This window comes from Bos javanicus, chromosome 6 (assembly GCF_032452875.1).
Source record: "Bos javanicus breed banteng chromosome 6, ARS-OSU_banteng_1.0, whole genome shotgun sequence".
In the NCBI taxonomy this organism is placed as follows: Eukaryota; Metazoa; Chordata; class Mammalia; order Artiodactyla; family Bovidae; genus Bos; species Bos javanicus.
In genome coordinates, this window is record NC_083873.1 from 67,715 (window position 1) to 191,710 (window position 123,996).

The 123,996-nt window shown below is 40.6% G+C and overlaps 1 protein-coding gene, 1 long non-coding RNA gene and 7 pseudogenes across 2 annotated transcripts; 6 read left to right on the plus strand and 3 right to left on the minus strand.

Moving 5' to 3' along the window:
- Positions 1-8,519: 8,519 nt before the first annotated feature.
- On the minus strand, positions 8,520-10,524 carry LOC133250019 (olfactory receptor 4P4-like; annotated as a pseudogene).
- Positions 10,525-33,728: 23,204 nt separating this feature from the next.
- On the plus strand, positions 33,729-35,562 carry LOC133250020 (olfactory receptor 5D13-like; annotated as a pseudogene).
- A 6,555-nt stretch (positions 35,563-42,117) lies between these two features.
- LOC133250021 (olfactory receptor 5D13-like) lies at positions 42,118-43,434 on the plus strand (the record flags this gene model as incomplete). Its single annotated transcript, XM_061421199.1, has 2 exons — positions 42,118-42,886; positions 43,182-43,434. Coding segments are annotated over 2 exons (954 nt in total), but the record flags the coding sequence as incomplete, so codon positions are not given.
- Positions 43,435-48,969: 5,535 nt separating this feature from the next.
- Positions 48,970-56,351, minus strand: LOC133249188 (uncharacterized). The gene is made up of 2 exons (XR_009736864.1): positions 56,113-56,351; positions 48,970-51,324 (listed from the first exon to the last, which is right to left on the minus strand). It is a non-coding gene; the product is annotated as an uncharacterized LOC133249188 (long non-coding RNA).
- A 2,209-nt stretch (positions 56,352-58,560) lies between these two features.
- Positions 58,561-59,523, plus strand: LOC133250022 (olfactory receptor 1165-like; annotated as a pseudogene).
- Positions 59,524-69,989: 10,466 nt separating this feature from the next.
- On the plus strand, positions 69,990-70,934 carry LOC133250050 (olfactory receptor 1165-like; annotated as a pseudogene).
- Positions 70,935-76,305: 5,371 nt separating this feature from the next.
- On the plus strand, positions 76,306-77,071 carry LOC133250023 (olfactory receptor 5D13-like; annotated as a pseudogene).
- A 7,102-nt stretch (positions 77,072-84,173) lies between these two features.
- On the plus strand, positions 84,174-85,105 carry LOC133250024 (olfactory receptor 5D13-like; annotated as a pseudogene).
- An 11,128-nt stretch (positions 85,106-96,233) lies between these two features.
- Positions 96,234-97,236, minus strand: LOC133250025 (olfactory receptor 5W2-like; annotated as a pseudogene).
- Positions 97,237-123,996: the final 26,760 nt, after the last annotated feature.

Genomic DNA, 123,996 nt, shown 5'->3' on the forward strand with positions numbered 1-123,996 from the left:
TAATATTCTTCTAAGAGCTAAGAATACAGTGACAAATTAGACAAAGTTCCAGTTTTTATATAGTTTAAATTATTTTGTGAGGAAGCAAGGAATTATATTTGTCAAGAATTAAAAAAAAAAGAGATAATCTTAATAGTGTTAAGTAGGGTGACATATAATGTGCCAATTTAGGATGTAAAATAGAGGTAACTATAGAATTTGCTTGATTAAGTGGTTTCTAATGAAATCACAAAATTGGTGTAGGGTGTGTGGGTGGGTTTTGCAGTGCTGGCACAGAGTCAATGTTAAATAAATATCAATTAAATAAAAATCTGGAAAGTGAACAATGTGCTATAATTTTGAAGGAATAATACAATAAATAATCATCCTTTAGTCAGGTAATTCACGATAAAACTGAAGAACAAATCATTTTTATGAGTGGACTCATAATCCTTTTTGACTTTTAAGTTAGTTAAGTTGCTCAGTAGTATCTGACTCTTTGCGACCCCGTGGACTGTAGCCCACCAGGCTCCTCCGTCCATGGGATTCTCCAGGCAAGAATACTGGAGTGGGTTGCCATTTCCTTCTCCAGGAGCTCTTCCTGACTCAGGGATCAAACCCGAGTCTTCTGCATTGCAGGCAGATGCTTTAACCTCTGAGCCACCAGGGAAGCCCTTTTGACTTTTAAGAGGAAATAATTCCTTCATGTGAAATACTCCATGAAACTTTCATATTTCTTAAACTTTATTTGTAGCATCTCTAGGTTAATATATTTACAACTCTGCTTTTCCTATTTATCTATATTTATCTTGCAAGATTATTTCCTCTTTCAAAATAAATTAACATTCAGAAGTTATTTGAGTTACATCTTATCACACTGTAATTATAGTTGCCTAGTTTAGAAATAATATACTGAGAAATGGGCTCCTCTAATTCCAAAATAGTTCCCCCAAACACAATACAATAAACAAGATGTAGCACTTCTTCCCTTAATTTCTTAGAGAATTCACCCACACAATCTGCATGACTATATAGAGGAATCTCTTTGGTTCTCTAAAATAGAAGCAGTTATACCTGTATTTATGTAATCATCTGGTAAATACACTGTGTAAGTAGGCAAAATAGCTAGTTTTTTCCTCCCACTTTGTTGCTTAATTGCTCATTCCCTAGGATCCCAGGCTCCCATTCATAAAATAAAAGAAATTAGATAATCTCTGAAGATCTCCCCAGATTCCAATAATGTGTGACTTCTGATTCTCCATGAATTTGGGGAAGACATCTGTTTACCTCTCTCCTGCCTTCCCTTCTCTGCTTGATACATTGAAACTATAAAAAGTAACAAATACAGTGGCAATTTCATTACAATTCCTATGCCTCAGTTTACTTCTCTGTAAAATCAAAGTAAAGATAATGTCTCTTTATATGGTGATTTTTTGAATAATTAGTTTCTAAATATGAAATTTATTAAAGCAATATCTGGAAAGTACTATATATTTAATAGTTATTGGCCATCCTCAACAATTACCAAGGGCTTCTGTGGTAGCTCCGATGGTAAAAATCTGCTTGCCATGAAGGAGACCAGGGTTAAATCCCTGGGTTGGGAAGATCTCCTGGAGAAGGGAATGGCTACACACTTCAATAAATATTTTTGCCTGGTGAATTCCATGGACAGAGGAGCCTGGTAGGCTACCATCCACGGGGTCACAAAGAGTCAGATACAACTGAGCAAATAACACACACATGATTACTAACTATAAGATCAAGGCCCCAGAGAAAATGTAAGTACACCATCTCAGGAACTGTACCTTGTACTATCCTTTCCTGAACAAGATAGGAAATATTATTAATATTAATATCAGAAACTTCAGAGATAAGAGTTGTGTTCAGACACAGCTCTGATACTCAAATGCAAGAGTCTTCACCTCCTTAAATACTTTTTCCTTCTTCCTTAAAATAAGCATGCAGTGCCTAATTCACAGGATTACTGTGGAATGTAAATACGCTTACATATATAGAACTTGATGCTCAAAAACATGTTAGTTTCCCCTCCTTCCTCTTGGAACCCCCATAGTGTTATAAATTTAGGAGGTCCTCACACTATTTGAGTGGTAGTAGATTCTAGTAATTAAGGTTATGAGTTCTGGACCTACATAGAATGAGATACTGGCTCCAAAATTCACTTGGAGCATAATCACAGATAAAATATATAACCTCAGCTTCTTCATCTATAAAATGAATAATACTGTAATTAACTCTGAGATCTGCTGTAAAGATATGATGAGTTCACTTATATAACAGCTTAAGAAAGAAACTGGTATATATTAAGATAAAACATTTAGTAAATATTCATTGTCATTGACATTATATTTGTCCTATCAATGGGTACACTGTATTATTCTTACTATGTATTTTGAATCGCTTATTTAAAATATGTAATATTGTAACATGGGATAAATATGGATAAGACATAGAAGAGTTTCCCTGCCGTAAACAATCTGCTCTTTCTTACCTGAAGGCTGGGGTTGCTCACTGTGGGGAAACATCCTGTCATTAAGCCAAATCGTTCTCTTTGGTCTGGGTTGAGCTGACTTTCCACATTTCTGAAGATAAATGTACTGCTTATTTCAGCCAGTTAATACTTTTGTTTTCTTTATTTTGAATTAATTAACCTTATTGATGGACAGAGAGGCCTGGCGTGCTGCGATTCATGGCGTCCTAGAGTCGGACACGACTGAGCGACTGAACTGGACTGAGCGACTGAACTGAACTGAACTGATCTGAATTAGACAGATTATTTATGTTCCCCTTTGATAATTTTTCTTCATCTCAACTAAGGAAAAAGAAACCTACCACTTAAATACTATCCATTCAAATAGCTTCTTTGAAAATTTCATCATATATTTTTGCTTCTGCATAATCTTAGAAGCATACTGGTATTTTGATTTTAATTTTTTTAAAATATATCTTCAGTTCCTTCACTGCAATACTGTCCACTTATCTGCTGGGTCAGTGCATTCTTCTTCATATTAAACTTTTTTCCATAATGGAATCCAAAGAGCTAATAATATGATTAAAATTTTGAAATATGAAAAGACAAATAAATCTAGCAATATTTTGAGAGCTGCTGAGAGACATGGCACTGATAATTTTAAGGGCTCATGTACAAATCACAAGTCATGATAGTTGAAGCCAGGTTTTCCCAAATAGTAAAAATAGCATTTTAAAGTTTCTGAAATTTTTCAAAGGTTAGTTAGAAGGCTTATATCATAAATACAATCAGAATGATTCAAATATTCATTTTAAGGAAAATCACTATTATAATTATGAACTGGATTTAACTTATCAGCTGCTTAACTCATCAGACAGATTTCTTATAAGATGAGGCTTCACACCTAAGATAAAGTCAGAATTTTAAAAACTGGAATTTCCATGCAGTAATCCATCTCTAATTGCATAAAATCTTACAAGAGAACTTGTGAGTTCCACTGTTACAGATATGTTTGGTAAATTGAACTAATTTTGATATTTTTTTTAGCATGCGGTTTTTCCACTTCTAAAAAATAAATATGTGTCTCTCTGATATTTTGCCTTTGTCTCTATAGAAAAGTGACATATATACATATATATGCATCAGTTCAGTTCAGTAGCTCAGTCGTGTCTGACTCTGTGACCCCACGAATCACAGCACGCCAGGCTTCCCTGTCCATCACCAACTCCCGTAGTTCACTCAGACTCACGTCCATCAAGTCAGTGATGCCATCCAGCCATCTCATCTTCTGTCATCCCCAATCCCTCCCAGCATCAGAGTCTTTTCCAATGAGACAACTCTTTGCATGAGGTGGCCAAAGTACTGGAGTTTCAGCTTTAAAATCATTCCTTCCAAAGAAATTCCAGGGCTGATCTCCTTCAAATTGACTGGTTGGATCTCCTTGCAGTCCAAGGGACTCTCAAGAGTCTTCTCCAACACCATAGTTCAAAAGCATCAATTCTTCGGTGCTCAGCCTTCTTCACAGCCCAACTCTCACATCCATACATGACCACAGGAAAAACCATAGCCTTGACTAGACGGACCTTTGTTGGCAAAGTAATGTCTCTGCTTTTAAATATTCTGCTTGATGTTAAATTGGCATTTAAGGAGAATTCTGACAAAACGTGTAATATAGAAAAGGTCTCAATATCTCTAAAAATATAGAAATTTCCCATCAGTATACTTTGCCAAAGATGTAAATCATAGCTTCAATTTCTCAATTTCTACCTAATAAATAAATATGCCAAAGTTCTTAATTATATTTCCCTATTGCATCAACATCCAAAGCACTGAGATCAGACATGGGACATGGAGACTATGAGGAAATGGAGTATATAATGACTATGGACATGGAGTATATAATGCTCATTTGTCAGGACAGGGCAGAATCAGTTAGCTGAGGGAGACTGAAGTGAGCTGCCATGGGAAATACTGAGAACCCTACAGCTAGAATTAAAAGTTCAGCGAGTAGACCCAGGATTTAAGACTATTCTTCCTGGGGAGGGAAAAAAATCAGCTTGTTAGTGCATTATAATTTCTGGCTGATGCCTGGAAAAGACTCCTATGCTTTTTTTTTTTTTTCCAGGAAGCTCACATACCCCCATGGGGCATCTGTGCCTCTCTTGCAGATGTGCAGACAATTTCCCAATTTATCTTTATAAGGCGAACTCCTTTGTAAAAAGATATGCTTTTTTTCTGATTGAATTTTCCATATGTATATTTCAGAAAATATATTTTAGAATGACCTATAACAAAAATAAAATGGTCCCATAAATTTATTCATATAAAAATATTTACTATGTCCTAATTCTAAAAGGTCTGACTTGGACAAAACTTACTATGGATAATGCATTTGTTGTTGTTCAGTCGCTAAGTTATGCCCCACTCTTTTGCAAACCCACAGAATGTAGCCTGCCAGGCTCCTCTGTCCATGGAATTTTCCAGCAAGAATATTGGAGTGGGTTTCTGCAATATGTTTCCTTCTCCAGGGGAACTTCTTGACACTGGGATCAAACTCACATCTCCTGCATTGGCAAGTGGGTTCTTTACCATAGAGCCACCAGAGAAGCCCTAGAGAATGTATTTAGTGGTGAACAAAACAGCCTTTGTCCTCAGTGAGGCTGGAGACTAAGGAAAGAGACAGACAATGAAATAAACAAGAAAGTAAGCAAATGTATAATTCCAAATAGTGTATTTTGAATAAATGAATAGGAAGTTGTGGGTCATTTCTTTTTAATCTATACAAATTTTAATCTATAGAAGTTTTAGTCAAGTGTAAATCTTGGATATTCTTACATTATACAGACATTTATTCCTTAGTTGCCTCTTGAATTTTACTTTATGTAATTCCATAAGACAATTGTATTTTCTAATCCATTTTTTTACCTGCAAATGTGGTATTTATATTTGTTGAAAAGTTGAAATCATATGACTGAATTCATATTTTTAAAAATTTACTTAATCTTTATTGTTTGTCTAAAAGCTTCTAAGATCTTTTCATGTACCATTGAATTTTTTAAAACAGTCAGTGGGTATCTGTGAATGGATCTATTTCTATAGTTTCTTTAAAGTTTACCATTTGTAAAAGGATACATTTTAAAAGAGAATATTATTGAATTTTATGCAAATGATGAATGGACACATGTCAAAGATTCTATTGAATTTATTATTAATATTTAATGTAGAAACCAGTAAGATGTTACCATCAGTTCAGGCAACAGTTCACCACATATTTATCGTCAGTAAGGGGTGCTAAAATGAATTTATAAGTTGATGCAAAACTAGTCAAGTATCCAAAGGGCTGTCATTACTTGCATTTCACCTGACACAATTTGAATTTCTATGGCCGGACATTGTTGACATTGATATTATTTTGTGCGAGTCAACTTCTCTATTTTGAGTTGTAAAATGTCTTAGCCAAAAATAATGAAAGATAGGTAATAACCTGAATGCAAGAACTAGTAAGGTCACTCACTAAATTACAGGGAATCTCACTGCTCTTTCTTGGTATTATATGTGCTATTAATGACCCAGCTGAAGAGAGAAATATGGCTGATGCTCTTGAGAAGCTGAGAAGGGAGGAGATCACAGTGCAAAAGTGAAGGAGTTAAATCATAATTCCCTAGTTAATGATTAATATTGACAATGAAGTGTTTGCTTGCTTATCTTATTAAACTATAGTTTATTTACAATGTTGTATTGGTTTTGGGTATATAGTCATGTGATTCAGTTCATATATATGTGTGTTCATATGTATGTATATTTTCCATCTCAGATTACTTTTCATTATAGGTTATTATAAAATATTGAGTATAGTTTCCTGTGCTATACAATAGATCATTGTTGTTTATCTATTTTATATTTGGTAGTCTGTATCTGTTAATCCCAAACTCCCAATTTATCCCTCCCCTCCCCCTTTTTCTTTTGGTGACCATAAGTTTGTTTTCTGTGTCTGTGAGTCTTTTTCTGTTTTGTAAATAAGTCCATCTGTGTAATTTTTTTTTATAAACCACATATAAGTGATTACATATTTGTTTTTCTCTGTCTGACTTACTTTACTTAGTAAGATAATTTATTGGTCCATCTATGTTGCTGCAGACTCCAAGTATTTTAATAATCCACATTCACAACTTTTGTTCCAAGAATAAAAGTAAAACAGAAACATTTGTGTTAATTTTTGAAGTTTTACTTGTCAATAATACAAGTCTGGTTGGTTGGAGGATAGGGCTTCTGACGCAGAGGGAAACTTTGAGGGTTGGCTGATCTTATTAAAGACCCTGCTTATTTCACACCAGAAAGTGATCTTTCACTTTCCTGCTCTGTTATGTTCTCTGACATGTATACTGTGCATGCCCTATCCAGGAGTTTTCAGAGAGCTGTCAAGAAGTAGGTTTAAAACAACAACAAGCAAATATGTTAGGATCTTTCTATAAGAATTTCTAGTACATAATATTTTTAGGTTTATTTGTTGGGCATTTTCAACTGAGTCATAGAACTATGCTATTTTTCTTTTTTATATTATGAACCCATCTTAAGAATCCTCAACATTGACAACTCATTTTTATCTAACCTGGCTCTCTCTACAACTTGAAAATAAATTCTCATGCAAGTGCATCATATCCACGAAGTTTTTTAAAGACTTTTGAGATTCTACCCATTCCTAATCAGTTATCTAGTGGCCTGATCTTGCTCCTAGTCATTTCTGACATTGGGCAAAGGTGCTTAAATTCCTACTGGAAAAACTGCTATTAACTTGAACAGTGCCAAAGATGTGATCATTGACTTTGAGTGATATTCTCCACTTGCCCACTCTAAGAAAAGATTAATTTCACCAGTAATAGGTGCCCATTGCACACTGTGCTGTGCTTAGTCACTCAGTCATGTCCTACTCTTTGTGACCCCCTGGACTGTAGCCTGCCAGGTACCTCTTTCCATGGGGATTCTCCAGGCAAGAATACTGGAACAGATTGTCATGAGCTCCTCCAAGGGATCTTCCCACCCAGGGATTGAACCCAGATCCCCCACATTGCAGGTGGATTCTTTACTGTCTGAGCCACCAGGGAAGCCTAGTAATAGGAGCATGACATTAATATGAGCCCCATTCTCACACTCTCACTGCTGCAAATGAAAGTTATTATCAGAAGGGTTACATTTCCGATGCATAACAGGAGACTGGGCAATAAAATAGCTCATACGTGTTGAGCACTTACTGTGTGACCAAGCAGTGTTTCAGTCCTGCACATACCCTCACTAGACTGTGTGCTAGGCTATTATTATCACTTGATGGATGGTTTGTTAAGCATATGTCCTAGTCCTCATAGTTAGTAAGCAATTCCAGGTCCAGAACACATGCCCGTAACAAATATACACTATCAGGTGCTAGAATTAGCCAGAGTTGCAGTTCACGTTTACACAGACAGAGTTGGGAAAGACAGTTCCTTTGAACAAAAGAAAAGAGATTGATGTGGGACTTAGGTAAGAGTACTGGTGTTGGACATATGAGAAGCTCCAGATCGCCATTGGCTACAAAATTATCAGAGTAGAAAGCTATATTTTTAAGAAATATAGTTGCAGGTCCAAAATTTGGTCTTTTAGAATATTCTTTAAATGATGCAAGTAAAATGTTGGAATTATCTTCTAAATCATTGCTACCTGGGATTGGCTTTATTGACTAAAGTCACATACAAGAATGGGCTGTATAGGTTCTTAGTGTTGATTTGTATTTCATGATGCCTTTGATAGTCTACTGCTAAATATCTAAATTGATTACACAGCCAAAAGATCAGAGGGGAAGAGGGAATATAAATAATAAAACAAGAAAACTAGAAAAGAGCACAGCAGAGTGTGGGTAAATCCAGGGAGTTGTAAGCTTTTGCTCGTACTTAAATCTATATATTGCTAAAACAAAATGAAACAAAAAAGCATATAAGGCAAGCATTATACATTTTAAAGTCTTCATTGTAGAAAATCCATATATTCAACCAAGTTCAGCGGTGAAAATCAGAGGTATCTTTTAGTTCATTTTCTTTTTTACTGCGATATGGCACCAGAATTTCTTTATGTCATTCTTCATCTCCAAGTTTCTCAGTGTGTAGATTAGAGGATTGAGCATGGGAGCAACGATAGTATAAAAAAGAGCAAACACTTTGTCTTCTGGTAAAGTAGTTGCTGGTCGAATGTAAATGAAGAATAAAGGAACAAAAAAGAGGACCACCACAGTGTTGTGGGAACTGCAGGTGGAGAGAGCTTTGCGGCGGTTCTCTACAGAGTAGGACCTGACAGTGGACAAGATCACAGCGTAGGATATCAACAAGACCACAGAAGTCACCAGGCCCAAGAGGCCCGAGTTGGCAATGACAAGGAGACCAATTCTGGTGGTGTCAGTGCAGGCCACTTTCAGCAAAGGATACACATGGGCCACAGTAGGGTAAAAAGATGGCCAGGAGAAACTGACGGAAGGAATGCAGGAACCTCCCAGCGCAGCAAGCAGCAATCATGGCAACGCACTTCTGTCTGGTCATGATCAGAGTGTAGAGCAGAGGTTTGCAGATGGCCACATAGTGGTCATATGCCATCCCTGTGAGGATGAAGACCTCAATCCCCCCAGAGAAGTGCATGGTGAAGAGCTGTGTCATGCAGCCATGGTAGGAAATGATCTTCTTTGCTGTCAGCAAGTCAGCGATCAACTTGGGAGTCGCAGTGGAGGTGTAACAAAGGTCTGCGAGGGAGAGGTGACTCAGAAAGAAATACATGGGCTGCTTCACAAGTTGACTGGAGGTGATAGAAATCACGACAAGTAGGTTTCCAATCAGAATTACAACATAACAAAGTAAGAACAGTAAAAACCAGAGAATTTCAATTTCCTTTTTCTGAGAAAGTCCTAAGAGAATAAATTCTGTGATGTTATTCCTATTTTCCACGACTCAGAGCAGTTTGTAGCCACTTGAAATTAAATAGTTATCAATCTTTACAAATATGTAAATACAATGATGTATATTATTCCTTGTCATGGGCATTTTAAAATGGAAAGCATTCAAAACTTGAAGAAAAAGATTTGATTTTTATTTTGAAAGGCTTTCCTTACATTCTTTTTGTCCCTCTCTGGAAAATATTAATCCCTGATAAACAACTTTGATACCTGATTTAAAAACTAACCATGTAGAATGCAGCATATTTATGCAACCATTCTATTAGCATGTATTATCAAACATAACTGGATAATATGCCCTGGTTGAATTCAAGAAATGGTACTGTAGAAAAAAATCAGTCATCCCTTTCCTATTCTCACTATTTGTTATTGAGAAAATAGACACAGAAATGAAACCTTGAGAGAAAATAAAAAAGCACTTATATGTGGATAATGTTATATGTGAGAAATTTCCTTCCATCTATCCTAGGTGGAAATGTGATAAATAGAAAAAAATCAACCAATTTGGAATCATGAGGTATATCAGTTCAGTTCAGTTCAGTCGCTCAGTCGTGTCTGACTCTTTGCAATCCCATGAATCACAGCATGCCAGGCCTCCCTGTCCATCACCAACTCCCAGAGTTCACTCAAACTCACGTCCATCGAGTCAGTGATGCCATCCAGCCATCTCATCCTCTGTCCTCCCCTTCTCCTCCTGCCCCCAATCCCTCCCAGCATCAGAGTCTTTTCCAATGAGTCAACTCTTCACATGAGGTGGCCAAAGTACTATATACATGGCGAAAATCAGCTATATATCTGTTGTACCTAACTTACAAGTATTATTAATTTACAAATGTGCTTAATTTACAGATAGAATATTATATTTTATAGTCAAAAGGATAACAAGCAAAGTATAATTACCTCTATTTTTTCAAAAGGTATCACCTCAAACTTTAAAAATATTTGTCTTTTACATTCAGTAAGGCAATTGAGGTTAACAGTAGGTTTCACTTGAATTTTAGTCTCATACAGTGTCTTACTCACTTGCATAAATTGGCTTCTTTCTAAGCGATGTACTCAGACTGTTCAACTCTTCCCAGTAATCAGTCATCCTGAAAACGTTTGCTTCTTTCTGTTCCTATATCACATGTCTTAGTATCTCAGGCTGGCTTTTCTCTCTTCCATTCCCATTATTTTTACCTCCTCCTCCTTCTAGTCACTGCTGTAAAGTAATGTAAAACCAGCTCTAATAATATGCTCATAACTATTATGCCTTTGAACAAACCAATACCTTTCTCCTGGCAGAAGTTCAAGAAGCATAGACTAGGGAGAACTACTGAGAATTAATCATCCCACTAAATCACACCAAAATTCTCTATTTCAACTATATAAAACACAAAGCCTTAGTATTTAAAATATTTTATTTCATTTACTCCAAACTTCAGAACCAATATATTCACAATTTATTTTCAAATCTGTAATGCTCCTCTCCTTATTTTTCATTTTCAGTGAAATTGCCATTCAAATCTGTGTACATAAAGTAGGGTTTGGAAGAGAAAAACTGCAAATCTATCTAGTGTATAAGAGTCAACATCAGTGGTCACAAAATGACATTTAAGTATGTAACAACTGAATAGTGAAGAGAGGATATTTGTAGTGGTCAAATAAACCATCTCATTCAACTAACAATTACATTTTAGGCTTTTAAAATAATTCCCAATAATTTAAAAGAGTGCAGGGCTCTATTCTAACTTCTCCCCTAAATTATATTCTTCTGATTTGGTGGGAAACACTGTAAGTTATATATTCAATCACAGATTATTCTTTATTTAATACTTGACTTACTGCATGAATTGATCAATTAACTTATATCTTCTCAGCGTCTTTTCCCTTACTATTTGTCTAAAATCCTACCTCTGAGATTCTTTATCAGATAGCAGGTCAAATCATATTTGAAAAAGACAATGTAAATGCTATTTTGGTAAGTGCATTTGCAGACTAAAAGTGGAAAATCAATGAAATGATTATGAATTACGAAGAAAATAAACAAACGCTTTTAAAATGCAGATTCTTTTGTCTTACAAATACTTGAATATTTCAGACAAATTGAAAATTATTTTAAAAATTTTAATCTTGAAAATGCACTCAGTCTAGGCCATTAGAAAGAGAAGGAATATGTGAAAATACCTACAAATTAATTTTCATTTTAAAATATAAAAACTGTTTAATGCATGACTCAAAACCATAATCTATATTCCTGAACAACTTGAAAGCATTTTCCCTATTTTCAGGTATTTCTATGGAAAATAAGAAAGCGTGCCTCATATGTCTATAAGCGTCATTTTCATATTTTAAAAACTTAATAATTATATCCACAGAAGGTATTCTTTAAAATACTGGACTATTTGGAAAATGAAGCAAAATTTTGTCTCCTTCATCTCGTTGTAATATTTTCTTTTTTATTTATTTATTTATTTTTGTTGTTGTTGTTGTTGTTGTACTATTTTCTACCTTGTTGGCACGAGTATACCACATCCCTTTTTTTGTATTTCAGTTTAGGCATCAGTAAGCAATGGGAGTTAAACTATATGTTTAAGGATCTCTGCTGGACCCTAACTCCTTGTCCATGGTTCCGACGTAAATTTTGAGGAGTCAATAGCTGGATGTTGATGACTATTTTTTTCCAAACAAATCAGAATAAATTTACAACTCCCCTCCAGGTTATTGTCTCTCATTTCCTTTAAGATTAACTGATCCAGTCTCAGAAAGAAACACAACTCCTCCAGCTTTCCTTTTCTTTGGATCCTTTATAGCCTGATATTTTAAATTCCCTTTATCCAATCCAGGTATATAGAAGGCTCCATCATCTATAGTTCTAACTTAAGTATTCTTCTCTGGAATCCCTAATGATTCCCTGAAGTAGTGAACCTGGACTAGCAGTTTCAAACCAATCTTTGCTCAGTACTATCACAGTGTATTAAATTCTGTGAAGTCTACTACTTCCAGGTAGATTTTACTAACTGCAGCCCACCATGCTATGGTTACTCAAATATTCTAAGTCTTGTGGTTCTTAGAATTATCTACCTTGCTTCATATTTTTTTTTCTAATAACTACCAGATACTGTTAAGTGCTTTAGCTTATCTCTCTAAAACAATCTTATCTTGGTGAGAGTTAGGGCCAGTGCCTCATTTTCTCCCTAACCTGGACATAATGAAAAACAAAACCAAACAAAATTTATGCCATTGAAATCTATGTTGAACAGTGAATGTTTGACTTTGGAACAGATTATATAAACTTTCTGAGCCATTTTACTTGTTTAATCTCTAAAGAAAGGAAAATAAAACTCATCTCTTTTGGATGAAGGTTCGTCTAGTCAAGGCTATGGTTTTTCCAGTTGTCATGTATGGATGTGAGAGTTGGACTGTGAAGAAGGCTGAGCACCAAAGAATTGATGCTTTTGAACTGTGGTGTTGGAGAAGACTCTTGAGAGTCCCTTGGACTGCAAGGAGATCCAACCAGTCCAATCTGAAGGAGATCAGCCCTGGGATTTCTTTGGAAGGAATGATGCTAAAGCTGAAAGTCCAGTACTTTGGCCACCTCATGTGAAGAGTTCTCATTGGAAAAGACTCTGATGCTGGGAGGGATTGGGGGCAAGAGGAGAAGGGAACGACAGAGGATGAGATGGCTGAATGGCATCACTGACTTGATGGACGTGAGTCTGGGTGAACTCTGGGAGTTGGTGATGCACAGGGAGGCCTGGTGTGCTGCGATTCATGGGGTCACAAAGAGTCAGACATGACTGAGCAACTGATCTGATCTGATCTTGGATGTGGGAAAAGTTATTAACCAGTTATCAATTACTATGTGTCAAGAATTGTGCTAGGTGAAAAAAAGACTAAAATCATCCAGGAGGCTTTATTGAAATTCTCATTTAGTAAGTTAGTTATCTAGTTCTCCCATAATAAGATTGTGACTGGATAACGACAAATTATGAAGGATTTGATGAATTAGATTATACAATACATTCCTCATTTAATCAATTATATAGCACTGTGTCTCATAATGAATTAAATTATTATTTCTGTTGGCTTTCCCATTATATCCTCACTGTATACTTTGATTATTTTAAGTATTCAGTATGCATTTGTCAAATAAATTTTATTTCAGTATTTGATAGAATTAAATGAAGATTCATTTTAATTACATGTGATTATCATTATAATTATTTTGTCATGTATTTAAGAGGCATAAAAACACAGAATGCTTATAATAAAATTTACTTCAGAATGATAGAGACTCAGAAAGATCATCTTAGAATTGCTCTCGAATTTTTCCTAGTATTCTATTAGAAAAAATCATTTGAAGGTCACATAAATCCATCCCTGTAAACTTCCCCCACTTCTCACTCCCTTGGCTTACTGTGGAGACTAGACCTTTAAGAGTAGTCTTATATATTAAAACTCAGTCACTTGCCCTAAAACCCTGGTTGTTTCCAACCTGGGTGGTCTCCAAACTGTACAGAACTAAATCTTACCATGCACTATTAGCCACTCTTTCATTTATTCTGAATATTTATTCAGATCATCTTCATTAACCTCCTCTTTTAATAGACTGCCCTGTCTTGGCCAACTTGTAATAGAATAAGTGGTGTTTTTAAATACAGGAGTGAGAAACTCAAGCTACAAATATGGCACATTCAGGCAATTAATAGAAAGTAAGTGCAGAGTGATTTAACATACTTTGTACTTCTTGAGTTTTTCCTTAACAGATTTTCTGTATCCTTTACTGGAATTTAAGTCACAGACTTTCTACTTTACTAGCTTCCCTTTAACATTCCCCAAGTTATGAAAAAATGTTTATCACTGCCATTTTTATTACTTTATGCAATTGACATAGGAAGGGTAAGTTATCACACATGAGTTGTACAAAATATGTGTAGCCATGAAAGAGATGGTCTGTGTTACCAGGTAGATAGAGCAATAGTTTCAAATGTTGACTGTATGAAAATGTGGTTAAAGTCTTCTAACAAACATTAGCCAAGGGGCAAATGATCATTAAATTATATTTAAATAATAAATTCTAAAATAATATTGATCTGATTAATTGTGGATTGATTAAAGAAAAGTTAATTCATGTCCAACTCACTTGGCTTAAATCTCAGGTACATGTAATATTTCACAGTACCATAATGTAAATTAACCAGTAAATTCTATGACTATGAAGTAATATATCTCATTATACAAATAATTCTGTAGAAATCTGAAAATAGAAGTTACTTGCTCTCTAAGGTAAGGTGTCCAGCTTTTTTCTTAAGCAAATTCAAAATTCAAAAACTGGGCTTTTCCCAGTTTTATTTTAATGTTTAAAAGAACAAAATGGTGCCATCATTTATGTTGGCAACTATTCTTTATTTCTCTTTAAATAACACTTTTATTATATTCTGTGGTGAACATTAAAACAAACACAACATCAGGTTCCTGTCTGATTTCTAAGCAACTTTACCAGGAAGATATTTAACTTGCAGACATTTATTGCAGTATCTCTGTGAGTTTGGAAATTCCCTTTGGGATAATGTGACCAAAGTGAAGCTGAATTTTTCTGAACATTATTCAAAGACCTAAAAATAATTATATCGACTAAATCATATTTTCCCTATGTGTATATAGAAACTAAACACAACTTTCATTGGGGGACTATTGTGAGAAAACTCAGATGACCTGGAAAGAAAGCTCATAATACACACATCTCAGAAAGAAGAGGCAAAGAAAGAGAAAGAAACTCTTTCTTTGTTGCAGGTAAAAGGAAAACATTGATGCTGCCTCAATTCAGTTTATGGAGCTTGCTGGCTATTCCAGCATGCATCTCCTGTAGTCTATCAATAATAAAATCACTTTGAAAAGTTACCACAATCTGTTGTCCGTTCTTCCTCAATGTCTTTCACTGTTGATTTTTCTGTCCACAGTTTACCCAAATAGCTCCCTTATATACCTTATCCCTGTAATGGAAGGTAATACCAAGTCTTTTTGTGGTTACTTACGTGTTTCTTATTTCTCAGTAACATTTGGAGACAATATTTTCTCTTCTCTGACAGCATTTTATTCAAGCTCCAGAGACCATATTCCTCAAATGTTCACATTTTTAAAAAATGGCACTTGTAACAACTTTAAGTGCACAACTCAGTGGCATTGCTTATATTTACAATATTGTGTAATTGCTATATATTTCCAAAACATTTTCATCACTCCAAACAGAAACTTAGCACCCATTAAGTAATAACTCCTCATCCTCCTTTCCCTCTGCCATTGATATCCTTTAATATACTCTGCCTCTGTGAATCTTCTATTTCATGTAAGGGAAATCATGCAATGTTTGTTTCTCCTATCTTTTTTTTTTTTTAAATTACTTAGTTACCTTGGCTGTATCAGGTCTCAGCTGTGGCACAGGGATATCTCATTGCACTGCCTGGGCTCTTCACTGTAGTGGGGGGTGTCAGTTGCTCCTCCACAGGTGGGATCTTAGTTTCCAACAAGGGATTGAACCTGTGTTCCCTGTATTGCAAGGTGGATTCTTAACCAGTGAACCACGAAGGAAGTCCCCTATCCCTTTTTTTCTACATTGCAATTTAATCTTGATTTCTCACAAAATTCTTTTTTTTTTTTGTTACAATCTCTTTCTTGAGTCCAACCAACTCTTTTTTGGCATAATCTCTTTTTTCTATTCATGTTTTATTTTATATTTATGACATATTTTTAATATTTCCAAATAATATTTAAGGAGATTTTCATGCAAAGATGGGCTCGATAAAGGACAGAAATGGTATGGACCTAACAGAAGCAGCAGATATTAAGAAGAGGTGGCAAGAATACACAGAAGAACTGTACAAAAAAGATCTTCACGACCCAGATAAAAATGATGGTATGATCACTGACCTAGAGCCAGACATACTGGAATGTGAAGTCAAGTGGGCCTTAGAAAGCATCACCACAAACAAAGCTAGTGGAGGTGATGGAATTCCAGTTGAGCTGTTTCAAATGCTGAAAGATGATGCTGTGAAAGTGCTGCACTCAATATGCCAGCAAATTTGGAAAACTCAGCAGTGGCCACAGGACTGGAAAAGGTCAGTTTTCATTCCAATCCCAAAGAAAGGCAATGCCAGAGAATGCTCAAACTACCACACAATTGCACTCAATTCACACGCTAGTAAAGTAATGCTCAAAATTCTCCAAGCCAGGCTTCAGCAATACGTAAACCGTGAACTTCCTGATGTTCAAGCTGGTTTTAGAAAAGGCAGAGGAACCAGAGATCAAATTGCCAGCATCCGCTGGATCATGGAAAAAGCAAGAGAGCTACAGAAAAACATCTATTTCTGCTTTGTTGACTATGCCAAAGCCTTTGACTGTGTGGATCACAATAAACTGTGGAAAATTCTGAAAGAGATGGGAATACCAGACCACCTGACCTGCCTCTTGAGAAACCTATGCAGGTCAGGAGGCAACAATTAGAACTGGACATGGAACAACAGACTGGTTCCAAATAGGAAAAGGAGTACGTCAAGGCTGTATACTGTCACCCTGCTTATTTAACTTCTATGCAGAGTATATCATGAGAAATGCTGGACTGGAAGAAGCACAAGCTGGAATCAAGATTGCCAGGAGAAATATCAATAACCTCAGATATGCAGATGACACCACCCTTATGGCAGAAAGTGAAGAGGAACTAGAAAGCCTCTTGATGAAAGTGGAAGAGAAGAGTGAAAAAGTTGGCTTAAAGCTCAACATTCAGAAAATGAAGATCATGGCATCTGGCCCCATCACTTCATGGGAAATAGATGGGGAAACAGTAGAAACAATGTCAGAGTCTAATTTTTTAGGCTCCAATATCACTGCAGATGGTGACTGCAGCCATGAAATTAAAATACACTTACTCCTTGGAAGGAAAGTTATGACCAACCTAGATAGCATAATTGAAAAGCAGAGACATTACTTTGCCAACAAAGGTCCGCCTAGTCATTCCAGTGGTCATGTATGGATGTGAGAGTTGGACTGTGAAGAAAGCTGAGCACCGAAGAATTGATACTTTTGAACTGTGATGTTGGAGAAGACTCTTGAGAGTCCCTTGGACTGCAAGGAGATCCAATCAGTCCATTCTAAAGGAGATCAGTCCTGGGTGTTCATCGGAAGAACTGATGCAAAGCTGAAACTCCAATACTTTGGCCACCTCATGCGAAAAGTTAACTCATTGGAAAAGACTCTGATGCTGGGAGGGATTGGGGGCAGGAGGAGAAGGGAATGACAGAGGATGAGATGGCTGGATGGCATCACCGACTCAATGGACATGAGTTTGAGTGAACTCTGGGAGTTGGTGATGGACAGGGAGGCCTGGCGTGCTGCAATTCATGGGATCTCAAAGAGTCAAATACGACTGAGGGACTGAACTGAACTGAATAAATGATAATTTTATTATTAAAATTGTTGTGTTTTACTTATGGGCTAAGACAGTCAATTTTTAAAATTTCTTAAGAAAGGTTGGAAAAAATTCTATTCTTTATTAGTAGATTTCTGTGATATAATGTAATTGTGTCATTTGGGATTATAACAGAAACACAATCACACATACACACACACACACACACACACATATATATATATATCATATATTGTTTTTAGTTTGAATTTAGAGTCTTTTTATTTCTCCTCTCATCTCTTATAGTTTATGGCTTATTAATATTTTTGCTTTGGCATTGAATTATATATATACCTTAATAACATTATAACTTCATTATGCATTCTTGTTTTTGTAATATATTAATAGTATTTGCTTCTGTAAGGATTTTAATATTTATACTAATATTTGCACATATTATTAACCATGTTTTTGTGTATTTACTTCTTATAAAATTAATTGAGATGAAGTGTTAACACTCTTCATTACCTAAACTATGTGATTATGTATCACTCCTAGTTCAAAAATGAAAATTGGAAAAACAAAGATAAAAATCAAAGGTGAATTGCTGCTTGAATGTGATCTAGTAAATTGCCATCTTTGAACACTGGTTTCCTTATTCCTGAAAAAGACATGAAATTACTAATGGACCAAAAAACAAACAAACAAACAACAACAAAAAAAAAAACCTAAAAACAAAATTATTTTTTATTCTATGGACTTAAACCTAGAAAATAAGTGGCTTCCCTGGTTGCTCAGATAATAAATAATTCACCTGTAATGTAGGGGACCCAGGTTCAATCCCTAGGTCAGGAAGATCCCCTGGAGGAGGAATTGGCTCCCCACTCCAATACTCTTGCCTGGAGAATCCCATGGACAGAGGAGCCTGGTGGGCTACAGTCCATTGGATCACAAGAGTCGGACATGACTGAGCGGCCACGCACACACAAACCTGGAAGACAACTTCTCAGTTAGTTCAGAGAAACTGCTCTGAAAAGGGAAGGGAGGAGACAGGATGTATATGCATTTTTGCAACAAAAACCAGGTAGTCAGACCATCAGAAGATTATTGGAAATTAAAACCAGAAAGCTCACATTAATGAATTTAGGGCTTTCTGTGCCTGGGAGAGGGAACAGTCTGGGCTCCTTGAAATCATCCCTTTGAGCTGCACCTTGACTACTTAGGGCCAGTGCCCTGCTCTTTTCTATACTGTGTTCCCTCAGGGTGCAGCTCTGTTCCAGAGTTCCTCAGGGCTCAGCAGCCTGAGCAGGAGGTGGGGGTGCAGGAGCCGTGCTGATGGCTTGGTGGCCTCAGCATCCTCTGTCAGCCGACATGACAGAGCACATTTTTCCTTCACGGAATAAAATGTTTTCAAAGTTATATTTAAACCACGAACATCTTGCTTTCTATCAGTTTCTGCTACTTTCTCTAAAGCAATCAATCAATGCACATTATTTGTGCCTTGATTTAAATTACAGTGTCACTCTGCCATCTAGTGGATATGCTATTTGTATCACTTGTTGCTGCTGCTGCTAAGTTGCTTAAGTCGCTTCAATCGTGTCCGACTCTATGCGACCACATAGACTGGGCTATGCAGCCCACCAGACTCCCCCGTCCCTGGGATTCTCCAGGCAAGAACACCGGAGTGGGCTGCCATTTCCTTCTCCAATGCATGAAAATGAAAAGTGGAAGTGAAGTTGCTCGGTCATGTCTGACTCTTAGTGACCCCATGGACTGCAGCCTATGAGGCTCCTCCAGCCATGGGATTTTCCAGGCAAGAGTACAGGAGTGGGGTGCCATTGCATCACTTGTTAGGGAAAGACAAATTCATACTCTTTGCTACTAATTTGCAGAGGGAGTTTATGCTACTTGAGGCTCAGAAGGTAAAGGATCCGTCTAGAATGTGAGAGATTCTGGGTTCGATTCCTGGATTGGGAAGATACCCTGGGGGAAGGGAACGGCAACCCACTCCAGTATTCTTGCCAGGAGAATTCCAGGCAGAGAGGAGCTTAGTGGGCTACAGTCCACAGGGTTGCAGAGAGTCAACCATGACTGAGCGATTTGCACTTAATACTCTTAGATCCTATGAAAAAATTCTACCAATTACTATGTAATTTTGCTGAGAATGAGACCACAAATAGATAATGTAGGGTCAAACTGGGAATGTTGGGGAAAATAAAACCAACATTTCCTTCCCATTGTGTCAAACTAGTATTTAAACTGTATATAAACTTAAGCGGAAAAAATAACCTCCTGTGTAATAAGAAATAATACTGGGGGGCGGGGGAGAAGCCAAGATGGTGGAGGAGTAGGACGGGGAGAACACTTTCTCCCCCACAAATTCATCAAAAGAGCATTTAAACGTCAAGTAAATTCCACAAAACAACTTCTGAATGCTGGCAGAGGACATCAGGCACCCAGAAAAGCAACCCAAGTCTTCGAAAGGAGGTAAGAAAAAAAATAAAAGACAAAAAAAGAGACAAAAGAGGGAGGGACAGAGTTCCGTCCCGGGAAGGGAGTCTTAAAAAGAGAGAAGTTTCCAAACACCAGGAAACCTTCTCACTGTCGAATCTGTGCCAAGCTTTGGAAGCACAGAGGGCAACATAACAGGGAGAAAAAATAAATAAACAATTAAAACGCGCAGATTGCAAGCCCTACGGTAACTCCCCCAGCTGAGAAGCAGTGCAGATGCCTGCACACGCCATTAGCAAACGGGGGCTGGGAAGGGAGGCGCAGCGCGGGCTGCATTGCTTAGAATAAGAACCTGGCCTGAATACTCTGAGTGCTATCTGAGCGAAATAATTTGGGCTAGCAAACCAGACTGTGGGATATCTACCATGTGAAAAGCCAGCCCTAACCTAAGACACCGCCAGGCCCGCCCACAGAACAAAGGACTGAACAGAGATAGCCGGCTGCAGACCTTCCCCCTCTGGTGACAGGCAGCCAGAGCCGGAAGGGGGCAATCGCAGCCCCAGAGAGACATTATCTATAAAACTGTAAGCAGGCGTCTTTGCTAACTAAAACTTCTTGGGGGTTTGGATGGTCAACACCTCCCTGAGAAGGTGCGCCGGTTGTACACCCAGATAACAGAGTAGCGGGGAGGCGATAAGTCGCAGCAATGGCGCTCGCCAAACACCTCATCACCTGAGCTGCTCGGACCTGTGAAGAGCACAAAACACAGGCCCAACCAAGTCTGCACCTCTGAGGACTACCCGAATGACTGAACCTGAGCAGCTTGAACCTGGGAGGTGCATGCAGCTCAAGGCCGGCCTCGGATGGTTTCCAGCGGAACAACCTAGAGCCGGAGCAGTGTGGGCCGGGAGGCTACACGCGCCGTGAGCGGGGGCAGACCCAGTGTGGCTGAGGCACTGCGAGTGCACACCAGTGTTATTTGTTTGCAGCATCCCTCCCTCCCTCCCCACAGTGCGACTGAACAAGTGAGCCTAAAAAAAAAAAAAAAAAAAAATGTCCTCCACCGTCCCCTTTGGGTCAGGGCGGAAACCAGACACTGAAGAGACCAGCAAACAGAAGAAGCTATAACAGAAGGAAATGCCTTGGAAGCTACAGGCAATAGATTAAAACCCTGTGGTTACTACGGACTACATAGGAAGGGGCCTATAGATCTTGAGAAATGTAAGTCAGACCAAAGAACTAGCCAAAAATGAACTGAACCCACAATACTCACAACAAAACCAGATAAAGTCCTAGATATATTTTTACTATTTTTACGATCATTCTTTCTTTCTTTTTTTTTTAATTTTTTTTAAAAAAAAATTAAGTCCTGTATTGTTCCTCTAATTTTCACTTTTATAACCTATTACTTTGCAAAAAAGAAAAAAAAAAGACCCTATTTTTTTCTTCTTCAGCAAACTTCATATATATTTTTTTTATAATTTTTTGACCTTGTCTTTTTTTTTTTTTCCTTCTTCTTTTCTTTAACATTGTATTTTTGAAATTCCAAACTCTACTCTAGATTTTTAATTTTAGCTGTTCGGTACATGTTATCAATTTTGTACCTATAGATTTTTTTGTAATTTCTGTGACTTTTTTTTTTCTCTCTGTTTCTTTCTCTTCTTCTTTTATATAACATTGTATATCTGAAATTCCAAACTCTACTCTAGATTTTTAATTTATGCTTTTTGGTATTTGATATCAATTTTGTACCTGTATTTTCTTTATAATTTTTGTGACCTTGTTTGTTTTTGTTTGTTCATTTTTTCTCTCTTTCTTTTCCTTCTTCTTTACTTTAACATCATATTTTTGAAATTCCAAACTCTACTCTAGATTTTTAATTTTTGCTTTTATGTATTTGTTACCAAGTTTGTACCTTTAAGAACCTAATCTTCAGTACCCATTTTTCACTAGGGAGCGAGATTACTGGCTTGACTGCTCTCTCTCCCTTTGGACTCTCCTTTTTCTCCACCAGGTCGCCTGTGTCTCGTCCCTAACCCCTCTCTACTCTACCCAACTCTGTGAATTTCTGTGTGTTCCAGACGGTGGAGAACACTTAGGGAACTGATTACTGGCTGGATCTGTCTCCCTCCTTTTCATTCCCCCCTTTTATCCTTCTGGCCACCTCTGTCTCCTTCCTCCTTCTTCTCTTTTCTGTATAACTCCGTGAACATCTCTGAGTGGTCCAGTTGTGGAGTGCATATAAGGAAGTGATTACTGGCTAGCCCACTTTCCCCACTATTGATTCCACCTCATCTCATTTGGGTCACCTCTAACTCCCTCCTCCCTCTTCTCTCCTCCATGTAACGCTGTGAACCTCTCTGAGTGATCCTCACAGTAGAGAAACTTTTCATCTTTAACGTAGATGTTTTATCAATGGTGCAGTATAAAAGGAGAAGTTTTGAAACTACTGTAAAAATAAGACCAATAACTGGAAGCAGGAGGCTTAAGTCCAAACCCCGACTCCAGGGAACTCCTGACTCCAAGGAACATTAATTGACAGGAGCTCATCAAACGCCTCCATACCGACACTGAAACCAAGCACCACACAAGGGCCAACAAGTTCCAGGGCAAGACATACCAAGCAAATTGTCCAGCAACAAAGGAACACAGCCTTGAGCTTCAAGACACAGGCTGCCCAAAGTCACCCCAAAACCATAGACATCTCATAAGTCATTACTGGACATTTCATTGCACTCCAGAGAGAAGAAATACAGCTCCACCCACCAGAACACCAACACAAGCTTCCCTAACCAGGAAACCTTGACAAGCCACCTGTACAAACCCACACAGAGTGAGGAAACGCCACAATAAAGAGAACTCCACAAACTGCCAGAATACAGAAAGGACACCCCAAACTCAGCAATTTAAACAAGATGAAGAGACAGAGGAATACCCAGAAGATAAAGGAACAGGATAAATGCCCACCAAACCAAACCAAAGAGGAAGAGATAGGGAATCTACCTGATAAAGAATTCTGAATAATGATAGTGAAATTGATCCAAAATCTTGAAATTAAAATGGAATCACAGATAAATAGCCTGGAGACAAGGAATGAGAAGATGCAAGAAAGGTTTAACAAGGACCTAGAAGAAATAAAAAAGAGTCAATATATAATTAATAATGCAATAAATGAAATTAAAAACACTCTGGAGGCAACAAATAGTAGAATAACAGAGGCAGAAGATAGGATTAGTGAATTAGAAGATAGAATGGTAGAAATAAATGAATCAGAGAGGATAAAAGAAAAACGAATTAAAAGAAATGAGGACAATCTCAGAGACCTCCAGGACAATATTAAATGCTACAACATTCGAATCATAGGGGTCCCAGAAGAAGAAGACAAAAATAAAGACCATGAGAAAATACTTGAGGAGATAATAGTTGAAAACTTCCCTAAAATGGGGAAGGAAATAATCACCCAAGTCCAAGAAACCCAGAGAGTCCCAAACAGGATAAACCCAAGGTGAAACACCCCAAGACACATATTAATCAAATTAACAAAGATCAAACACGAAGAACAAATATTAAAAGCAGCAAGGGAAAAACAACAAATAACACACAAGGGAATTCCCATAAGGATAACAGTTGATCTTTCAATAGAAACTCTTCAAGCCAGGAGGGAATGGCAAGACATACTTAAAGTGATGAAAGAAAATAACCTACAGCCCAGATTATTGTATCCAGCAAGGATCTCATTCAAGTATGAAGGAGAAATCAAAAGCTTTTCAGACAAGCAAAAGCTGAGAAAATTCTGCAACACCAAACCAGCTCTCCAACAAATACTAAAGGATATTCTCTAGACAGGAAACACAAAAATGGTGTATAAATTTGAACCCAAAACAATAAAGTAAATGGCAACGGGGTCATATTTATCAGTAATTACCTTAAATGTAAATGGGTTGAATGCCCCAACCAATAGACAAAGCCTGGCTGAATGGATACAAAAACAAGACCCCTACATATGTTGTCTATAAGAGACCCACCTCAAAACAGGGGACACATACAGACTGAAAGTGAAGGGCTGGAAAAAGATTTTCCATGCAAATAGGGACCAAAAGAAAGCAGGAGTAGCAATACTCATATAAGATAAAATAGATTTTAACACAAAGGCTGTGAAAAGAGACAAAGAAGGTCACTACATAATGATCAAAGGATCAATCCAAGAAGATATAACAATTATAAATATATATGCACCCAACACGGGAGCACCGCAGTATGTAAGACAAATGCTAACAAGTATGAAAGGAGAAATTAACAATAACACAATAATAGTGGAAGACTTTAATACCCCACTCACTCCTATGGATAGATCAACTAAACAGAAAATTAACAAGGAAACACAAACTTTAAATGATACAATAGACCAGTTAGACCTAATTGATATCTATAGGACATTTCATCCCAAAACAATGAATTTCACCTTTTTCTCAAGTGCACATGGAACCTTCTCCAGGATAGATCACATCCTGGGCCATAAAGCTAGCCTTGGTAAATTCAAAAAAATTGAAATCATTCCAAGCATCTTTTCTGACCACAATGCAGTAAGATTAGATCTCAATTACAGGAGAAAAACTATTAAAACTTCCAACATATGGAGGCTGAACAACACACTGCTGAATAACCAACAAATCACAGAAGAAATCAAAAAAGAAATCAAAATTTGCATAGAAACGAATGAAAATGAAAACACAACAACCCAAAACCTGTGGGACACTGTAAAAGCAGTCCTAAGGGGAAAGTTCATAGCAATACAGGCATACCTCAAGAAACAAGAAAAAAAGTCAAATAAATAACCTAATTCTACACCTAAAGCAACTAGAAAAGGAAGAAATGAAGAACCCCAGGGTTAGTAGAAGGAAAGAAATCTTAAAAATTAGAGCAGAAATAAATGCAAAAGAAACAAAAGAGACCATAGCAAAAATCAACAAAGCCAAAAGCTGGTTCTTTGAAAAGATAAATAAAATTGACAAACCATTAGCCAGACTCATCAAGAAACAAAGGGAGAAAAATCAAATCAATAAAATTAGAAATGAAAATGGAGAGATCACAACAGACAACACAGAAATACAAAGGATCATAAGAGACTACTATCAACAATTATATGCCAATAAAATGGACAACGTGGAAGAAATGGACAAATTCTTAGAAAAGTACAACTTTCCAAAACTGGACCAGGAAGAAATAGAAAATCTTAATAGACCCATCGCAAGCACGGAAATTGAAACTGTAATAAAAAATCTTCCAGCAAACAAAAGCCCCGGTCCAGATGGCTTCACAGCTGAATTCTACCAAAAATTTAGAGAAGAGCTAACACCTATCCTGCTCAAACTCTTCCAGAAAATTGCAGAGGAAGGTAAACTTCCAAACTCATTCTATGAGGCCACCATCACCCTAATACCAAAACCTGACAAAGATCCCACAAAAAAAGAAAACTACAGGCCAATATCACTGATGAACATAGATGCAAAAATCCTTAACAAAATTCTAGCAATCAGAATCCAACAACACATTAAAAAGATCATACACCATGATCAAGTGGCCTTTATCCCAGGGATGCAAGGATTCTTCAATATCTGTGAATCAATCAATGTAATATACCACATTAACAAATTGAAAAATAAAAGCCATATGATTATCTCAAAAGATGCAGAGAAAGCCTTTGACAAAATTCAACATCCATTTATGATAAAAACTCTCCAGAAAGCAGGAATAGTCGGAACATACCTCAACATATTAAAAGCTATATATGACAAACCCACAGCAAACATTATCCTTAATGGTGAAAAAGTGAAAGCATTTCCTCTAAAGTCAGGAACAAAACAAGGGTGCCAACTTACACCATTACTATTCAACATAGTTTTGGAAGTTTGGCCACAGCAATCAGAGCAGAAAAAGAAATAAAAGGAATCCAAATTGGAAAAAAAGTAAAACTCTCACTATTTGCAGATGACATGATCCTCTACATAGAAAACCCTAAAGACTCCACCAGAAAATTACTAGAACTAATTAATGACTATAGTAAAGTTGCAGGATATAAAATCAACACACAGAAATCCCTTGCATTCCTATACACTAATAATGAGAAAACAGAAAGAGAAATTAAGGAAAAAATTCCATTCACCATTGCAACGAAAAGAATAAAATACTTAGGAATATATCTACCTAAAGAAACTAAAGACCTATATATAGAAAACTATAAAACACTGGTGAAAGAAATCAAAGAGGACACTAATAGATGGAGAAATATACCATGTTCATGGATTGGAAGAATCAATATAGTGAAAATGAGTATACTACCCAAAGCAATTTATAGATTCAATGCAATCCCTATGAAGCTACCAACAGTATTCTTCAAAGAGCTAAAACAAATAATTTCACAATTTGTATGGAAAAACAAAAAAACCTCGAATAGCCAAAGCAATCTTGAGAAAGAAGAATGGAACTGGAGGAATCAACCTACCTGACTTCAGGCTCTACTACAAAGCCACGGTTATCAAGACAGTATGGTACTGGCATAAAGACAGAAATATAGATCAATGGAACAAAATAGAAAGCCCAGAGATAAATCCACACACATATGGACACCTTATCTTTGACAAAGGAGGCAAGAACATACAATGAATTAAAGACAATCTCTTTAACAAGTGGTGCTGGGAAATCTGGTCAACCACTTGTAAAAGAATGAAACTAGACCACTTTCTAACACCATACACAAAAATAAACTCAAAGTGGATTAAAGATCTAAACATAAGACCAGAAACTATAAAACTCCTAGAGGAGAACATAGGCAAAACACTCTCCGACATACATCACAGCAGGATCCTCTATGACCCACCTCCCAGAATATTGGAAATAAAAACAAAAATAAACTAATGGGACCTAATTAAACTTAAAAGCTTCTGCACATCAAAGGAAACTATTAGCAAGGTGAAAAGACAGCCTTCAGAATGGGAGAAAATAATAGCAAATGAAGCAACCGACAAACAACTAATCTCAAAAATATACAAGCAACTCCTACAGCTCAACTCCAGAAAAATAAATGACCCAATCAAAAAATGGGCCAAAGCACTAAATAGACATTTCTCCAAAGAAGACATACAGATGGCTAACAAACACATGAAAAGATGCTCAACATCACTCATTATCAGAGAAATGCAAATCAAAACCACTATGAGGTACCATTTCACGCCAGTCAGAATGGCTGCGATCCAAAAGTCTACAAATAATAAATGCTGGAGAGGGTGTGGAGAAAAGGGAACCCTCTTACACTGTTGGTGGGAATGCAAACTAGTACAGCCACTATGGAGAACAGTGTGGAGATTCCTTAAAAAACTGGAAATAGAACTGCCTTATGATCCAGCAATCCCACTGCTGGGCATACACACTGAGGAAACCAGAAGGGAAAGAGACACGTGTACCCCAATGTTCATCGCAGCACTGTTTATAATAGCCAGGACATGGAAGCAACCTAGATGCCCATCAGCAGATGAATGGATAAGAAAGCAGTGGTACATATACACAATGGAGTATTACTCAGCCATTAAAAAGTGTACATGTGAAGCAGTTCTAATGAGGTGGATGAAACTGGAGCCTATTATACAGAGTGAAGTAAGCCAGAAAGAAAAACACCAATACAGTATACTAACGCATATATATGGAATTTAGAAAGATGGTAACAATAACCCTATGTACGAGACAGCAAAAGAGACATTGATGTATAGAACAGTCTTATGGACTCTGTGGGAGAGGGAGAGGGTGGGAAGATTTGGGAGAGTGGCATTGAAACATGTAAAATATCATGTATGAAATGAGTTGCCAGTCCAGGTTCAATGCATGATACTGGATGCTTGGGGCTAGTGCACTGGGACGACCCAGAGGGATGGTATGGGGAGGGATGAGGGAGTAGGGTTCAAGATGGGGAACACATGTATACCTGTGGTGGATTCATTTTGATATTTGGCAAAACTAATACAATTTTGTAAAGTTTAAAAATAAAAATAATTTTAAAAAAAAAAAAAAGAAATAATACTGGACTGAGACTATCAGACTTACTTTAATTCTTTAATCTTTTCTGAATATGTGCCAGACTGGAGCCCCAGACCAGATCAAAGAAAGATAAATAAAATTGCCTGTACACACACTAGACACCAGGGTGCCCATGATGGCCTGCACTTCATACTTGCCATTCTCAGAGGTATCTGCACATAAATACATGCAGGGAAAAAAGTGCAAGCGTTAGTTGCTCTGTTGTGTCTGACTCTTCATGACCTCATGGACTATAGCCCAACAGGCTCCTCCATTCATGGAATTCTCCAGGCAAGAATACTGGAGTGAGTAGCCATTCCCTTCTCCAGGGGATCTTCCCAATCTAGGGATAGAAGCCAGGTCTCCTGCATTGCAGGTCAAATCTTCACCATCCGAGCCACCAGGGATCTATCTAAAATTACATATTTACATGTCATACTGAATTTAGGAGGCTCTTTTGAATTGAATTTCTCAGTTTTTTTAAGCATGCTTTACCTACATACACTTATAGGAATGATCTCTTCAGTTATGTGCTGTGCTGAGTTACTCAGTTGTGTCCGACTCTTTGCGACCTCATGGACTAGAGCCCACCAAGTTCCTCTGTCCATGGGAATTCTCCAGGCAAAAATACTGGAGTGAGTTGCCATTCCCTCCTCCAGAGGATCTTCCCAACGCAGGGATCAAATCTGGGTCTTCTGTATTGCAGGAGGATTCTTAACCATCTGAGTCACCAGGGAAGCCCCTCCTCAGTTATAGACAAAGATTAATAAAGTTTGTATTTAATTCAATCCTTATGTATTAAGGTGGTTAGAATGTACTACTTAGTTATAGTAATAGATTTTGTATCAGATGGAGTAGTTAAGCCAACCTGTTACAGATGTGTAAATCATGGATTTTGAGAATTATACAGATAATTTTAAAACAGTATTTTGGGAACACCAAGCAAAAAGTGATCTTAGTGAAAGCTCTAGGCCATTGTGAGTACCAGTCACAGAATATGGGAAATGTAGAGAGACATTGTGGAGTTTAATATCTTGTCTGCATTCTCTGGAAGAGTATCCCCCTTCCTTTTGTTTAAATAAAGTTTCTGTCTCTAGAGCCCCTTCTTATATACTTTTAGTGAAACTGGGCAACCCAGAGACTCTGAGTCATTCACACTATTCTGTTCATTGACACTGGAGGAAAAAAAAACAAAATTCTTTTATTGTTGTTGGTCTGAAATTAGCTTCCTGCAGCTTTTAAAAGTTAATTCATTTAAAATTAAATTTCTGTCCGTAGGACACAGAAAAAAGGTCAGTGTTTCTGTCATATTTTAGCCTTGAAATATTTGAAGACAGTGGTAAGAGTCTCCTTTTGTTTTCCCTCTGTGTTCCAGATGTCTTCAGGCCTTTGGTTGGTTTATCAGATGCTCTAGCTCCCACATTACACCTCACTATTTACTACTTCTCATTGTAGGTGCCTGTGTAATTATTGCTAGCTTCTGGGAATCATTGACTCGTCTGCAATGAGATGCTGTCAAGAACATAATGTTTGTTTCTGAAACAAAATGAAAATGGGAGTTACTTCCTTCTGGTTACATCAACTACTAATGCAACTGCATTGAATGTCATGATTATAATATTGAAACTGAGTCCATTTCATTCCCATTGTCGACACCATTTTACAATCACACTCTCTTCATTACTATATACTTGTCCTATGGGCATAGAACTCTATTTCAACTCTATTCAGCAATCAGTTTAGTTCAGTTCAGTTCAGTCGCTCAGTCATGTCTGACTCTTTGCGACCCCATGAATCCCAGTGTGCCAGGCCTCCCTGTCCATCACCAACTCCCGGAGTTCACCCAGACTCATGTCCATCGAGTCAGTGATGCCATTCAGCCATCTCATCCTCTGTCATCCCCTTCTCCTCCTGCCCCCAATCCCTCCCAGCATCAGTACTAATCCTAATTGCATTCTTTACACGATTTAGATTCTCTGGTTCTCTGATCATATCTCATACTTTTTGTTGTTGTTCAGTCTCACAGTCATGTAAGATTATTTGCAATCCCATGTCCTGCAGCATGCCAGGCTTCTCTGTCCCTCGCCATCTCCCAAAGTTTGCCCTGCATAAACTCTACTTCTAATTGAAAACAATTTGAACATTCAAATTCCTACCTTGGTTCAGACTGTCTTCTCTGCTTAAAATGTCTTTTGTTTTTCTTTCTTATCCCTTCAATCTATCTTAACACTATAGTTTGACTCAAAGTTCAAAGCCCTATTGTGATTTTATTGATCAGGAAATATCTTGGTCATTATTCAAGTATCTCAACATGTGAAGAATGCTCTTAATATGCTTGACAAAAGCTTAATGAAAAATAAATAAGCAAAACACAAAAATATTCACAGTGTCAATGCAGAAAAGTGTAGTATTTTTTAAAGCAAATTATTATTTCTCTCACTACATTACAATTATACCGTAACAATCCCACTATTGAACTTCCCAGGTGGCGCTAGTGGTAAACAGCCCAACTGTCAATCCAAGAGAAACAGGTTTGATCCCTGGGCTGGGAAGTTTCCCTGGAGGAGAGCACTGCAACCCACTCCAGAGTTCTGCCTGGAGAATCCCATGGACAGAGGAGCCTGGGGGGCTTCAGTCCATACCCTCTCACAGAGTCAGACACCACTAAAGTGACTTAACACATATGCACCCAGTCACTTTATCATAAGCCATAATTGAGAACAAGCTTAAGTCTCTGCATTGCCACTCAGAGGACATCTGCCTACTGATCTGGAAATAATTTTAGACTTTGAACTATCAATAAATGCCTTCTATTGCATACATTGACAAGGTGTGATCTGCAAACCAAATCTGTCCTACTGTCTTTTATAAATAAAATGTTATTGGAACAGAGTCATGCCTATTGATTTATATATTGCCTACAGGTGAATCCATGCTGAGAGATACAAAAGTGCATAGCTGAAATTGAGACTGTGGCCCATAAAGGCTAAAGTATTTACTGTACAGCTTTTTCCATAAAAAAGTGCTGCTACCTGTTCTATTAAACTGTTATTGGAGTTGGGATGTTTATATGTTAAGATATGGCAGCTTCTTAAATAATAAATATACTATACTTCCCATAAACCTAGACTATAAACTGAAAAATAGAATACCAGCTTTTTTGCAATTTCAATAATAAATGTAAGAATAAAAAAGAATTGTGCTCATATTTGTAATAGTAATGCAAGTTGTATTATCTTAAGAAAACCAATGGTTTTTACAGAAAATGAAACTCACAACAAATGTTAAAGAAAGGGTAAAAAACACTATAATATGATTCATATTGTATAAGTTTTACATCAAAACACCTCAATATGTCCCTCAGATACAGAGAAAGTGAAAGTCGCTCAGTTGTGACAGACTCTTTGCGACTCCATGCCTGTAGAGTCCATGGACTTCTCCAGGCCAGAATAATGGAGTGGGTAGCCTTTCCCTTCTCCACGGGGTCTTCCCAACCCAGGGATCCAACCCAGGTCTTCCACATTGCAGGCAGATTCTTTACCAGCTGAGCCACAAGGGAAGCCCAAGAATACTGAAGTGGGTAGCCTATCCCTTCTCCAGGGGATCTGCCTGACCAGGAATTGAACTGGGGTGTCCTGAATTGCAAGAGGATTCTTTACCAACTAAGCTATGATGGAAGCCCACAGATACAGGGGGACAACCAGAAATTCAACAAAAATTAAGAATCTTTGAATTGTTACCCAATAGTTGATTTTGCTTTTGTATATTTCTGTATTTTGCAAGTATTTAAAGACAAAAATATAGTGCCTAGTTCAACATTTTTAAAAGATCAATGGACTAGAGTGCATGATGAAATTGTTCCCCAAACTTTGGGAAAAAATGCATATGCAACCAAAGTATCACAAGGGCATTATTTCATCCAATTGCCCCATTTGTGGTCTCAAGGCAATAGCTAAATAATATTCTCTAAGGTTAACCTCCTTGGGGTTTTGGTGGCATATATATGTGACAGTTTGATGTTATGGTTCAGCTTTTTTGGTGTCCTTTTCTCAGTCCTTTTCAAGTCTGAATATATTTTTAATAAATTATAAGAGAAATTCATTTTCTGAAATATTCATTGCAATATACTCTAGATTCCTGTTAACTATTTTTCAGACTTATTACTGCCTTATGATCCAGCAACCCCACTGCTGGGCATACACACTGAGGAAACCAGAAGGGAAAGAGACACGTGTGCCCCAATATTCATTGCAGCACTGTTTATAATAGCCAAGACATGGAAGCAACCTAGATGTCCATCAGCAGATGAATGGATAAGAAAGCTGTGGTACATATACACAATGGAGTATTACTCAGCCATTAAAAATAATACATTTGAATCAGTTCTAATGAGGTGGATGAAACTGGAGCCTATTATACAGAGTGAAGTAAGCCAGAAGGAAAAACATAAATACAGTATACTAACACATATATATGGAATTTAGAAAGATGGTAACAATAACCCGGTGTACGAGACAGCAAAAGAGACACTGATGTATAGAACAGTCTTATGGACTCTGTGGGAGAGGGAGAGGGTGGGAAGATTTGGGAGAATGGCAATGAAACATGTAAAATATCATGTAGGAAATGAGTTGCCAGTCCAGGTTCGGTGCACGATGCTGGATGCTTGGGGCTGGTGCACTGGGACGGCCCATAGGGATGGTATGGGGAGGCAGGAGGGAGGAGGGTTCGGGATGGGGAACACATGTATACCTGTGGCGGATTCATTTTGATATTTGGCAAAACTAATACAATTATGTAAAGTTTAAAAATAAAATAAAATTAGAAAAAAAATGACTTCTCAGCATAAATTTTCCTGGAATCCATTGAACTTAGAAAAGAAGCTTTATTAAATGAGCCAGTCAAATTCTTCTACACTCAGGTGAGTTGATTTTTATTTCACTTTAAAAGGAATATAATATGTTCCTAATATGCTCCATTAATCTTTGCAGGAGGCAAACAAGCACATGTATAAATCTACCTGCCAGGTTACCTGTTTAGTTGACTAGAAGTCTTTGATTATTTATCTTTCACTACATTTATTATTGTTCACCATGCTACATCACAAGGAAATTTTTTGTTTTTTCTGGATCACAATATTTTCATTCCCTTTATTCATACAAACTTTAATAATAAACAAGAACTATAAGTTGCCATTTGTGCTTATATGGATTATATCCTGGAATAATGCTCTAAGAAACAAATTGAGGCTGAGATTTTATAATTTTATAGTTTCTAAAATGCCTGTTACAGGACTGAGCGCATAGTGGGTCTGCAATGGGAAAAATATTCCAGGATAATTGCACAGAAAAGAAGATAAATACTATGCACAGCACCTGTGCTCACAGCTGAGCATGGCTGACACTTCATGGACTACATGGGTGATTGGGAACATTGGCCCCAAGCCTGTTGACAAGTACAGAGTGTGGGAGGTGGAGTGAAAAGTTACACGTGTGGAAAAGGAGTGTGGGGAAGACGGAACCAGTGTGCATCAGAAATTGTATTCATCTTTGGTGAAGATTTCCCTTTCAACCCTGGACTATTCAAACTTTGTTACCATAGACATAGGGAACACATCCTGACTTTTTGAAAAAGTGTTTTCAGTTAGAGAACATGTACTCTATGATTTGTATGTTAAATTGAAACATACTTTCAGGGAATCAGGAATTAATCACATGTTTAAGAATGTAAAGGAATAACTGAATAAAAAGAGTGGGGGAATATGTGAATGACATAGTTATACATGTACAGGAAATCTTGAAGTGTTATATGTGTTCTTGGAGTATAAAGTTATAAAACCTGAGTGAAAATAACAGTGTTTACTTTCAACTCCTAATGAGATATAGAATTTTTAGAGAAGTCTATGTGGAATGACTTCCCTTTATACTGAGTACCATTTCAGATTTTGCTAAGAATTTAGGAAGTGGCTTTGAAAAGAATGAATTTAATGTCAGAAAAAGACAGTAGAGGCATTTTGGAGGGAAAGAGGCTAATTAAAAAAATAATAATAATTCAATGCACTCTTTTTCCCCATAAGTACTCTCATTCTATGCCTAGGTCAGGAAGATCCCCTGGAGGAAGGCATGACAGCCCTTCCAGTGTTCTTGCCCAGAGAATCTCATGGACAGAGGAACCTGGCAGGCTACAGTCCATGGAGTTGCAAAAACGTCTGACAGTACTGAGGGAATAACATTATATTTCATTCAAATTTTGCTTCAAATTTCTCTGAATCAACTTTTATATTTTGTCCACAGGAACCAAGAAAATCAGAGTGCTAAAGTCACTTTCATTCTCTTGGGCTTCTCAGAATATCCAGAACTCCAGACCCCCCTTGTCCTGTTATTCTTAACCATCTACTCTGTCACTGTGCTGGGGAACCTGGGCATGATCCTAATTATCAAGATAAATCCCAAACTCGACACCCCTGTGTACTACTTCCTCAGACATTTGTCCTTCGTTGATCTCTGTTGCTCAACAGTAGTTACACCCAAGCTACTAGAAAACTTGATTGTGGAAGACAGAACCATCTCCTTTACAGGATGCATCATGCAGTTCTTCTTTGCCTGCATATTTGTGGTGACAGAGACATTCCTGCTGGCCGTGATGGCATATGACCAATTTGTGGCCGTTTGCAACCCTCTTCTCTACACAGCTGTCATGTCCCAGAAGCTTTGTTCCTTATTGGTGGGTGCATGATACTCTTGGGGTATAGTCTGTTCCCTGACTCTTACCCACTTTTTATCTGAATTGTCCTTTAGAGGAAATAATATCATAAATAACTTTGTGAACACATGGCCATTGTTGCTGTTTCCTGCTCTGACCCCTACATTAGCCAGGAGATCATTTTAGTCTCTGCCACGTTTAATGAAATAAGCAGCCTGATAATTATTCTCACCTCCTATGTTTTCATTTCTATCACTGTCCTGAAGATGCCTTCAACTGGGGGACGCCACAAAGCCTTCTCCACCTGTGCCTCCCACCTGACTGCCATTACCGTCTTCCACGGGACCATCCTTTTCCTCTACTGTGTTCCTAACTCCAGGAGTTCATGGCTCATGGTCAAGGTGGCCTCTGTCTTTTACACAGTGGCCATCACCATGCTGAACCCAGTGATCTACAGCCTCGGGAACAAAGATGTGAAAGAGACTGCTTAGGAAGCTAGTCAATACCAAATTATTATGTCAATGAATGTAAAACGGCTTAGATTTGCTTTTTCATTTACAAGAGCACTGTGGAGAACTGTCCAAGTTTTGTAGCATTTTTAATACCATTTCAAATTCCAATTTTAGGAAGGAAATTTAGGAAGGAAAGCAGTGCACACATTTAACGTAATTCCAATTTAGGAAGAGAAACAGTGCACACATTTAACGTAATTCCAATTTAGGAAGGGAAACAGTGCACACATTTAACGTAATTCCCTTGTTGATACATCGTTCAACCACTTTAGTAAACTGTAGAGACTTAGCAATAAAATAATAAATAACACCTAATTAAAGCCTAGACTATTTAAATCTCTAGATAAAGTGTTTGTCATGTAAAGATTTCTGAGTAAAGACACATTACCATTTGGCTGTTCAGGTGAGTCTTCTCTTTTTCTTTTCTTTAAGTCATTGTAAGTCATTGAAGAATGGATTTGAGTTGTCATGAAAGTTTATAGTTAACCATGAGGGAGTTACATCAGTTGAATCATAGTAATTAAGAGTTGTTCAACACTAAGACACTAAAGTTAAAAGACATTCCTGTGCTTAGTTGCTCAGTTATGTCTGACTCTTTACAATTCTATGGGCTTTAGCCTGCCAGGCTCCTGTGTCCATGGAAAGAATACTGGAGTTGGTAGCCATTCTGTTCTCCAGGGGATCTGCATGACCAGTAATCAAACATATGTCTCCTGCATTGCAGGTAGATTCTTTACCATCTAAGGTACCAGGGAAGCCTAAATTTAAAGGATATATTTATTTAACACCACATAGAAAGAATTGGTACATTATAAGTGCAAAGAAGTCATGTCTCTGCCCCCACAAAGTCCTGAGTATGATTTGTAAAATTCTACTTGTTAATATAAAATTTATTTGTTCTTTGTACATAAACCATCAAAAATAAAATTAAGAAATGCACACTTCAGAAATAGTTCCAGCTAAATCTAAAATAGTCTTTCATGTCAATCAAATTACATATAAAATAGCTATTGCTGTACAATGATAACAGAGAACTTCGTTGGTAAGTAACATTAATGGTGGATTGAATGGGGGCCCTGCTAATACCAATTAGAGCATCTTGGTTAACCTGATTTAATTTTGCCCAACTAGCAAACTCATGGACTTCCCTGGTGGCTCAGATGATAAAGAATCCACTTGCAATGCAGGAGACTTTGGTTCTATCCCTGGGTGGGGAAGATCCCCTGGAGAAAGGGAGGGCAACCCACTCCAGTATCCTTGCCTGGAGAATCCCATGACAGAGGAGCCTGGTGGGCTTCAGTCCACGGAGTTACAAAGATTCAGACATGACTGAGCAACTAAAACACTTCACAGTAAACTCACATCCAGTCTAAGGAGTGAATTCTATGTGCTGTGGTGCTTCCCAGGTGGCACTAGTGGTAAAGAACCTGCCTACCAATGCAGGAGATGTAGGAGACATGGGCTCAATTCCTGGATTGGGAGGATCCTCTGGAGGAGGGCATGACAACCCATTCCAGTATTCTTGCCTGGAGAATTCCATAGACAGTGAAGCCTGGTGGGCTACAGTCCATAGAGTGGCAAGGAATCAAACACCACTGAAGCGACTTAGCATGCACACATGACTTGATATCACATGTACCCAGCCCCTCCTCCCTAGACTCTACTATCACATAAGATATATATTATCTGCCAGAAATTGGGGGGAAAGCCTAACATCTCTTTGTGAAAGACTATTTTTTTCCCTGCTAAGCATTTTATCTAATAGTAATTCTATGTTCATCCATGTGAGAAGAACCGCCAAACTTATTCTACAGTGTCTGTAGCATTTTAGATTCCCAAGCATAATATATAACTCTTCTGGTTGCTTCATATCCTTGCTAATCATTGCTATTATGTACTTTTATTATAGCAAATCCAGTGGATATAAATTGATATCTCATCATGACATTGATTTGCATTTTCCTAATAACTAAATATGTTGAGAATATTTTCACATGCTTGTTGGACATTTGTAAATTTTGTGTTGTACCTGATTTGACTTTTTGTCTGTATTGTTTCTTTTCTGTATCTTTTCTTTTCACTTTATTGATAATGTTTTTAATATACAAATATTTTAAATTTTGAGGAAGTACAATTTAGCAATTTATTTATTTATTTATTGTCACTCATGATTTTGTTTCCCTATTTAAGAATCTACTGCCAAATTCAAGGGCATGAAATGTAAGGCCTGTGTTTTTCTTGTAAGAGTTTTATAGTTTATGCTCTTTCATTCAGGTCCTTGTTCACTTTCTGAGTTAACTGTTGTATATAATATGAGGCAAGTGTCCAATCCCGTAATTTTACTTGTGAATGCCCAATTGTCCTGGCATCATTTATTTGAAGAAGAATCTATTCTTTCTCAAATGAATATTAAGAGAATCACAACCTCAGAAGCACCATGATGATGTCGTGAGGTATGAGTTGGGAGAAATCAGAGCCCATATAGGGCACAGCTGCCCAGTCAAAATGTATTTTGAATCTTCCATTAGTGAGAAATAAGCTTGTTGTTATTGTTGTTCAGTCACTAAGTCTTATCCGAGTCTTTGCCACCCCATGGACTGCAGCACACCAGGCTTCCCTGCCCTTCACTGTCTCCTGGAGTTTGCTCACACTCATGTCCATTGAGTCAGTGATGCTATCTGACCATCTCATCCTCTGCTGCTCTCTTCTCCACTAGCCTTCAATCATTCTCAGCATCACGGTCTTTTCCAGTGAGTTAGCTCTTCATGTCAGGTGGCCAAAGCACTGGACCTTCAGCTTCAGCATCAGTCCTTCCAATGAATATTCAGGGTCGATTTCCTTCAGGATTGACTGGTTGGATCTTGCTGTCCGAAGGACTCTCAGGAGTCTTCCCCAGCACCACAATTTGAAAGAACAATTCTTCAGCACTTTGTCTTCTTTATGGTCCAGCTCTCACATCCATACCTGACTACTGGAAACACTATGGTTTTGACTATATGGACTTTTGACTATATGGACTATATGCCAACTTTTGTTGGCAAAGTGACGTTTCTGGTTTCAAATGTGCTGCCTAGTTTTGTCATAACTTTCCTCCCACGGAGCAAGTGCATTTTAATTTCATGGGTGCAGTCACCATAAAGCAATGATTTTGGAGCCTAAGAAAGTAAAATCTTTCACTGCTTGCACTTCAGCTCCTTCTGCATCAAGTTATTATTATTTTTAACCTGTGTCCTTAAAGCCAAGTTGGGTAGTTACCAAAATTAGTGAAAATATCATCCTTTTCATAAAGATATTTTTAGAAAACATATCATCCAAAATTTCTTTTTAGATTCAGTAATAAATATAAACATCTGAGAACATTCTATATTTGAAAAGCCAATGGAATCTGTTTTCTATCAATAGAATCAATAGTGTAAAAATGAAATAAAGTTTATAGTACAAATATTGTAAAGTATAAATAGTAAATATTGTAAAGTATAAACAGTATAATTATAATTTAGCAGCCATATGTTTAGAAACATAAGAATATATATATATAGCTTCATAAGAAAATTTTAAAAATTAAATGTGGATTAATGAAAGATAAATATATTGGTGTATAATTTCCCCTTGTGGATTTATGTATTTTATATCCACATAGATTTTTTTAATGGTGTTTTTTAATTTTTAAGATTAAATGAGTAAAGTTGATAATACAAATGCCCCAAGGCTTTAGGGAAATAATATACAATCAGTACACCACCTGGGACAGAGTTCAGAGTTAAAATGTAATTAGTTGAATTGCAGTCATCAAGGCAGTACCTCAGTTATATTCTCTAGTTTTCACATGCCTAAGGTCATGGTGGTATATATTTGTGATACAGTTTGGTGCCAGGATTTACTTTTCAGGCTTGATCTTATCTTTGGTATCTCTGAGTTTTCTTAACAGGTTGGAAAATCATAAAGTATGAAATAAATAATGAAAAATACTGGGCACTTTTACTACCCTTTTCAGGTGTGTTTCTATTAAGTCCTAAGCAGCAGCATTGCTGAAGTTCATTAATCTTAGCAAAGAGTTCTTCACTAAATGACTCATTCAAGTTCTTCTGTATTTAGGTGAGTTGACTCATGTCTCTTTTGTTTTACTTAAAAAAGAAAATACAAAGATCTAGTAATCTTTGTAGGAGACAGACACATGTGTAGAACAAGGTGTGCACAAAGAACCATGTTTTGGTTGAGAAGGTTTATGGAGTTATATTCCAATTCTTTCTTTCAAATAATTGCTATCCTAGTTTTCTCACTGGGTATCAATGTCAAAAGAAGGCCCACAAAGTGGGCCTTGTCTTCAAGATTTTCCTGTAATTTTCTAGAAATAAAGTGACAGTAACAGCCATATTTATAAATAATAGGGATATCAGATCAGATCAGTCGCTCAGTCGTGTCCGACTGTTTGCAACCCCATGAATCACAGCACGCCAGGCCTCCCTGTCCATCACCATCTCCCGGAGTTCACTGACTCACGTCCATCAAGTCAGTGATGCCATTCAGCCATCTCATCCTCTGTCGTCCCCTTCTCCTCTTGCCCCCAATCCCTCTCAGCATCAGTCTTTTCCAATGAGTCAACTCTTCACATGAGGTGGCCAAAGTACTGAAGTTTCAGCTTTAGCATCATTCCTTCCAAAGAAATCCCAGGGCCGATCTCCTTCAGAATGGACTGGTTGGATCTCCTTGCAGTCCAAGGGACTCTCAAGAGTCTTCTACAACACCACAGTTCAAAAGCATCAATTCTTCAGCACTCATAACCTACAGTAATTGTGAGTGATAAATATGCAAGTTTGTCTGTATATAGAGGGGATGAAACAATGAGTCATGTCTATAAAAGAAGGTGGCAAAATAAAGCAAACATCATAAGAAAGAATAAAATGGGGAAATAAATTATAAAGAAATAGGCATGTACTATATAGCAGAGCTTGATAAATCCACCTTTACTAAGAAGGATGTATTAGTGATAATGAGGTTGAATTTATAGATCTAAGCAGTTTTTGGAAAAGTCATACTGAAGAATGTTAATGTTATACATTTGCTATTAACATTTATTTAGAATCTTAAAGTCACTGTTACATTAAACAATCATGGAAAATTATTCTCATAATCTTGCACAGAGCATTTTAAATTGAAGGAATGTGGCTGGAATAATAGTCATAATCAATCTTTGCAGTGCTGAGACCTTACAAAGTATTGTTACAGAGGGTCTGTTGTGAACATGGTCCTTGGAAGGTATCTTTCTTACAAGTTCATCATGTGGGAATCAGAGAAAGCTATAGTGTGGTGAGAAAACCTAGAGGAAAATAAGGAAAGGTGCATCTTAAACCAAGTGTTCTAATGAAATTCTACAGTGTTTCTATTGTGTGGCTTCCAGAAGAAGGGATTTCTGCATTGTCTTCCCCAATGTGTCCACCAGTTGATAGATGTCCATGCTTGTGCTGGATTTTCACAAACATATCAGGTGTTTGAAATCATAACAATTATTCATAGTTCTGATATATAAAAAGGTAAATATCTGTTATACCATGTCTTACAGCATTTGAATTCATTATTGAAGTATCTAGTTCCAATCTAGTGATTTAAAATTTATATTACTATTCTTATCTTACTATAGAGGAAAAGTTACTGATTATTGTGATCAGTAATAATCAAGAAATATTCTGGTGTCCCATTTGAAATAGGTGTTTTCCAGCCACTTTTCTTTGGAAGGACTAAAAACTTAATTCAAAATGGCAGAGTATATATTTGATCCATTCTGAGGCCTATATGCTTTCTCCAGTACTTTCACAGTTCTTATTTTTGTCACCCAAACTCCAAAATCTGCTACAATGGAAAGAAATGAGTTTCCTGTTCAATATTGTTTCAACTATTATCACAGGAAGCATAGCTCATATTTTGTTTTGAAACTTCTGATGAATAATACAATTGGCTATGAAGAATACATTTAAACATTTTCAAAATTAGTTCAAGATAAGTGAAAAAGTTTAGTATGTCTTATAGCATAGCTCCAGAATGGGTTGAGAATTTGGAATAACTAGGAATAAGAAAGGAATTGAAAGGAGATACAACAACCAAGAAAATATTATATTAACTGTTTTGCAGAGATGTTACCATTATACAAATTAGCATATAAGTTAATTGTCTCATAGCTCAGGAGGTGAGGCAGGTAAGAAACTGTGGAACCTAAAGACATGTTTTTCTCCAATACATGTAATTGGATTGTATATATCAGGTGTTTTCACACAACTCAGAGTCACTCAAAGACAATGTCTCCTGAAAGCAGCTGATAATAATGAGTTTTATTATTTGAAATAAAGCAGGACCTAATCTGTTTTAGTTCTTTGTTTCTGAAGATTATACACAATGAAAATTATTATTGGCTGTATAATTGACATACAAGTGAACATTAGCATTTGAAATAAAGCAGAAGTATAGCATTTACAGAAACACTGTAAACAGAGACCCAGTGAGTTTTGCAACACATTTTCTATTCTCTCGCCTATTTCAAAGTTTAGTTTTTACTCTTCTGGATCAACATTGATACTTTGTCCACAGGAACCAGGCAAACCAGAGTGCTAAGGTCACTTTCATTCTCTTGGACTTCTCAGAATATCCTCAGCTCCAGCTGCCCCAGTTCCTGGTCTTCTTGACCATCTACACAGTCACTCTGCTGGGGAACCTGGGCATGATCCTGATAATGAAGTCCAGTTCCAGGCTCCACACGCCCAGGTATTTCTTTCTCAGCCATTTATCCTTCATTGATTCCTGTTACTCGACAGTAGTTACACCCATGCTACTAGAAAACTTGGTTGTGGAAGACAGAACCATCTCCTTCACAGGATGCCTCATACAATTCTTCTTTGTCTGCATATTTGTGGTGACAGAGACATTCCTGTTGGCAGTGATGGCATATGACCAATTCATGGCCGTTTGTAACCCTCTTCTCTATGCTGTTGTGATGTCCCAGAAGCTTTGTTCCTTGTGGTTGTCTGCATTATACTCTTGGAGTATAGCCTGTTCCTTAATATACACATACGTTTTATCAAGGTTATCCTTTTGTGGGACTAAGTTCATAAATAACTTTGTCTGTGAGCATGCAGCCATTGTTGCTATTTCCTGCTCTGACCCCTACATTAACCAGGAGATCATTTTAGTCTCTGCCACATTCAATGAAGTAAGCAGCCTGATGATTATTCGCACCTCCTATGTTTTCATTTTTATCACTGTCTTAAGGATGCTTTCGACTGGGGGGTGCCACAAAGTCTTCTCCACCTGTGCCTCCCACCTGACCACCATTACCATCTTCCATGGGACCATCATTTTCATCTGCTGCTGTTGCTGCTAAGTCGCTTCAGTCGTGTCCGACTCTATGTGACCCCATAGACTGGACAATGCAGCCCACCAGGCTCCGCCGTCCCTGGGATTCTCCAGGCAAGAACACTGGAGTGAGTTGCCAATTCCTTCTCCAATACATGAAAGTGAAAAGTGAAAGTGAAGTTGCTCAATCGTGTCCAACTCTTAGCGACCCCATGGACTGCAGCCCACCAGGCTCCTCCATCCATGAGATTTTCCAGGCAAGAGTACTGGAGTGGGGTGCCATTGCCTTCTCCATCCTTTTCCTCTATTGTGTTCCTAACTCCAGAAGTTCATCGCTCATGGTCAAGGTGGCCTCTGTCTTTTACACAGTGGTTATCCCCATGCTGAACCCAGTGATCTACAGCCTCAGGAACAAAGATGTGAAAAAGTCAGTGAAGAAATTATTCAACATTAAATTGTTCTGTGATAAAATGTAAAGCTAGAAAGATTTTTTGAGAGTAAGAGTTTCTCAATAGCAAATAGAATCATGAACCTATTTTAACCTTGCAATTGACAGGCCAATTTCTGTTCACTCTTTTATTTTATTAAAGTAACTTTAAAATTACAAATAAAAATAGAAATAAAAAACTACTTCAACTAAAAGTTTGATACAAACATTGAATTGTAATTTTTTGTGTGTATAATATCTGACCTTGTATTTGTCCTGGTTAAATTTCAGTTTAATTCAAGTCATGTGAACTACAGGACTTTTAAAAGGATCTGAAGAGTTATAGCCTACAGTAAGGAAGTTTACATCTTAATATAAAAGTAGTACATTGAGAGCTGCTCAGCATAAAACTCTAAGTATCTTAAGACTTTATTAATCCCATGAGAAACATTTTGGCTTTGGAAGATTCCCAGGCAAACAAAGACAAATTTGAAATATATCTAACTTAAATAGTTCATAATATGGTATAGTTTAAATATAGTTGCTAATATAACCAGATATAAATTATTCTCTATGTGCTAGTGCAAGAAAATGATACAAATGTTGGAGATATAGTGTATATCTATCACTTAAGTTTTTCCATGTACATCATTGTGGTTGTACATTTTAAAATGTATTTATCTATCTCTTTTACTAGAAATTTTACTTAGGTAATTTTCGATTCAATTTAAGTTACAGTATCTTTAAACCAGTTCTCCCATGATAGTATAACAACCAACAAATTATGATTTAGTGTACAGATTTCAGTAAAGCATTAGCTATTCATTCATGAAAAAAGAAACATTTATGAACTCCAGTAGGTTGCAACAACAGCTATTCTTAAATAGTGACTTTACTGAGGCAGCTCTGCTGATATGAGGCAGGTCACTCGAGCTTCAAGGCTGAGCTAATGGACCAACTAATCTTCACTCTACAGACCTGTATGTAAATCATCCTCCTTGGACCATTCTTATGTTGGAAGCAATCAAGTCCCTGTTTGGGTCTCATCTATGTTTGGGTCAAAGTTAAAAAAAAAAAAAAAAGGCTAAACTTAAAGGCAAGGTTTGAAATTTTTTGCTTCTTGTAGAGCTGTTATGTTTTAGGTCAGGGGTATAGGGTGACATGAAGAAGTTGGCTCAGTATTTGTGCATGTGTGATGCGTGCCTTCTCAGTCAGGTCTGACATTGTGATGCCATAAACTGTAACCCCTCACGCTCCTCTGTTCACGGAATTTTCCAGGCAAGAATACTGGAGTGGGTCACCATTTCCTCCTCTAGGGGAACTTCCCAATACAGGAATCTAATCCAGGCCTCTCAGGATTGAAGGAGAGTCTCTGGCATCTCCTTCATTGGCAGGCAGATTCTTTACCACTAGCGCCACCTGGAAAGCCCTGGCTCAATATTCACCAAAGATTAATTAAAACATTTACCTCATCAAAGATATTCTTTCTTGATAATTCCAGGTAATTCTATAGCAAATAGCAGAGAATCCATGACTATGACAGGTTTTACCAAAGGTTTTAATAATTTATGGGTCATTGGATTGCTTTAAGGAAATGACTGATTGAGATTAAACATAAGTCTTGCCTTTCCTATTTGTGTCTTACTAACGGGCTTCCCTGGTGGCTCAGATGGTTAAGTGTCTGACTCCAATGCGGGAGCCCCGGGTTCAATCCCTGGGTCGGGAATATACCCTGCAGGAAGAAGGCAACCAGTACTCTTGCCTGGAGAATTCTATGGACAGAGGAGCCTGGTGGGCTACAGTCCGTGTCCAAAGAGTCGAACACAACTGAGCGACTTCACTTCAATCATAATTAAGGTTTATAAGCAGAAAGTAGGGAGGGTCTATGTGTTGTAGTTATAATTCAACAAATTAAATATTACATTTCCTTCCATGATTTAGAGCTTTCTATGAAAATTAAATATTTACCATAATGCTTTACACTAAATCATATGTCTTTTATTGTTTAGGAATATGCAGCAAAATTCCCAACCCTCTTTACGCATGGCAATAGAGATAGGAATTTAACTTTTGTTTGTCATCCAAGGGTCATAACCAAATGTTCCTATCCAGTTCAGGGAGCCCAGTCTGGTGGTCTCTGATTACTGGGAGGAATGGAATGAGGAGAGGGGACAGAGCCTAGGAAGGGAGGGGATGCATGTATAATCATGGCTGATTAGCATGGTTGTATGGCAGAAACCAACACAGCATTGCAAAAATTAAAAAAAAAAATCAGAAACAAAAATAGTGTGCTGTGTATCTGTGTGTAGTTTAATAAAGATGTTACTAACACAAAAATGATTTAGAAAATTTGAGAACGCATCATGTAATGTCTGACATATTCAGTAATGTTTCAAGATAACAATTAAAATATACTGTTTTAAATAGCAAATTTGCCAAATATCAAAATGAATCCACCACAGGTATACATGTGTTCCCCATATTTGGCAAAACTAATACAATTATGTAAAGTTTAAAAATAAAATAAAATTAGAAAAAAAATAAATAAATAGCAAATTTGAAGTTATGTAACTTGTAATTTGGTTCTCATTAGATTTTTATATTAAGTAGAAAAGAAAAAAAAGAGAAAAGGATCAAATAGTTGCAAAATCCTTTTAGTATAGATTATTTTTGCTTGGTAAATGCTCTTGAATAGGCAGTTTATTTATATAAATGCAATGCAAACTCTTTTCCAAAAATTCTTAGGTTGCACTTTCAATCTAAAAGTAAACATTTTAACTACAAAGCTCAATGCATTGATATGTTAGATAACATAGGTTAGTTCACTAACGGTTATATTTAGTAACATTTATGAACTACTGTTTCTATAGATGGATTTATATGCTACTTACCTTTAAAACTTTTGGATGTAGCAAGTATAAATATAACTTTTCTTCCTTGAAAGACTATGACTAAATGGTTGCTGAGGATATATACAATACTGCTAAGAATTGTACAGTTCAATGTTCACTTCTTTCTGGAGCAATAATTACAAAACCTGGATCTGGTGCATGATGTATACATGCCAATATTAATATGCTAACTAACTAAAGAAGGCAACAGCCGATATACTGATTGATATTGGGCACGTATCTTACTATATTATTCTATTACAAGACATTTTCCTTACATGACTAAAGTCAAAGTGTGTTAGTTGCTCAGTCATGTCCAACAGTTTGTGAGCCCATAGACTGTAACCTGGGCTTCCTCTGGTGGCCTGGTGGCAAAGAATCTGCCTGCTACACAGAGGACACAGGAGACCTGGGTTCGATCCCTGGGTGAAGAAGATCCCCTGGAGAAGGACATGGCAACCCATTCCAGTCTTCTTGCCTGGAGAATCCCATGGACAAAGGAGCCTGGTGGGCTACAGTCTACAGGTATGCAGAGTCATATACAACTGAAGTGACTGAGCACACACGCATGGACTGTAGCCTGCCAGGCTCCTCTGTCCACGGAATTCTCCAGGCAAGTACAATGGAGTGGGTAGCCATTCTCTTCTCCAGGTGATCTTTCCCCATCCAGGGGTCAAACCCACATCTCCTGCATTTAAGGTAAATTCTTTACCTTCTGAGCCACCAGGGAAGCCCTTACATAAGGGAAATTCAGAATCAAAAAATGTAAAAAGTTTAAAAATATAAAATCTACTAGATTTAGTAAGAAATTATTAAAAGAGCTTTTGATTCACATTTATGAAAAAGATAGTTTCTTGATCTGTGACACCTATCTGCATTCTTGCATATTCTACTAACATAGCATCTCCAGTCCTAAACATGATACTCTTCCAGTGTGATCATTACTGTGCAATATCTTGATTCATTTTTTTCTTTTCTTTTTTAAAATCAATTCTTCAATTCTTTAAAAGAAGTATTTTCCTATTATAGTGTTCTAGTGAGGTTTATGTTTTCCCAAAGAAATTCAAGCAAGAAGTGGTAATTTGGGGGAAGAGTTTCAAAGATGAATATTTGGACAATATCTTTAGCCTTAAACACAGACCAAGCATCATGTGAATAGAAAATTGGATTCCAATAATCAATGGTCTGTAGTAATATTATGGTTTATAAATTATCCTTTGTGGATGACTGTAATAGAGTGTTCACCGAAACAAATGTCTTGAAAAATTAGGTGTCAAGTGGGTCTTAGAAAGCATCACTACAAACGAAGCTAGTGGAAGTGATGGAATTCCAGTTGAGCTGTTTCGAATCCTGAAAGATGATGCTGTGAAAGTGCTGCACTCAATATGCCAGCAAATGTGGAAAATTCAGCAGTGGCCACAGGACTGGAAAAGGTCAGTTTTCATTCCAATCCCAAAGAAAGGCAATGCCAAAGAATGCTCAAACTACTGCACAATTGTACTCATCTCACACCCTAGTAAAGTAATGCTCAAAATTCTCCAAGCCAGGCTTCAGCAATATGTGAACTGTGAACTTCCTGATGTTCAAGTTAGTTTTAGAAAGGGCAGAGGAACCAGAGATCAAATTGCCAACATCCACTGGATCATGGAAAAAGCAAGAGAATTCCAGAAAAACATCTATTTCTGCTTTATTGACTATGCCAAAGCCTTTGACTGTGTGGATCACAATAAACTGTGGAAAATTCTGAAACAGATGGGAATACCAGACCACCTGACCTGCCCCTTGAGAAACCTGTATGCAGGTCAGGAAGCAACAGTTAGAACTGAACATGGAACAACAGACTGATTCCAAATAGGAAAAGGAGTACGTCAAGGCTGTATACTGTCACCCTGCTTATTTAGCTTCTATGCAGAGCACATCATGATAAACTCTGGACTGGAAGAAACACAAGCTGGAATCAAGATTGCCTGGAGAAATATCAGTCACCTCAGATATGCAGATGACACCACCCTTATGGCAGAAAGTGAAGAGGAACTCAAAAGCCTCTTGATGAAAGTGAAAGTGGAGAGTGAAAAAGTTGACTTAAAGCTCAACATTCAGACAACGAAGATCATGGCATCCCGTCCCATCACTTCATGGGAAATAGATGGGGAAACAGTGGAAACAGTGTCAGACTTTATTTTTGGGCTCCAAAATCACTGCAGATGGTGACTGCAGCCATGAAATTAAAAGACGCTTACTCCTTGGAAGGAAAGTTATGACCAACCTAGATAGCATATTCAAAAGCAGAGACATTACTTTGCCAACAAAGCTCTGTCTAGTCAAGGCTATGTTTTTTCCTGTGGTCATGTGTGGATGTGAGAGTTGGACTGTGAAGAAGGCTGAGCACTGAAGAATTGATGCTTTTGAGCTGTGGTGTTGGAGAAGACTCTTGAGAGTCCCTTGGACTGCAAGGAGATCCAACCAGTCAATTTGAAGGAGATCAGCCCTGGGATTTCTTTGGAGGGAATGATGCTGAAGCTGAAACTCCAGTACTTTGGCCACCTCATGCGAAGAGTTGACTCACTGTAAAAGACTCTGATGCTGGGAGGGATTGGGGGCAGGAGGATAAGGGGACAACAGAGGATGAGATGACTGCATGGCATCACCGACTCAATGGACATGAATTTGAGTGAAGTCTGGGAATTGGTGATGAACAGTGTTGGGGTTTTTCTCTCCAGGACTTGGAAGCGATGAACCTGAAAGAAGGACACTTGGACATTCTCTTGCAAGGACTGACAAGTTTATTTCTGCAGTCAAGCTTTTTTATAGAAGCAGGAACAAAGAGCTCAAAGTATGCGGCCAGCAGAGCGCATACGGAGCTAACACATAATCAGTAGAAATATTTCAAGGACAGTGCGCTCTAAATGACTCATGGGCTTCTCCCACAACCTGCTCTCACAAGTAACATCCCTATTTATTATTAACTCTTGGCACTGAGCATAACCAAAGGCAGGAGATATCTTTCTATCTGTAGTGCAAAGCCACATACTTCTGGCCCTTCGCCATTTTCCCAAGGACTTTCTCCTTTTATGGCTATTTTGCAGTACACTTCCCAACATATCCTTCTTTTGTTTTTAAATTAAGCACGGCAGCAGCTAGTTGGACTCCATTGTGGGAGGCACAGAGTCTTGAGTAGAGCCTTCTGTATCCTATAATCAAGGACAAAAAAAGCAGGGTGATTAATACATATATGAAAATATTGCTTCCTGAAAGCCAAGCTCTAGGGTCTAGAGACGATAGGGTTTTGGTTAAAGTATCATAGAATTGAGTACTATACAATTCCCTAGGTACTGTAACTTGAAAATTAGCAACTTGTTGTTTCAACAATTTGATGTCTAAACTTGAGTTACTTGTGAGATCCTGCAAATGCACCTTAACCTTATTCCACGGATATTCAGTGCTATTATAGGGCATGTTAGTCAGACAACAAGAAGTAAAATTCCAGTGACAGCGTATACGTGTTCGGAAAGTCAGTTGCTGCATTTGATCTCCTAAGTAGATAACCACAGTTTGTAACTCATTAATTCGTGTTTGTAATTGCTGATCTATTTGAGCTTGTCGAATCCATAGATCAGGAGAGTCTTTGTGCCAAGCAGTGATAAAATCATGCTTTGTATAGAATTATGTAAAGCCATATCAGACAAAGTTCCTACAGTCACAGTGGAGATAAGGCTTAGGATGCCTGCAATAATCCACCTAAGGATGTGCTTAAATTGCCTAAACCCAGTTTTCAACAGTACAGAAAGAAACACAGAATCATTCCAAGGCTCAGTTAAGTTTATGGGAAGCCATAACTCAGATCTTTGTTTAACTAGTGCAATGCCAGCATTGTGATATGAAATGGTGTGATTAAGGCAGCTATACAATGCACATGCAGTACAATTGACAATCTTGGCTGATAAGTCAGTATCAAAATGCCCTACAATAAACAAGTATGGAAGGTGAACACATGATTGAATATAGCCAGTATTATTATATAGGAAGGTGTAATTAGAAGGACGAAACACACCCATAGTCCTATAAACACTAGCGAAGTGCTCTAAGGCTGCTGGAATTTTCCAAATGTGCCATTGCTCTGGCCCCACAATAGGGACGACAATCCTGGGTCGTGGGGGTGATAAGCCCCCATTATACCAATTCAGCAATATGTCCTTATCAGTCCAGAAACTTGTCTTGGATTTATGAAGGCCTCCAAGGCTTGATCTATTAAACCAGGAGCAAATGATGTTCCTCCTGCTCTTCAGAACAGTTTACAAACAAACCGTGAGGTCACCAGTCAACAAATATAAATGTATGATTGGTATGATTTTGCTGAATTATAGAAACTTTCCCAAATTGGCCTCGACAGTCAGACCAATGTAATGGTTGTATCTCCTGTTTTCTTCTCCAAGATACAGTATGACATGTTGGTTCCTCTGGTTGAAAAAGCGAGTTCAAATAGTTGGCTATCTGGCCTGGATAATATCGCTTGGAACCATTAAGTAAGAAAGATGCCACGGCAAACATTCCCAGATGTGAAGCAGTCCCATTGTTGGCAGAGTATGCCCATCACTGTGGGAAGATAGTCATGCAAAGGGGATGAGATCTGAAATAGATAGGCAAGGTTTTGAATCCCATGGAAATATTGATTGGCTTTCCCTCATCTTCTTCATGGATTGGTCGCTTTGTGGACCAGAGACTTGGAAAATGCATGCTGTCATTAGTAAAGATCATAGGGGCTTTATCTACCCAATCCACTATGGAGAGAAGTGGTGGGTTGGGTATGTATGCCCAATAAACATACTCTGCACTTACCCCAGAGGAACAGGAAAGAACAGCTAACATTGCCAGAAACAGCTTATCTGGAGTCATAGGAGTTCCAGTGCTCTTCAGTGTCTGCTCAGCCTGACGAGTCATGTTTTTTCACTTGAGCCCATGTCGGGTAAGGATTCAGACGATGGCGTTTCTTCATTGGCTCCTCCAGGGTCATTGACGAGACCCTTTGTGTCAACTTAGACCCTTCCCAAGGGAGTCTGGTTTTGGGGTCATTCTCGGTAGTGGACATGGCGAAGGGGAACCCTGATTTCCTCTCCATCTGCAATGACAAGACCATAACCCTTGCCTAGGAGTCGTAAGATTCCTGGCAGCCACTGATTAAATTGCTTATACTATATTGGTGTATTGATTTCTAATTTGCTGTTTTTGTCTTCTGCAAAATGTCTATCTGCACAAGTGTCAGAATTATTTTTTGTTAAATTTAAAAAATTCAGGGAATAAAGAGTTAAAGATAATAGTAATTGAGGGTTCATAGGATAAGAAGTGTATCTCCTCTTCCATATTCCCCCTTTCTGTTTTAGTAAATGAATTTTTAGGGTGTGGTGGGCTCTTTCGATAATGGCTTACCCCTGAGGATTATAGGGTATTCCTGTAATGTGTGTGACGTTCCATTCTGATAAAAATGAACGAAATGAATGCGAGGTGAATGCAGGTCCATTGTCTGTTTTCAAGACAGAAGGAATCCCCATAACGGGGAAGGTGAGTAAGAGTGCAGAAATGGTGTGTTTGTTGAATTCTGAAGAGACAGGTACTGCCCAGATAAAGCCTGAAAATGTATCAAGTGAGACAAAAAGCAAAGAAAATTTTCTTAAGGAGCAGTGAGTGAAATCAGATTGCTAAAGGGAATTAGGTTGTTGCCCCTGGGGATTAACTCCTGAAATCGTAGTTCGTAAGTGCAGAGGAGTGCAGACATCACAGGTTTTAATAATATGTCGTGTTTCAGTGAGAGGAATATGGTATTTAGAGTGTAATCTCTTAGCATTTGTATGAAGATTAGCATGTTCGTCATTGGCAGATGTAAAAATGGGAGCTATGAGTCTATCAACAGCATCATTTCCTGCGACCAGAGGGCCAGGTAAACCTGAATGAGCACGTATATGTGCAATAAAGAAAGGTTCCATACGTGAATGAATTAAAGCTTGAGTCTGTGAAAAGAGAGTATATAATTCCTCATCTAGGTTGTATAAAAAGGTGGTAACAAAATCAGGAAAAAGGGAAGCAAGGTATTTGGAATCAGTATATATGTCAAAAGATAATGGTTGAAGCGACAAAAGAGCATATAAAGCATACAATTCAGCTCTTTGTACTGAAGAATAGGTAGTGGGTAATTTCTCTTTGATATCAGGGCCGACAATCCCTGCTATGCCTTTCTTGTTGCCATCAATGAAATAGGTGGGTGCACTGGTAATAGGCTGGGATGCAATGATATTAGTTAAAATGAATTTAGTACATTGTCGAAAGTCCCACAATTTTCTTTTCGGCAGATGAAATGAGATAACATTCTGAAAATCACTTAATTCCATTTGCATGGTCAGGTTATACTGTAGGGCAATTTGCAATTCCTTTTTTGTCAAGGGAACGTGTATTGCATACGGATCAAATCCAGTCAAAGTTTGTACATGGCTTCTTCCTGAAACAATTAAGTGCCCTATTTTCTCAATATATGATACAATTTTTTAGACTGTTTAGTGTGTAAATATACCCATTCTATTGGGCTATGTTGAGCTATAATTGCCGTGGGTGAATGTTCAGTAGGGAATATATATAAAGAAACTGGTTGATCATAATCTAGCCGAGTTGAAAAAGATTGTTGAATGCGTTTCTCCACTAAGGCCAGTTCTTCTTTGGCCTCTTTTGTTAGCTGCCTAGGGCTATTAGGGTCGGGGGATCCCTCTAAAATTTTAAATAGATTTTGTAAGGCATAGGTGGGGATGCCAACAGATGGCTGCACCCAATTAATATCTCCTAGCAATTTTTTAAAATCATTCAGCGTGCATAGAGATTGCACAGAAATTTGAATTTTTTGAGGTTTGATTTTAGATTCTTCCATAACATGTCCTAAATAATTAAAGGGTGCTTTCCACTGAATTTTATCTGGCTCAATAAGCAGGCCATGATTTTGAAGAGTAATAGTAACTTCCTTATATAACTGTTGTAAACAGAGTTCAGATTCCATAGAGAGAAATATATCATCCATATAATGAATTATAAATGCAGTAGGATACTTGTCTCTAATGGGTTGTAATAAAACAGATATGAGATATTGGCAAATGGTAGGGGAGTTCATCATTCCCTGAGGTAGCACCTTCCATTGGAATCTTTTAACAGGAGCCATGTGATTTATAGAAGGAACTGAAAAGGCAAAATGTTTTCTACCTTTAGGGTGCAAAGGTATAGTAAAAAAGCAGTCTTGTAAGTCAATAATAACTACAGACCATCCTTTTGGTACCATAGAAGGCGAGGGCAATCTGGGTTGTAAGGGCCCCATAGGTGACATGGTATTATTAACATTTCTTAAATCTATCAACATTCACCATTTTCCTGACTTCTTTTTTATTACAGAAACAGGGAAATTCCACGGGGAAAATGAAGGTTCTATATGAGCTTTTTGTAATTGTTCATTAATTAATTGCATAAGAGTTGCCAATTTTTCTTTAATTAGGAGCCATTGAGGTGTCCATACTGGGGTATCAGATTCCCAATCGAGGGGCAGCAGTGTTAACTCAATGGCCCCCAGTAAAAAGGTTCATTTAAAGAAATTGTGGCTTTCATTTGTTCAAGAAAATCCCATCCCCATAAATTGATAGGGATATCAGTGACATAGGGTTTAAGATAAGCTACAATTTGATCAGGGCCATACACTTGGTGTATGTGCACCAGTGTAGGATGCACTGACAAAAGTTTGTGTGGCATCAGCTTTACCCACTCCTAATAGTCTAGAAGGAGCCACAACCTTACCCCAATCGAGGGGCCACTCTGCAGCTCTAATGATTGAAATGTCAGCTCCAGTATCTAACATGCCTGTGAAATTCTTTCGCCGTATGCGTAAAGTAAGCATGGGTTTCTGATGTTCCTTTAATAAGGTGGATAGTGTAGCAGTAAGGTTGGTACTGCCAAAGCCTCCCTGCCGAACTTTATCAGATGCCTGCATTGGTTTAACATATGGCAAAAGTAATAATTGTGCAAAATGTTCCCCTTTTTGTAAGTATGCATTTCCCGTTTTCACAACATTTACCATAACATGTATTTCCCCTTCATAATCTTCGTCCACAACACCGGTCAATACCACTAAACCTCTCATTGTGCAGTTATTACGTCCCAAAATCAGTACCACTGTCCCTGGTGGAATTGGGCCATAATATCCAGTGGGAATTTTGTGAGGGTTGTATAATTCTATTAGTTCCATATCATAAGGACTAGGTATATCAACGCAAGCACTCTTAGATGTAGCTGCTTGTAGCGTCATAACGCTAGGTCCTCCTTTTGTAGTGGGGCTAGAGGATGGCCCCTTTATCAGTTTCCCTGTTGTTTTTGCTGTGCACGGGGTTCAAAGTGTTTCCATCCGTATCAAATTTAGAATGACATTCATTCAGCCAATGAAACCCCCTTTTATATCTTGGACATACTCCTGGGGGTCTCTTCCTATTAGAAGTAGTATTATTTTTTCTGGCCTGTGTTGGCAGGTGACATTGTTTTTTCATATGGCCGGGCTTCCCACAGTTAAAACATTTGGTATTAGCAGCCTTTTGTACATTAAAGGTTTCCAATGCTGCCAATTTTGCTCTATGGGACATAGACCTGATGTCCCTACATGCTTTCAAATACTCCATAAGAGAGCCAGTCTCTTGAACTGGTCTGAGCACAGATTGACATTCCTCACTAGCATTTTCAAAAGCAAGTTGTTTTAAAATAATGTTTTGTAAAGTCACATCCTTAATAGATTTTTCAATTGCATCCTTTAATTTTCCTATAAATTGAGAATATTCCTCCTCATGTCCTTGAATAATCTTAACAAATGAACCATCAGAGTTAGCGCTAACAACCTTTGCCCATGCCCTGCAGGCAGTTTCTTTAATGAAATGTAACATCTCAAGGGTAATGTTAGCTAATTGCGCCATTACATCCACCATAGTCCCTGTTCCAGTCAGTATATCATAGGTTAAATTGGCAGGGTTACCACGAGATTGCTGGTCAATCATCAGCTGTCGGGCCTCATCACCAACCCACATTTGCCACTGCAGTAATTGCTGAGGATTTAAAACCATCTTTGCTACTTGAAAAAAAAATCATATGGCATCCAATGGTCAGCCCATCCTCTGAGAAATTCTATACAGTAAGGAGAAGTAGGTCCATACAGAGTACATGCTTTCTTAAAGCTAGACAACATGCTAAAATCTATACCATCCCAAGAATTTTGACCCTGGACGGGTTGATCAAATTGTATTGGGAAAGCGAAAGCACAAGCAGGCATCTCCCGAGGAGGAGTGAAGTGGTTAGTACGAGCAAGATTAGCAACTGCAGTTACAGATGGAGCAGAAGGAAAAGCCTCAGATTTGGGCTGTCCACTGAGTGAAATGACTTCCACCTTAAGCGGTTTTGATTTTGGCACATCCTTAATAGATACATTCTCAAGTTGTTTTTCCAGGGTTTGTGTTTGATTGAGCATGACATTCTTGCATTTCAAAGCACCTTGCATGTCTTGTTCATCAAGCTCGTATTCATGCAAAGACTGAAAAGTCTCTACCTCCAAATCAACATTATGCCCTTCAATTTGTTCTATGACAGCCCATATGAGTGACCAGGTAACCCACCATTGAGGCGGAATGCGAACTCCCTGCTGATATGCTCGTAAAACATTATTCTTAACCCTTTTCCATACATCAAGATCAAGAGTCCCCTCCTCCAGGAACCATGGATTATGTTCCACTAGTATATGATAGCAGTCATTCAACTGATCTCTTGAAACATTAACACCATTTTGTTTCAAAAAATGATGCATTATAGAAATGAAAGGAATTTTACTGCTATGTTGTCCCATCCTGCTTACCTCTTTCTGCAGGGGCTCATCGCTTTGTTCAGCCTTTCTCTCAAGTCCCTGTTCATGGCGCCACTTGTTGGGGTTTTTCTCCCTGGGACTTGGAAGTGATGAACCTGAAAGAAGGACACTTGGACAGTCTCTTGCAAGGACTGACAAGTTTATTTCTGCAGTCAAGCTTTTTTATAGAAGCAGGAACAAAGAGCTCAAAGGCATAATCAGTAGAAACATTTCAAGGACACCGCGCTGTAAATGACTCATGGGCTTCTCCCACAACCTGCTCTCATAAGTAACATCCCTATTTATTATTAACTCTTGGTGCCGAGCATAACCGAAGGCAGGAGATGTCTTTCTATCCGTAGTGCAAAGCCGCGTACTTCTGGCCCTTCGCCATTTTCCCAAGGACTTTCTCCTTTTATACAGGAGGCCTGGCATGCTGCAATTCATGGGGTCACAAAGAGTCGGACATGACTGAGCGACTGAACTGAACTGATCAGCAGTATCATAAATCAGTCAGTCAGTTCAGTTGCTCAGTCATGTCTGCCTCTTTGTGACCCCATGGGCTGCAGAATGCCAGACTTCTCTGTCCATCACCAACTTCCGGAGCTTACTCAAACTCATGTCCACCGAGTCAGTGATGCCATTCAACCACCTCATCCTCTGTAGGCCCCTTCTCCTCCTGCCGTCAATCTTTCCCTACTTCAGGCTCTTTTCCAATGAGTCAGTTCTTTGCATCAGTTAGCCAAAATATTGGAGCTTCAGCTTCAGCATCAGTCCTTCCAATGAATATTCAGGACTGATTTCCTTTAGGATGGACTGGTTGGATCTCCTTGCTGTCCAAGCTAGGATCATGACACCTAATCAGTATCCACTCTTACCAACCCATAGCTGATGGTACTCATACTCAGGGCATGAATAAGCCTAACTGGCTAAATGCAAAAATATGTATAGTATAATGTTGTGTGTTTTGTACAGTGTAATGTTAAGTGTGTTTCCATATCAATATATGTAGAGATATGTAAGACTAAAAAGCACATTGTATCAGCCATAATTTGGGTTAGGTTCATTGGAAAATATACTAATGTAATTTTTCATGATTTTAAGAAGTATAGCCTCTGTATGGTCTTCCTAGGTGGCACTAGTGGTAAAGAACCCTCCTGCCAATGCAGGAGACATAAAGAGACAGGGGTTCAATTCCTGAGTCAGGAACATCCCCTGGAGGAGAGCATGGCAACCTGCTCCAGTATTCTTGCCTGGAGAATCCCATGGACATAGGAACTTGGTGGGCTACAGTCCATGGGGTCACAAAGAGTCCAACACGACTGAAGCGACTTAGCATGCACAAACACAGCCTCCGTATGGAGATGAATTATTTTTAAAAACATCAGCAACAGGTCAATGACAAAAGAAATCATACTGTAAATTACAGAAGAGGAATTTTCCTTTATTCTGTCTATAGCTCATGACAATAAACTCTGTAAGAATTCTTCAAGGTTTGAGTCCCTAGGGTTAGGTGATTAGATATAAAACAAATTAAAACACCATCATGAAGTATAATTTCTAAGTCTGCCTATTACTCAAGGACATGTTCATTCTCCTTCTGCAATTTCTTGACTGTTGCAAAAATAACAGATTATATTTCTTGCTATTATTATTAACTATATTTTGTAAGAATCATCAACTTTCTGATTAAAGGACAGGAAATGTTTAAACAAAATTTTGATTTTGATACAAAATGTGTATGCAGCATATTAGTGTTAACAAGGAATCCATCAGAGAAATACACCAGGGATATCTGGCATTTGGTGAGTTGATTTAACCTAGGATCATCCTTTCACTCTGATCTGAGGGATATGGAATCCAGAAGATTTTTTGGCAGAGGAAACCTATATGAACTGAAAACAGCAATATACAGGCTAAATTCTATTTTTACTAGTCCCAGGCCCATCGTGCATGTGCAGTTATATGTTTAACCCCAGAGAAATTTGCTATTATATTTTTCTTTATGTGTTAAAAATGTTTAATCTTTCCCAGGCCAATTCTGCTGTTATCATATGACTGCCATAACCCAATCAATGATTTGTCTAGTTTTTTTTCTTTTTTTATTTCCTTCTATGTAGCCTGTGTTCTCATATAATTATATTCTGTCTTGGGGATATTTAGTACTCTAAGCATTGTACTAATTTAGGAATCATTTATATATAATACTACTACTGATAAATACTATTCTTTCTTATTTTCCGATAAAGAAACTGAAGTTCTAAAGGATAAATCTAATTTCCCATATTCAAATTTACTCAAGTTGTCAAGCAAAGACTTCAGAACATTCCTGGGTGTACACTGATCACACCGCCTTCACTAGCTTAGGTTGAGCAATCTTGAGCTTCTTTCACTCCACCTTCTCGTGTTTCATTGCTCAATTTTAATTCTTCTTTATTTTTATCTTTTCAATCAAGATCCATGGTTCTGAGTGAAGGAAATCAGAGCTCTGTGATCATGTTCATCCTCTTGGGCTTCTCAGAATACCCACACCTCCTGGCACCCCTTTTCCTGGTGTTCTTGACCATTTACACAGTCACTCTGGTGGGGAACCTTGGCATAATAGTGATCATAAGGACAAGTCTCAAACTCCACACACCCATGTACTTTTTTCTTAGCCATTTATCCTTTTTGGATATTTGTTCTTCCAGTGTATTTACACCCAAACTCCTAGATATCTTGGTACTGGAAGACAGAGTTATCTCTTTCAAAGGATGCATGGCACAGTTTTTCTTTGGCTGTGCATTTGTGATTGCAGAGATGTCCATGCTAGCAGTGATGGCCTATGACCGGTTCGTGGCTGTTTGTAACCCCTGCTCTACACAGCTGTTGTGCCTTCTAAGCTCTGCAACCTCCTGGTTGCTGAGACTTACATGTGGGGTGGAATGTTTTCCTTGACAATCACATGTTCTCTTTTGGAGCTGTCCTTCTGCTGTTCTATGTCATACATCACTTTGGCTGTGAGTATTCTGCCATCATCTCTGCTTCCTGTTCTGACACCCATTTCAGTCAACTGACGTGTTTCATTTCTACACTCAATGAGGTGTGTGTAGCCTCCTGATTATCTTCACCTCCTACGTTTTCACAGTTGTCACAATCATCAAGATGCCTTCAGCTGCTAGACTCTGAAAAGCCTTCTCCACCTGTGCCTCCCACCTGACCACCATCACCATTTTCCAAGGGACTGTTCTGTTCCTTCATTGTGTACCAAACTCCAAAAGCTCATGGCTCCTCGTCAGAGTAGCCACTGTGTTTTTTACTGTCATGATTCCTATGCTGAACCCCCTTATCTATAGCCTTAGGGATAAAGGTGTGAAAGAGACAGTCAGGAGTTTGATAACCATGAAATGCTTTCTCTCTCAATATAATTCAGAAGTCCAATAGGACTGAAAAACCACTTGAATTAAAGTCAAGCTGTGTATAACTCAAATAAATATGTTTATGTTAATATTATGCCTAATAATTTTCTTATATATTTCTGATCCTAGTTTACCTTTATTTTAAATAAATATATGATTATGTTTCAAATAAATTGTACATTGCATTTTACATTTTTTTTGATGGTCAGGATGAGCTACAATTATTTCTGAGTTAATATAGAAATAATACCTTATGGAAATCAGAGTGATGAAAAGATATATATTGTTAGAGACTCACTCCTTATGCTACAGTTTATGTTGTGATTTGTAACACTGCTGCAAACACAGATGATGACTCTGTTTAGTGTCAGGGTTAAGGTTAGGGTTAGGGTTAAATTTGCACTCAGGTTCTCATAACTAACTTTTGATTCAGTTCTATAAAATGCAACTTTTAGCTTTTCTCAAAACTTTATTTTACTCCAGGTAAAATGAGGACTTTTGAGTTTGCATTATAAAAATATTGCAAGAAGATCCTGAAATTAATAGCTAGTCTCTGTATGCATCACTAACTTTTTGAATATCAGTATAATATAGTTTAATAAAAGGTGTTTAAGATGATACTGAATACTGAGAAAAAGTTAAATGTATTTCTAAGGCGATATAATGATTACCCAGTGATAAAGACCAAGTTAAGAACTGCTCTATTTTCTCTTCTTCTGACATATATACTCATTCACGTCTCAGGTTTGCATTCATAATCCAAAGAAGAAGAAATGCTCTTTATCAATAATGAAGTATGAAAAAATTATAATAGATTAACAGAGATGTTTTTGAATAACTGGACCTAATCATGAATCTGCCTCATTTGGTTTAATAAGTCTTTCTTATATTCCTTTGAAGTACCTGCCATTACCACATATTCTTTATGATAACTTTGAAGTAAGTCTCACTATCCAATACAGCAACTTCTGACATCTTTTATTCCCTGTAAGTGGGTCCTATTTATCCTTGACTGTTTCATTTTCATACAGACTTCAGTATTTATTTTGTTCATTCTTTTAAACCCTGAGACTCTTAGGGGCTCTAAAATTTATGTCACTTGTTCTTTAGCTCTGCGTGTTAAAGCATGCTTGACTGTAGCCATGCCCTCTCTGCTTCAGTCATCTATACTCCTTCATGATGATAAGATCATATTAGCTGGTTTTTATTTTACCATTGTTTTAATTTATTGATTTTTATTTTTGGCTATGCTACACAGCATGTGAGATCTTAGCTTCCCAACCAGGGATAAAGCCCATGCTCACTGCAGTGGAAGCAAAGAATCTTAAATCCTGTACCACCAGGGAAATCCCATCATTGTTTTTACCGATGTGACTTTGCCATTTGATTTATTTCTCATTATCATTATTATGATTGATTCGGTTTCTGAGGGAAAAGAGAGAGACAACAATGGCATGTTATATATTGAGTCTGACATACTGTATTAAAAGTAATCCAAACTTTATCTCTTTCTTTACTGATTAGGGGAAAAAATGGGCAAAGGTAAAATTCTACAGGCATGGAGATAAGAATATATTGTGAAGAATCATTATTAAGAGATTACAAATCTTAGTGAAATAAACACCTTCCTTGAAAAAACATAGCATTCAATCTTATACAACAAAAATAGAAAATCTAGGTAAAGTCTTATCTATTAAAGTATTGAATGTCTGTGTGTGCTTGGTTATGTCTGGCTCTTTGTGACCCCATGGACTTTAGCCTGCCAGGCTTCTCTGTCCATGGGATATTCCTGGCAAGAATACTGGAGTGGGTGGCCATGCTTTTCTCCAAGAGATATCCCTGACCCAGGATCAAACCCCCATCTCCTGCGTCTTTTGTATTGCAGGTGGATTCTTTACCACTGAGTCACTGGGGAAGCCCAAAGTAATGAAATTTGTTTTCAAAAACTTCCTAACAAAGAAATCCTATGCCCCTGTTTATTATGTTGGTGAATTTCTCGAAACATTTAAGAAATATTGTCAATCATGCACAAATCTTTCTAGAGAATAGATTGAGAGGGTACTTATTACTGCATTATATTCACTGAGTTTTTAACAATCAATTCAAACAAAGCTATTATAAGAAATAAATTTATAGATCAATCTTTCTCATGAGGTTAGATAATGAATATTCAAGACAGAATATTAACACACTGGGTTTTATTCCAGAAACTGAAAAGTGGTTTAACAGTCATGAACTAATAACCACAAATCAACATATTAAAGCAAAAGGGAAGATATATCATTCTTGCAATTTACAGTTCTAGAAAAATAATTTGGTTAAATACAAAACTCATTCCATTCTGAATGGATGACTTTTCTCAACTCAAATTTAATAAAATTGTTATTAGCTGTAAGAAACTTTAAGTAATCTTCATATTAACTATTGAAATTACTGTGGTTAATTTTAAAATACTTTGGCTGTAATACTATGTATATATCTAAACCTACATCTCCCCAAGAATGTACGAATCCAAAGAATGTATGAACCCCTAGAGTTTTAATTGAAAAGTTCATACTTCCTAGGTGGCTGTGACAAATATTTCTAGTATCCATGTGTTTAATAGAAATTAACATCTTCCTGATAAGAGTGTGGGCTTCTCTGGTGGCTCCAATGGTAAAGAATCCATCTGCAACGCAGGAGACCTGGGTTCAATCCCTACATTGGGAAGACTCCTTGGAGAAGGGAATGGTCAGCCATTCCAGCAGTCTTGCCTGGAGAATTCCATGGATAGAGGAGCCTGGTGGACTACAGTCCATGGGGTCCCAAAGAATCAGGCATGACTAAGTGATTAACACTTTCACTTTCTTGTTAGAGTATAGAATGTCAGAAATAGATTATCATTGTGAAAAATATGGCCTGCTGACAATGAATACTAGAAATGGCTTGCCTTTGGTGTAATTAAGGTATTCAGGGATTACAGTTTAGCTATCATCAGTTTATTGATAATCCTTATGTTTGTAGGAGACCTGCATTCGATCCCTGGGTCGGGAAGATCCCCTGAAGAAGGCAATGGCACCCCACTACAGTATTCTTGACTGGAGAATTCCATGGACAGAGGAGCCTGGTGGGCTACAGCCCATGGGGTTGCAAAGAGTTTGACATGATCAAGAGACTAACACACACACATACATGCGTGCATGAATAAGTCTTGCAAATTATACTTTAAAAAGTCACTTCTATTTGCTCACCATTAGAATACAATGATGCAATTGATATTTTTATATATACTCATTTATGCACCACCACTGCATTCTGTTATTATTTTTTCATATTTTGGTTGCAGATTCCTTAGAACTTTCTATATACAGAATCTAGCTGGCAAATAAAGACAGTTTTACTTTCTACTTTCCAGTAATTATAATTTTCTTTCCTTATTCAGCAAAAATTTAAAATAAGATGTTGAATAAAAGTGGTGGAGGACATTATTTTTTTTGGTTGTTTTTATACACAGAGTTAGGAGAAAATCAAGTTATTTTACTTTATGTAGGATTTCTTTTCTGTTTTTACATTTAACATAATGCTAGCTAGAGGTATTTTGTAGACGATCTTTATCAGATTGAAGGAATATTCTTATATATCTTGTTTGCTGCTATACAGGTAATTGTTTTGGTTCCTCCCCTCCCCCTCGAGTCATTATTTATTTTCCTATCATATACTGTGATATTTTATTTTCTAATATTATATTCAGTATTTCTATAATGCAGTACATTAGTTATCTTGATCTTTTTTTTTTTTTAAGTCTTTGGTTTTGTTGTTAATGGTTGTTGGTTAATTACTAAGTCATATCTCTTTTACAACCTCATGGACAGTAGCCTGCCAAGTTCCTCTATCCATGTGATTCTCCAGGCAAGAATACTGGAGTCAATTGCCATTTCTTTCTCTAGAGGATCTTCCTGATCCAGGGATAAAACATGTGTTCTCTGCCTGTCAGATGGATTCTTTACCTCTGAACCACTAGGGAAACCCATGAAACACCAGGGATGTCCCAAAACTCAGAAAACAATCAGAAATATTGGTGGTGGCTCCTCCACACTGTAGGGGACACCCACACCCTTTCTTTCCTGGTCTGCCTCTCTGCCTTGCTTCGATCTTAACTAAACAGTTTCTCTGCCTGCCCTCCCACTTGTTGTACTATGTCTCTAAAAATAAACTTCGTACCTTTATTTACAATTTTTGCCTCCTTGAGAAATACATTTTTTACTGGGGACAAAAATATATATATACTGATGGTTGCCAGTAACCCGCATGTCAGCTATCAGTTTTTAAACTATAGAGTTATGATTCACACATTCTAAACTAATTAATAATTTTCAGGTTTTGCACTTTGCTGATTGAATTGTCTTTGCCTCTTCAACCAAATCCTGAGCTCCCGAAGGTCAGGAAGCAGGCCAACAAATTCTATCATTGTACTTGCACAGTGCTGGGTTCTAGATATTTGCAGCTGAAAATCAAATCCAGAAATCTTTGGTTTCTATCATAGAGGTTTCTTAGAACCTCTGTCAGAATCACCTGGGAAATCAGTTGAACTCACAGATATTTGGCAGAGAAAACCAGGAATGTTCATTTTAAACAAGCCTCTTGGAATATTCTTATGTACATGGAGGTTTGGGAATTAGAGAGCTGTCACATACAAATAAACACAATCCTAAGTACATGTTTCACACAAAGTATAGGCAAGATAGTAACAGCATCAAGTTTAAATAACATTTCCAGTCTTATTTCCTCCTCTAGCCCCTCCTCCCCTTCCTGTCTGAATCATCCTCCTGGAGTAAAATCCTAATCAAGTCCTTTCTTCAACTAAAACCTTCCCAATTGTGAGACTATAAAACCCACGATCATAAGCTTATCATTTAAGAATCTTTATGGCCCAGTTGCAATCAAATAACATAACTTTTTAACTAAGAGCACAAATTCTGCAGCCAGACTGACTGAATTCAAATCCCAATGCCTCCAGTTTGAGTATGGGCTATATTAATGGATGAAGAAAAGTGTTGCATATATCTCTTATTGCTCTGTTTATGCAAATATCCATGCATGTTTTTTTTTGGGTGCTATTTATTACTTAAATGCTTGACAGAATTGACCATTTAATAGTATGGGCCTGGGGTTCTCTTTGTGGGAAGATTTTTAACTAAAAATTCAATTTCATAAGAAGATAGAGGCTATTCATATTTTGTATTTCATCTTTGGTAAGTTTATTTGTATGGTTCAAATGATTTTTCCACTTCAACTAAGTAGTCAAATTTTTTGGAAGAAAATTATACATAATACTCCCTAATTATTTTTTCTACATTGATAACATTTGTAATGAAGTCCCATTTTTTTTTTCTGAGTAACAATTGTGTTATGATCTGTTATTTTTAATCAATTTATCTAACAGATGATTGATTTTATGTATCATTTTAAACATCAGAATTTTAGTTTTGCTCAATCCCTTATTTCCATTTCACTGTCCATTTTCTATTTTTGATCACCATTCTCATCTTTTCCTCCTTCTATTTATTGTGAGATTAAAAACTGTTTGCTTTTTTATCTTCTTATAATGGAATCAAGTTTCTTCTCTTAAGTAAAACATTCAAGCAAGTAGGTGCTATTTTAAATAGAATGAGGTATAAATAGAAAGATTACAAAAATGTTGACTTTATTAGTGACAAGTAGAAGCCTAAACTAGTCCTTAAGATTCCCCACCACTTGGTGCACATAAATCTTCAACTAGCCATTCAATTACACATTAATCTGGGAGCTGCTGGCAAATAATTTTAAACTATAACTAGTTTTAAATCAGTTGATCATGAGAAAAGAAGACTATTCTGATTGGTAAGTCTCATATAATCCGATGATTTGTTAAAAATGCTTGAATCCCTCTTTAAAGAGATGTATAAGAGGGTGTTGAAAGAGAGATTTGAAGTGTGAGAGTGACTTGAGCAGAGAAAACAAAGTGGATACCTAGGAGTGGATTCTAGGAACTGTGAATAACCCCAAAACAGATCTCAAGGAGACAAGACCTTATTCCTACCACTTCAAGGAACTGCATTATTCCAACAACATGAATGAGCTTGGAAGAGAACCAATTTCTAGATGAGAAACTTGATCACACTTTTATTTCAGCCTTGTGATAACTTGAAAAGAAGGACTAGGTGTGTTGTGCCTAACTTCGGGCATACACAATTATGAATTAATAAATGAGTATTTTTCAAGCCACTGAATCTGCAGCAGTTTATTATGATGAAATAGACCATTAATATACCACATAGTTCAGCAAACCTATCAATTGCATTATCAAAAAATGTATATTCAACAAGTTTTAATAAAACAGGGAAACACTGGGATACAATAATAACTGCAAATGCCATGATATTGTATTTCTATTCAGTGTGATATTGAATGTGTTTTTTACAAAAATGTAGATGTCCAAATAAGGAAAATTAGAAGAAAGACTGAAATAAACATAACACTATGCTTGGCCTAATGGAACAACACTATGCTTGGACAGTAATTGTGATATTCTCTTTCTGAATTTTGGAATTCATGTCTTGCATAATAAATATAACAGGTTGATTGCTAGTGTTATTTTTCTAAGATAGAAAGATAAACATGCTCAAGCTTCCTATAGGATTTAATGATTTAAAATAAATTATACTTTAAATGAGGAGTACGGGATTTTCAGATATGCAGATGACACCATCCTTATGGCAGAAAGTGAAGAGGAACTAAAAAGCCTCTTGATGAAAGTGAAAGAGGAGAGTGAAAAAGTTGGCTTAAAGCTCAACTTTCAGAAAATGAAGATCATAGCATCCGGTCCCAGCACTTCATGGGAAATAGATGGGGAAACAGTGGAAACAGTGTCAGACTTTATTTTTTGGGCTCCAAAATCACTGCAGATGGTGACTGCAGCCATGAAATTAAAAGACTCTTACTCCTTGGAAAGAAAGTTATGTCCAACCTAGATAGCATATTCAAAAGCAGAGACATTACTTTGCCAAAAAAGGTCCGTCTAGTCAAGGTTATGGTTTTTCCAGTGGTCATGTATGGATGTGAGAGTTGGACTGTGAAGAAGGCTGAGCACTGAAGAATTGATGCTTTTGAACTGTGGTGTTGGAGAAGACTCTTGAGAGTCCCTTGGACTGCGAGGAGATCCAACCAGTCCATTCTGAAGGAGATCAGCCCTGGGATTTCTTTGGAAGGAATGATGCTAAAGCTGAAACTCCAGTACTTTGGCCACTTCATGTAAAGAGTTGACTCATTGGAAAAGACTCTGATGCTGGGAGGGATTGAGGGCGGGAGGAGAAGGGGATGACAGAGGATGAGATGGCTGGATGGCATCACTGACTCGATGGATGTGAGTCTCAGTGAACTCCAGGAGTTGGTGATGGACAGGGAGGCCTGGCGTGCTGTGATTCATGGGGTCACAAAGAGTCGGACATGACTGAGTGACTGAACTGAACTGACAGGATTTTCTTTAAATTGTCTTGTTTGTAGCTCACGGAAAACACCCCAATCAAAATTCTCTGGGATGTGAGTCCCCAAAGTCACTCAGGTAGACTTACAGCATGATCCCTAAGTTTAGTTTACAAGTATTGCTTACCCTTGAGAGTGTCTCTATTTTTCAATGAAAAAAAACAATGTAATTTTCTTGATGACTTTACTGAAATATACTTTGGAAGAGGTTACAATACTCTTATTACAAGCTATAACAATTTTAATTAAATGTAAATATTTTTGTTAAATACTTTTCAAATTCTTATTTAAATTAAAGAAATATTCAGTAAATCAATCTATAAAGACTATATGGCTTCTGGTGAGTTGTTAAATTAAGTGATTTACTTTAATTCTGATGTGGGAAACTCTGAAATTAACAATAATTTTGTCAGAGAAGCACCTGTGCAACTGCAGTAGCAATGAAATGGTACTCATTTAATTCATTTAAGGGTAAGACTACAAGATATTGAAATTATTTCTTATATTTTTAATATTCATGGGATGCATTTATTTTTGAACTTTGCTTATAGAGCTGAATGATGTCCTTGGTGGACATTCAATTAATAGTATTTGTTTTCAATTAAAAATAATAAAAAATTAGGGAAATATTAAAAAGAAATCTATAAAACTATAGAGAAATATGCCAAACTTAAAATATATTTCTTTGAGTTTAAAATCATTCAGGTGAAAGCAATTTGGAGCAGTACAGCAAATTTGAGTTCTGAATTAAACCCCAAAGTAGTCTGAAATATGTTGCCTGGTATTTGATATTAAAAGGTAATAATGCTTTTATATACAAAAATGTGTGTATTTTGTGCACAAAAATTAAAATTCCTGCAGTGAGTAAAATGAAAAAAGTAGCTATCAAGCAGTCTAGATAATACAGTGATACTGTGCATGCTAAGTCACTTCAGTCCTTTGTGACTCTTTATAAACCACCCTATGGACTATAGCCCACCAGGATCCTTTGTCCATGGGATTCTCCAAGCAAGAATACATACACTCCTCCAGGGGATTTTCCCAACCCAGGGATAGAACCCGTGTCTCTTATGTCTGCTGCATTGGTAGTTTAGTTCTTTTAGAGATAACAGAAATCCAGACAGAAGCATTCAGTTTGCAGGTAATTTGTATGGAGATGATTTTGAATATGGGTAAGCATTTGAGCCTGATTTTAAACTAAGATTGAATGAAAATTAGTCCTTAAAGATGGCTGTAGGTAGGCTAAATAAAGATACCTGCTGAGTAGATGGGTGGTAGCTAGCAACAAAGATGGGAGTGTATTTTGAAGAATATGTTCATTTTGCCCTAATTACATTTTTCACAGCCTTAACCTTGGATGGAAAGGAAATCATAGAGATACAGACAAGGACAGGGAAAAACGGACAAAACAAAGCTTATGTCTTGATGGTTTGAGACATTAATGGAAATGCACAGCTAAGAAGGAAACATTAGAAAATAATAAAGTAAGAAAAAGACTTCCTCCGTGTATGCATTTTTTCTACTTCTTAGTCACTATTTGCACCATTTCAGACTTTGTAAAATTATAGGTGGTGCTACATTGTAGAATATTTTGAGGTCATATATTTTAAATTCAAAATAAACATGAAAAACAGCATTAGAAATACAAGAGAAGAAACTAAATTTGGTGGGTGCCATTTATTATATGTGAAATTAAAGTCTTAAATGTTTTAGAAAATAATTAAATTTGGACTTCCCCAATAGCTCAGCTGGTAAAGAATCCACCTGCAATGCATGGGGTCCCAGTTCAATTCCTGGGTCAGGAAGATCTCTGTAGAAGGGATAGGCTACCCACTCAAGTGTTTCTGGTCTTCCCTTGTGACTCAGCTGGTAAAGAATCTGCCTGTAATGTGCGAGACCTGGGTCCAATCCCTGGGTTGGGAAGAACTCCTGGAGAAGGGAATGGCTACCCACTCCAGTATTCTAAACTAAATTTGATTGGGGGCATTTATTATGTGTAAAATTAAAGTCTTAAACGTTTTAGAAAATAATTCACTAATTTAAGTTATATTTTATACATAATTGTGTAATAAAAACAAATTCTTATAATAGAATTATATTCTATAGGTAAGGTTTCAGAGAGCTTAACTTGTCAGAGACATATTTATAAGTGACTGAGCTTAAATTTGAAGGGAAGTTAACTTGATTAAAGAGTCTAGATTGATAACAAGACATCATTCATATTCTCTAGGAGATACAATATGTGACTTTTTACCAAAGTTTGGTCAGTTGGTGAAATCATTAAGGGAACGTAAACCTGAGGCTTCTCTGATGAGGTGGGTGCTGGATCTCTCAGTTGTGTGGTGACACCATGGACTATAGCCCTTCAGGCTCCTCCAGCCATCAGATTTCACCAGCAAGTATACTGGAGTGGGTTGCCAATTCTTTCCCCTGGAGATATTCCTGACCCAGGGATTGAATTCATGTCCCTTGCATCACCTGAACTATCAGGAGGATTCTTTACCACCACACTACCTGGAAAGCCCCTCTCTGATCGGAGAGCACTAAGGAAGAGTGAGAGAAAAACAGAGGACATCTTGAGCAGTTAGAATGGCCTGAACAAACATAAGACTGTACAAGTGCAATCAACAAGTTCAATTAAATGAAGCTAAAGAAAGAAAATATCCATGTGGAGAAAGGGAGACAGAGCTTAGAAGGTTGAGAAAATTCAAGCAAGGACATTTTCTGAGTCACCGTGACACTCAGTTCTTCCCAGTCCATCCTCTCCTTGCCCCTCCATCAGAAGCTGACTTGCACGCTCCACACCTGTGGACACACGGTATACCATTTGGGCTCGAACCGTGTCTTATTTGCATTCCTGGGAAAGCCCAGATTTCACCACTGCAGACCAGTCCCCTGTCCAGGCTTGGAAAAAAAAAAAAAAATACCCTCTATTTCTGTCATGTCTGGTTGCTTAGAGTGAACTCTGGTTTTCTCTGGCAGAAACCATAGTGATGGATGAGCGAAATCAGAGTGCTGGAATCACCTTCATCCTCTCAGGCTTCTCAGAATACCCACAGCTCCAGGTGCCCCTATTCTTGGTCTTCTTCGCTGTCTATACAGTCTCTGTGGTGGGGAACCTGGGTGTGATTGTGACCATCAGAATCAATCCCAAACTTCATACCCCCATGTACTTCTTTCTCAGCCATCTCTTCTTTCTTGATTTTTGTTACTCCTCTATAACCACACCCAAACTCTTAGAGATCTTGGTTGTGGACATAAGGATACCTCCTACATGGGCTGCATGCTGCAGTTCTTCTTTGGTTGCACACTTATGATTACGGAGATGTTCATGTTAGCAGTGATGGCCTATGACCAGTTTGTGGCTGTTTGTAACCCCCTGCTCTACATAGTTGCTGTGTCTCCTAAGCTCTGCAGCGTCCTGGTCACTGGAACCTACACATGGGGTGGAACGTGGTCCTTGACAATCACATGTTCTCTTTTGGAGCTGTCCTTCTGTGGTTCTAATGTCATACATCACTTTGGCTGTGAGTATTCTGCCATCGTCTCTGTCTCTTGCTCTGACTCTTACTTCAGTCAGATGACATGTTTTATCATTTCTACTCTCAATGAGGTGTGTTGCCTCCTGATTATTCTCACCTCCTATGTTTTCATAATTGTCACAATCATCAAGATGCCTTCAGCTGGTGGACTCTGAAAAGCCTTCTCCACCTGTGCCTCCCACCTGACTGCCATCACCATTTTCCATGGGGCCATCCTTCTTCTCTACTCTGTACCCAACTCCAGAAGCTCATGGCTCTTCATCAAAGTAGCCTCTGTGCTTTTCACAGTAGTGATCCCCATGCTAAATCCCCTATCTACAGCCTTAGAAATAATGATGTGAAGGAGACCATCAGAAAATTAGTCAACACCAAAATGTTTTCTCACCTAATGTAATTTTGAGTGAGAAGAAACATAGAGGAGAGCACTTTCTTAAGTGTAATTTACACAGTGTGTTGATGGTTATTACATTTTTCTTCAAATGTGTGCTTATTAGCTGATTAGTGTGATCTTTGTGACCTCTTCTCTGTCCATGGGGAATTGCCAGGTAAGAATACTGGAGTGGGTTGCCATGCTCTCTTCCAGGGGATCTTCCCAAGCCATGGATGGAACTCGTGTCTCCTGAAGTGCATGTTGATTCTTTAGTGACTGAGACACAATGGGATACAATCTCTTGTGTGTGTGTGTGTGTATATATATATATACACACACACACACACACACACACATATATATATATATATATATCATATGAATACAATGTGATTTTTAAACTGCAATGTGATTTTAAAATATCACCTTCAGTTTAAAAGAAAATAAGAAATAAAAATATGTTTGTGTCTCACTTTTAGAGTGTTACAGGCTAAATAACGATCATCTAACACTGTCCATGGGCTTTTCTGGTGGCTCAGATGGTAAAGAATCCCCCTGCAATATGGGAGACCTGGGTTCTTTCCCTGGGTGAGGAAGATCACCTAGAGGAGGGCATGACAACCCACTCCAGTATTCTTGCCTGAAAAATCCCCATGGATGAGGAGCCTGGTGGGCTATAGTCCATGGGGTCACAAAGAGTCAGATAAGACTGAGCAACTAAGCACAGCACAGCAAAAGGCTGTCCACATCCTAAAATCCTCAGAAAGAATTTGCAAATGATTTCTGTTCCATGTCTTTTTTTTTTTCTTTTCCTTTCCTTTCTCTTTTTCTCACTCTCAAATTATGAAATGTGATAAATAGATAGACAAGTAATTTTGTGTAATCAGCCTGTATGTTGCTTTCTCCAAGAAATTAAAGACATTATCAGCTCTTTACAGCATTTCTGTAAGCATGTTTCTAGTCACTGTGCCTCTCTGATGCCTCTAGGAGCAAACTTCATTGCTGTGTTCAAAGCTTTTTCTTCTAAACAGAGAATAGGTTATGAGAGTTGAAAGTTAACTTTGTCACTTTTGAAATTTGTATTATTAAAATTTTGGAGTATATTCCCTTATGTCTGGCTTATTTGACTCAGCATTTTTTTTTCAAAAGAAATTTTAAGTGATTGACTGTAACAGTAGTTCCATTTTTGTTGCTGAAGGATGTTCCACAAAATAAATATATTGATAAGATAATATGTTTATTCATACTACTACTACAAATGGAATTTGGCTATTTACTCTTCTTTATTGAAGTATTATTTATTTACAGTGTTATAATAATTTTAGATGCACAACATAGTGATTCATTATGTTTTTAGACTATACACTATTAAAACTTAGTGGCTCAGTGGGTAAAGAACCTGCCTGCAATGCAGGTGATGCCAGAGATATGGGTTTGATTCCTGGGTGGGGAAGATCCCCTGGAGGAGGGCATGGCAACCCAATCTCATGAGCAGAGGAGCTTGGTGGGCTACAGTCCATGGGGTCGCAAAGAGTTGGACACAACTGAAGTGACTGAGCACAGCACAGCACACAAAGGATAATAGCTAGAACTTATGGCGCTAGACAGTGGTATCCTTGTAGCTTATCTATTTTATACAGAGTATTTTGTAGACTTTATACTCCTAAATTGCCCCTCCTCCTTTCCTTATAAAATCTGCAAATAACAATTTTTGGAGAGAATTAGAATAAAGAGAAACCTTGTGCATTGTGGATGAGAATGTAAATTGGTAGAACCAATTGTGTACTGTATGGAAAACAGTATGGAGTTTTGCACACACAAGCACACAAACACACACACAAAAGCTAAAAATAGAACTACCATATGAGCCAGCAGTTTCACTCCTGGTTATTTCACCTTTTTTGTCTTTAATGTAAATGCTGCATGAACATTCTTACACAAGTATGTGCTGCATTGCACATGAGCACTCACTGTGTGAGGTATGCCCTATTTCTGAATGTTCTGGATCAAAGGTGCTTGTTTCTGATCTTTTGCTAGGTGCCATCAAACAATTTTCCAAAATAGATTTATTAGTTTAAATTCCAACTATATTGCATGTGGGTTCTAATTATTGCCCATTCTTGCCAACATTTAATACTGTCATAACAGACATTTTAATATTTTCAGGTTGGTGGGTGAGTAGGGGTACTTCATTTTGGTTATGAATTCAATTCCACTTTACTAATGTGGTTGAATTCTTATAATTTAGTTATTAGTCATTTGACTAATTATATAATTTTTAATTTAAAAAATAAATTGCAAAGATATTTCAGAGTTTTCTTCACACCTCACTGTACATTGTTAATAGGAATGCAAAATGTTGCAGCTGCTGTGGAAAATGGTATAGAGGTTCTTTATTAAGTTGAAAGCACATTGAATTGTACATGATCCAGAAATCTTGCTTATGGGTATTATCCTAAAAATTTGAGGTCAAGCTTTCAAAAATATGTTAGTGTTCCCACACTCACTGTAGAACCATTCACAATAGCCAGGGAGTGGAAACAACTGAAATATCTATGGACAGATAGTTGGATAAAAGAATGCTGTGCATATGTGAACAGTGGAATACAACCTGACCTTTAAAAAGAAGAAAATTGTGTAATATATGACTACATGGATGAAACTTGAGGACATTATGCTAAATGAAAATGTCAGTCATAGAAAGACAAATACTGCAGGATTCCACTTATGTGATATATTGGAATCAAGGAGTGGAATGATAGCTACCAGAAGCTAGTGGAGAGGGAAGCAGGAATTTACAAATCAATTGTCAAGAAGTTTCAGTTTAGCAAGACACACACAGCTGAACTGTACAAAATTATATGTGTAGTCAACAGTACTGTATTGTACACTTAAAAATATCTTAAGAGGGTAGATCTCATATTGTGTTTTTACCACAGTAAAATAAAATTTAAAAGAGAATTAATGGTACATTATGATGACTAAAATTTAAATTTTATTAGGATTCTATCCAGTTTGTTTTTTCCCACTAGTACACTCTTTTCTTTCTGAGGTGTAATCAGGGTACCACATTGGATTAGTTTTCACATCTTCTCAGTATCCTCTGGTCTGAAACAGTGTTTCACTCCTTTCTTGTTTTTTCTTGACTTTGACAATTCTAAGGAATATTGATGAGGTATCCTGAAGAATGTTTCCGGATATGCGTTTACCTAATGATTCTCTCACATTAAACTGGGATTGTAGATTTTCGGTATGGTTTTATCACAGAAGTGAAGCTTTTCTCATGACATCATATCAGGGTGAATGATATCCACATTACATCACTGGATAAGACCATCTTTATCTTTTGCCTAAGGCAGAGCTGGCCAAGTTTCTCTACTCCAAACTTGAATGCTGGATTTGAAATGCAGTTAATAACAATTATTTCTATATTTTTCCATATTTCAAAGTCTATATTTCATGTTTATTCAATGAATACCTATTATTTTAAAAGTTCAATATCAAAAAAAGTAATTAATGGGATAAATGTGGTTGTGTAATTATCTTTAATGATGTAGAAGAAAATGCATCTACTAAAATGACACAAGAGACAGTGTTTCATGTAATTAAATGGTTTATGGTCCACTGAGTAATACTCCAATTACAATTCTGTGTACTTCATATATTCATGATCATGGGGGAAAATATAAGACCCAGGGTTTGGCAGAATTTAGACTATGAATTCAGCTTTTAAATTTTTCTTTGTATTTTTTGATATTTCTAATGTCCCTGGAAATAAAATACCATTTTACTGGCATGCTCATTGAAATATACTATCATTTTTGCAAGCCTAAAGTCTTTTAATATCTTAAAGAATGTTTGAATACTGAGAAGAAATATACTGAAGGTTCATTAATCCTAAAAAGAAATTCTCAGTAAATTAATCAAGAACATCTGGTTTCAGGTCAGTTCATGTTTCTTTCTGTATCTTGCAAATTAAGTGGAAAAGATGGAGCTACCACTTGTATAGATTATTCCACAAACTATAGATGATCCCTTTCTATGATCAGAAACATTTTAATTTGCACTAATATGGCATGAAGTGGTTTTCACAATTAAGATTTGTATTACTGAAATTGGCAGCAATGAGCAATAGGGAAATTGCAAAAATACAGAGAATTCTGTAATTTCATAAATCTAGTTCCAATTTGCAGAGAAGGCAATGGCACGCCACTCCAGTACTCTTGCCTGGAAAATCCCATGGATGGAGAAGCCTGATAGGCTGCCGTCTATGGGGTTGCACAGAGTCAGAGATGACTGAAGCAACTTGGCAGCAGCAGCAGTTCCAATTTGAATATAAACCTACCATTAATCCACTGATTTTCTCCAAAATCATTTGAAATTACTAACATTGAACACCAAATCAATTTTTCAGTCTCTTTTGTTATTGATTTGAGTATTGAATCAATAAACTAAAACAGTGGTTCCAGTCTTTCTAATATACCAGGATGTTGGTAATATTTTCAAATGTTGAAGGAAAGCCATTTGTTAAAATAGCCTGAATAATAATGGGTGTTTACAATGTATCTGCCCAGTCCCTCTTGCTATTGGAAAAAATATTCTGATGACATATTATTTACATCTAGGGTTGTTTGTAGTGGATATCAAGTAGGCCTTCATGGAGCTGAGCCTGACACTTGATCTGGATGAAACTAAGATGAAGCAGACCATCCATCTAATTTTACTAAAGTTTTATGTCTGTATCTCGGGGCCACTCATTTTAAGGCACTGAAGCTCTTGCTTCCCCATCTTCTCCAAGTTTGCCTCATCATAACAGAGGTTTACTCATTGGTAGAAAAAATTTGTAATTTTCACTGTATCTTGAATGCATTTTGTATAAAATTATTGTTGGTAAATATAATAATTAATTATATATAACTATATTTAATTTACACACTCCAGTGTTCTTGCCTGGAGAATCCCAGGGACAGGGGAGCCTGGTGGGCTGCCATCTATGGGGTTGCACAGAGTCAGACACGACTGAAGTGACTTAGCATAGCATAGCATAGCATTACATATTCTTAGGTGTCCCTGATGCTGCTGGTTTGAGGACCATATCTGGAGAATATATACCAGCTCCCCAGAGACATATGAAGATTCTACCTTCTCTGTTTCTCTTTTCTTATTCATTTCTATTTTTCAGGAATAATGTTTGGTCCTTTGTTCAACAGGAATCATTCTGCTATCAGAAGGAAATCAGAGTATCAAACCCACGTTAATTCTCCTGGGTTTTTCAGAATATCCAGTACTCCAGATCCCACTTTTCCTTGTTTTCTTGTCTATCTACACAGTCACTGTGGTGGGGAATTTAGGCATGATCATAATCATCAAGGTCAATTCAAAACTCCACACGATCATGTACTTTTTCCTTAGTCACTTATCCTTTGTTGATTTCTGTTTTTCTACTGTAGTTATACCCAAACTGTTGGAGAATTTGATTCTGGAGGACAGAACCATTTCTTTCTCTGATTGCATTGCGCAATTTTGTTTCGCTTGCCTATTTGGTTTAGCAGAAACGTTCATGTTAGCAGCAATGGCCTATGACTGCTTTGTGGCAGTCTGCAACCCCTTGCTCTACCACTGCAGTGTCTCCAAAGCCCTGTGTTCTCTTGGTGGCTGGCTCTTACTCATGGGGTGTAGTGTGCTCCATGACACACATATTTTCTTCTTGTATTATCCTATTGCAAGTGTAGCACCATAAATAATTTTATCTGTGACCACTCTGCAATTGTTTCTGTCTCCTGCTCAGATCCCTATATCAGTTAGATGTTATGTTCTATTATTGCCATATTAAATGAGGCAAGCAGCCTGGTGAGTATTCTGATGTCCTATATATTTATTTTTATCACTATTATGAGGATGCCTTCGGTAAGTGGGCGCTGGAAAACCTTCTCCACCTGTGCTTCCCACCTGACAGCCATCAGCATCTTCCATGGAACCATCCTTTTCCTTTACTGCATTCCTAATCCAAAAACTTCTTGGCTCACAGACAAGTGACTTCTGTGTTTTACACAGTAGTGATTCCTATGCTGAACCCCTTGATCTACAGCTTGAGGAACAAAGAAGTAAAAAATACATTCACAAGATTAGTTTTCACAAAACCACTTTGTCACTCCACATAATATTTTTAAATTCATTATTTTATTTCTGAAAAAAAATGATATCCTATGCTACAGATTGTTCAGTTCTTGTGGTGTTATTGATGATTCAAGTCTTTTGATAAATATAAAGCCTAAAGTTAATATATCTATGGCAGGATAGCATTTTATTGATCATTATTGATTTTTGCATACATTGGTGTTTAGTAAAATAGCTGTAAACCATATGTAAAGCAAATTAAAAAAAATGACTGCTTTTTATAGTATTTATAAATTATTTTTGAGTGAATTCAATTGTATTAAAAGTTTATGGGTATATGATGAAATAAGCTATTTTTTTCTGTTTTGGACAGTTGGCATGTACCTCATAAGAAAAATGATTAGGGAGAAAGTTCAAGCTTCTTACAAAGAAGGCATAAACTGTTTATGATATCCTCTTCAAAACACAATTCTTGGAAAATTGAAGACAGGAGGGAAAAATGGACTCTAAGAACTAATCAATCAAACACATAGTAACAATAAAATATGAGTAACCAATCAACAACACAATTATTCCAATCATACAAGGACCAAGTATTGTCTTAGACTAAAGTCTGTAGTCATGCATGACAGCAATCTGTCCTTCATTATATCACAGAGTTTGCTCATACTCATGTCCATTAAGTCAGTGAAGCTATCCAACTATCTCATCCTCTGTTGCCCACTTCTCTGCCTGCCCTCAACCTTTCCCAGAATCAGGGTCTTTTCCAATGAGTCAACTTTTCTCAACTGGTGGCCAAAGTGTTGGAGCTTCAGCTTGAGCCTCAGTCCTTCCAATGAGAATTCAGGGTTGATTTCCTGTAGGATTGACCTGGTTTGATCTCCTTGCTGTTCAAGGGACTCTCAAAAGTTTTCTCCAGCACCACAATTTGAAAGCAACAATTCAGCACTCAGTCTTCTTTATGATCCAACAGTCACATCTATAGATGACTATTGGAAAAACTATAACTTGAACTATATGGACCTTTGTCAACAAAGTGATGCCTCTGCTTTTTAATACACTGTCTAGGATTGTCATAGCTTTCTTTCCAAGGAATCATAGATGAATGAATCATAGATGTAAACATAAAAATGAAACTGAAAAATATTTAGCATAAAACAGAAAAAAATCTTTCCAAAGTTAGGATGATAATTCTTTGAATGAACATAAAAAGTATGGATCTTTAAAAAACAATAAAAGGAGCTTCATTGCAATTAAAAATGTTTGGTAAAAGTTTTTTAAGCATAAATGACACCATTAATAAAGTGAAAATACAAGCCATAGATTGTGAGTAAATATTTGCAAAACTTATATTTGATAAGTGATTTCAATGTAAAACATACAGAGGAAGTCTTTATACTCAATACAAGAAAAAAGCCTACTTAAGGTTTTGATGAACTATCTGAGCACATATTTGACAAAACAGAACATACAAATAAACACGTGAAAAAATAGTAAGTATAGGTAGTCATCAATGACTTTCTTATTAAAATTAAAACTTAAACCACAAGGAGAGGCTACTGTACTTCATTTAGAATAGCTAAAATGAATAAGAGTTTCAAATACTGATGAAAATGTGGAGCAAGTTAAATGCTTATGCATTTCAGATAAGAGTACAGGGTTAAATAACTTTGAAAATAGTTTAGCAGTATCTTATGAAGTTACACAAGCACTTCCCAGACTATTATGCTACAGAAACTGTGATAGCAATTGGTGGCAATTTGTTGTGCAGCATGGAAAACTAATATCCAACAAGGTTGCTAGCTCTGGTTGACCAGGGTGATAGATACTGGCTTCAAAGCTAGTCCAGGGTACAGAGGTGTCAGCAATGGGGGGAAGATGTATTGTGGAACTCAAGCCTATATCAGTGAGAAAATAACCATGCAGACTTGTGGGATTTTGGATCAAGACCATACTATGTACAATAATTCTGTGCCTGGTGGGAAACAGTCTCTGGTGTGTTATGGCTTCCTGGTAGGGTCTGGCAAGTGTCAGTCAGGTTGTCAGGAGTCTAGGGAAAGCATTTGTTGCTGCTGTTTAGTCACTAAATTGTGTCCAAATCTTTTGCGTATACATGGACTACAGCCCACCAGGCTCGTCTGTCCAACAGATTTCCCAGGCAAGAATACTGGAGTGGGTGGCCATTTCCTTCACCAACTGTTATTCCTGAATCCAGGCAGGGATAGAACGTACGTCTCCTGCACTGCAGGTGATTTTTTTTTTTTTTTTTTACCACTGAGCCACCAGGCAAGCCAGTGGTCTAATTGCGTGATATTTCATTGTAGTAGAACTAGTAGATTGATTGACACTCAGAGGTTTTAGAGACTTAAACATGTTTCCAAAATGCCCTTGCCATTTTTAAGAGACTGTATTATTTAATTGTATTAATATAAGCTAGGAAGTGTGGATTGCTTATATTTAGAAGAAAACACAATTTGGTTTCAGTAAAGAACATCACTGTTTCTGAAGACAATAGTATTTGTTTAGGTTAAGCAACAAAATCAGAGACCAAGTTATATTGCTTATATATCTCAAAACCCATGCACTTCATACACAGAATAGGAAAGAAAAATCACACAGTAAATATATACAATAGCAGTTAATATCTCTGAACAGTTGCATTTTAGCTTATTTATCTTTCATTTTGGGTTTTACTGTAGTCATCAAGTTTTCTTATTCAGTTCATGTATTTTTTTATAATTATTTTTAAAAGAAATTCATGAAATAGACAGGTGCCATCTCCAGTGATTCAGAAAAATAAACTACCTTCTTGCAAATTGCCACATTAAAAAAACATTCAAGCTAATTTCTTGATATGTGATATAAAAATAAATAGCTCAAGAAATATTCTCTGGGGTCTAAATCCCCAAGGTCATGGAAGCATACATAAGCCCTGCATTTTGTTCATAGGAATCAGATTCAGCTTCCAAATCTCTCCCCCCTCCACCCTGTTTCTTCCTTTCTCTGAGTTTTTCTGAAATTAAGAAAGAAGTATATTTCAGTCACATTAAATTTTTGTGGGCTCCTGATACATTGATTAACTCCTTAATGTTTTACATGATGTTTGAATTTTGAGTGGGAACTGCCCTGGAGACAATTAATAGTAGAAATTGGATCTTCAGGTGAGTTGGTTTCAGGTGGGATGATCAATCTTGTTTCTTTTCTCTCCTTTGGTGAACTCTGAGATCCTGAAACCCCTAAAGCAGTGGACACTCTTTGTCAGTCTTTGTGCGATAATGTCTCCTGAGTCCATTTTCCTGAGGGCTGAGCTTTGATATCCTCCCCCTTCACTGGGGTATCATCCTGAGTTTTTCTCTGAGGATATCCAGACTGTGTTTAGCAGAGTAGTCACAATGAAAATTTTTAAAAACAATATTATAATGCCTGGTAATTCCTCAACACCTTAAAATTGAGTCAAAAGAAGATAAGAATCATATGTATAAAATAATAATAAACACAATAATATACAATTCCATTTTTCTGACAGTAATGACTGCAGGTATGTCAAGGGTGTGGAAAATATGGCTGAAGTGAAAAGGAAAAGTGTCCTCCTGATAGTAATTTTCATGAAATGCTTTATATATTGTTCAAGTGCTGCTGCTGCTGCTAAGTCGCTTCAGTCGTGTCCAACTCTGTGGGACCCCATAGACAGCAGCCCACCAGGCTTCCCCATCCCTGGGATTCTCCAGGCAAGAACACTGGAGTGGGTTGCCATTTCCTTCTCCAATGCATGAAAGTGAAAAGTGAAAGTGAAATTGCTCAGCCGTGTTCGACCCTATGAGACCCCATTGACTGCCACCTACCAGGCTCCTCCATCCATGGGATTTTCCAGGCAAGAGTACTGGAGTGGGGTGCCATTGCCTTATCCGTTCAAGTGCTACATCAGTATGTAAGAAAAAGAGGAAATTACAGGCCTTATATTCTGAGAATACTGACATGAGCAGAGAAGGTTGAAAACTGGAGAATACAGCTAGGATAATAGGATAATACAGTTTAGGTAAAACTGAGCAGACAAATTTAGATTTGATAAATTAGTTAGTAGGGAGAAATTAAAGTTTTAATGCATTGGAGAAGGCAATGGGAACCCACTCCAGTGTTCTTGCCTGGAGAATCCCAGGAACGGGGGAGCCTGGTGGGTTGCCGTCTATGGTGTCGCACAGAGTTGGACACGACTGAAGCGACTTAGCAGCAGCAGCAGCAGCAGCAGCAGCAGCAAGAGTCAGAAACTGTCATAACAACCACAGTTTCAAGAAAAGAAGAAGTTGATTTTCTCAGTGTAGGTTAGCAGCATCACAGGGAAGTTGGCTGCGCCTAGGTGACCATGTATATTGTCACCCTGCTTATTTAACTTCTATGCAGAGTACATCATGAGAAACGCTGGACTGGAAGAAACACAAGCTGGAATCAAGATTTCCGGGAGAAATATCAATAACCTCAGATATGCAGATGATACCACCCTTATGGCAGAAAGTGAAGAGGAACTCAAAAGCCTCTTGATGAAAGTGAAAGTGGAGAGTGAAAAAGTTGGCTTAAAGCTCAACATTCAGAAAACGAAGATCATGGCATCTGGTCCCATCACTTCATGGGAAATAGATGGGGAAACAGTGGAAACAGTGTCAGACTTTATTTTTGGGGGCTCCAAAATCACTGCAGATGGTGATTGCAGCCATGAAATTAAAAGATGCTTACTCCTTGGAAGGAAAGTTATGACCAACCTAGATAGCATATTCAAAAGCAGAGACATTACTTTGCCAACAAAGGTCTGTCTAGTCAAGGCTATGGTTTTTCCTGTGGTCATGTATGGATGTGAGAGTTGGACTGTGAAGAAGGCTGAGCACTGAAGAATTGATGCCTTTGAACTGTGGTGTTGGAGAAGACTCTTGAGAGTCCCTTGGACTGCAAGGAGATCCAACCAGTCCATTCTGAAGGAGATCAGCCCTGGGATTTCTTTGGAAGGAATGATGCTAAAGCTGAAACTTCAGTACTTTGGCCACCTCATGTGAAGAGTTGACTCATTGGAAAAGACTCTGATGCTGGGAGGGATTGGGGGCAGGAGGAGAAGGGGAGGACAGAGGATGAGATGGTTGGATGGCATCACTGACTCGATGGACGTGAGTCTGAGTGAACTCTGGGAGTTGGTGATGGACAGGGAGGCCTGGCGTGCTGCGATTCATGGGGTCGCAAAGAGTCGGACACGACTGAGCCACTGAACTGAGGTTACCATGAGATTAAAAAGGGATGATTAATAAGAGTCAGATAATAATGAGTAAACAAAGGGGGAACAGAGACAATTTATTGAAGGATAATGATTGATTAATTAACATGAACAGGGCCAAGAGGAAATTCAGAAAAAGAGTTGAGCTACTATTTGACATCACAAATTGTTCCTGTGGTTTTGTTGCTGCCAACCTTGATCCTTGATCTGCTTCTTAGATTGTTTAAAATAATATGTGTTTAAAAATAATACCAATTATTCAAAGTATTAAGAATTAAAATTGATGAGGGTGGAAAAACCTATATATTTTGAACTGCATAACTGTCAGACCTTGTGCTGATTATACTAATGTCATTTTCTAACTTAATACCTATACACCTATAGTATATATATTACCATGTCATTATTACTGATAAAGAAGCTGAGGCTCATAAAATCTGAGTGATTCACCAAAGATCATACAGTAAATATCAAAGCTTGGAGCTGAATTTAAATCTATGTTTCCAACTCCTTGCTTCTTTCATTGTGTCAGTCTGTCTGTCGCTAACTCTTTTCCACTTCCCACCCATTCCCTTTTCTGCATATAGGAAATACATTTTTTGAGTGTCAAAAGTACCATAAAGCTATTCAAGAAATAATGAATTATTTCTCCCTTCACACAGTCAGACAAAACTAAAATTACATCTGTGTTTATGAGAGTCAAACTAATAGTCCTTTTATTAATGAATATTTCAGATGTGTGCTTGTTATTGGTTAACTTATTTTAAAATCTTTGCTAAATAAATATACTTCTGTTGTTATAAACTGCTTACCAGTACAAGATGCTTTTGCTTTCTCAAAATAACGTATACAAATAATGATTGTATGACTCAAAGCAAGATTATCACCTGTAGTTTTAATCAAACTCAATATTGCTGTCACCAGAAGTTTTGAGGGTGATAATTTAACCACTTGTGTTTATTACTGTATTCTCTGGTTTTCTTGAGAAACAGTATAGAATGTGAAAGAGTTGAGCAAAATACATTTTAAGTTACTCTGTAATTCAGATAGTCTATAAGCATTTAATTCTATAATATTCTTAATAAATTTATTAGATTAAAAATATTGATAGCAAGTTAAGAGATATTGATCAAAAAAGTTAAAAGACTATATTGAGAGCATCAGTGGCATTATGTGAGAGAAGTGATAAATAGTCAAACAGAAAAGAAAACAAAAGTGAGGGTACTACAAATTGTAATACAACTTCATTACTTTACCAGGTCACTGCATTGAACACAAAGCCAATAATTTTAGCATCAAACAAATCATTGGAAAACTTGAAAATAGAGCTTTATTTCCTTCAATGTTCATTTATGTTTTCCAAAATGTGAAAATTCTTGTGGCGACTCATGACTTCTGCCTTTTTGATGATCTTCAGTTTGAACATAACGATAGAAGTACTATGGCCGCTAAAAATATTACTCCTCCTGCTTTTTAAAATAAATTTGAGTGCTATGTTTTTATTTATTGTTATGTTACTCCCACTAAACAGCACAGACCTTCAGAATGGTGGAACTATGAAAAGCATGTTTTTCTACAACACTATAGAAAATGTTTGTCTCTAACTCTACACTAAATTCAATATCTGTCACTCATGATCAACTTCAAATCTAACTCATCACTAGCAGGTTGTGTTAATTCAAAAGTGTCTTAACTCATATATGCTTCCATTTCCTTTGTAAAATATGAGACTGGTTGTTTTGAAATTCAAAGTCTTATTTAGTGGTCAAAACTAATGTACCAATATTTTAACACAATGTCTGCCACACAATAAATGAGATATCCATGGACTGTCATCATTATCATTGTTATCATTTTATTATCACTATTTAAGATTCTCTCCAATAACAATCATGTGGTTTACTGAAGGAAATCAGAGTGCCAGGGCCACGTTCACCCTCTTGGGCTTCTCAGAATATCCCGACCTCCAGGTTCCCTTGTTCCTGGCTTTCCTCACCGTCTATGCAGTCACTGTGGTGGGGAACCTGGGCATGATCACCATCATCAGGATCAGTCCCAAACTCCACATCCCCATGTACTTTTTTCTCAGTCACTTGTCCTTTATTGATTTCTGCTATTCCACCACAGTTACACCCAAACTCTTGGAGAATTTGGTTGTGGAAGACAGAACCATCTCTTTCACAGGATGCATCATGCAATTCTTCTTGGCTTGTGTGTTTGCAGTGAGAGAGGCATTCATGTTGGCAGTGATGTCCTATGACTAATTTGTGGCCATTTGTAAGCCTCTACTCTACACCATGGTCATGTCTCCAGAGCTCTGTGCATTGTTAATGGCCTGTCCCTACACGTGGGGTATAGTTCTCCTTCCTGACACTCACCTATTTTCTCCAGACATTATCTTGCTGTGGGTCTAACATCAAAAATAATTTTCTCTGTCAGCACTCTGTCATCGTCTCCATCTCCTGCTCTGACCCCTTCATCAGCCAAGTGCTCTGTTTTGCCATTGCCATATTCAATAAGGTGAGCAGCCTGGCAATTATCTTCACTACTTATATTTCCATTTTTGCCACTATCATAAAAATGCCCTCTGCTGGGATTCACCAAAAAAGCCTTCTCTACTTGTGCCTCCCATCTGACCACCATCACTACATTCCATGGGACTGTCTTGTTCCTTTACTGTGTACCCAGCTCCAAAAACTCATGGCTCATGGTCAAAGTAGGTTCTGTGTTTTATACAGTGGTGAGCCCCATGCTGAAACCTCTGATCTATAGCCTCAGGAACAAAGATGTGAAAGAGAGTGTCAGGAAATTAATGAATCACTAAATACAATTTGGTTGAAGATCTGTATGTCCAAAAGAAATTTGATCTATTACATAGTGTTGATTAAATCTTCTTGTAGAGATGATGACTCAAATTATGTAGTCAACTCACTAGACCATAAATTTAGAGTTATAAATTGGCTATTTGATCTCTTAGTTTCAGTTCAGTTCAATGTAAAATAAAATAGCTCTGTATCATATGTAAAATGATGTATGTTGTGGGTGTATGAAAAGTGAAACTGTGAGTTGTTCAGTCATGTCTGACTCTTTGCCACCCCATGGACTGTAGCCTGCCAGGTTCCCCTGTCCATGGAACTCTCCAGGAAAGAATGTGGGTAGCCATTGCCTTCTCCAGGGAATCTTCCTGGATTAAACCTTCCAGGGATTAAACCTGGGTTTCCTGCATTTCAGGAAAATTCTTCAACTTCTGAGCCAACATGGAAGCACTGTGGATGAATAGTGTCTTCCAAATATCCATGTCATCCAGAATTCAAATGTCACCTTATTCAGAAATAATATCTTTGCAGATGTAATTAAGGTAAGAGTCAAGATGAGCTTAAAGTGAACCCAAAATCCAATGAGAGTGTCCTTATAGGAGACAGAAAAAGATACACAGAGACACACAGGGAAGGAGGGTGTGTGACTTCTGCTTCTCTCTCTTTCCTCCTAAACCACACATAATTCTTAAAAAAAAAAAAAAACACTCATTTTTAGTATTGTTGGTACATAACTGCTTCCTGGCTATTTGTAAAACTGAACTTTACATAGCTGTTGTGCCCCAGAAGCTGTGCTCCATCTTTCTGGCTGGTGCTATAGCTGAGCATAGACTGTTTCTTATACTCATCCTTTCAGTTGTATTGCCTACTGTGTGTCCATCATAGTTAACATATTTTGCATGAATATTCTGCTGCCTTTTTGGGTCTTGTTTTACTTTAGCCCATTCAATGAACTAAGAAAGTTCAAAGTCATCATTTCCTAGCTTTCCTTTCTGTCACTATTTTAAAGATAGTTTCTACCTGTGGGCATCACAGAGTCCTGTTTACCTGTGCCTTTCACACATCATCATCCTTTCTCTCTATAGCATGAGCGTGCTGTGTGCTAAGTCACTTCATTCGTGTCTGACTCTTTGAGACCCTGGACTGTAGCCCACCAGGCTCCTCTGCCCATGGCATTCTCCAGGCAAGAATACTGGAGTTGGTTGCCATGCCTTCCTCCAGGGGATCTTCCAGATGTAGGGACTGAGCCAGAATCACTTATGTCTCCTGCAGGTACCTTATCACTAGCGCCACCTGGGAAGCCTTCTACAGTATGCTCAGTTCCAAATGCTCATAAGTAATTGTTCAAGTAGAGTCTGTTTTATACCATGCCAATTCTCACACTGAACTCAGTGACATACAGTATACATACGGACATACTCACTGACATAATAGCTTGAAATATTTAAAAAAAAAAAACATGAAACACCTTGTAAGGAAGTTAATAGGCTCCAAAATATTTTAGTGCTCAATCCAGTGTTAATAAATATATTTCTATTAAATCATGTATGTGCCTATTCAAATACCACCTTCTAAGAAAATTCTTTTCTGAAAATCTAATATAATGAGATAATCACTCTTTATCCCATTAACAATATATTTTTCTTAAAAACAGATGATATGTTAAATACATGCAATAATTTATTTGTCTCATTTCCTTCTCCTTCTATACACTCCAAGAGAGTAGAATTTTCTGGTATTATTATTGTATTTTTATATCTCTAATGCCTAGAAAATTACCTAGAAAACACATTTGGCCTTCAATGAATACTTGCTGGATGAATAAAAGATGAAAAGAAATGAAAATTTCTGACTAAATTCATATTTAGTACTGTGCTCACCTAGGTAAGGGAGCTTCTGTGGTGGCTCAGACGGTAAAGAATCCCCCTGCAATGCAGGAGACCCAGGTTTGATCCCTGGGTCAGGAAGATGTCCTGGAGAAGGAATGGCAATCCACTCCAGTATTCTTCTCTGGAGAATCCTATGAACAGAGCAGCCTGGCTACAGTCCATGGGGTCACAAAGAGATGGACACGACCAGGTGGGTGACTAACTCTTCACCTGGGTAAGACTTTAGATGATGTCTCCTTAATGAATATAGTTGTCACATGAGATTTAAAAACCTAAAATACCATAAATATTACACTCAAAGACTTATATGAGTGCTTCTATTGCTGAATACTCTATCTTGGAATATGTTTCTTTGTCTAATTTTAAGTCTTTAGATGTAGCTGCATATTCTATAAACATTTGACTCTTTTGCAGTTTTCAGAACCACAGAAATGACACTTCGATTATCAAAAGGGTCTCTCACGAATAGTCCTTGAATGTAGTTTATTAACACTGGTCATGTTCAATTTAGAGATCTTGCCCTTTCTAAGCTAATACAGATTTCAGAAAATCTGAAGAGTTTATTTAAAATTCTCCAAGTCAAGCTTCAACTTCCAGATGTTCAAGCTGGCTTTAGAAAAGGCAGAGGAACCAGAGATCAAATTGCCAACATCCGCTGGATCATCAAAAAAGCAAGAGAGTTCCAGAAAAACATCTATTTCTGCTTTATTGACTATGCCAAAGCCTTTGACTGTGTGGATCACAATAAACTGTGGAAAATTCTGAAACAGATGGGAATACCAGACCACCTGACCTGCCTCTTGAGAAACCTGTATGCAGGTCAGGAAGCAACAGTTAGAACTGGACATGGAACAACAGACTGGTTCCAAATAGGAAAAGGAGTATGTCAAGGCTGTATATTGTCACCCTGCTTATTTAACTTCTATGCAGAGTACATCATGAGAAACACTGGGCTGGAAGAAGCACAAGCTGGAATCAAGATTGCCATGAGAAATATCAATAACCTCAGATATGCAGATGACACCACCCTTATGGCAGAAAGTGAAGAAGAACTGAAGAGCCTCTTGATGAAAGTGAAAGAGGAGAGTGAAAATGTTCACTTAAAGCTCAAAGTTCTCCTTTTTAATTCCTTGGGGTATCAAAGGTCTAGATTTTTTTTTTTCTTAATGTAAGCATTTTTTTCACTACAAACTTTTCTCTTAAAGCTGTGTTGGTTGTAATTTGTTATTGTCCTCTAATTTTGGGCATGATATTTTTCTATTTCCATTTGTCTCAGGATATTTTTTAATTCTTTTTTTATTTCTTCTCTGAACTACTGGTTGTTCAGGGATATGTTTAATCTCCATACATTTGCAAATTTTTAAACTTATTTCTTTAACTGATTTCCAGTTTTATACTCTCTTGGTTGGGGAAGTGTGATATGTTTTAAATTTTCTGTGACATTCTTGAATGAAGGTCTTACTGTCTGTGAGAGTCAGATGATCTGGAGACATGTCAACCCTTAAAGTGTTAGTCACTCAGTTGTGTCAGGCTTTGTGACCTCATGGACTATAACCTACCAGGCACCTATGTCCATGGAATTCTCCAGGCAAAAATACTGAAGTGGGTAGCCATTCCCTTCTGCAAGGGATCTTTGTGACCCAGTGATCAAACCCAGGTCTCCCATATTCCAGGTAGATTCTTTACCTTATCCCTAGGATAGTCACAAAAGCTGAGTTATATCTATGTGTACAAGTTTCTTCCAGGGAGATACTGGTAAATTGAGGTAAGAGGCCCTCAGACAATTGAATAAGTCAATTTTAATTTTATAATTCCATTTATAGGACTTAAAATATTCTTGCCTTTAGTTCACACCCACTAGATCTCACAATAACAGTCAGTATGTAGATCATAAATGAATCCTTAGATGCTCTGATACAGGGCAGTCAAAAAGAGAGAGATTACCTAACCAGATTACACATTTATATTCTCTAAATTAGCAACAATCCACCAACACTCCATTTTTCTTGGACAATATATCTTAAAAAATAATGTCTACCATATTTCTGCTCATAAATAACAGTTCTAAAATATTGCGTGTAAATTGAGTAAACATAGCACAAGTGAAAACCCCTGAAGTCTTTTATTAAAAAAAAAAAAATCTTCATAAGTTCTTTCCAGTATGATTCTGTGTAAGAGGTCAGTTTCTCACAAATGCCCCCTGTGGAAGCCAGAAAATCTGCTCGGGCTTTAATTTCATTCTGAAATGTTTTTGCACAAAGACACCCTACAATGATAGCTAGAAAATCTAAGAAACAGTGGTTTTTTAACTTTTGCAACTGTAATGAATAAGTACATGAATTTTATATACTTCTTTAAATGTATCTGTATTGTCTAGACATGCTGATTCAGTGCTTTAGCATGAGATTCTAGAGCAGAAACTCACAAAATAGATACACATTAATTACTTAAAAATATATCAGCTGTGACCTGCGCATTTAGTGCTGCCGAGAGGAGCTATCCCACGTCCAAGGTCAGGGGCAGAAGCTAGGAGGACCCCATGCCTGAGGGGAGGCGACCAAGAGGAGTTACCCCACGTCCGAGGTCAGGGGCAGTGGCCGAGAGTGCCAGGCGGTGATGGCGCAGGAACGGCTGAGAGGAGCTACCCCATGTCCGAGGTCAGGGGCAGTGGCCGAGAGTGCCAAGCTGTGATGGTGCAGGAACGGCGGAGAGGACCTACCCCACATCCGAGGCCAGGAGCCACGGTCTGGAGGAGCAACCCCACCTCCAAGGAGCGGTGGTTGTGTGGGCTCAGGAGGGCCTAGAGGAGCTATTCCCCGATCAAGGTCAGAAGAGGCGGAAGTGGTACCCCTCATCCAAGGTAATGAGCAGTGGCTGTGCTTTGCTGGAGCAGCCATGAAGAAATACCCCATGTTCAAGGTAAGAGAAACCCAGGTAAGACGGTAGGTGTTGCAAGAGGACATCAGAGGGCAGACACACTGAAACCATACTCACAGAAAACTAAACTAGTCAATCTAATCACACTAGGACCACAGCCTTGTCTAACTCAATGAAACTAAGCCATGCCATGGGGCCACCCAAGAGGGGCAGGGTCATGGTGGAGAGGTCTGACAGAATTGTGGTCCACTGGAGAAGGGAATGGCAAACTACTTCAGTATTCTTGCCTTGAGAACCGCATGAACAGTATGAAAAGGCAAAATGATAGGATACTGAAAGAGGAACTCCCCAGGTCAGTAGGTGCCCAGTATGCTACTGGAGATCAGTGGAGAAATAACTCCAGAAAGAAAGAAGGGATGGAGCCAAAGGAAAAACAATACCCAGCTGTGGGTATGACTGATGATAGAAGCAAGGTCTGATGCTGTAAAGAGCAATATTGCATAGGAACCTGGAATGTCAGGTCCATGAATCAAGGCACATTGGAAGTGGTCAAACAAGAGATGGCAAGAGTGAACGTCAACATTCTAGGAATCAGCGAACTAAAATGGACTGGAATGGGTGAATTTAACTCAGATGACCATTATATCTACTACTGCAGGCAGGAATCCCTCAGAAGAAATGGAGTAGCCATCATGGTCAACAAAAGAGTTTGAAATGCAGTACTTGGATGCAATCTCAAAAACGACAGAATAATCTCTGTTCGTTTCCAAGGCAAAACATTCAATATCACAGTAATCCAAGTCTATGCCCGAACCAGTAATGCTGAAGAAGCTGAAGTTGAACGGTTCTATGAAGACCTACAAGACCTTTTAGAACTAACACCCAAAAAATATGTCCTTTTCATTATAGGGGACTGGAATGCAAAAGAAGGAAGTCAAGAAACACGTGGACTAGTTTGCATTCCCACCAACAGTGTAAAAGGGTTCCCTTTCTTCCACACCCTCTCCAGCATTTATTGCTTATAGACTTTTGGATTGCAGCCATTCTGACTAGCGTGAAATGGTACTTCGTAGTGGTTTTGATTTGCATTTCTCTGATAATGAGTGATGTTGAGCATCTTTTCATATGTTTGTTAGCCATCTGTATGTCTTCTTTGGAGAAATGTCTATTTAGTTCTTTGGCCCATTTTTTGATTGGGTTATTTATTTTTCTGGAGTTGAGCTGTAGGAGTTGCTTGTATATTTTTGAGATTAGTTGTTTGTCAGTTGCTTCATTTGCTATTATTTTCTCCCATTCTGAACGCTGTCTTTTCACCTTGCTAATAGTTTCCTTTGTTGTGCAGAAACTTTTAAGTTTAATTAGGTACCATTTGTTTATTTTTGCTTTTATTTCCAATATTCTGGGAGGTGGGTCATAGAGGATCCTGCTAGTACAGCCACTATGGAGAACAGTGTGGAGATTCCTTAAAAAACTGGAAATAGAACTGCCTTATGATCCAGCAATCCCACTGCTGGGCATACACACTGAGGAAACCAGAAGGGAAAGAGACATGTGTACCCCAATGTTCATCGCAGCACTGTTTATAATAGCCAGGACATGGAAGCAATCTAGATGCCCATCAGCAGATGAATGGATAAGAAAGCTGTGGTACATATACACAATGGAGTATTACTCAGCCATTAAAAAGAATACATTTGAATCAGTTCTAATGAGGTGGATGAAACTGGAACCTATTATACAGAGTGAAGTAAGCCAGAAAGAAAACACCAATACAGTATACTAACACATATATATGGAATTTAGAAAGATGGTAACAATTACCCTGTATACGAGACAGCAAAAGAGACACTGATGTATAGATCAGTCTTATGGACTCTGTGGGAGAGGGAGAGTGAAAGGGTGGGGAGATTTGGGAGAATGGCATTGACACATGTATAATATCATGTATGAAACGAGTCGCCAGTCCAGGTTCGACTGGCGTTTGATGCACGATACTGGATGCTTGAGGCTGGTGCACACGGACGACCCAGAGGGATGGTATGGGGAGGGAGGAGGGAGGAGGATTCAGGATGGGGAGCACGGGTATACCTGTGGCGGATTCATTTTGATGTTTGGCAAAACTAATACAATATTGTAAAGTTTAAAAATAAAATAAAATTAAAAAAAGAAAAAAAAGAAAGAAACACCTGGATTACCAGGCAAATTTGGCCTTGGAATACGGAATGAAGCAGGGCAAAGACTAATAGAGTTTTGCCAAGAAAATTCCCTGGTCATAGCAAACACCCTCTTCTAACAGCACAAGAGAAGACTCTTACACATGGACATCACCAGACGGTCAACACCGAAATCAGATTGACTATATTCTTTGCAGCCAAAGATGGAGAAGCTCTATACAGTCAACAAAAACAAGACCAGGAGCTGACTGTGGCTCAGATCATGAACTCCTTATTGCCAAATTCAGACTGAAATTGAAGAAAGTAGGGAAAACCACTAGACCATTCAGGTATGACCTAAATCAAATCCCTTATGATTATACAGTGAAAGTGAGATATAGATTTAAGGGGCTAGATCTGATAGATAGAGTGCCTGAAGAACTACGGAATGAGGTTCGTGACATTGGACAGTAGACAGGGATCAAGACCATCCCCATGGAAAAGAAATGCAAAAAAAGCAAAATGGCTGTCTGGGGAGGCCTTACAAATAACTGAGAAAAGAAGAGAAGTGAAAAGCAAAGGAGAAAAGGAAAGATATAAGCATCTGAATGCAGAGTTCCAAAGAATTACAAGAATAGATAAGAAAGCCTTTCTCAGTGATCAATGCAAAGAAATAAAGGAAAACAACAGAATGGGAAAGACTAGAGATCTCTTCAAGAAATTAGAGATACGAAGAGAATATTCCATGCAAAGATGGGCTCAATAAAGCACAGAAATGGTATGGACCAAACAGAAGAAGAAGATATTAAGAAGAGGTGGCAAGAATACACAGAAGAACTGTACAAAAAAGATCTCATGACCCAGATAATCACGATGGTGTGGTCACTGACCTAGAGCTAGACATCCTGGAATGTGAAGTCAAGTGGGCCTTAGAAAGCATCACTACGAACAAAGCTAGTGGAGGTGATGGAATTCCATTTGAGCTCTTTCAAATCCTGAAAGATGATGCTGTGAAAGTGCTGCACTCAATATGCCAGCAAATTTGGAAAACTCAGCAGTGGCCACAGGACTGGAAAAGGTCAGTTTTCATTCCAATCCCAAAGAAAGGCAATGCCAGAGAATGCTCAAACTACCACACAATTACACTCATCTCACACACTAGTAAAGTAATGCTCAAAATTCTCCAAGTCAGGCTTCAGCAATATGTGAACCATGAACTTCCTGATGTTCAAGCTGGTTTTAAAAAAGGCAGAGGAACCAGAAATCAAATTGCCAACCTCCGCTGGATCATGGAAAAAGCAAGAGAGTTCCAGGAAAACATCTATTTCTGCTTTATTGACTATACCAAAGCCTTTGACTTTGTGGATCACAATAAATGTGGAATATTCTGAAAGAGATGGGAATACCAGACCACCTGACCTGCCTCTTGAGAAACCTGTATGCAGGTCAGGAAGCAACAGTTAGAAATGGACATGGAACAACAGACTGGTTCCAAATAAGAAAAGGAGTACTTCAAGGCTGTATATTGTCACTCTGCTTATTTAACTTCTATGCAGAGTACATCATGAGAAACGCTGGGCTTGAAGAAGCACAAGATGGAATCAAGATTGCCATGAGAAATATCAATAACCTCAGATATGCAGATGACGCCACCCTAATGGCAGAAAGTGAAGAGGAACTATAAAGCCTCTTGATGAAGGTGAAAGAGGAGAGTGAAAAAGTTGGCTTAAAACTCAATATTACCAATACAGTATACTAACGCATATATATGGAATTTAGAAAGATGGTAACGATAACCCTGTATACGAGACAGCAAAAGAGACACTGATATATAGAACAGGCTTATGGACTCTGTGGGAGAGGGAGAGGGTGGGAAGATTTGGGAGAATGGCATTGAAACATGTGAAATGTCATGTATGAAACGAGATGCCAGTCCAGGTTCAATGCACGATGCTGGATGCTTGGGGCTGGTGCACTGGGACGACCCAGAGGGATGGTATGGGGAGGGAGGAGGGAGGAGGGTTCAGGATGGGGAACACATGTATACCTGTGGTGGATTCATTTTGATATTTGGCAAAACTAATACAATTATGTAAGGTTTAAAAATAAAATAAAATTAATTAAAAAAAATATTCAGAAAACTAAGATCATGGCATCCAGTCCTATCACTTCATGGGAAATAGATGGGGAAACAGTGTCAGACTTTATTTTTTTGGGCTCCAAAACCACTGCAGATGGTGACTACAGCCATGAAATTAAAACATTTTTAATTTAAAAGACTTTCCCTACTGCTTGGAAGGAAAGTTATGACCAACCTAGATAGCCTATTGAAAAGCAGAGACATTACTTTGCCAACAAAAGTCCGTCTAGTCAAGGCTATGGTTTTTCCAGTGGTCATGTATGGATGTGAGTATTGGACTGTGAAGAAAGCTGAGTGCTGAAAAACTGATGCTTTTGAACTGTGGTGTTGGAGAAGACTCTTGAGAGTCCCTTGGACTGCAAGGATATCCAACCAGTCCTTTCTGAAGATCAGCCCTGGGATTTCTTTGGAAGGAATGATGCTAAAGCTGAAACTCCAGTACTTTGGCCACCTCATGCAAAAAGTTGATTCATTGGAAAAGAGTCTGATTCTGGGAGGGATTGGGGGCAGAATGAGAAGGGGACGACTGAGGATGAGATGGCTGGATGGTATCACTGACTCGATGGACGTGAGTCTGAGTGAACTCCGGGAGCTGGTGATGGACAGGGAGGCCTGGCGTGCTGGGATTCATGGGGTCGCAAAGAGTCGGACACGACTGAGGGACTGAAATGAACTGAACAGTGTATACAGATGAATGTTCTTTACTTCGAATGTGATATGTATTTTCTTTATAGATCAATTCAGTTCAGTTCAGTTCAGTCGCTCAGTCATGTCCGACTCTTTGTGACCCTATGAATCGCAGCACGCCAGGCCTCCCTGTTCATCACCAGCTCCAGGAGTTCACTCAGGCTCCCAGCACCCTAGTATTCACAGACATTTTATAATTGTTCTTAAAATTTATTATATATATGTATTCAAGCAACATGCCATATCTGCAGTTAATTTTTATTTTCTTAATTATTGATGTCTAATAAACATTCAAAAATGTTATCTACTCTTTTTATTTCTTTTTTTTTTCTTTGCTTCGTTCTCTCTCTCTCTTTCTCCATTTGTGTTCCAAACATTAGGTAAGTGTTTCGAATAATACAGAAGGAATGCAGAATCCTTTAGCAAAGATTGTTCACAATCTCATACCGTAGGCCATGATTTCACAAACAGGACAATATCAAATAGAATGATTAAAGGAAATGGTTGTCTGTGAACTATAAAAAGGAACACTTAATCAGAACTAAGAAGGGGAGGAGTTGATAGCTAATTATTAAAGAAAACTATGCAATTTACCAAGGCACTTTAAATTGCTTTTAGTTTTGGATTTCTTAATTCCAGAAAGGGTGTGTGTATGTGTGTGTCTGTGTTTTCAGTCACATCCAACTGTTTGTGACCCCAGGGACCGCAGCCTGCCTGGCTCCTCTGTACATGGAACTTTCCAAGCAAGAATATTGGAGCAAGTTGCCAAGGATTGAATCCGAGTCTCCTGCATCTCTTGCATTGGCAGGCAGATTGTTTACAACTGAGCCACTGGAAATTCCCTAAAAAGGTATACTTCTGTACGTGTCAAATCATCTTCCTAAAATAATTTCCTTTTCAAATTTAATTTTGTATCTGACAATTAATATCTCCATTCAAGAAAACCTTTCTTCTGCACACTATGTTTTGACATTTGTTCCTAGATTTTTAATCCTAATTTTTTTTTAATTAATGAAAGTCTTAAACTTTATTATGAATTGTATGTGTGGTTAGTTAATAAATGTTTCTTTATTCATCTATATTATAAGGTCAATTTTTATACAAACTAATCGGTTTTTCAAGAAACATAAAGCACCTAGAGGCAGACAAAGAATAATTAAATAGTTGATAAATATTAATATATTTGGAATAATAATGTTTGAATGAATGGATACACACAAAAAATATGATAGAATTTGAAAAGCCAGGAAGTTTTGCACAGGGACAATTTCATAGATAAGGTCAAGACATATAATGAAGCATGACAAGTTTTGAAAACTGCAACAATTTCCTATGGCTGAACTTTAGTATAGCTAGTCATTTATTAAATAATTTGATAAAATTATATTTCTCATGTGTCATACCATATAATTTTGCAAAAGTAATTACTATATGTGTGTGTATATATGTGATATAAATCTTTGAAGCCATCTTTTATTTTTAATTTTCCTAGGGCATTTTTCACATCCTTGTTCTGTAGGCTATAAATCAGAGGATTTGACATGGGAATCATAAGGGTGTAAAACAATGAGGTCATTTTGTCTTGATCTAAAGAGTAGATTGAACTTGGCCTAAAGTACATAAAAAACATAGTTCCTTGGAACATTGCCAGAGCAGTTAGATGGGAGGTGCAGGTAGAGAAAGCTTTGAACTTCCCCTCAGCAGAATGGATCTTTCAGACTGCAAGGATGATATAACAATAAGAGACAAGAACTCCTGAATTTGAGCTCAATTCAATAACTCAAAAAACGATAAATACTGTCAATTCATTGACCTGTGTATCAGAGCAGGAAAGAAGGTAGAGTGGAGATAAGTCACAGAAGAAGTGGTTAATCTCATTTGACCCACAAAAGCATAAGTGGAATGCTAATGTCGTGTGTATCAGAGCATCTGCCATTCCCACCAGGTAAACCCCAGCCACAAGCAGGGAGCACACCTTGCTGGACATGCTGATCTCATAGAACAAGGGGCTGCTGATGGCCTTGTACTGGTCATAGGCCATCACTGCCAGCAGGAGACACTGAGAATCTGCAAAAGATACAGGCAATCAAGAACTGTAGGGCATAACCATAGAAGGGGATTGGTTTGTTCTTGGCCAAAAACTCAACCAGCATCTTGGGCCCAATTGCTGTGGAATAGCAGAGGTCACACAAGGAGAGGTGGCTGAGGAAAAAGAACATTGGCGTTTGCAGTTGGGGATCCATTCTAATCAAAATTATCATTCCAAGACTTCCCAGAAGATTAATGAGATAAACAACTAGCAACATGGCAAATAAGGTCAGTTTCACTTCCAGGTCACTGGTAATCCACAAGAAAATGAATTCAGTCACAGAGGAGCAATTTTCTTTCTCCATTTTTTAATTTTTATTATATAAATTTTTGACAAAATGATCAGGAAAAGTATAGATAAATGTATGGACATCTGCAAAATATCTATAAAGGAAAGCACAGTCTCTTTGTGTAAATGTCATTTCATACTCAGAAAATTACCCAATCGTGTACCTACTTTTTGAAGGAACATTGTTACCTACCTGGAAAAATAAAAACAAACAAAAAACTGTAATACACATTGAAAAAGTTTTATCTAAGTCTGCATGTCATTATGATGTATATAAAACTCTATGAGTTTTTTATTTTCCTAGGTTTTGCTTTCTTACCTCTGGAGGTATAATTGGAAGAATTAATGTCTTATTTTATGTTCAAAATACCATAGAAGAGACACCAATATTTGAGACCTGGCTGTCAGTTATAGGATTAAGCACTTTCCATCTCTGGAAATAGTCATTTGGACACAAAAATTTGTTACCATTGTTATGTTTCTCAAAAAACAGCTCAGATAATGTTGATTTAAAATTATTTTCTGTACATTCTAGAGCATATCAGCAACTATTCATAATGGAAATTATTAAGTTACCGTCCTGGTCTAAGTTACCTTCAGCATTTGGCAGACATAAAATAGGCATTATTGGCCTTTACTACAGAAATGTGTTGCTGCTTTGGCACAGTTCTCATTACCAATCTCTGCAGTGCCCTGGTTCCAGAGGATGGCACCTTGAGCCAGCCAAAGAAAAATGATACAAAAAAGTGAAAACAACATAATTTAGCACACTTTTGTGTGTCTTTGATTTTAATTGACTTTCGTATTAAAAAAAAAAAGAAAATGAGATAAGGTATAAACACTTCTGATATATAGAGTCTCCTCCTTGTGTGTACGTATTTGCATGTGTTGTGTCTGCATGTATGCATGTCTGTTGATATAAGAATTAGCATATTGGTGACAGACTTTCCTTAAGTATATATTGGCATATGATTTACTTGGAGTTAAGTTTGCACATATTGCTATTTATAGTGTTCTACCTATATTCTTTTTGAAATAAAATTTAAAAAAAAACTAAAATGTATGTATATACTTCCTCAATGACAAAGAGTAAAGGCTTTCCTGTGAATCTAAATTAAAAGAAAATAATTAAACAATCATTTTATAGATGCTAGCAGAGTGGATCTTCAAGACTGGAAGGATGATATAAAAATAAGAGCAAGGACTCCTGAAATAGTACTCATTTCAATAGAACCCAAAGCAGTGAATATCACTAACTCATTGACCTCTGTATCTGAGCAGGACAGAAAAAAAAAAAAAAGCAGAGCTAAATCACAGAAAAAATAGTTAATTACATTTGACCCACAGAAGCATAAATGGAATGTTAATGCTGTGTTTATCAGAGCATCTGCCATCCCCACCAGGTAAACCCCAGCCATAAGCAGGGAGCACACCCTGCTGGATATGCTGACCACATAGAGCAAGGGGTTGCTGACGGTCTTGTACTGATCATAGGCCATCACTGCTGGCAGAAGACACTCAGAATTGACAAAGATACAGAAGACCAAGAATTGCAGAGCATAGCCATGGAAAGAGATTCATTTGTTCTTGGCAAGTAGGGAGAAATATCAATAACCTCAGATATGCAGATGACACCACCCTTATGGCAGAAAGTGAAGAACTAAAGAACCTCTTGAGGAAAGTGAAAGTGGAGAGTGAAAAAGTTGGCTTAAAGCTCAACATTCAGAAAACTAAGATCATGACATCCGGCCCCATCACTTCATGGCAAATAGTTAGGGAAACAGTGGTAACAGTGGCTGACTTTATTTTCCTGGGCTCCAAAATCACTGCAGATAGTGACTGCAGCCAAGAAATTAAAAGATGCTTGCTCCTTGGAAGAAAAACTATGACCAACCTAGACAGCATATTAAAAAGCAGAGACATTACTTTGCCAACAAAGGTCCATCTAGTCAAGGCTATGGTTTTTCTGGTAGTCATGTAAGGATGTGAGAGTTGTACTATAAAGAAAGCTGAGCACCAAAGCATTGATGCTTTTAACTGTGGTGTTGGAAAAGACTCTTGAGAGTCCCTTGGACTGCAAGGAGATCCAACCAGTCCATCCTAAAGGAAATCAGTCCTGAGTGTTCATGGAAGGACTGATGCTAAAGCTGAAACTCCAATACTTTGGCCACATGATGTGAAGAACTGACTCATTGGAAAAGACTCTGATGCTGGGAAAGACTGAAGGCAGGAGGAGAAGAGATGACAGAGGATGAGATGGTTGGATGGCACCACTGACTCGATGGTCATGCCTCTGGGAGACAGTGATGGACAGGGAGGCCTGCTGTGCTGCTGCAGTCCATGGGGTCTCAAAGAGTCAGACATGACTGAGTGACTGAACTGAATTGAACTGGCAAATAGGCCCACCAGCATCTTGGGGCCAATGGCTGTGGAATAGCAGAGGTCAGAGAAGGAGAAGTGACTGAGGAAAAAGTACAAGGGTATATGCAGCTAGGGATCCATCCTAATTAAAATAATCATTCCAAGATTTGTCAGAATGTTAATGAGATAAACAACAAAAACATGATAAACAGGGTCACTTTATACCCAGACTTATCAGTAATTCCCCTAAATATGAATTCAGTTAAGGATGAGCAATTTTCTCTTTCCATTCTTTGGTGTTCTTATCTAAAGTTTTGAAGTAACATAAGATGAGACTCTCACAACTAGAGTGGAGCCATGAAAACTAGTGAGGAGACCCAAATGCCACAAATAGAGAGAACATCCTCTCCACAGAGAACCCCCAGAGGAGGCAAGACAGCAACTAGAAAGGAACCATGAGTCCCCTCCTGAACTTGAAAAGAGGCTTATGCCATAACTCAAGAGAAGCCCATGGCCACAACAAGAGAGGAGCCCACCTGACAGTACTGGAGAGTGACCTACCACCACAACTGGAGAGGAGACCCTGGACATTGCACCTCAAGAGGGTGCCCTCCACCCCAAATAGAGACACACCACCTGTGCCAGTTGAGTAGACCCCCCCTACCACCATCAGAGAAGAGTAACCTCGGCACAAGTAGAAAGCAGCCCCTTGAACATCACCACTTGAGAGGAGCATTCCCATACAATGCAATTACACAGAAGCCTCCTTCCTCAACTAGAGAGGAGGCTCCCACGCCACGACTAAAGAGGAGGAGCTGTGCCAAAATTAGAAAGCAGGCTCACAAATATTGCACCTGTAAAGAGTGCCTGTGTACATCGCTACCAGAGAGGAAAGCCGCTCCACAATTTGAGAGGAACACTCCACTGGGACTCTAGAGGTGCCAGTCACACACTGTAACTAAAAAACTCAAGAGGATACTGCACACCAAACTATAGAGGAGCTCATCCAACACAAGTAAGCGTTGACCCCCCCACACCAACTAGAGAGGAGCACCACGCCACAGGTTGTTTAGCTATCCACACATTGCAACAAAACAGAAGCCACCCTGAACACTGCTACTAGAGAGGAGCCACACCATCACACTACCACAACTAAAAGGAGCCCCCACTACCGCAACTGGAGAGAAGTCTGCAAACAACAATTAGATAATAGCCATCCCACCACAAATAAAGAGTGGACCCTCACTGCAACTAGAGTGGAGCCTCATGTCACAACTAGAGAGTAGCCTCTGGCACATTGCAATTAGACAGGGGCCAGCCTGCACATTACTACTAGAGAGGGTCTGCCCCACTGTAGCTCGAGAGGAGGCTCCACCATAAGTCTAAAGGAACCCTGAGTCAGCTGCTACTACTCAAGAGGCAATTTGACAGGAGACCTAGGCTGTAAGAATAAAAGACACCTCTGGCCAATGTGACAGAGGGACTCCCTGGTCAAAACTTAAGCGGATTCCCCCAGATAAACAACAGTGGTGTCCCCCAGGATATCACACCTAGACCTTCTGCCTCCAATGGAGATGAGCTCCATGAAGTAAGTCGAGTGGAGTCCCTCACACCTAGAGCAGCAATCCCATTAATATTGGTGAGGAACCCCCTGGTACCAAAAGTAAAGAGGACCTCCCCCATGGAGATGGCCACACCCCAGCCAGAGAGGACACAGCCCCACACCTGGAGAGGAGCCCACCACCACAACTCGAGAGAAGCCACTGCTGGACATGACACATAGATAGGAGTCCTTCTGCTGCTAAAAGAGATGAACCTCACACCAGAAGTAGAAAGGAGCCGGGACACCACAACTAGAGAGAATCGAAACCATCACAGCTACAGAGTTGACCTTGACCAGAATGATAGAGAAGTATGATGTCAAAACTAGCGAGTAGCCATCCAACATTGCAGCAAGACAGGAGCCACCCTGCACATACCTGCTAGAGACAAATTGGGCCAAGAGAAAGAGAGAGGAGGCCCCAATGCAAGTCTAGAGGAAGCCTGAGTAACCCCCAAGTCGAGAGGAACCCCGAGTTCACTGCCATGGCTACAGTGGAACCATAGGTCCCACACTGCAACTCAAGAGGAACACTGATTTCTCATTGCAACTCGAGAGTATCTCTGAGTCCTTGCTGAGACTCAAGAGGAACCCCGAGTTTCCCCCTTCAACTCAAGAAGAGGCTGGACTCCCCAGATGTAATTTGAGAGGAAACCCGAGATCCCTGATGCAACTCAAGAGGAACCCCGAGTTACCCGCCTCAACTTGAGAGGAGGCCTGACTCCTCAGTTGCAACTTGAGAGAACCCCAAGTTTCCACTGCAACTCAAGAAGTACCCTGACTTCACCACCTCAACACGACATGAGGCCTGATTCACCTGCAGTGACACAAGAGGAACCCCTAGTTTTCCATCACAACACAAGTAGAGGTACTAGCCAATTGATGCAACTCCAGAGGATTCCCAAGAGGAGCTTGCTGCTGCTGCTGCTGCTAAGTCACTTCAGAAGTGTCCAATTCTATGGGACCGTATAGACGGCAGCCCACCAGGCTCCCCCGTCCCTGGGATTCTCAAGGCAAGGACACTGGAGTGGGTTGCCATTTCCTTCTCCACTGTATGAGAGTGAAAAGTGAAAGTGAAGTCGCTCAGTCGTGTCCGACTCTTGGCGACCTCATGGACTGTAGCCCACCAGGCTCCTCCATTCATGGGATTTTCCAAGTAAGAGTATTGGAGTGGGATGCCATTGCTTTCTCCACAAGAGGAGCTTCAGTTCAGTTCAGTTCAGTTCAGTCACTCAGTCGTGTCTGACTCTTTGCGACCCCATGAATCGCAGCACCCCAGGCCCAGGCCTCCCTGTCCATCACCAACTCCCGGAGTTCATTCAGACTCACATCCATCGAGTCAGTGATGCCATCCAACCATCTCATCCTCTGTCCTCCCCTTCTCCTCCTGCCCCCTATCCCTCCCAGCATCAGTCTTTTCCAATGAGCCAACTCTTCGCATGAGGTGGCCAAAGTACTGGAGTTTCAACTTTAGCATCATTCCTTCCAAAGAAATCCCACTGCTGATCTCCTTCAGAATTGACTGGTTGGATCTCCTTGCAGTCCAAGGGACTCACAAGAGTCTTCTCCAACACCACAGTTCAAAAGCATCAGTTCTTCGGCACTCAGCTTTCTTCACAGTCCAACTCCCACGTCCATATACGACGACTGGAAAAACCATAGCCTTGACTAGACGGACCTTTGTTGGCAAAGTAATGTCTCTGCTTTTCAATATGCTATCTAGGTTTGTCATAACTTTCCTTCCAAGGAGTAAGCATCTTTTAATTTCATGGCTGCAATCACCATCTGCAGTGATTTTGGAGCCCAAAAAATAAAGTCTGACACTGTTTCCACTGTTTCCCCATCTATTTCCCATGAAGTGATGGGACCAGATGCCATGATCTTCATTTTCTGAATGTTGAGCTTTAAGCCAACTTTTTCACTCTCCACTTTCACTTACATCAAGAGGCTTTTTTAGTTCCTCTTCATTTTCTTCCATAAGGTTGGTGTCATCTGCATATCTGAGGTTATTGATATTTCTCCCAGCAATCTTGATTCCAGCTTGTGCTTCTTCCAGCCCAGCGTTTCTCATGATATACTCTGCATATAAGTTAAATAAGCAGGGTGACAATATACAGCCTTGACGTACTCCTTTTCTTATTTGGAACCAGTGTGTTGTTCCATGTCCAGTTCTAACTGTTGCTTCCTGACCTGCATACAAATTTCTCAAGAGGCAGGTCAGGTGGTCTGGTATTCCCATCTCTTTCAGAATTTTCCAAAGTTTATTGTGACCCACACAAAGGCTTTGGCATAGTCAAAAAGCAGAAACAGATGTTTTTCTGAAACTCTTGCTTTTTCGTTGATCCAGCGGATGTTGACAATTTGATCTCTGGTTCCTCTGCCTTTTCTAAAACCAGCTTGAACATCTGGAAGTTCACAGTTCATGTGTTGCTGAAGCCTGGCTTGGAGAATTTTGAGCATTACTTTACTAGCATGTGAGATGAGTGCAATTGTGCGGTGGAGCTTACCCCACCACAATTCGAGAGGAGCATTCTACTGCCACAAAAGAGGAAGCCTCAGACCACAACTAAGCAGGAGGCATGCCCTGCCACAAATATATAGGAGCTTCCTGCATATCACAACTAGAAAAAGTGCCCCTTCTCATTACAACCATAGAAGAGTCACCCAACTCCCAGTTTGAGAAGAGCACTCTACAGCATCTAGAGAGCAGCCCAATTACCACAATTAAAGAGGAGTTCCTCTGCCACAACTAAAGAGGTGGCTGCAAATGACAACTAGAGACGAGCCGACCCACAGCAAATAAAGAGTGCACCCCCACTGCAATTAAAGTGGACCCATACTGCATCTAGAGTGTAGCCTCCCACACATTGCACTTAGACAGGGACCAGCCTGCACATCACTACTAGAGAGGATCTGTCCCACTGCAGCTCCAGAGGAGTGTCCTCCACAACTCCAAAGGAACCCTGAGTCACATGCTGCAACTCAAAAGGCACCCCAGGTTCCCCGCTGAAATTTCATTGAATCCCTAGGCTGTAACAAGAAAAGGGGCCACTGGACCAAATGATGGAGTGGCTCCCATGCCAAAACTGAAGCAGATTCCCCAGGCACAACTAGAGTGGTGTCTCCCAGGATATCACACTGAGAGAGAAGACCCTCAGCCTCCAATGGAGATGAGCTCCCTAAAGGAAGTCTAGTTGAGGCCCTCACAACTAGAGAACAGCAATCCCACTAATATTAGTGAGGAACCTATAGAGCCAAAAGTAGAGAGGACCTCCCCCTTGGAGACATGCACATCCTAACCAGGGAGGACACAGCCTCGACCCTCAGGATGAGCCCTCCACCACAACTTGAGAGGGGGCCACTGGACATCACACAGAGAGAAGAATCCCTCTTCTGCTAATACAGATGAACCTCACACCACAAGGAGAGAAGAGCTTGAATATCACGATTAGAGAAAATTGAAACCTCTGCAACTACAGAGTTGACCCGGACCACAAGGAGAGAGTATTCCCTTGCCAGAACTGGTGAGCAGCCACCCGTCATTGCAACAAGATAGGAGCCACCCTGTACATCCATGCTAGGGACGAGTTGCCCTAAGGAAATTTGACAGGAGGTCCCATCACGAGTCAAGAGGAACTCTGAGTACTAACAAAGCTTGAGAAGAACTCCGAGTTTCCCACCATGACTCCAGTGGAATCCTTCATCCCACACTGGAACTCCAGAGGAACACTGATTTCCTGCTACAATTGGAGAGGAGCTCTGAGTTCCCTGGGGCAACTCTAGAGGAAACCTCGAGTTTCCAGCAACAACTAGAGAGGAACTCCGAGTTTCTGCTGCAACTCAAGGGGAAACACAAGTCCCCCACTTCAACTCGAGAGGAGTCCTGACTCCCCTGTTGCCACTTGAGAGGAATCCAGAGATCCCCGTCGCAACTCGAGAGGAACTCTGAGTTTCCTGCCACAAGTCGAAACAACACTGAGTTCCCCTCAGCTCAAGATAAGGCCTGATTCCTCTGCAGCATCTCGAATGGAACACATGACCCCAGGTGCAGGGTCTGGGGTGTGGTGTCACCCAGAGTTTGTGCAGGTGTGACCCCAGGTACAGGGTCTGGAGAAAAGTGTCACCCTAGAAACTGTGGAAATATGATCCCAGGTGCAGGGTTGGGAGGGGATCACGCTGGAAATAATGGTTATGTGAACTTATGGGCATGGTCTGGGAGGATGTCAACATGGAGATTATTGACGTGTGACTCCAGGTATAGGGTCTGGGAGGTGGGGTTACCCTGGACTGTGGATATGTGATCCTAGTTGCTCAGTCTGGTGGGTGGGGTCACCCTGGAGACTGTGGGCATGTGACCCCAGGTACAGTGTCTGCAGAGGGCTGTCACCAATAGACACTGTGGAAATGTGACCCAAGATCCAGGGTTAAGAGGGGGTCACCTTGATACTGTGGACATTGACCCCAGGTGTAGGGTCTAGGAGGTAGAGTATCCTAGAGACTTTGGATGTGCGACTCCAGATACAGGGTTTGTGAGGTGGGATATCCTAGGAGACTGTGTACACATGTCCTCCGTTACAGGTTCTGGGAGGTGAGTTCATTTCTGGGACAGTGAACATATGACTTAAAGTGCAGTGTCTGAGGAAAAGGTTGACCCTGGAGACTGTGGACTTGTGACAACATGTATATTGTCTGGGAGGGGGTAACCTTGGAGACTATGTACATGTGACCACAGGTGTAGGGTCTGGATGGGGGGGTCACCTTGACACTGTGGATGTGAACCCAGGTGCTGGGTCTGAGAGCTGGAGTAACCCTGGAGACTGTGGATGTGGGACCTCAGGTATTGGGTCTTGGTGGTGGAGTCACCATGGGGACTATGGACATATGACCCAAAGTGCAATGTCTGGGGAAGAGGCTGACTCTGGATACTGTGAATGTGTGACCCGAATATATGCTCTGGGAGGGGGTCATTGTGGATACTGTAGACATTTAATACCAGGTATAGGGCCTGGGAGGGGGGTCACAATGGAGACTGTGGCCATGTGACCCAAGTACAGGGTCTGGGGAGGGTTGTCATCCTGGGGACTGTGGATGTGTGACCCCAGATACAATATTTGAAGGGGGTCACCCTGAAGACTGTGGACATGTGACACTAGATGCAGGGTCTGGGAGGGGATCACCCTGGAGACTGAGGAAGTGTGAACCCAATACTGGGCCTTGGAGGTGGGATAACCCTGGAGACTATGTATGCGACCACAGGTGCAGGGTCTGGGAGGTGGGGTCACCCTGGGGACTGTGGACATGTGACTCAAAGTGCAGCATTTGGGAAGGGGGCTCTCCCTGGAGACTGTGCACGTGTGGTCCAAGGTGAGTGATCTGAGAGGGGATCATCAAGGAGACTGTGGGCTTGCAACTACAGTAATTGGGTCTAGGAGTTGGGGTTACCCTGGAGACTGTGGACATGTGACCCCAGGTCCAGGGTCTGGGAGCTAGGGTCACTTGGGGCCAGTGGACTTGTGACCCCAAGTGCAGGATGGGGGAGGTGGGGTCACCCTGGAGACTGTGGACATATTATCTCAGGTTCAGGGTCTGGGAGGGGTTTACCCTGGGCCATGGATGTGAGAACCCAGGTACAGGGTCTGGGAAGGGAGTCACCCTGGAGAATGTGGACGTGTGACCCAGGTACAGGGTCTGGGAAAGGGCATCATGATGGAAACTGTGGATGTGTGACCCCAGGTACAGTGTCTGGGAGGATGGTCACAGTAGAGACTGTGGACATGTGATCCCAAATACAGTACCTGGGAGGGGTCACCCTGGGAACTGAAGACATGTGACCTCAGGTACAGGGTCTGGGAGGCTGTCATCCTGTAAATGGCAGACGCATGACCCCATGTGTAGTGACTGAGCGGGAGGTTACCCTGGAGGCTGTGGACATGTGATCCCAGGTGCTTGAACCAGTGTTGTGGGATCACCCTGAAACCCATGGATGTGTGACCACAGGTTCAGTGTCTTTGGTGGTGTCACCTTAGAGACTATGGACTTGTGACCAGATGTTCAGAGTGTGGGAATGGTGGTCACCCCAGAGACTGTGGAGGTGTGACCACAGGTAAAAGTTCTGATGAGGTGGAGTAACCCTAGAGACTGGACATGTGACCCAAGGTACTAGTTCTGGTGAAGTGCGGTCAGCCTGGAGACATGGACGTGTGACCCCATGTGCAGGGTTTGAGAGAGTTACCCTTGAAACTGAAAATGTGACCCCAGAAACAGAGTCTTGGAGGGGAGTCACCAAGGAAATTCTGGACATATGACCCAGGTGCAGGTATTTTGAAGGGGTCATCCTGGAGCCTGTGGACATGTGACACCAGGTGAAGGGGCTGGAAGGTGAGGACACTGGAGAGTGTAAACATGTGACACAGGTGTAGGGTCTTGGGAGAGGGCTCTCCCTGGATACTGTGGATGTGTGACACCAGTTACAGGGTCTGAGGAGAGGGATCACTGTTGACATGTGACCCCAGGTGCAGAGTTTGGTGTTTGGGATCACTGTGGAGACTGTGGAGTTTTTGGAGGTGAGTTCATGCTGGAGATGGGACATGCGACCATATGTTCATAGTTTTGGAAGGATGTCACCCTGAATATGGTGGACGTGTGACCTCAGGTACATGGTCTGTGTGGGGGAGGGTTCACCCTGGAGACTGTAGCCATGAGACTCTAAGTACAGGGTTAGGGTTAGGGTGTCAGCCTGGAGACTCTGGACATGTTACCCCAGGTTAGGATCTGGAAGGGAGTCAACCTGGAGATTCTGAACATGTGATTCCAGGAACAGTGTCTGGGGATGTGTGTCACCCTATAGAGAGTGGAAATGTTACCCCAGGTGCAGGTCTGGAGGGGGTCACCCTGAAGGCTGTGAATGTGTGACCCCACGTACATGGTCTGCAAGGTGTGGTCTCCCTGGAGACAGTGGACATGTGACCCCAGGTAAGGGGTCTTGGAGGTGGGGTCACCCTGGGGAATGTGGACATGTGCACAGGTGCAGGGTCTGGGAGGGCTTTACCCTGGTGACCGTGGATGTTAGAATAGGTACAGGGTCTGGGAGTTTTGGTCACCCTAGAAACAGTGGTTGTGATACCCCAGTACAGGGTCAGGGAGGTTGGGTCAGCCTGGAGAATGTGGATGTATCTATCACTCCAGACAGGATGTGGGGAGGATTGTCACCCTGGAGACTGTGGACATGTAACCCCACATACAGGATCTGGGAGCATGGCCACAGTAAAGACTGTGGAAATTTGACCCCAGGTGTAGTATCTGTGAGGCAAGGTTACCCTGGAGACTGTGGATGTGTGATCCCAGGTGCTTGGACTATAATTGTGGAGTCACATTGAAGTCTGTGAACATGTGACCACAGGTTCAGTGTCTTGGATGGTGTCACCCTGGAGACTATGGATGTGTGACCAGATGTTCACTGTCTGGGAGTGGTGGTCACTCTGGAGACTGTGGAGGTATAACCATAGGTAAAAGTTCTGATGAGGTAGGGTCACCCTAGAGACTGTGGACATGTAACCCAAGGTACAAGTACTGGTGAAGTGCAGTCACCCTGGAGGCTGTGGTGGTGTGACTCCAGGTGCAGGGTCTGGGAGGTTGGTGTGACCTCAAGTGCAGGGTCTGGGAGGGGAGGTTACTGTGGAAACTAGAAATGTGACCCCAAGTCATGGTGGGGTGTCACCAAGGAGACTATGGGCATGTGACCCAGGTGCAGGTATTTCGAAGGGGTCACCCTGGAGCCTGTGGACCTGTGACCCTAGGTGAAGGGTCTGGGAGGTGGGGTCACCCTGGAGACTGTGGATGTGTGACCCCAGGTTCGGGATCTGGCAAGAAGATTCTCCCCAGAGACTGACATGTGACCCTAGGTGCAGGGTTTGCTGACGTGTGACCCCAAGTATAGTGTCTGGGAGGTGGGGTCATACTGGAGACTGTGCAGTTTTGAACCCTGGTATAGAGTCTAGGGGGTGAGAAATCAGGCTGGAGACTGGATATGAGACCCCATGTATGTGGTCTGGGAAGGGAGTCACCCTGGAGATGGTGGAGATGTGACCTCAGGTACAGGGTCTGTGAGGGGGTTCCGTGGTGACTATGGCCATGTGACCCCAGGTACAGGGTCTAAGGTAGGGTGTCAGCCTGAAGACTCAGGATTTGTTACCCCAGGTGCAGGTTCTGGAAGGAGGTCACCCTGGAGATTCTGGATGTATTATTCCAAGTACAGCCTCTGGGTACATGTGTCACCCTACAGACATTGGAAATGTGACCCTAGGTGCAGGTTCAGGAAGGGGTCACCCTGGAGACTGAACGTGTGACCCCAGGTGCATGATCTGAGTGGTGTTGTCTCCCTGGAAACAGTGGACGTGTGACTCCAGGCACAGGATCTGGGAGGTGGGGTCATTTGGAGACTGTGGACATGTGACCCCAAGTACAGGATCTGGGAGGATGGTCAAAGAAAAGACTGTGGACATGTGACCCCAAATACAGTGCCTATGAGGGGTTGCCGTGGGGACTGAAGACATGTGACTTCAGGTACAGGGTCTGGGAGTGTGTCCCAGGAAACTGTGGACATGTGAACCCAGTGCAGGATTTGGTGGGGTTAACATAGGAGATTTTGGATATGGGAACCTAAGTGCTATGTTTGGGAGTCTTTGCCCTAAACTGTGGATGTGTGACCCCAGGTTCAGGATCTGGGAAGGGTGTCATCCTGGAAACGGTGCATATTTGACCCCTGGTGCAGTGTGTTTGGAGGTGGGTCACCTTGGAGACTGTACCCTACAGGTGCAGGGTTTGTAAGGGGTGCCACACCAGAGACTGCAGATATTTGACCCCAGGTACAGAGTCTGGGTGGGGGTCACACTAGAGACTGTGGAAGTATGATCCCAGGTGAAGGGTCTGGGAGGGAGATAATGCTGGAAATTGTGGAAATGTGACACCAGGTGCAGGATTGGGCAGGGGTGTCACCATGGATATTGTGAAAGTGTGACTCCAGGTACAGAGTCTGGGAAAGGGCATCAGACTGGATACTGTGGACGTGTGACCCAGGTACAGGGTCTAAAAAGGGTGTCAGCCTGGAGACTGCAGATGTGTGAACCAGGCACAGGGTCTGGGAAAGGGTGTAAGCCTGGAAATTGTGGACATGTGAACCTAATTTCACTGTCTGGGAGGATAATCACAGTACAGATTTTGGATGTATGACCTCAAGTACAGTGCCTGGGAGAGGACATCCTGGGATTTGAAGACGTGTGATCTCAGGAAAAGGGTCTGCTGCTGATGCTGCTAAGTCGCTTCAGTCATGTCCGACTCTGTGCGACCCCATAGATGGCAGCCCACCAGGCTCCCCCGTCCCTGGGATTCTCCAGACAAGAATACTGGAGTGAGTTGCCATTTCCTTCTCCAATGCATGAAAGTAAAAAGTGAAAGTGAAGTCGCTCAGTTGTGTCTGATTCGTACAACCCCATGGACTGCAGCCCACCAGGCTCCTCCATCCATGGGATTTTCCAGGCAAGACTACTGGAGTGGGTTGCCATTGTCTTCTCCAGAAAAGGGTCTGGGAAGGTGTCAACCTGGAAACTGGACATGTGACCCCAGGTGTAGGTCTGTTAGGAGTGATTACCCTGGAGATTGTAGACATGTGATCCCCAGTGCTCAGATTGGTGTGGTGGGATCACCCTGAAGTCTGGATGTACAGAGCCTGGAGGAGGGGGGGGCGGCGGGGTGTTACTCTGGAGACTATGGATGTGTGACCACAGCTAAAAGTTCTGATGAGGTGGGTTCACCCTGGAGCCTGTGGACATATAATCCCAGGTAAAGGGTCTGGAAGTCAGGGTCCCCTCTGTAGACTGTGGATGACGTGTGACCTCATGTACACATCCTCACCCTGAAGATAGTGGATGTGTGACCACAGGTACAGTGGCTGGGCAGTAATGCCACCATAGAGACAGTGGAAGTATGACCCAGGTGCAGGTTTGGAGGGGATTGCCCTGGAGACTGTGGAAGTGTGACCCCAGGTACAGAGTCTCGGGAAGTGGGGTCACCCTGGAGACTGGACATGTGATCCCAGGTACAGGGCCTGAGAGGTGAGGTCTCTCAGACATTGTGGAAATGTGACCCCCTATGCAGAGTCTGGGGAGGGGGCTCATCAGAGACACTGTAGACATATGTCCCCAGGGACCTGGTTTGGGAGGTGAGGTAACCCTGGAGACTGTGAACATGTTACCTCAGGTGCAGGGTCTGGGAGTGATTTACCATGGAGACCATGGACCTGAGAACCCAGGTGCCAGGTCTGTGAGTTTTGGTCACTGCGGTTGTGATACCACAGTACAGGGTCAGGGAGGCTGGGTCACCTGGAGAATGTGGATGTGTGACCCTATGTACAAATCTGGGAAGGACTGTCCATGGTGAACTGTGGACATGTGACCCTAGATGCAGGTTGTGGCACGGGGTGTCGCAATGGAGACTGTGGATATATGACCCCAGGTGCAGGGTCTGGGAGGGATGTCACTCTGGAGACTGGGGACTTGTGAATTCAGGTTCATGGTCTGGAGGGGGTTCACATAGTAGGCTTTGGTCATGTGAACCCCGTGCACTGTTTGGGAGTCCTCTCCCTGAAGATTGTGTATGTGTGACCCCAGGTTCAGGGTCTGTGAAGGGGTGTCACCATGGAAACTGTGGACATGTAACCCTAGGTATAGGGTCTGGGAGGGGTTCACCCTGGAGACTGGACATGTGAGCCCAGGTGCAGGGTTTGGGAAGTGGGATCACTCTTGGGATTGCTGACAGGTTACCCCAGGTGCATGGTGTGGGAAAGAGTCACCTTGTAGACCATGGACTTGCAATCCTAGCTGCAAGGTCAGGGAGGTGCTATCACCCTGCAAACTGGCCATGTGACCCCAGGTACTGGGTCTGGAGGTGAGCTTATCCAGGCAACTGTTGATGTGTGATCCCAGGTAAAGTGTCTGTGGTGGCTTGTCACCCTATAGACTCTGGACATATTACCAATGTGCAGCATCTGGGAGCGGGTCACCGTGGAGACTGTGGATATGTTACCCCAAGTACAGGGTCTGGGAGGGGTAAACCCTGGGGACTGTGGACATGTGATTCCAGGTGTAGGGACTCAGAGGTGGGGTCACCTTGAGACTGGAAATGTGATCCCAGGTGCATGGTCTGGGAGGAGGTCACCATGGAGACTGTGAATGATTCCAGGTATACGGCCTGGGAGGTGGGGTTACCCTGGACTGTGGACATGTGATCCCAGTTACTCAGTGTGGGAGGTGGGGTCACACTGGAGACTGTGGATGTGTGAGCCCAGATACAGTGTTTGTGGAGGGATATCACACTAGACACTGGAAATGTGACCGCAAGTCAAGGGTTTAGAGGCTGTCACAATGAATACTGTAAACATGTGACTCCTGGTACAGGGTCTGAGAGGTGGGGTCACCCTGGAGACTGTGAAAGTGGGACCCCAGCTACTAGGTGTTGGAGGTGGGGTCACACAGTAGACTGTAGACATGTGACCCCAGGTACAGAGTCTGCAAGGTGGAGTCACCCCAGGGACTGTGGACGTGTGACTAAAAGTGAAGGATTTGGTGAGACAGCTCTCCCCGGAGACTCTGACATGTGATCCAAGGTGAATGGTCTGGGAGGGGGTCACCAAGGAGACTGTGGACTTGTGACTCTAGGTATGGGGTCTAGGAGTTGGGGTTACCCTAAGACTGTGAACATGTGATCCTGGTACAGGGTCTGAAGGTGGGCTCATCCTGGAAACTGGAGGTGTCACCCCATGTTTATGGTCTGGGGGTTACCCTGGATACTGCAGATATTTGACCCCAGGGACAGGATCTGCAAGGGGGCTCACCATGGAGACTATGCACACGGGACCCCAGGTACAGGACCTGGGAGAGGTATCACCCAGGGGACTGTAGACATGTGACCCTGATCCAGGGTCAGGGAGGGTGTCACCCTGGAGCTTGTGGACATGTGGCCCAGGTGCAGGGTCAGGAGAGTTTCACTGTGGAGACTGTGGACACATGACTGTAGGTGCAGGATCTGGGAGGTGGGTCACCCTGGAGGTTTTGGACATGTGACCCCAGGTGCAGGGTGTGTGTAGGGGGGTCACCTTGGAGACTGGAAGTTTAATCCCAGGTACAGGGTCCGGGAAGGGGGGTTACCCAGGAGACTGTGGATGTACACCGGAGTAGGTTCTGGGAGGGGTTCACCACAAAGACTGTGGACATGTGACCCCAGGTGTAGGGTCTGGGAGCTGGGTTTACTCTGAAAACTGGAAATGTAATGCCAGGTACATTGTCTGGGAGGTGGGGCCACCCTGGAGACTGTGGACATTTGACCCCAGGTATTCTGGGAGGGGTGTTAGAGGTGGGTCACTGTGTAGAGTGGGGACATGTGACCCCAGGAACAGAATCTGTGAGGTGGAGTCATTGTGGACATGTGACTAAAAGTGCCAAATTTGGTGAAGGGGCTCTCCCTGGAGACTCTGATGTGTGATCCAAGATGCATGGTCTGGAAGGGGGTCACCATGGAGACTGTGGACTTGTGACTTCAGGTATAGGGCCTAGGAGTTGGGGTTACCCTGCAGACTGTGGACATGTGACCCCTGGTAGAGGGCCTGGAGGTGGGCTCATCCTACAAATTGTGGAGGTGCAGATATTTGACCCTGGGGACAAGATCTTCAAGGGTGCTCACCATGGAGACTATGCACATGGGACCCCAGGTACAGGACCTAGGAGAGGTGTCATCCAGGGGACTGTAGAAATGTGACACCAGGTGCAGGATCAGGAGCAGTCACACTGGAGACTGTTTAAGTGTGAGCCTGGTGTAGGGTCTGGAAGGTGGGGTCACCCTCCAGACTGTAGACATGTGACCCCAGTCCAGGGTCTTGGAGGATGTCACCCTGGAGCTTGTGGACGTGCAACCCAGGTACAGTATTGGGAGGGTTTCATCATGGAAACTGTGGACATGTGAACCCAGGTGTAGAGTCTAGAAGGTGGGTTTACTCTGGAAACTGGAAATGTAATGCCAGGTACCTGGTCTGGGAGGTGGGTTCACCCTGGAGACTGTGGAGGTTTGAACCCAGATGTAGGGTCTGGGAGGTGGGGTCACTCTGAGGAGTGTGGAAGTGTAACCTTAGGTGCAGGGACTTGAGAGATTACTCACTCTGGAGTCAGTGACATCTGACCACAGGTACATCATCTGGGAGGTGAGGTCACCTGGAGATGGTGTACATGTTATCCTAGGTGCAGGGTCTGTGAGGTAGGTCATGCTGGAGACTGTGAACATGTGACACTAGGTGCAGTATCTGGATAGGGAATCACCCTGGATATTGGGGAAGTATGACAACAGGTACAGGGTCTGGGAGGGTTGTCACCCTGGAGACTGTGGACATGTGACCCACGTACAGTATCTGGGAAAGGGTATCACCCTCGAGACTGTGGATGTGTGACCCAGGTACAGCATATGAGAGGAAGGTCACAGAAGAGACTGTGGATCTGTGAACCCAAAGACAGTGCTTGGGAGGGGTCACCTTGGGGACTGAAGACATGTGACCTCAGGTACAAGGTCTGAGAAGTTGTCACCCTGGAGACTGTGGACATGTGACATCAGGTGTAGGGTTGGTAAGGGGAGGTTACCCTGAAGACTGGACAGGTAATCCCAGGTGCTCAAACAGGTATGGTGAGTCACCCTGAAGTCTGTGGATGTGTGACCACAGGTACAGGGTCTGGGGGGTGTATCACCCTGGACACTGTGGACGTGTGACCAGAGCTAAAAGTTCTGAAGAGGTGGGGTCACCCTAGAGACTGTGGTCATGTGACCCAAAGTAAAAATTCTGGTGAGGTGGGGTCACCCTAGAGACTATGTACGTGTGACCCCACATGTAGGTTCTGGGAGGGGAGGTTACCCTGGAAACTGGAAATGTGATCCCAGGTATAGGGTCTGGGAGGAGTGTCATCCTGGACACTGTGGAGGTGTGACCAGAGCTAAAAGTTCTGAAGAGGTGGGGTCACCCTAGAGACTGTGGTCATGTGACCCAAAGTAAAAATTCTGGTGAGGTGGGGTCACCCTAGAGACTATGTATGTGTGACCCCACATGTAGGTTCTGGGAGGGGAGGTTACCCTGGAAACTGGAAATGTGATCCCAGGTATAGGGTCTGGGAGGAGTGTCATCAAGGAGACTGTGGACATGTGACCCCAGGTGCAGGTACTTCTAAAAGTTCAACCTGGAGCCCATGGACGTGTGACCCCAGGTGAAGGGTCTGGGAAAGATTTACCCTGGAGACCATGGACGTGAGAAGCCAAGTGCAGGGTCTGGGAGGATGGTCATCTGGAAAAGTGTGGTTGTGATACCCAGTACAGGGTCAGGGAGGTTGGGTCACCCTGGAGAATGCAGACGTGTGACCCCATGCATACAATCTGGGGTGTATTGTCACCATGGAGACTGTGGATAGGTGACCACAGGTGCAGAGTCTGGTAGGCGGGTGTCACAATGGAGATTGTGGATATATAACCCCAGGAACAAGGTCTTGGAGGGTTGTCACCCTGGAGAATGTGCACGTTTGGCCCCAGGTGCTGGGTGTATGGAGACGGGTCACCTTGGAGATTGTCAACATGTGACTCCAGGTGCAGGTTCTGGGGAGGAAGCTCACCTGGCAGACTGTTAGACATAGGCCCCAAGTACATGGTCTGGGATGGGGGGTCATCCTGGAGATAATGGACATGTGACCCCAGGTGTAGGGTCTGAGAGGAGAGGTTTCCTGTAGACTGTGGTTGTAAGACCCCAGTGCAGGCACAGGGAGGTTGGGTCACCCTGGAGAATGTGGATGTGACACCATGTGCAAAATATGGAGAGTATTGTCACCCTGGAGACTGTGGACATGTAACCCCAGGTACAGGGTCTGGGATGGAGGTCATGCTGGAGACTCTGGACATGTGACACCAGGTTCAGGATCTAGGCAGGGCTGTCACATAGGACATTGTGGAAGTGTGACCCCAGGTACAGGGTCTGGGAGGGTGTCACTTGGGAGGCTGAAGATATTTATTCCCAGGTACAGGGTCTGGGAGGGAGTCACGCTTAAGACTGTGGACATGTGTCCCACGTAGAGGGTGTGAGATGTGTCCCACATAGAGGGTGTGAGAGGGGGGTTCACACTGGACACTGTGGACATGTGACCCCAAGTGCAGGTTCTATGAGGTGGTGTCCCCTGGAGACTGTACATGTGACCCTAGATACAGGGTCTGGAAGGTATGGTCCCCCTGAGGACTGTGGATGTGTGATTCAAAGTGCACAGTTTGGGGAGGGGGATCTTCCTGCAGACTGTGGACATGTGATCCAAGGTGCATGGTATGGGAGGGGGTCACTATAAAGACTGTGGACCTGAGACTCCAGATACAGTGTGTAGGGCTTGGAGTTACACTGCTGATTGTAGACATGTGGCCCCAGGTGCAGGGTTGGGTGGGAGTAAACCTGGAGACTGGTCGTATGATCCCAGGTGCATGGTCTATGGAGTCACCATGGAGACTATGGACGTGCGACTCCAGGTTTAGGCTCTAGGAGGTGGGGTAACCCTGTAATGTGGATATGTGATCCTAGTTGCTCAGTCTAGGGGGTGTGGTCACCCTGGAGACTGTGGACATGTGACCCCATGTACAGTGTCTGTGGAGGGGTGTCACCCTAGGCACTATGGAAATGTGACCCCAGGTCCAGGGTCAAAAGGAGGTCACCCTGGATACTGTGGACACGTGACCCCAGGTGTAGGGTATAGGAGGTGCCGTCACCCTGGAGACTTTGGGTGTGGGACCCCGGGTGCTGGGTCTGTGAGGTGGGGTCTCCCTGGAGACTGAGTACACATGTCCCCCGTTACAGGTTCTGGGAGGTGGGTTCATTTTGGGGACTGTGGACATGTGACCCAAAGTGCATTGTCTGGGGAAGAGGCTGACCCAGGAGACTGTGGGCTTGTGACAACATGTATATGGTCTGGGAGCGGGTAACCCAGACCATATACATGTTGTCACGTACATGGAGTCACATATATGTGACTCCAGGTGCAGGGTCTTGGAGGTGGGGTCACCCTGGGGACTGTGGATGTGTGACCCCAGTTACTGGGTCTTGGAGGTGAGGTCACCCTGGGGACTGTGGACATGTGACTAAAAGTGCAGGGTTTGGGAATAGGGCTCTCTCTGGATAAGGTGATTATATAATCCCAGGTGAATTGTCTGGGAAGGGGTCACCATGGAGACTGTGGACCTGTGACGCCAGGTATACTGTCTGTGAGGTGGAGTTACCCTAGACTGTGGGACATGTGATCCTAGTTGCTCGGTCTAGGGGTTAGGATCACCTTAGAGACTGTGGACATGTGACCCAAGGTATATGGTCTATGGAGGGGTGTCCCCTAGAACACTGCAGAAATGTGTCCCCAGGTCCAGGGTCGAGAGGGGGTCACCCTGGATACTGTGGACATATGATCCCAGGTGCAGGGTCTAAAAGGTGGGGTCACCCTGGTGTCTTTGGATGTGCAACCCCAGATTCAGGGTCTGTGAGTTGGGATATCCCTGGAGACTGTGTATGCTTGTCCCCCAGTACAGGTTCTGGGATGTGGGATCACCCTGGGGACTGTGCATGTGAGACACAAAATTCAATGTCTGGGGAAGAGACTGACCCTGGAAAGTGTGGACATGTGTCCCAGTGTACATGGTCTGGGAGGGGGGTCACCATGGAGACTATGAACATGTGACCTCAGGTTGCAGGGTTTGAAAAGTGGGGTCACCCTTGGCATTGTTGACAGGTTACCCTGGGTGCATGGTCTGGATAGAGTCACCTTGGAGACTGTGGAATGTAACCCCAGGTATAGGGTCTGAGAGGGGTAAACCCTGGGGACCATGGACATGTGACCCCAGGTGTAGTGTCTTGGAGGTGGGGTCACCCTGACACTGTGGACGTGTGATCCCAGGTGCATGGTCTGGGAGGAGGTCACCATGGAGACTGTGGATGTATGAATCCATGTATAAGTTTTGGGATATGGTTATTACCCTGGACTGTGAACATGTGATCCTTGTTATTCAGTCTGGAGGGCAGGGTCACACTGGGGACTCTGGACATGTAAGCCTAGGTACAGTTTTTACGGAGGAGTGTCATACTAGACACTGTGGAAATGTGTCCCCAGGTCCAGGGTCGAGAGGGTGTCACCCTGAATTCTGTGGCCTTGTGACCCCAGGTGGAGGGTCTGTAGAGGGGTCAGCTTGGACTCTGGACATGTTACCCAAGGTGCAGGTTCTGGAAATGGTTCACCCTGGAGATTCTGGATGTGTGATTCCAGGTACATGGTCTGGAGAGGTGTGTCACCCTATAGACTGTGGTAATGTGATCCAGGTACAGAATGGGGAGGGGGTCACCATGGAGACCGTGAAGGTGTGACCATAGGTGTATGGTATGCAAAGTGTGTTGTCCCTGGAAAGAGTGGACACTGACCTCAGATACAAGGTCTGGAGAACTGGAGTCACCCTGGAGACTGGACATGTGACCCCAGGTACAGGGTCTGGGATTTGGGGTCCGTCAGGGACTGTGGACATGTGACTCTATGTGCAGATTCTGGGGAGGGTTCTCACCCGGGAGACTGTGGACAAATGACCCCAGGTACATGACTAGCAGGTAGGGTCACCCTGGAGATTATGGACATGTTCCCTCAGGTCCAGGGCATGGGAGGGTTTCACCCTGGAGACCGTGGATGTGAGAACCTAGGTGCAGGGTCTGAGAGTTGGGACCACTTGGGGACTGTGGACGTGTGACCCCATGTGCAGAGTCTGGGGAGCATGCTCACCCAGGAGACTGTGGATATGTGACCCCAGGTACATGACTGGGAGGTGGGGTCACCCTGGAGACTGTGGAGATGTTCCCTCAGGTGCAGGGCATGGGAGGGTTTCACCCTGGAGACCATGGATGTGAGAACCCAGGTGCAGGGTTGGGAAGTTTGGTGACCCTGGAGACTGGTTGTGATACCCCAGTACTTGGTCAGGGAAGTTGGGTCACACTGGAGAATGTGGACGTGTGACCCCAAGTACAGGATCTGGAGATTATTGTCACCCTGGAGACTGTGAACATGTGACACCAGGTGTAGGATCTGGGAGGGGTTAACAGGAGACTGGACATGTGACCCTAGGTGCAGGGTCTGGGGGGGTCACCCTGGAAACTGTGGATGTGTGACCGCAAGTACTGGGTCTTGAAGGCAGGATCACCCTGGAGACTGTGGACATGTGACACCAGGTACAGGGTCTGGGAGAAGGGGTCACCCTGAGGACTGTGGATGAGTGATTCAAAGTACAGGGTTTGGGGAGGGGGCTCTCCCTGCAGACTGTGGATGTGTGATCCAAGGTGCATGGCATGGGAGGGGGTCAGCATAGAGACTGTGGTCCTGTGAATCCAGATATAGTGTGTAGGACTTGGGGTTACCCTGTTAATTGTGGACATGTGACCCCAGGTGCAGGGTCTGGGGTGTGGGGTCACCCCACAAACTGTGAAGATGTGACAGGTGCATGGATAGGAGGGGGAGCCCTGGGGACAGTGGTTGGTGACCCCAGGTGCATGGTCTGGGAGGGGTTCACCATGGAGACTATGGATGTACAACTCCAGTTATAGAGTCTGGGTGGTGGAGTTACCCTGGAGACTGTGGATGCATGATCCTAGTTGTTTGGTATGGTGAATGGGGTCACCCTGGAAACTGTGGACATGTGACTACATGTATAGTGTTTGCAGAGAGGTGTCTCTCTAGACACTGAGGAAGTGTGACTCCAGGTCCTGGGTCTGGGAGGTAAGTCGCACTGGACACTGTGGATATGTGACACCAGGTGGAGGATCTGGGCAGGTGAGTTAACCTGGATATTGAAGAAGTCTACCTCCAGGTACAGGGTCTGTGAGGGTGTCACTCTGAAGACTGAATACATTTGACCACAGGTACAAGGTCTGGGTGGGTGGTCACCCTGAAGTCAGTGGACATGTGACCCAGCTAAAGGATCTTGGAAAGGGTGTCACCCTGGAGACTACAGTCATGTGACCACAGGTAATGGTTTGGGAAGATGATCACAGCAGAGACTGTGGGCATGTAACCCCAAATACAGTGCCTGGGAGAGGTCACCCTGGGAACTGAAGACATGTGACCTCAGGTACAGAGTCTGGGAGGGTGTCACCCTGTAAGGTGTGGACATGTGACCCCCTGTGTAGGGTCTGAAAAGTGAGGTTACCCTGGATATGGTGGACTTGTGACCACAGGTTTAGGGTCTAGGAATGGTGGTCACCCTGGTGATGTGGACGTGTCACCCAAGGTGAAGGGTCTGGGATGTTTGTTACCATGGAGACTGTGGACAAGTAACCCCAGGTATAGGGTCTGGGAGGATAGGCTACCAAGGAAACTCAAAATGTGACCCTAGGTACAAGATCTGGGAAGGTTGTCACCAAGGAGACTAGACATGTGACCCCAGGTGCAGGTACTTCAAAGGGGTCACCCTGGAGACTGGACATGTGACCCCAGGTGCAGGTTCTCGGGAGAGGTCTCTCACTGAAGACTGTGAACATGTGACCCCAGGTACAGAACCTGCGAGGTGGGGTCACTCTGGGGCTGTGGATGTTTAATAAAGCTGCAGGGTTTGGGGAGGGGGCTCTTCTTGGAGACAGTGGTGGTGTGCTCCCAGGTGACTGGTCAGGGAAGGGATCTCCATGGAGACTGTGGACGTGCGACTCCAGGTATAGTGTCTGGGAGGTGGAGTTACCCTAGATTGTGGACATATGATCCTAGTTGCTCAGTCTGGGAGGGTTGGATCATCCTAGAGAATGTGGATGTGTGATCCCATGTATAGTGTCTGTGGAATGTCACTCAGGACACTGTGGAAATGTGACTCCACGTCCAGGGTCAAAAGGGGGTTACTCTAGGTACTGTGACCCAGGTGTAGGGTCTAGAAGGTGGGTTCACCCTGGAGACTTTGGCTGTGAAATCCCAGATGCAGGGTCTGTGAGGTAGGGTCTCCCTGGAGACTGTGGGCATGAGACACAAAATGCAGTGTCTGGAGAAGAGGCTGACCCTGAAAAGTGTGAATGTGTGTCCCAATGTATATGATCTGGGAGGGGGTCACCATGGACACTGTGGACATGTGACCTCTGGTTCAGGGTATTGGAAGTGGGGTCACTCTTGGGATTGTTGACAGGTTACCGCAGGTGGATGGTCTGGCAAAGAGACACCCTGGAGTATGTGGACGTGTGACAATAGGTGCAGGGTCTGGGAGGTGGTGTCACCCTGTACACTGTGGTCATGTGACCTCAGTTACTTTGCCTGGAGGTGGGCTCATCCAGGAGACTGTGGACATGTGACCCCAAGTAAAGTGCCTTAGAAGGTTTGTCACCCTGTAGACACTGAACATGATACCAAGGTACAGGGTCTGGGAGGGGGTCACCCTGGAGAGAGTGGACATGTAACCCCAGGTACAGGATCTGGGAGGGGGATCACCATGAGGACTAAGAACATGTGTCACCAGGTACAGGACAATGAAGAGGTGTCACCCAGTGGACTATAGAAATGTGACACCAAGTGCAGGGTCAGGAGGAGGTCACCCTGAAAACTGCTTAAGTGTGACACCAGGTGCAGGGTCTTGGAGATGGGGTCATGTTTCAGCATGTAGACATGTGGCCTCAGTCCAGGGTCTGGGATGGTGTCACCCTGGAGCTAGTGGACATCCAACCCCAAGTACAGGATTGGGAGAGGTTCACCATGGAGACTATGGACACGTGACCCCAGGTGCAGGGTCTGGGAGGTGGGTCACCCTGCAGACTGTGAACATATTCCCCAGGTGTAGGTTCTGGGAGGGGTTGACCATGGAGACTGGACATGTGACCCCAGGTGTAGGATCTGGGAGGGGGGTTACTCTGGAAACTGAAAATGTGATCCCAGATACATGGTCTGGGGAGTGAAGTCACCCTGGAAACTGTGACATCTGACCTCAGGTACATCATCTGGGAGGTGGGGTCATTTGGAGAATGGATATGTTACCCCAGATGCAAGGTCTGTGAAGGAAGTCATTGCTGGAGACGGTGGACATGTGACACCAGGTGCAGGATCTGGATAGGGGCGTCAACCTGGAGATTCTGTACTTGTGATTCCAAGTACATGGTCAAGGGGGACTGTACCACTCTATATACTGTGGAAATGTGACTGCAGGTGCAGTTTCAGGGAGGCGTCTCCCTGGAGACTGCAAATGTGTGACCCCAGGTGCAGGGTCTGTGACGTGCTTTCTCCCTGGATAAAATGGACGTGTGACCCAAAATGCAGTGTCTGGGGTAGAGGCTGACCCTGGAGACTGTGGACATGTGACCCCATGTATATGGTCTGGGGGGTGTTCACCCTGGATACTGCAGACCTTTAACCCCAGGTACAGGGTTTGTGGGTGGTCACTGTGAAGACTGTGCATGTGTGACCCCAGGTAAAGGGTCTGGGGAGAGGTGTCACCCAGGGTACTGTGGAAATGTAACCCCAGGTGAAGGGTCAGGTGGGGGTCATCCTGCATACTGTGGTACTGTGACCCCAGGTGCAGTGCCTGGGAGAGGTCACCCTGGGGACTCTAGACATGTGACTGCAGGTACAGGGTCTGGGAGGGGATCAATATGGACATTGTGGACTTGTGACTCCAGTTGCAGGGTCTGGTTTGGTGGGGTCGCTGTGAAGACTGTAGACGTGTGACCCCACTTATAGAGTCTGGGGGGTGTCACCATGGAAACTGTGGACATGTGACCACAGATTCAGGGCCTGGGAACAGTGGGCACCCTGGAGATTATGGACATGTGACCACACTTATAAGGTCTAGTGAGATGTGGTAACCTAGACATTATGGATCAGTTACACCAGGTACAAGTTCTTGTGAGGTGGGCACTGGACACTGCGGACATGTGAGACCAGGTGCAGTGTCTGGGACATTTGTTATCCTGGAGACTTTGGAGATGAAACCCCAGGTGAAGGGTCTGTGAGGAGGTGGTCACCCTGAGGACGGTGGACATGTGACACCTGGTACAGTGCCTGGGAGAGATCACACTGGGGACTGTAGACATGTGACCTCAGAACATGGTCTGGAAAGGTATCACCCTGGAGATGGTGGACGTATGACCTCAGATACAGGGTCTTGAGGGGTGTCACACTTGAGATTTTTGATGGGACCCCAGGTTCAGGGTCTGGGAGCGGTGGTCACCCTGGAAAATGTACACTTGTGACCAGAGTTAAAAGGTCTGGTGAGGGGGGCTCAACCTAGAGCCTATGGACATGTCACTCCAGGTCTAGCGTGAGAGAGGGAGTTACCCTGGAAACTGTGGACATGAGGCCCCAGAAACATTTTGTGTGAGGGGTGCCACCTAGGATACTGTGGACATGTGACCTCAGGGGGACTGTCTGGGAGGAGTTCACCCTGGAGCCTGTGGAAATGTGGTCTCAGGTCAAAGGCCTAGGAGGGTGGTCACCCTGGAGACTGTGGATGTGTGGCCCTGGGTGCAGGGTCTTGGGAGAGGGCTCACCCTGGAGACTGTTGGCATGTGACTCCAGGTGCATGGTGTGGTGATATGGGGCACCCTGCCAACTGTGGACATGTGACCCCAGGTGCAGGGCCAGAAAGGGGCATCACCCTGGAGACTGTGGACGTGTGACCCTATGTACAAGGGACTGGATGTGGGTCACATGGGAGACGTTGGATACATGAACCCAGCTCACCCTGGAGACATGAATGTGTGACACCAGGTACAGTGTATGGGAG